The sequence below is a fragment of the Tenrec ecaudatus genome, chromosome 11, assembly GCF_050624435.1.
Source record: "Tenrec ecaudatus isolate mTenEca1 chromosome 11, mTenEca1.hap1, whole genome shotgun sequence".
Classification (NCBI taxonomy): domain Eukaryota; kingdom Metazoa; phylum Chordata; class Mammalia; order Afrosoricida; family Tenrecidae; genus Tenrec; species Tenrec ecaudatus.
The window spans coordinates 150927484-151071662 of NC_134540.1; the positions used below are offsets into that span (position 1 = coordinate 150927484).

The 144179-nt window shown below is 41.3% G+C and overlaps 2 protein-coding genes and 1 pseudogene across 3 annotated transcripts; 1 reads left to right on the top strand and 2 right to left on the bottom strand.

Moving 5' to 3' along the window:
- Window positions 1-34342: 34342 nt before the first annotated feature.
- TGDS (TDP-glucose 4,6-dehydratase) lies at window positions 34343-53326 on the bottom strand. Its single transcript, XM_075563533.1, has 12 exons — window positions 53181-53326; window positions 50693-50759; window positions 49783-49851; window positions 48360-48450; window positions 44622-44764; window positions 42217-42315; window positions 41167-41226; window positions 39987-40030; window positions 39238-39403; window positions 38687-38745; window positions 38108-38205; window positions 34343-37059 (listed from the first exon to the last, which is right to left on the bottom strand). The coding sequence occupies exons 1-12, from the start codon at window positions 53282-53284 to the stop codon at window positions 36974-36976; spliced, it is 1086 nt and encodes a 361-aa protein (XP_075419648.1). The 5' UTR covers window positions 53285-53326; the 3' UTR covers window positions 34343-36973.
- A 5741-nt stretch (window positions 53327-59067) lies between these two features.
- On the top strand, window positions 59068-98943 carry GPR180 (G protein-coupled receptor 180). 2 transcript variants are annotated; one of them, XM_075563534.1, is made up of 9 exons: window positions 59068-59279; window positions 64115-64273; window positions 71916-72116; window positions 86491-86671; window positions 86808-86857; window positions 92827-92984; window positions 96004-96195; window positions 97457-97534; window positions 98605-98943. In XM_075563534.1, the coding sequence occupies exons 1-9, from the start codon at window positions 59135-59137 to the stop codon at window positions 98761-98763; spliced, it is 1323 nt and encodes a 440-aa protein (XP_075419649.1). In that variant the 5' UTR covers window positions 59068-59134; the 3' UTR covers window positions 98764-98943. The 2 variants fall into 2 exon arrangements, with proteins under 2 accessions (XP_075419649.1, XP_075419650.1); XM_075563535.1 differs by lacking the exon at window positions 71916-72116.
- A 17724-nt stretch (window positions 98944-116667) lies between these two features.
- LOC142461111 (small ribosomal subunit protein uS2 pseudogene) lies at window positions 116668-117397 on the bottom strand (annotated as a pseudogene).
- Between the last annotated feature and the right edge of the window lie 26782 nt (window positions 117398-144179).

Here is a 144179-nt window from a genome sequence, read left to right on the forward strand (position 1 = left end):
TATGCCTGAGTTCATTGTTGTCACTACTGAGTTGATCCTTCACGTTGAGGGCCTTCCTCTTGTTCCCCCGTGCTCCACTTTACAGAAACTGGCCTCTCCTGACAGCATGTCCGAAGTGTGGAAGACGAAGTCTTGCCATCCTTGCCTCGAAGGAGCGCAGAATGATTGGTCCTTCTAGCTGGAGAACAATGAAAGCACAGGTTAGAGATAAGGCCTGATTATTCACCCAATGAAATAAGCTAAAACAAGCTTAATATGAAAACGCCCTGAATCCCTTAATATTTTTCCTTAAAAAAAAGAAATCAGTATGCTCCTCCGCCCCAGGGAAGGTAGCCGAGAAGTTATTTGAAATGACCAGATGTTCAGGAGAGTTTGTAGAACACAGAGCTGCCCAGGAGCTCTGCCTCACAGGCTCTGCCCTGCTTCCCAGGCCAACCATCCTGCTTATTCCCCACGGGGTTCATCCACTTTCCAGTCCCACTTACCCTGTTTCCCCAAAAATAAGACGGTGTCTTATATTAATTTTTGCTCCCAAAGATGCTCTAGGTCTTATTTTCAGGGGATATCTTATTTTTCCGTGAAGAAAAATACAGTACACATTTATTGTTTATTGCTTTATTAAAAGAGACCTTGCACTTCCTGTCTGCTCAGGTGCGCTGCAGCCAACAGTGAGCTGCATGGCAGTGCCCACCGCTACGGTCCAGAGTCCAGAGTTACCGTAGGTTCGGGGGGGCTTATTTTCAGGGAGGTCTTATTTTCGGGGGAATGCCTTATATTTCAGCGAGAGGCAAAACTGTAAGTAGGGGGGGTGTCTTACTTTTGGGGAAACTGGGTATTTACTGGAGGAGCCCGGAAACCACCAGACAGCTGCTTCAAGGGGGAAACATGAGGCTTGCTACTCCTCTAAGGTGCTACAGTCCTTGTGTCGGCCTCAACCTGATGTCCAGTGAGTCTGAGGGTTTTTAAAATTTGATTTAACCACTTATTTGTTTACCCAACACCCCCATCTCTGTCTCTGAACATGGACTAAGTCCTAACCCAGCTCACATTTTTACTCAAGAATGTACCAGCTGGACATGTTATCAGGAGGGACTGGTCCCTCCAAAAGACATGATGCTTGGTAATAAACCTTACCCCCTGCCACTCATAGTAATCTGAGTCAGAATCGACTTCAGGCAGTAGGACAGGAACATTTGTTTAACTGGCTAGTTAATCTGTTTGTTTGGGGCATCTGGGGGCACAGTGGTTAAGACTGGCAGTTTGGACCACCCAGCTGCCCTGCAGGACTGTGTCAATTACAGCTTTGGAAATCATACGCAGTAAGAATTGATCTGATAGCAATGAGATTATTTAAGAGCAAAATGTCTCAAATATGTGTTCAAATGTCTGCCACTAACTATCAAATATCACACCCACACTTTGGACAAAACAAGACAGCAAGATGTTAACCATCATTTTATCCAGGGAGGAAAATTGCAGGGGAATGACAGATTATTATTCATTTTATTTTGCATATTTTTTAAGTGTCTGGATTTAAATTCTGACTTTCAATTAAATATTGAACCACTTTGTTCAAGTTAGTGGAATTTTAGGCATTAGAAGGTGGCTAGGGATTTTGAGAGAGGAAGGAAGTTTCTCGAAATCCACGCGTCTAATTAGCCTCTCCCTCCATCTTTGCATAAGACTACCCTTTTACCAGGGCCATACTTCCGTGACCTCGGAAAGAAGTATGTTCTTACTTTTGCTTTTATTCATCTGGAAGCCACACAAAAATCAGAACAGGCAGCTTTGCTTTGGGGGGAGAAGGGGACCATATAACCAGTCACCGTTAAGGGCCGGCCCTAAGAGGATGAAATGAAACTTCGCTATTTCAAGAAGAGTTGAGATCATTTCCACACCTGAACAGTCAACCACAATTTGACACGCATCAACATAGTTCTTTAACTTTACAAGGTCAATGTAATAATAACATCATGACACGTGTTGAAGATGAAAAATATATTCCACGTCTTCTATTCCTAACTTTTAATTTACTTTTTGAATTATCCTTTTCATTTTGACCTTCACAATTTCTAAGGAAAATCAGATTGCACTTATCAGAATATTGCAGTAACATCATTTAAAACTATGGTTTGATTAGCCAATTAACCTAAGCAAACCATAATTTCAACTCCTGAGAATGTGAAACTGATTTAATTTTAGCAATGTGATGTGCTATACTTTGCTTATGATAGCTGAATGTTTACACTCAAAATCAGTATATTTACGTAAAATGTTAACAGAACAAAAAGAAAAACATACAGAAGCAGCAGGTTAATTTAACAGGAATATATACATATGAAAGCAACACTTAGCATTTTTATTGGACATATACCATCCAAACAACTAAAATAAATGTTTTACTTGAGGCTTTTTTTCTTGCAAAGAAAAATTGCTTTATATTTTCAATATGGATGTGTAAGGTCTCTCTCTCTGGGACTAGATTTTAGCCTCGATCCTTGGCTCCGCGCGAGAAAGATTTCACGCTGAAGCCAGGCTCGTGATCCAAGTGAATTTAATGAAAGTTCAAAGAAGCATCAGGTTTTACGCGGCACCCATAGGATTCCTTTGACCATGCGGCCTGGCAGAGACTTCCCCAGGTCATGCAAGGATCTCTCTCCTCCCACGAAGACGACCAGACCGCCCAAACAAGCCAAGACCCCTCTCCCTTCCGGTCCCTGACTTTTCAAGGGTTCCGGGGGAAGCGTGGTGAACAACCCTAGGTCGATCCCATTGGCTGGATTGCAATCACCTGGCCCAGGTGGGCTGCTCCAGGTGTAACGCCCATCTGGGCCCACGGGCGGCGGGAAAATCCAGCTTTTGTCCTTTGCTGGCTCTCCTGGGCATGCGTAAATGGACTTCCCAATTCCCTAGGCTAAGCTACCTAACAGATGTATTGAATATATAAATATATGTAATTATGTGTTTCTCATTAAAATACATAGACTTTAGAATTCCAAAGGCACTAATTAACTACTTACATTTCTTTTTAAAGAGAAAGGGTGCTTCCCAAGGCTTCTTTTACTGAACGTGTCACATCTCTACAATTTCTACTCAGCATTTTAACCTGAAAACGGGCGTCCGCTGTCCGTCTACCTCCATGGTTCATTCTCACAACTACCTCTTCTAAGGAAGCAATGTTTTAACTCCAAGCCAATCAGCTTGATGGCAGGGAGTTAGACGCTTCATGGGAGGCTTTGCCAGCAGTCTGCAGCCAAGCAAGAGAGATCATGAATCAGAATGGCTTCCTTTCTTCCTTCAATTTGACCTCGTTAAGTTAGAATGATGAAAGAAAGGCTACCCACTTTCTGAATTGAGGCAAGAGCGATTACACATGCTCTCATTCCTAGTGCCAAAGGTTCAATTCAGTGTATATTAACTGAACACACTCATCCATTTGTGCTCTCTTTTTTTTAATGGTGCTTAAAGTAAAAGAGCCTATCCTTTGCAAGTCATCTATGTTGTTCCTTAGGCATTTTATTATCCTTGCTCAGATTGTTGAAGAATGGTGGCTTGTTTCATGGTTTTTGTATTTGTGTCTTATGCACGTTTTAACATGATAGACGCAATGCATTGTGTAGCTACAGTTTCTGGACAAGTCAATCTTTTAGGAATTGTTTTTCAGATCTTCAATAAATTTTTTTCTTTAAATTTCAAAAAAAAAAAAGTGAATCTTTTCCATCTTTACGTTAAAAGTTGGTCCTTGAACAGTGTGGCGATTAGAATGTGGTGAGGTTAGCTAGTACCCAACAGAATTAGAAATGCTTGGAAATAATCAAGGAGCAATTCTTCACAGATAAGAGTTTTCTACACAGAAGCACAGAAAGGAGATCAGTCTTCAATAACAACACATCTTAGTAACATCAGAGTCAGCCCAGACTTTTTTCTTTTTAACTTTTTATTGTGATTAGGTGAAAGTTTATAAAGCAGGTCCCCATTCTTATCTTCAACAATGCAGGAGACCTCTCAAAGGAGCAAGCCACGAGCTCTTTCTTTAAGAATGAGGTTCCAGAAGGAACCTTTGGGGGTGGGGGGTGGGGCAAAGAGTGGTTTGTGTGTGAATCAGTGAAAGTTCTGCCTCAGGTGGAAGGAAGCGCCAACAAACGTTGAAACAGACCCTTTGCTGTTGTGCTTTTATATTAGGTGCACTGGAGTTGGTTTGCCTCATAGCAACCCCATTTGACAGTAGAACGCACCCCACAGGCTTCCTGACCTGTGACCGTTACAGGAACAGACTACCAGGTGTTAAAGACTAAATTATGCCCCCCAAAAATGTTGTTGGGGGGAAGATGAGGCTTTCTACTCCAGTAGTGATGTACAGGCTCAGAAACCCAGTGGAGCAATTCTACTCAGTCCTATAGGGCTGCTATGGCGGCGAATCTGGTTCATGGTTTTGTTTTGTTTGTCAAGTATCTCTTCTAGGTCCTAGGAGCTCAGGCACTTTGAGATGGCATCGATTCAATGGCAGTGAGTTGGGTTCTTGTGGTTTGATTAGCGCTCCTAACTTCCATGCATGCAGGCACAAGCCCAAATCTGACCCAGGGGTCTTTGTCATGTTAGGCTTGGTGAACAGTTTGTCTGGAGCCAGTCTCTTTCGAACTGTAACAGAGATTAAGAAGGAAATGAGAGAGCAGAGATGAGGTAAGAGCAGTAAGGTTCAATGTAGGGCTGCACACCGAATGGTCTGCAGCTTGAAAACTCTGTTACAGCCTGAGACAGAGACGGGGCGTCACTCTAAGTCAGCATTGACTCTGTGGGGGGTGCGTGAGAAGGAACTGAAGAGATAGGGACCGTCCTCCACCACTGAGAGAAAGTCTTCCACTAGAAGCCCCATCCTTCTAGCATTCCTAAACTGTAAGAAAATTGATTTGCCTATCAAACCCACGCATTGACGATAATTCTATTATAACAGCACGAGATAACAAAGACGCCAACTCTGTCTCCTACAGAGAAGCTGGGTGCATTTGAACCACTAGAAAACGTTTGAATAAAGAATTGTGGTCATCTAGAGGGAAGAAGCTAGACAGCCACATAAGAAGTCAACTCTGGGGAGTCAGGAAGGCACCCTCTATACTGCATTTTGAAGGGAGATTGGCAGTTTTTCAAAGAAGAGGGGCATGCCTAGCCAGAAGGGCAGCTATGCAGAAGGATGGAACTCTTAAAGGGTCTGGTATGACTTGGGCCCTGAGGCGGTTGTTGTGGCTGTGTGTGAGGGCAACAGTGCATGAAGATGGAGGGACTGAGGAGCCTGGTGGTTTCCCACCTTTTGGAATTTGACTGAAACATTCAGCAACAGGGAATCGAAATATGTATTTTGTAAGCCAGGGAGTGGTTTAATTTGTAAGAAGAAATATTCTGAGAAGAGAGGGCCCGGAGGCAGGGAAGCCAGGTGGGAGGATGGTACAATAAGTATTAAGTAAGTGGCAGTGAGTAAGGGTTGAAGAAGAATGGCCCGGCTTCTGAAATTGGAGAGGTAGATCTGTAGGATTAGTGACTAGACCAGTCCACCGAGTGAAAGAAGAATCAAGAATGACGCCAAGGCTGTTGACTTTGGAATGACTGAACAAAGGCAGCATTTACCAACACGGGGAGTGTAGGAGGCAGAACAATATGAAGCCTGAGGAGTAGATAATGTATTCGGTTATGTATTTGGAAAGTTGAGGTTTCTCTTAGAATCCAGATGGATCAATCAGATAAATAGGTGTTCTGAGCGTGGAATCCAGAGGTGTGTGTGGGGTGGGGGAGGGGGGGAGGAAAACGGAGTTTGGGGATATGAAATGTAGATCTTTTAGCATGAGGATGGGAGTGTGGAGGCAGGAATGGGTGAGACCACCCACAATGAGCACTTGGGTAAGAAGACCAAGGATAGAATGGTGGGAGTGATTATGGGGTTAGCCAGCCCCCCACAACTAATCATAGGTTCGATAGGCGCAATTATACAGTTAAGATATATAAAGACTATAGTAAAGTCATACAGAAATGAGAGAGAGAGAGAGAGTAAAATAAAGAAGTCAGACACATTTCATAGTAGCATGCTCACCTCAGCTCCTCTTGGTGGAGGTGGGAGACAAGAGGGCAGGAGAGCTCTGGTCAAGTTTTATTTCTAACCAAAGCTTATATATCTTTGGGAGCATATAAGCCCTCTGATTAAAGAAAACAATGTACGTCCTGAGCAGGGGTTGTAACAAAGGCAATACAAGCAATAGTTGGGGGGTGACCGCTCCTAGTGTACACGCAATAGTAAAGGGATGGAATAGGGGTACATTTGTGGCAAGATGAGTGGACCCTAGACTCAATATAGTGGCCTAAACTTAGTCATTCTTGAGTGGTCCTGGACTTGCGTTTGGGAGTTCCTTCAAGGGAACAATATCAGAAGGGAGTGGGCCCCAGGGTGAATCAGGTGATACAGTCTGGTTGCTCTAGATACCCTTAAGGAGAATAACCTCTGACCTACTTTCAATGACCTCCTAGTGTACAGTCATGTTCCGTGTGTAGCAAGCAGCCTCTTGGGTTTGGCATATATCTGGTCGAGACAACTTGGGAGAAATCTTTCTGTTTCCCATAAGTGATCATCAGTTAAGACAGTGGTTCGAACCAGTGGCAATTTTTCCCCTGGGGGCTAGTTGGCAAGGTCTGAAGACACTTTGGGTTGTCCCAACTTACCGGCAAGAGGAGGGTAAACTGTCACAGTGCCTTCTGCAAAGAAGCATTATTCTGCCTAAAATGTCAAGCATGTCTAGTTGAGAAACCGTAGTGTGGGAATGAGCAGAGGAAGGGGGTAGCGGATGGTAAGAAAGATGAGAGGGTGCAGAGTGGCATGAACACAAAGAAGAGAGTGTTTTTTAATAATTTATGTATGAGCAGGGCCAAATGACTCTTGCAAAGAAGCAAAAAATTGGCTTTTGGCTTTGGCATTCAGCAGGGAACAATTAACTATGGTGAAAACACAGTTTTTAACCTGACTACGTAGAAGTCAGATTATAAAGAGATGTCAAGAGATTGGGAGTCTGAGATATGCAGATGATACAAACTTACTTGCTGAACGTGAGAAGGACTTGAAGCACCTGCTGATGAAGATGCAGGACTGCAGCCTTCAGTGTGGATCACAGCTCAGTGTAAAGAAGGCCAAAATCCTCACCACTGGTAACATCACGATAAATGGAGTTGTCGAAGATTTTGTCTTGTTTGGATCTATAATCAACGTTGATGGAAGCAGCAGTCAAGAGATCAAGGGATGTGTTGCACTGGGTAAATCTGCTACGCCGCAGGACCTCTTTAGAGCATTACTCTGAGGACTAAGGTGCACCTGACCCAAGAGGAGCCATGGTACTCTCCATTGCATCATGTGCATGTGAAAGTTGAACATTGAATAAGGAAGGTCCAAGAAGAACTGATACATTTGAATTGTCAAGCTGAAAATAATACGGAAAGTACCATGGACTGCTAAAGCGACAAACAAATCTGTCTTGGAAGAAGTACAGCCGGAGTGCTCCTTAGAGGCAAGGATGGTGAGACTTCATCTCATGTACTTGGGACATGTTGTCCGGAGAGACCAGTTCCTGGAGAAGGACAATATGCTTGGGGAAGTAGAGGGTGACAGAGAGGAAGAGCTTCAAGGAGATGGATCAACTCAGTGGTGGCAACCAAGGGCACAGGGACAATTTTGAAGATGATGCAGGACCAGACATTGTTTCATTTTGTTGTACATACAATCACTATGAGTTGGAACCGACTTCACCTAACAACAACAATAATGATTTATTATCTTAGCATCTATTTTCCAATGAACTATTCCTTATCAATCTTATACAATGACTGAGAAAACTGAAACAGCCAATTGGACTTCATGTAGGGTTGAAAGAGTAATTAGCTTTCAAATTCTTGTTTGAACCTTGAAGAGTAGTCAGAACGAGCAGTGATTGAAATAGAACTGATATTCTTCTACTTAAACATGCCTCATTAGAATCAAAATGGCTGCAGCCTTGCTCACAAGTCTTTCTCACAATTTACAGAATGAGAATTCAAGAACACTCCATTGTGTTCCTGAGGAACCTGTACATGTACACCAAGAAGCAGTCATTTGTCAGGGAAGCCAGCCCCTAACACATCATTACGGGTTTGGTAGGCGCAATTGTACAGCAATAATAAGTAAACACCATAGTAAAGTTATAGAGAGCATGAGAGATAGAAGAGAAATATTGAAATAAATGGAGTCAGGACATGTACATCCTGAGCCCCGCTCGGTGGTCCACGTGGAGGGAGAGAGAGAGAGCTATTTAATGCTAGCCCAGGCTTTTTATATTCTCAGGGGACATGTAAGCCCTCTAATTACAGGTGAGGACATGCGTCACAGGAAGGGGCTGTGCTATAGGTAATACAGTAATGAGAGGGGTGATCTAGGGACATACACGCAATAGGAAGAGGAGGGATTGGGGGTATACATGTAACAAGATGGGTGGATCCTAGGTACAGGATGGCAGCCTAACCTTGGATGTCACAGAGCTGGTTTGGCCTGTTCCCTGGCTCAACTGATAGAGACCATTAATCCATTGTCCCCAGCAGCAGGGAGCAGGCCCACCCCTGTGGTGTGGGGAGACACCAGTCTGGCAGGGACTGCCTTCAGGGAAGATGCCTGTGAGCATCTGACCTCCGCCCACAGTCATTCAAGCACAATAAGAAGAGTACTTGTGGTTTAAAATCAGGGGAAGGTGTGTCAGTATTGTATCCTTTCATCATACTTTATTCAGTCTGTGTGCTGAGCGAATCTTCTGAGAAGCTGGACTGAATGAAGAACATGGCAACAGGATCAGAGGAAGAATTTTATCAGTCTATGATATGCAGATGACACACCTGCTATAAAGAAAACACAAAACCTCACAACTGGACTAATAGACAATATCATGTTAAGTGGAGAAAAGTTTGAAGCTGTCAAGGATTTCATATTACTTGAATTTGCAATCAATATCCATGAAAGCAACAGTACAAAAAAGCAAATGATGTATTGGGCAAATCTGCTATAAAGTACCTCTTTAAAATGCTACAACTGAGACTGATCTAATTGTGGTCCCAAGTGGAAATAGGATTGGTGAGACCCTGAAGCCCTTGTCAATAGAATGAGAAGAAATACCAACAGAAGAGATACCCTGATTAATATATAATCATGCCATCAAAAATATTTTGCTAATAGAGAGAGAGAGAGAGAGGTCTGAAACCTGGCCCACCAAACCTCAAGGACGACACTCCTGCTCTGGGCAGCCAGTGCACAGCGAGGATGGGGGTCTGGCCCAGCATGAGACATGATGCCCCCTCACTGACCGAAGGGACAGGGGACAGGACTTGAGACACAGTGGGAATTGTTCCCTGTTTGAGCCCCCCACACCGGACCAAAACATGAAGGGAGTGCAGCCCAACAACCAGGGAAGCAAAACAATGAAGCACCCAAGGAATTCCCAAAATAGACCTCAGAATTGGTGGGCAGGGCCTGGAACTTCACCGGACCCGACTGGAAAACAGTCAGAAGGGTCAGCTGACAGACCTGGAACTATTTATAGGGTTTTTTTGGTGTGGTGGTGGTGGTGGTGGTGGCGCGCACGCGCGTGCGTGTGTGTGTGTGTGTGTGTATGTGTTTTCCTCTTTTTTTCTCATATCTATCCACATGGGAAAGGCAGGACAACCAATCCCCAGGAGAAAACAACGGGGCTGACGACTCTGGGGGGACATGGGAGAGGAGGAGGTGGGAGAGAGGGTCGGGAGGAACCAACAAGCCCAGGGACAAGAGAACAATAAGAAATCTAAAATCAATGGCAGGGAGGACATAGATGCCTGATGGGGTTTGATCAAGTGCAATGTAGCCGGGAGAAAGTACTGAAAGTGAGAATCGAATGAACGTCAAACATGATAGTGTGAGAGGAGGAAAGTAAAAAGAAATAGAGGAAAGAATGAGGAGGCAAAAGAGATTTATAGAGGCATAAATTTAGGGATGCATATATGTAAATACATTAATACATAACAATAGGGATATAGGTCTATATACATATATTTAAATGTTAACCATTGAGGAAGCAGAGGGCACTGGGTCTCTACCCAAGTACTCCCTCAATGCAAGAACACTTTGTTCTAATAACCTGGCATTCTGTGATGCTCACCTTCCCAACACGATCCCTGAAATAAAAATGGATGCATAAGCAAATATGGTGAACTAAGCTGATGGTGTCGGGCTATTAAAAGATATAGTATCTAGCGTCGTAAAGGCTTGAAGGTAAACAACAGGCCATCTAGCAGGGAAGCAACAAAGCTCACATTGGAGAAGCATACCAGCCAGTGTGATCACGAGGTGTTGACAGTATCATGTATCAAGAATCAGAAGACCCAGAACAATCATATGGATGCAAACAAGTGGGGTCAGAGTGGAGACCCAAAATCCATCTGTAGACAAGTGGACATTCCCTAACAGAAAAACCACAAGGAAAGAATGAGACAGCCACCAATGGAACATGCAACATTCCTCTAGGGTTTTTGTTTTTTTTAATCATTTTATTGGGGGCTCATCCAACTCATCACAATCCATCCATACATCAATTATATAAAGCACATTTGTACATTCGCTATGCTCATCATTCTCAAAACATTAGCTTTCCAAGTAAGCCCCTGACATCAGCTCCTCATTTTCCCCTCCCCGCTCCCCCCTCCATCATGAAGCCTTGATCATTTATAAATTATTATTTTGTCATATCTTATACTGTCTGAAGTCTCCTTTCACCCACTTTTCTCTTGTCCATCCCCCAGGGAGGAGATTATATGTAGATCCCTATAATTGGTTCCCCCTTTCTACAACACCTTCCCTCCACCCTCCTGGTATGGCCACTCTCAGCATGGTCCTGAATGGATCATCTGTCCTGGATTCCCTGTGTTTTCAGTTCCTATGTGTACCAGTGTACATCTTCTGGTCTAGCCAGATTTGTAAGGTAGAAAGGTGTCATGATAGTGGGGGGAAAGGGGAAGCATTTAGGAACTAGAGGAAACTTGTATGTTTCATTATTGCTACACTGCACCCATGTTCTCTAGTTCCTTAGTGCTTCCTCCTCCTCACTGTCATGACTCCAGATCTACCTTACAAACCCATCTAACCTGGAGCACGTACACTGGTACAGATAAGGACTCTTGACACATGGAACTCAGGACAGATAAAGCCCTCAGGAAGAGTAATGGGAGTAGTGATACCATGAGGGTAGGGCAAAGGTAGGGGCAGAAGGGGGAGAAACAGGGAACTGACTACAATGATGCACAATTCCCCACCCCTCCCCAGGAGGATAAAGCAACTATCTATAACATGGAAGAAGAGAGACTGTGGGTGTTGTAAGATATGGAAATAACAATAATTTATAATGTATTAGGGGTCCATAAGGGTTGGGAGGGGAAAGGAGGGAGAAAGGAGGAGCTGATACCAAGGGCTCAAACAGAAAGAAAATATTTTTAAATGATGAAGGCAGCATATATATAAATGTGCTTGATAAAAATGATGTATGGATTGTCATAAGAGATGTAAGAGCCCCCAATAAAATAATTTATTTATCAAAATATAAAAAGTTTTACTTCAAATACCCTTTTATGGATTGAATTGTATCCTCCCAAAATAGGTGTTTGAATCCTATGAATGTAAAGCTGTCTGGAAATATGGTTTTATCTATTATATTAAAGAGACCCTATCAGTGTAAGGTGTGTTCTAAATAAAATTGTTGCTAAGTTACAATAACCAGAATAGACACAGCGGCAATGGAGTACAAGAGGGGAAAGGTAGATGCACACCTCATGAAGATACCCAAGGAACGGAGAATGCTCTAAGAAGCCAAGACCTTGCTTCAGAGTCAACAGAGGTGGAGAGCCTTCCCCTACAATTAATGCCTTGAATTTAGACATCTGGCCTCTTAAATAAATTTATGCTCTCTACGACCACCCACTTGTGGAGTTTCTGTATTAGGAAATTAAGACACATCCCATCTAGAACACAGAAGACGCTTACAATAGGCAGTTGACAGGAATAAAATGCACCAGTTATTAATAAAGATACAGTGTGTCAAGCTAACTAAGAATTATAAAAGTGCACTAAAAAAAATAAAATCTTAGCATCTAAGATTAAAGGATCTATTCATACCTAGAGCAGGGGTGGGTAATTTCATTCATACCTTTTAAAAGTTAAGTGCATGTGACTTCAGACTCAGAAATACCACATTAGCCATCTACCCACAAAACCAGATCCATTATTGTGGGATCTACGTGAACTCAGAGCAATTTTTTCCCCCTCTTAAATTTTGAGGGATTTTTTTGCTGACATTTTATGTATTTTCTTTTTCTTTAAATAATTTCACTAGGGGCTCATACAACTCTTTTCTCAGTCCATCCATCCATCCATTGTATCAAGCACATTTGTACATTTGCAGCCATCATCATTTTCAAAACATTTGCTTTCTGCTTGAGCCCTTAGTATAAGCTCCTCATTTCCCCTTCCTCCCCTCTCCCCCCACCCACGAACCCTTGATCATTTATAAAGTATTATTATTTTTTTCATATCTTACACTGTACAATGTCTACCTCTACCCACTTTTCTCTTGTCCATCCCCCAGGGAGGAGGTTATATGTAATCAGATTACCCTTTCCACCCCACCTTCCCTCTCCCCTCCCAGTATCGCCACTCTCATCACTTGTCCTGAAGGGATCATCTTTCCTGGATTCCCTGAGTTTCCAGTTCCTATCTGTACCAGTGTACATCCTCTGGTCTAGCCAGATTTGTAAGGTAAAATTGGGAACATGATAGTTGAGTGGGGCGGGGGGGGAGCTTTTAAGAACTAGAAGAAAGTTGTGTGTTTCATCGTTGCTACACTGCACCCTGACTGGCTCATCTCCTCCCGAGACCCTTCTGTAAAGGGGTGTCCTGTTGCCTACAGATGGGTCTTGGGTCCCTAATCTGCACTTCCCCTCATTCACAATGATTTGATTTTTTTGTTCTTTGATGCCTGATACCTGATCCCTTTGACTCATCGTGATCACACAGGCTGGTGTGCTTCTTCCATGTGGGTTTTGTTGCTTCAGAACTAGATAGCCGCTTGTTTACCTTCAAGCCTTTAAGACCCTAGTTGCTATATTTTTTGTTAGCCGGGCACCATTAACTTTCTTCACCACATTTGCTTATGCACCCATTTGTCTTCAGTGATAATATTGGAAAGATGAGCACACAATGATATGATATTTTGTTCTTTGATGCCTGATATCTGATCCCTTCAGCACCTCATGATCACACAGACTGGTGTGTGTGTTCCATGTGTGCTTGTTGCTTCTGAGCTACATGGCTGCTTGTTTACCTTTTAAGCCTTTAAGACCCCAGGCACTATATCTTTTCATAGCCGGGTACCATCAGCTTTCTTCACCACATTTGCTTATGTACCCATTTGTCTTCAGCAAATGTGTCGAGAAGGTGAGCATCATGTGAATGCCAGTCTAATAAAACAAAGAATTCTTGGATTGAGCGAGTACTTGAGTGGATGCCCAATGTCCGTCTGCTGCCTTAATGCTAAACCTATACATATATCCACATAGATCTATTTTCCCATCCTTATATATAAATATATTTACACATATGCCTTTATTTAGACCTCTATAAATGTCCTTTGCCTCCTAGTTCTTTCCTCTATTTCCTTTTATTTTCCTCAGCCTTCATTTGGGTTTGAGTAATTACTCTTAGTTACATTACCCTTGTTCATGCCCTACCAGGCATCCTACACTCTCCTCACCACCGATTTGGATCACTCGTTGTTCCTTAGTCCCTGGGTTTGTTAACACCACTTCCTTTCCCCCCACCTCCCCCTCTCCCATGTCCCCCCGGAAAGATCAGTCCCGTTGTTTTCTCCTCCAGATTGTTCATCCAGACTAGTCTATTTAGACAGACCTACAGAGATAATAACATGCACAAACAAGACAGACCAACACCAAGCAGCAAAAGAAAACAAAACAACAACAAAAAGCCAATGACAAAACAAAACAAAAAACAACACAACGACAAAAAAGAAAAGTTTGTAGTTAGTTCAAAGACTGTTGGTCTGAGTCTGATGGTGTGCCAATCCCTGGCTCCAAAGTCTATTTTTGGTATTCGCTGGGGACTTTGTTGTAGTTATAGTTCAAAGACTGTTTGTTGGCCTTTAGGAGTGTTTTCCAGTTGAGTCTGATGGGACACCAAAGTCTATTTCTGGTATTCCCTGGGGACTGCGTTGCTCTGTTCCCATTGCTGTTCTGTTGCACGCCCTTAGTGTTTTGACTTGGTGTGGTGGGATCAGATCAGGCGCAATTCCCAGTATGTCTCCAGGGTTGTCCCCTGTAGGGCTATGGGTCAGTGAGGGATGTCGTGTCTCACAGTGGGGCTGGCCATATGATCTTCTCTGTGGATTGGCTGCTCTGAGTGGGAATATCGTCCTCATGTTTTGGTGGGCCAAGATGTGCTCCACTCTCTCTTCCTACCCCTTCTTTTTCTCCCATGTGCTCTGATCAAACATGTCATTCTCTGTCAGCTGCAGCTTCAGTGCTGTCCTCTGAAATAAATTCTTCTGTGGGTAGGGGAAACTGTCCACATAGTTGGGATTGGGGCTGGCCCACGAGACCGCTCCACTGGTTCCCTACTCCACACCAGTATGTTGCATTCACATCTTGGAGGACCGGGTTGAAGTCTGGGCCCTCTTTCCCTGTGGAGATATAAAAAATTTCCTCCCCTTGGGTGAGTTAGTGCCCTGCTCCTCCGCTATCCATTTCTTCTTCTTTTTTTTCTACCTTCCTTCCCCCCCTCCCCCCCCATTTTAGTTGGCTACCATATGTATCGCTGTATTTGTTCTGGCCCCTGCCATACTACAGGGTACTCACCCCAGGAATGCTTGTATACAGTAGCTTTTTCCCTATACCCATTTTGCATTTTTTTTTCAAGCTTACCTCAGTGGACTCATGTTGTACTTGTCCTTTTGTGCTTGGCTTATTTTGCTTAGCATGATGTCCTCCAGTTCTTCCCATGAAGGCATTGTGCATCACATTCATCACTGCTTTTTAGTGATCATAGTATTCCATTGTGTGTATGTACCACACTTTTTTAATCCATTCATCAGTTGATGGAAAATTAGAGTTGTTTCCAACTCGTTGCAATTCTGAACTGTGCCGCACTGAACATTGGAGCACAGATGTCTGGTCGTGGTTTGTTTCTTGCCTCTTCTGGGTATGTGCCTACTAGGGGAATTGCTGGGTTGTATGGTAGCTCAATTTCCACCTGTTTTAGATATAACTAGACCGATGTCCATAGTGGCTGTATATACCTGCAGGTCCACCAGCAGTGGAGAAGAGTTCCTGTCTCACCACAGTTCCTCCACCACTTCTTACTTTCTGATATTTTGAATTGGGTTATCTTTGAGGGTGTTAAGTGTTATGTCCTTGTTATTTTAATTTGCATTTCTCTTATGGCTAAAGATCAGTAACATATGTTTATAGGCCATTCGGATGTCTGCCCTTGTGAAACTTCTGTTCAGGTTTTTGCCCTCCTCCTCAGTGTCCTTTTTTTCCTTTTTGGAAGCTAGCAGAGTATTGTAGATTTTAGTAATAAGGCCTTTGTCTGATATGTCATAGATAAAGATGTTTTCCCAGTCGCGGGTTCTCTTATTACTCTTGGTGACTTCCGACATACACAGGTGTTTTATCTTCAGTAGATCCCACTTGTCAATTTGTGCCTCCTCCATGTTGGTGTCCTTCCTGATTTCCGATAGCCTATGTAATCCCTGTGCCAAGGTTCTCAGGTTTGTCCCAATTCCCTCAATGATGGCCTTAATAGTTTGGTGTTTTACCTCGAAGTCTGTGATCCACCTTGAGTTTATTCTTGTGCATGGAGTGAGATAAGGGTCTTGCTTATTTTTCTGCAGGTATATATCCACTTTTCCCAGCACCACTTGTTGAAGAGGGCATCTGCTTCCCGTTGGATATTTTTGGATCCCTTAACAAAGATCAATAGTCTGTATGCTGATTTTATTTCTGGGTTTTCAGTTATTTTCCATTGGTCTGAGTATCTGTCATTATTCCAATACCATGTGGTTTTGACTACTGTGGCTGTATAATATGTGCTACTGTCAGGTAAAGCAAGCCCTCCCACTCTGTCTTTCTTGAGGAGTTCTCTGATAATTCTGGGCTTTTTCCCTCTCCACCTAAATTTGGTAATCAATCTTACCATTTCTTTGAAGAAAGATGAGGTTAATTGTATCGGGATTGCATTAAACTTATATAGTGTCTTGGACAGAACTGACATCTTCACTATATTGAGTCTTCCAATCTATGAGCATGGAATATTCTTCCATTTGTTGGGGTCACTCTTGTTTTCTTGTAATAGTGTTCTGTAGGTTCCTCATATAGATCTTTTGTTCTTTTAGTCAGGTATGTCCCTAGATATTTCTGTTTGTGTTTGGCTATTGTGAAGAATACCACCTTTTTGATCTTCTCTTCTGTGGTCTTATCCGATGTGTATAGCAAGCAGTCCAATGGACTTCTGCTTGTTGATCTTCTATCCTTCCACCCTGCCAAACTCCTCTATTGCTTCCAGTACACTCCTTCTGGAGCTTTTGGAATTTTCCATATATAAAATCATATCATCTGCAAATAAAGAGAGTTTCACCCCTTCCTTCCCCAGGTGAATACCATTGATGTCTGTTCTTTGCCGTATGCTGTTAGTTAAAACCTCCGGTATGATGTTAAATAAGAGTGGGGACAAGAGGCATCCTTGTCTGGTTCCCTTTTACAGTAGGATTGTGTTAGTCTTTTCTCCATTGACTACCACGTTGGCGGTTGGTTTTTCATATGTAGCTTATATTGTCTTGAGGAATTTTCCTTCCATTCCTATCTTCTCAAGTGTCTTAAACAGGAATTGGTGTTGGATACTGTTGAATGCTTTTTCTGCATCTATTGATAATATCATGTGATTCTTATGGTTTTTCATGTCAATGTGGCAAATGATACTAATGGTCTTTCATATGTTGAACCATCCTTGCATCCCCGGTATGAATCTCACTTGGTCATGGTGAATTACTTCTTTTATATATTTTTGTATTCTATTGGCCAGAGTTTTTTTTTTTAGGGATTTTGCACCGATGTTCATTAGGGATATCGGTCTATAGTTCTCGATTCTTGTGGGATCTTTCACAGTTTGGGTATCAGAGTTATATTAGCTCCAATAAGGAATTTGGAAGTTTTTCATCATTTTCTATGTTCTGGAAGAGTTTGTGTTAGGATAGGTGTCAGTTCTTCCCTGAATGCTTGGAGGAATTCTCCCTGTGAAGCCATCTGGTCCAGGGGATATTTTTTTGTTGATAATCCCTTGATAACCTTGTCTATTTCTTTTATTGATTTGGGTCTATTGAGATTCTTGATGTCCATTGGGGATAGTCTAGGAAAGAATTGTTTTTCCATGAATTTATCCATGTCTTCCAAGTTGTCTCTCCATTGGGGAATATATGTTTAAAATGCTTAGTGGTTCTTTGTCTACTCCCTTGAGCATTACATAGTGTCCCTCCTTATCTCTTTTTATGGTTTTTACCTTGAGGTCAATTTTATCCGAGATTAGGATTGCAACCCTTGCCCTTTATGAATTGTTGTTTGCTTGGTATACCTTTCTCCAGCCTTTGATTCTCAGCCTATTTTGTCTATAAACTTGAGACATGTCTTCTGTAGGCAGCAGATTGATGAATTGTGTTTTCTAAACCAGTCTGCTAGCCTCAGTCTTTCAATGCTTGAGTTCAGTCCATTGATATTCAGTCCATTGATATTCAGGGTTATAATCTCCATCTGTGGAATCTGTGATGTCATTTTTTTACCTTTTGTGTTGCTGTTTTCCTACTTTCCTTTCTTATTAGTGTGTTGTGCGCGTGCGCGCGCACGTGTGTGTGTGTGTGTGTGTGTATCTTTCTTGACGTCTTTCTACCCTTAATCCAATGCTATCTTTCAGTCTGTTTTCTCTTTGTTGCCCTCTGGGTGTGATTGCTCTATGTGGCAGTCTCTTATTTATGCTTGGTGAGTATTGTTCTTCTGCCCATACTGGATTGACAAGGATTTTTTGTAGGGCTGGGTTTCTTTTAATATATTCTTTGAGTGTTCCCTTGTCTCAGAAGATGCTTACATTTCCATCTATCTTGATCAATAATTTGGCTTGGTAGAGTATTCTTGGGTTTGTGTTATTTTCCTTCAATATTTGGTATATGTTACTCCACTCTCTTCTTCTTCATAGTTTTCATTGATAGGTCTGAGCATATTCTTATTTGGGAACCTTTATATGTGATTGCTTGCTTTTCCCTAGCTGCTATCATGATTTTCTCCTTTTCCTCAAAGTTGGATAGTTTAACTATTATGTGCCTTGGTGAGTTCTTGGGATTCAGTCTAGCTGGTATTCTTTCAGCCTCCTGAATGCCTGGTTTTCATTCATTAAGCTGGGGAAGTTTTCCTCCAAGAATTCTCTCGCTATTGTTGCAGATTTCTTTGTTGTGTCTTCTCCCAGTAATCCAATTATTCTGATGCTGTTCATCTTCATAGCATCAGACATAGTTCTTAAATTTTCTTCAGCTGCTCTGATGATCTTATTAGATTTTTGTTCGCGTTTGTTAAAGTCTGCTTGATTGTGCTCCAAGTCACTGGTGTGGTTCCCTGCTTCCTCCAGTAAATTCTCGAGGTCTATGAGTCTGATACTGGTCTTTATCTCTTCCTTAAGCTCTTGTATTGCCCTTTGGTGTATGGGCTTTATCTCCCCTATAATTTCATCCTTTTTCTTTATTGTTTCCCTCATATCCTGTATGACTCCTAGCAGCATTCTGAAAATTTCTTTCTGTGGCAGATCAATGTCTGCTTCTTCTATGCATATCATTAGGTTCAGGACATCTTCTTCCATTGCCTTTTGTTTCTCCCATTTTTTCGTTAAGGTTATTGGGACTGATTGCTGTTTGTTTTGCATTATTTTAGAGGATCCAGGTGCCATTTTCCAGGGAGTCGAAGAGCACTGGATTTCTCTGAAAGACTTTAGGAATGCTTCTTTGAACTGCCTGCAGCTAATTTCACTATGGAATTAGCCTACTACTTTATCCACCTGTGCCATCACTCTCAAGGGGGCGGGGAAGGCTGGGGAGTTTCCTGCTTTGGTGTTGAGCCCTGCGAATGGTGGGTGGAATTGCTCTGGTCAGGTAGATTACTGTGGAGGTTGACAGAAGTTCCTGAAGCTGCGTGGAATGTTGCCGAATGTTGGCCAAGCTGCCTTATTCCATTTGACACATTACTGTAGGCGGTAGGAAGTTACCTCAGTCATGTGGACCCACAGAGGACAAATAAGAGCTCCCCAAGCCACACAGGCAGGAATTCCCCAGGAAGAATTTGGGCTGAATATCCCCTGGTGGAGGGTGGGCAGACTTTCTCCAGCCTTGGGCTACGCTGAACAGGGTGGAGCTCACCTAAGTGGGTGGAGGGCAGGCATAAATACCCTAGGGTAGGGGGAGTGGTCTGGAGGTCAGCAGTGATGTGTCAGAGAACAGTAAGAGACATAGAGGGAAACAAAATAAAACTAGCCCTGCTGAGACTGTAGGGAATAGAGAGAAGAGGGAAACAAAAATAACAATATGGCTGAGCCTCGATCCCTGCCCGTGGGCCTGCAAGGGTTTAATCCCTGCCCCAAGGAGGCGGCAAGCTGTGACTGTGCTGAGATAAAGCCCCTGCGCTGGCACCAGTGGTCCTGGAACTGGCCAAGACAGTGGCGGGTCTAAGGTCAAACCCTAGCTGGCCCGCACTGTGGTAAGCCAAAAGCCCCAGCCCCTCAAAACCTTGTGGATCTGTGCCTACTCATCTTTATGATGCTCCTCCTGTGATCCAGCAGTGTTGAATTTCCCTTTTTGTAGCTCTCCTGGGCTGATTTCTGCAGAGTCCCTCTGGTATGTGCTACTCAGTCACCATCTTTCCGGAAGTTTGCAATGATGTCATTTTTATGTTAAAGAAAGGTAACTATTTTTCAAATGGGTAAAAGTTGGACTAACCAGTTCCATGTAATGCAAGTGATGCCTTCTCTCTCAGTAAGACCAAATAGAAGTGCCTTACAGGGTTTCTAAGAGTATAGTCTTGACAAATGCAGACAGCCACGCCTTTCTCCTATGGAGCAGAGTAGCTAGTGGTTTGGAATTGCTAACCTTCCAATTAGCATTTGAGTGTTTAACTGCTGTGCCACCAAGGTTCAAATTATTTAGGCATCTATTTTTTAGGAATATGGTCACCCGCGAACAGATACATATATTTAAAATTGTTCAATGCAACATTTAAAATACCATATTTGTAGCAGGTACCACTATAATATCACGGTTTGGACACGTGGCTCCCCCTTCATCCTGCCAGGGGTATAGCTTGTGCTTTCATTTTCCCATGATGATTCAGAACTTCAGGAACCCTGGTGACATAGTGGTGATGCAATGAATTGCTACCTGCAAGGCCAATGGTTTGAACACCTCCAGAGGAGGCTTTCTGCTCCCATAACTGATGCAATGGTTTATCAGGGATGGGGGGAGGGCAGTCAGGAGAGGAGGGGATTTGAGGCGCAAACAATGAATGCGGGAGAGGGGAAGAAGCACTAGAACTGATTATGATGATGTATATACAACTTTTTAAAATCAATTTAACCATGGAAGTGTATATGTGAATACTAGATCAGGAAACTACTGGGGGGAAAAAACCAATTTGACTAATGGTTACCATGCGTGAAGGAGGAAGAGTTTTTGCTTAGGGCGCATTGAGCTTATGTTAATGATGGTGAAACAATTTGGAAAAGGATATCAATAATGGTTGTATAACATGAAGAGTATGACTAATGGCATTGAATTATACATATAGAAGTTGTTGAAAACCTACGGGGCAGTTCTACCCTGTCCTATAGTCACTATGAGTTAGAATGGAATCAATGGCAGGGAGTGATATTCAAACCTTTACTTTCTTCTTAATTGCCACCACCATCACTCTATGGAAAAATTTCATTACACCCCTCCCCAAAGTCTCTGTTTTAAAGTCACCTTCCTAGTCCCAAGGAGAAACCATCCCTTTCCACACTCAACAAGCCAGTCCTGCCCCGGAGGGCTCATCTCCTCAGACACTGAACCCTCTTCCCATCAATCAACCTTTCCTTTCCTCCTGCTCATTCCTCCAGGTGATAATGGTACTGAAGTCTCTCCGTGCTACATAAAACAGCTTCTCTAAGTCCGTCCTTAGCCCTACGTTCTCCTTAGAGCCAGTATAAATTCTATTCCTTTCAATTCCTTCAGACATTGGTTTAAATCCCATTTCTCTGTGCCTTACTTCTCAACTGTTATTCGATCATTATTAGTCAGATACTTTTTCGGCTTACCCCCCACCCTCATACTCCACTAAGTCAACCCTAGAAAGTTTAGCTGTATACTGCCCAAAGCAGTGAGTACTGTTTAGTTCTTGTCTTACTAAATTTAAGCTGGTCCTCTGAATATCTACTTTATTGGCTTCTGTGGCATCACTTTCTTCTGTTCTCTTTCACGGGTTGACTATTCTTTCTAAGCCATTTAGTAGGTTTCTAAGCCTGCTCCTTAGGCGTCCATTGTTCCCATGTTTGTTGTTACCTGCTAGCCAGTCAGCTCCAACCCCTCGCAACCCTATGCATAACAGAAGGAAGCCCTGCCTGGCCCAGCCGTGCTTGGACAAGTACATTTAGTGGCACTGCTCACATGGACTTGTGCAGCCATTCTCCCTTCTTTTCTGAGAGTTCCTCCCTATTCACAGCAGCTAACTCCCTCCAAAGGGTTCCTTTCTAATCTTTCCAGCTACTGTGGTCAATTTGATCCGTATACATATGAAGTGTTTAAAAAAGCATAATCCTCAAGGCAGACATTGTTCACCAGGTACCTAAACTGCTATTGAGTTTTAAGAAGAGTACAAGGATGATTTTCCCCAAAACCTCTTTAGTGGGAACTAATACAGATATGATATTGTTTCATAGTTCAATCACATCAAGCACTATTGTATACGTGCTACCACAATCCGTTTCAAAACATTTGTTTCCTTCTTGAATTCCTTGATATCACCGCTCTTTTACAGCCCTCCCCCCCCCCACTGTACCCCCAAGAAACCCTTAATTCTACTTGTTGTCCCTAGAGGTTCGTTAATCTTGGGTTTCATATACTGAAAAACAAAAATATATATAACAAAAATTCAAGAAGGGCACTCGCAATAGCTAAATATATCTGAGATAAACTCCAATATGAATAAACAAACAAAATACAGAAAATATTGAAAACCAGAGCAGGCTCAAAGTGCATTAGAGGGGGGTCAACTGACAAGGTTTTAACTGTTGTAGTCAGCTGATCATTTTGATTTTCTATAGTCATCTCTCCAATACGCTCTGTTTAATAAACTTTTCTCTCATCCCTAGCAACTGCTCATGCCCAAGCAACTACTCTATTATGGAGAAGGGAAATCACTGGAAGCCTATTACCTCTGTAGATCTCACAAATGTATCTTGGGCTCCCACTGTCGTCCACAGCCTTCTGCAAACCAGAATCCCACAGTTTAGGCTCTGATACTATTCCTTCCTTTGGCTTCAGATGATAGGATTGACAATCCTTTGGTCGCTAACGTAGGTGTGCTTCTACTATGTGGGCTTAGTTGACATCTCACTTAGATGGCTGTTTGTTACAAGGATGTTTTTGTTTTAAGTTTCAAAGACTATCTGAGGAAAACAGTTTCAGTGATTCATCCACCTCGTTGCTTTAGAAAATTTGGAGTCAGTGGAATCTTAAATACTGTTTGGCATTTCCCCACTTTTGACCAGCATTCTTTGATCAAAATGCTCAATGACAAAGTAGGGGGCTACTCAGTCTTCTGGTCTCATGGCAAAGGGGGTTCATGAAGGCAATTAGCCCTACATTTCTAGTTTTCATTCTCCTTCGTCTGTGGCACCAAACAGAGATTAATAACTTTGCCTTAAATGGCCACTTGCAAGCATCTAACAACCCAAATATCACACAAGGAATGAGCAGGGAGATAGAACAGAAGCACTAAACACATTATTAGGCAATTAACTGGGAATGGCTCATGAACTTTGGCCTTAAACTTTCAAAACAAGGAATCAAATCCCATGAGTCCAAGCAAGTACTCTTTTTGGAAACATATCTATCACGCAACTTTTGCAAATACGTCTTTTTATAGGTATAAAACTTACTGTCATCAGTGACAATAATCAACTACGCAGCCCTACCCTTCCATTACCCTTACTTAACCCCTTCCCAAACAACCTCCTGACCCCCTCAACCAGTAATAAACTTCAGTCTCTGTGCAGTTTCTTTTTCTTGACTTTTTATAAAAGTAAAACCAAATATTTGTCATTTTATGACGGGCTAATTTCACTCAGCATAGTTTCTTCAAATTCTGTCTATGCTGCAGCGTGCATCATTTCTCCTGCCAGCTGAGTAGTATTCCATTGTATGTAATACCACATTTTGTCGATCCATTCCTTGATTGGCATTTTGGTTGTTTCCACCTTTTGGCTATTCTAAACAGTGTTGTTAATGGGCATGGGTATGCAAGTTTCTTTTTGAGTCTGCTTTCAAGTCTGTTAGTGTATTCCTAGGGGTAGAATAGCTGAGTCATATAGCAGTTTTCAGGAGAAAGATGAACATTTCCATTGCCTTAAACAGTCTCAGGAACCCTCAGTGGTAGTTCTACCCCGTCCTGTGGGTTACTATGCAACAGAATCAACTCGGTGACAGTGAGTTTGGTGCTTTTATTTTGTTTATACAGTAGTTCTATTTTCAGTGTTCTGAGGCACAGCCATATTGTTTTCCACAATGGCTAGACCATTTTGTATTCATATCAGCATCTGGATAAAAGTTTTAATTTGCCCACAACCATAAATATATGCACATATATAAAAATTATTATATATGTATATATTACATATATAATTTTTGCTCACTTTACTGTGAATGAAATGGCATCCTATTATGTGTTTGATTTCTATCTCGAATGACATTGAGATTCTTTTCATGTTCCTTGTGGTTATTTGAATGTCTTCTTTGGTGAAATGTCTATTCAAGTGCTTTGTCCATTTTAAAATTGAGTTATTTCCCTTTTTCTTGTTAAGTTGCTGAGGTTTAATATATATATATTGGTTATTGGATTCTTATTACATATATGTATTGGATAGTCTCTCAATCGTTAACTTTTCTTTTTTTTGAAAAACAATTTATTAGGGGCTCATACAGCTCTTATCACTGTCCATACATGTACATACATCAATTGTATAAAGCACATCTGTACATTCTTTGCCCTAATCATTTTCTTTTTTTCTCTCCTCTTTTCTTTTTTTACATTTTATTAGGGACTCATACAACTCTTATCACAGTCCATACATATACATACATCAATTGTATAAAGCACATCCATACATTCCCTGCCCCAATCATTCTCAAGGCATTTGCTCTCCACTTAAGCCCTTTGCATCAGGTCCTCTTTTTTTTTTTTTCCCTCCCTCCTAACTTTTCTTTTTTGTAAGCCCTTTTGATGAACAAAATTTAAAATTTTTATGAGTTCCCATTTATTTAGCCTTTTAAAATTTTTGTAAGTTTTATTAGCATATAATTTACATGTAATACAATGCAATAGTTTAAAGACATTAAAAGAAGCTGTACAATCATCACCAGAATCATTTTTGGAGCATTTCTTTCTTTTTTGTACTAATTGTTATTAGCCCTCATTTCCTTCCAATTTCCCCTGCCATATCTCCAAAAACTATAAATCCAGCTACAGTCTCTACAGATTTACCTATCATGAAGCATGCACACACACACATACACACACAAAAACTCAGCAACATTCGCAAAATAAAACATTGGAAAACCTTAGTTGAAAAGATAACAAAAAATTTAAAAATTTAAAATTGATTCAAAGGGAGAAAAATGATAAGTTGTTCAGTGTTAACCTAACTACGTTTATACTCGTCCCCTTTCCAGTGCACTCTATCTGAAAGAAAAGCAGTTCACATCCTTGGTCTATGGTTTGAAGGTTATTTCAAGTGGAGATCCTGCCCCCACCGTCATCCATAGATATCTACAAACTGAATACTCAGAATGTATACGTTAATACTGTTCCCTCCTCCAGTCTTGGATTTTATTATTTACAATTCTTGGATCACACAGGCTGGTATGCTTCTTCCACGTGGACTTAGCTGTCACCTTATTTAGAAGGCTGCTTGTTTTAAGACAAGCCACCATCTGATTTCTTCAAAATACTTTGTTATAGCATGCATGTGATAGGTAGGTTTCTTGTGCCAACATGGCCAGTGAACACATGTGAGATTAGTTGAAGGGCAGAGAGATAAATGGCTCAGCAAACCTCATCTCTCTCTCTCTCTCTCTTTCTCTCGCTGCTCTTTGATCATAGGACCAGCGTGCAGCTACCTTGCTTGTTCTGTGCCTCCATTTGCAAGCTACACTACCTGTGGGACACCTAACCTGTGGACTGTGTAGCTGTAACTTCAAGGTTCCTTCAAGACCTGCTTCGCCACATCATTGGAATGTACATCTCTTGAGCTAGGGACTGTCGGAGCCTGTCATCTGGCTGACTGTTGGTGACCTGCCTTGCTGTTTGCTGCCTGTGCCCGGATAGCCTGAATTGCTCTACAGAGAACTACCTGGCGGCCCTCAAGACTCGAAGGACTGCCAGTATATTAGCTGTCTCACGGAAGTGAGTTGCACTGAGCCATTTGTACTGCTTTATAGATTAACTGTTTATTTCTTATGTTATCGATCTATCTATATAAATATGTATAAAATCATTAGTGTTCTGGTTTTGTTTCTCTAGAGAACCCTAACACAATGTGTATCTTTTTTTAAAAAAATGTTTTTATTGGCATATGTGTTAGGCTGGTTGGCTAAAGAAACAAATCCAGATACACTCATATATGTGTAGGAGAGAACTTTATATCAAGTGGTAACTATATATCAAGCAAACATCCCAGATTCATCTAGAACAAGCCTATAAGTCCTATACTAGTCCATAAATCCCTCTTCAGACTCACGCAGCCACACTTGATGATGCAGAATGCAGGGAGATCACAGGCCTGTGGGTAGAGTCTTGTGGATTCAATGGAGGTGGAAGCATCTCAGGCCTTATGCAGGTCTCAGTGTGGCTGGCCAGCAGAAAGGTGAAGGGGTGAGGGTGGAGAGGATCCTAGAACCTCACACCCACAAGGAGGCATCATCCTACTGTGACCTGATTGACAGGCTAAATTCCACCCCTACACTTGAGGTTGACACGAAATTATGTAACTACCACAGATTTAATTTACATATTATAAAATCCAATAGCTCAACTATATTTAGAAGAGTTGCACAATCACCACCACAATCAATTTTAGAACATGTCCTTCTTTCTTATACTCATTTTTATTGGCTCTCCATTTCCCCCCAACCTCCCCTGCCACCCCCAAGAAACCATGAATCCAGTTACGTTCTCTATAGATTTCATATATGGATTTCATATACAGAAAAACATACACCCCCAAACAACAACAAACCTAGCTAAGAAAAAGCAATATAAAATAAACAGAGAAATACCTCAATCCAAACTAAAGCAGAAAAAAATAAAGCAGAATATGTTAAAAATCAGAATAAAGTAATGGGCCAAAGGGAGATTAAATGCTAAGGTGCTAAATTTTAACCTAACTGCATCTGCAATACACTTCCCTATAAACTCTGCATAACAGCAGGCTATTCACATCCCTGGTCTACGGTCAGAGGGAATTCATCAGAGGCTTAATCCACATGTATTTGTCCTTTACTTTTTAAACTGAAACTATTTTAAAATGGGTCAAAGGGAGCTAAAGTGATGTTATTACACTTAGCCTATCTGCCATAATTGAGTTTCCAATGTTCTCCAGTAACAAGGCTATTCCCATCTCTTGACTATAGTCACAGGGGAGTCACCTGAGGCTAAATCTATGTGTGGACACTGCCTGCAAGGGGATTTTAGGCTTCCACTGTCATCCTTCAGCAAACCAGGTGTTCACAATTTAAGCTATGATACCATTCCTTCCTTCAAATTTGGATTTTATTATTTATAGTCCTTGGATCACACTGGTGTAGCACCTGTATCTTCAGTGATCTCTTCATGAGGGCAAGTATCAAGTAGGGCTATGTTACAAGAACTAATTATTTAGTTTAAGGCTATGGTTAAGTGCAAGTTCAACATCACAATGAATCAGTGGTTTGTGTTTTGTTTTATATTAAATAATCCATTTGATTTATAGATGGTACATTTAGACCCCTAATCCATTTTTTAGTGTGTGTGGTGTGAGGTATAGATTCTGTTATATAAATATATATATATATATATATATATATATATCCAATTTTCCAAAGTCCATTTATTGAAGAATGTGTTCCTTCCCTCACTGATTGACCTAGCATCCTTATAAAAAATAATTGGCCATAGATGTGTATGTTTATTTCTGAACTTTCAATTATATTGGTCTATGTGTTTATTGTCATACTAGTACTGGGCTGTTTGGATTACTATAACAGAATAGTATGTTTTCAAATTGAAAAATGTGAGTCCTATTTTGTTTTCTTTCAACATCGCTTTAGTTGTTCAGAGTCTCTTGCCTTTTCATATAAAGTTGAGGATTTGCTGTCTATAAAGAAAACAATTTGCATTTCTATGGAATTTTGATTGAGATTGCATTGAAAGTAATAGATTTGAGTAGTAAGTAGTATTGACATCTTAACAATATTAAGTCTTCCGATCTATGAATGTGGAACAGCTTCTAATTATTTAAGTACTCTTTAATTACCCTCAGCTGTGTTTTATAATTGTCATTGTATAAGTCCATCATGTCTATGGTTAGATTTCTTCCTAGCTATTTTATTCCATTATATTCCACTATAAAGTGAATTGTTTCCCTAATTTCCCTTTCAGATTTCTCAATGCTGGCATATAGAAACCCAGATGATTTTTGTTTGTTGATCTTGTACCCTGCAACTTTGCTAAATTCCTCTATTAGCTCTAGAAGTCTTCATGTGAATTATTTGGGATTTTCTATATATGGGATCATATCATCCATGAATAAAGAGCATTTTAGTTCTTTTTTTTTTTTCACTCTAGATGCCTTTTATTTCTTTTTCTGGTGTTACTGGCTAGACCACTCTCAGGGTTATAATAGCCATTTAATTCCTAAGTATGTACCTTTAGATTTTGACCTCTGCTGACCAATTTAAACTTCAGGTTTATATTTTTCCCTGTTAGTCATATATCTCTACTTAGATCCACAGATGCCTAAAGCTCAACATCTTTCCAACATAATTTATCAGTCTCCCCTCTTTCCAATTCTGCATTCCAAATCTTAAAATATCATCTAACAAAAAAACAGTCCCTCCCACATATAATCAATCAATAAGTTTCTTGGTGTATAAAATTCTCCCATCTGTTCCCATCTCTATCCCTGCTTCCAAAGCTGTGCTTTAGGCCTTATCTTCACCAGCCTGATTTACTGCAGCAGTTTCATAACATGGATCCCTGCAGGAGCTCAATCTTGTCTCCCTTAAATTCATACTCCAAGCTGTTGCCAGAATAAGCCATCGAAAACATAATTATGCAGTCAATAAAAATGGCAAAAGATCACATAACATGTAAAAAATTTCTTGATATATCGTGAAGTGAAAAAGAGCAGACTACAGAACAATATATCCACTATGATCCAATTTTTGCTTTAGTAGATTATGAATAATTTTCACTTTCGATTATCTAGTTTTTGATGTTTTCTTTAATAAGCAAACAATATTTTTGAAATTAGGGAAAATATCATTTAAGATGATAAGAGATCTCACTAAATTGACCAAGTCAACTTCTTTCTTAAAATCTTAACATTGCTCCTTGAAGGTAGAGTAGTACTGGTCAATGGGACTGTTCTGCAGGCTCTTTGGATAATTTAAACTCTCAGATAATTTAATCTCCTTATTGTGACAGAGAAGAAAATGAGCTAATGGCTCTGAGCCAAAACTAACTACAACTACAACTGGTTTATCTTTTTGTTTAGTTAGACAAGAACACATCCACCAAGTTGATGGCTGCATACTATGTTCCAGAGGCCTTACAATCTGCTTTATCAAAACAGAGAGAGCACAATGGCGCAGCAATTTCAATTTATGTCACTACTTAGTTGAGTAATATGAAGTCAATCTCTATCCAATTTCAGCAGGAGCTAGCCTGGTGAATTAAATGCACACTACCCCTGCATTGTAAGATCCTTAAGGATGACATTCAACATCACCATGTCCTCTGAGGTTTTTTCCTGGCCGACAAGTCCATGACCTGACCAGCACATTCTTCTTTAGCTGCCTCTTTCCATTTCACAGGACAGAGAAGTTGTCCTCAAACCTTAATGTTCTTGGGTCACCTTGCCCCTTCTGTCCGTTGAATTCAAGTCTAGAGTGGGGCCCCAAATTGTGCATTTATTATGAATTCCCCAGTAAGGCTGATGCTATTGGCCAGGGCACATATTTGGAGAACTATGAGATAGTCATGCACATAGCCTGGCGCTCTTTGCACACAGTATCATTTACAATGTGGTGCTTCCACCCTACCCATTCCTCTGCTTGGAGTCTTCCTCCATCTCCTTTACAAACTCCTGTTCATCTTCAAGACACAGACCCAAATGTCTCTCCGGAAAGTTTCCTTCTAGAAACCTTCAGATTGGGCTAGTTCTTCTCACACAACTCCCAAGAGACTCAGGACCTGGTAGCATCAGGTGGGAAAGAGTTTCAGTACCAACTCCTACCCGTGTACCACTGCGGCCAACAGTGTGTGTGGGGAGGGAGAGGTTAAGTGGAATACCTACACATAACCATGTGAAGGGGACGGAAACATCTTGGGCTTGGTTTATGGGTTTATGCATGCGCTGGTTTGCTTTGTAGGTGCAAACCAAAAATGACTACAATGAAACTACTCAGGCGCAGTCTTTTAAAAGGTGGAAAGGGCCAAAGAATCAAAACTAAAAACAAATGCTTTCCTGCAAAGTCCCTGAAAATACCCTTTGGTCATTTGCAGGTCCTAGAATACACAAGTGAGACTAGCATTCTTGCAGTTCTAGTAGCCAGCCCCACATTGCTTTGTTGGCCATGGGGTCAAAACTAACATGGTAACAAAGAGCAGGTTGTAGCCTCTGAAACATCCCTACTCAGCAGAAATAATAAACATTACATCTTACAGGAGATGGTGATGCTGAGTGTCAACCTTGTGGATCTCAAAGATACAGGGTTCATGGTCGACATCATGTCTTCTTTGGTAATCCACATGCACCTCTGAGGGTAGGAGATAAATCTCCTGAAGACTTGAGGACTTGCCATTTTAGTCTAAGGAGTCCACGGTGTGAGGTACGCTAAGACATTCTTTCAGAGTGAAAGTCAACTGGTTGGCCTTTGCATTCCCACCCATAAAGAAAAGTGCTGCATCTGATAGGCCCTTTCGGGTTTTGAAGGCAACACAGTGGACACCGTAAGCGATACCACTCCATCCAATATACTGAGTGATGTAAAAGCTTGCCTACATTGGGTGAGTCTGGAGCAGGAAAAAGCTCTCCCGTAGATCCAGCTCTGATGCAAGCATCCCGGTCAGCTGGGTCGTATAACCTGATGGTCCCCATGGTGTTGAAGGTGTCAATAGTGAGAAATGGTTCTTATGATAAACCCCAATGTGACAATTACAATGCCGGCCCCAAGTTCTGGATAAAGACCATTTCATTTGCAATGGAAAATAAATATGTCTTTGGGAGACCCGGTGCTATGGTGATTACATGTTAGGCTGCTAACAGCAGGGTCAGCAGTTTGAAACCACTAGCAGCGCCTCAGGAGAAAGATGGGGCTTTCTATTCTCATCAACAATTAGTCTCAGAAACTCACTGGGTCAGTTCTCCCCAGTCATATAGGAGCACTATAGGCATCAACTTGAGTTATTTTCTTTTGGGGGGCTGGGTGGGGTTGGGGGAGTAAATAGCTCTTGGTATGCTACTGGGTCCTGGAAGGGACAGAATGCATGCAGAGTAAACATGCATCTAGAGCTGCAACCCATGTGCCCAGTTCTTTGGGCCAATCTATTTAACAAGTCAGATGGGTCCACTGTAAGATGAAAAGGACCCACAAGGGATTGAGCTTGAACACTACCCTAGGACACAAGAAAGCTGCAGACGCAGACAGGTCACACCCCTACATCATCGCCTCATGAAACTCGCACCTTCCCTGCCTGCCAATCTAACCTCACCCCAGTTTACAACTGTGACCAACGGTGTGGGGGGTGGGAAAGGGGAAGTGGAGTCCCCATATATAACCAAATGAAGAAGAGGGAAAAATCTTGAGCTTAGCTTCATGGTCTATGCCTGAGTTGTTTGTTTTGTGGGTGCAAGCTGAAAATGATGGTGGCTGCACATGAAAGCACTCAGGTTTGAAGATAAACAGGAGGCCATCTAGCTGAGAAACAACAAAGCCCACATGGAAGAAGCACACTAGCCTATCCTGACACAATTGCTGGGGGAAAAAAGCAGGTGTAAAAGCAAATGTGGTGAAGAAAGCTGATGGTGCCCAGCGATCATAGCATCTTAGGTCTTAAAGACTTGAAGATAAACAAGCGGCCACCAAACTGAGAAACAACAAAGCTCACATGGAAGAAGCACACCAGCCAGTGAGAGCACGAGGTTTGGAAGGGATCAGGTATCAAAGATTAAAATAAAACAAACCTCATAGCATTGTGAATGAGGGGGAGTGCGGAGTGGGGACCCAGAGCCCATCTGTGGGAAATTGAACATCCCCTAGCAGAAGGGCTGCAAGCCGCGGGGAGGAGACAAGCCAGTCAGGGTGCAGTGTAGCAATGATGAAATATACAATTTTCCTCTACTTCTTGAATGCTTCCTCCTCCTCCCCTCCCCCCCCCACTATCATGATCCCAATTCTACCCTACAAATCCAGCTGGACCAGAGGATGTATACTGGTACAGATGGAAACAAAGGGAATCCAGGACAGATGATCCCTTCAGCACCAGTGGTGAGAGTGGCGATACCGGGTGGAGGGACGGTGAGGGAGATGGGGGCGGGGGGGGGGGAGAGAAAACAGATTACAAGGATCTACATATACCCTCTTCCCTGGGGGATGGACAGGGGAGAAGTGGGTGAAGGGCGATGTCGATGGTACAAGATATGACAAAATAATAATAATTTTTAAATTATCAAGGGTTCATGGGGGTGGGTAGAGGGGGGAGGGAGGGAAAAAATGAGGAGCTGATACCAAGGGCTCAAGTAGAAAGCAAATGTTTTGAGAATGATGAGGGAAACAAATGTACAAAAGTGCTCGCCACAATGGATGTATGTATGGATTGCGATAAGAGTTGTACAAGCCCCCAATAAAGTAATTAAAAAACAAACAAACAAGTACTCAGGAGCAGTCTTTTAAAATGGGGAGAGGGTACATCTTTCAATAGATAAAGGAAGCAATGAACCTGGGCATTGACTGTGCAGGAACTGACCTGAGGTGAAGATATGTATCAACTCATGGACAGTGGCAGACCATTTGCTTCTCAGAGCCTTGGGAGAAAAAAGCTTTCAAAGGGGAGACAAGGAAGTCAGAATGGGAGCCCTGTGTCTGGACATATTGGAGTCAGCCTGGGGCATGAAGATCTCAGTCACAGGTTAAGACCTAACAGAATGCAATCTCTGTAAGAGAGACATGGAACCACCATTAGACACAATTGCTTGGTCAATTAGTCTTAGGTGGCCTTCACGATCAGCCCCTCCAGGTCTGAGATAAAGGAGTAGGCTAGGTTGTAGAGATAAAACCTACTCTTGGGCCCTACAGCATGTAGTCTTTGTCAAGCCATTTGAACTATTTCAATGTCTAATCTGCTAGGTAAATTAATCGATGCTAAGCCTCTAAAATGACAATGTTGAGAAAACTCACCAGTTACTTGATGCAAGTTAGCTCCACTGTGTGGTCCCAAGAGGTGGCAGCCCCCCACCACTAAGCACGGGTTCGATAGGCACAACTGTACAGTTGAGATAAAGAAATGTTATATTAAAGTCATCGAGAGCATGAGAGATTGCAATAATGGGGTCAGACACATTTCATGGCAGCATGGTCACCTCAGCCCCGCTTGGTGGTCCACATGGAGGGAGGACAAGAGGAAAGGCAACAGGGGAAGAGAGGGAGCTGAGAGGTCCAGAGAGGAGGGGGGGGGAGAGAGAGTGCGCTTTATTGCTAACCCAGGCCTATATATATTTGGGGGCAGTGCAAGCCCACTAATTACAGGTGAAGACATACATCACAGGAAGGGGTTGCACTATAGGTACTACAGCAATGAGAGGGGGACAATCTAGGGAGATACACACAATAGGAAGAGGAGGGATTGGGGGTATACATGTGACAAGATGGGCGGATCCTAGACAGAGGATGGCAGCCTAACTTTGGATGTAATTGACCCAGTTTGATCAATTCTCTGGATCTCCATAGAAACCATTATCAGTGGGGTGTGAACCCCGCCTACAGGAATCAAGCTGAAGGTCACAAGCCTTTAGGGGGCAACCCATTGTCCATAAAAGCACAGGGAGCAAGACCTACCATAGTCTGGTGACTGATTGCCTTCAGGGAGGATGTCTTTAAGTATCTGACCTCCCCCCATATGCTAGCAAAAAGCTCCTAATGTTTAGCATGTCTTTGGGGAAGACAAAGCTGGGGAAAACCCTCTTTATAATCCCCCATCATTGCATCTTTTTTTACCCTGAAAGAGCAAGCAGCTTAATTTCACAGACTTTTCCATGTAAATTTGCCTTTTTCTGTACAGAGACTGTGCGTACCACTACCCTATTCTGTTTCCTCCTTGTCTGGATTAACCATTACTTTGTCTCAGCAACTGCTTCTTGCAGGACCCAACTGACACACCCTCCCCCTCTTCTGCTCCAGGCAGCAGGGTTACTGACTTAAGAAATTGAAGAGATATGCACTTGGGGGCTCTACGCACAGTGAGAAGTCGGTACTGTTGATAAATGGCATTCAGTTCCAACTCATAGGACCCGAGGCCCAACTGAATGGAATGATGCTGCTCAGTCCTGAGCAACCCTCACAAGTGTTGGGCTCATTGTTGTAGCTGTGATCTCAATCCATCTCATGGACAGCATTCCTCTTTTTCACTAAATTTATCATGCATGATGAGAGATTGGTATTAAGTATTTTTAAAAATCATTTTATTGGGGGCTCGTACAATTCTTATCACAATCCATACATACATCCACCGTGTCAAGCACATTTGGACATTTGTTGTCATCATCATTCTGGTATTAAGTATTTTTTAAAGTTTTTAAAAATCATTTTATTGGGGGCTCGTACTCTTGTAACAATCCATACATCCTTCCATTGTGTCAAGCACTTTTGTACATTTGTTTCCTTCATCATTCTCAAAACATTTATTTCAACTCTGGCCCTTGGTATCAGCTCCCACTGGTCCTGAAGGGCTCATCTGTCCCAGATTCCCTGTTTCCAGTTCCTATCTATACCAGTGTACATTATCTGATCTAGCTGGATTTGTAAGGTAGAATTGGGATCATGATAGCAGGGGGGGGGGAAGGAAGCATTTAGGAACTAGAGGTAAGTTGTATGTTTCATCGTTGCTACACTGCACCCTGACTGGCTCATCTCCTCCCCGCAACCCTTCTAAGAGGTGATGTCCAGTTGCCTACAGATGGGCTTTGGGTCCCCAATCTGCAAGACCTATATTAGTTGAAAAGTCTCTATACTAAGTCCTGTTTTCTAAATATCTTCCTCCCTATTTCCAGAGGCAAAAATGAGCCATTTCACTGTAAGCAGAAGAGAAATGGCTCTAAAGAAAAGACTCCTGGCTAGTAGGACCCATCCCCACAACTGGCCCACCTTCTAATCCTTCTACAAGGAAACATTCTCTATGTACTCACAAAGAGTTTCTAAAAACTTCCTAGAGTCACGCCTTGAACAGTCACTCAGTTAACGAGATCATTGTAAAGCTTTAAACACGATGTAAAATACCCAAAGTAGCGTATAAGCCAACCATCAAATGTAAAAGGAATAAATTGAACAGATATGATGCAGGGAATCAGGAGGGGGAAAAAACCCCGTAATCCTCAGATAAAATATAAGAACCATCAAAGAAGAATAAAGTACGGATTGTTAAGGGGCATGGATGGGAACCAAAAGCAGACAAAAGTGTTCTTGGAAATTAAAATCAATAGACTATTGAGTTTTTACTAGAAAACTAAAAATAAAAAAACATGATTACTAACTCAAGAAAAAAAAGTACAAGATATAAATTACAAATCTTGCCTCTATCCTGAAAAAAGTAATTTTAATAATTTAAGTATGCAAATGTAAAGTTTGCGATCTTGCTGTTTTGGGAAGATTGGGAGGAACTGTTGAGGATATAGAAGAAAGCTAAGTTCTCATCTCACTAGAGGAAACCGGCAACTAATTAGGAGCAGTGTGGGTATCTCATAGAACGCATTCTTTAAACATGTAACAAGTGGTACCAGAATGCAGCGGGGATACTGTAGTAGGAATAGAGAGAGAAATGAAAAAGAAGAAGGTATCAAGAATGATTCTCAAGTTCCATTTACTGAGCTAAAGATAATTGGAAGTTCAATGCAATATTGAAGACTTATGGAACATCAGTTGAATCCTTTTCTTCCTCTCAACCCTTTAGCTTTCTATCTTGCCTTACTTATACAATGCCCAATTTTGGCTCAGTCTAGCTGCTATTTTCTTTATTCACATTTAAAGTTATTGGACACCCAAATGTGTTTAGCACATGGATGGATGGATGGATCGTGATGAGAGTTGTATGAGCTCCCAATAAAATGATTTAAAAATAAAGAAAATATAGTTATTGAACAGTGTTAGAGAAAAGCTACACATTTCAAAATTCTTATTCTACTCAAACCTCTCAGTTACTGCAGAGAAAACAAGTCATCATCATCCATGCACTAAAGCCAGAAAGCCGGGCACAATCCTTCACTTTGCCTCCATTACTCAACTCTCAATCAATTGTATTTTCAAGTTGGAGTCTTTAAGGCAAGGATTAAAAACATATGGAATCAAGTATTTTATTTTCAGCAGCATGATAAGCAGAATACATTACTAAAAAAAGTCACACTATATATTAAATACATTAAAATAGAGGCAATTATATAAATAAAATTTTGAACAGTAAGTACATGATGAAATTTCAATACAAGGTCATTTATATATATTTCAACAATGATTATGAAAATACAAAAACTTGACATTCACTTAAAAAAGTTCACTTAATTTTACAAAAATATCAAACATTAAAAAGTGCTAGTCTTGTTACCATTTTATTCCATTTTGAAAACAATTGTAGCACAACATAACTTTAAAAAAAGGTAATTGGGCTTAAAGCTCATCCTCTATTGCTTAAAAATGGGAACTCCGTAGGCGGTGGGAAAGGCTTGGAAGCATCTTGATCTCAACAGGAGAAAATGCTGTGTCCTTCCCAGAGTCCGGATCTCTGTTCTCAGAACCAAGCACGTCACACCCAAGCCAGGTGTAAGGAGTTGCCTTTCTACTTCTACTGGTTCCTAATTTTCAGCAGAAAAGGTTCCTGAAAGGACTTTCATATTTAAATCCTGTACTGGTACAGGAAATTTCCAATACTAAAACTTCCAAACACTGAAGGAGTTTGTGTCTGAATGTTATACAGTACGTCAGGAATCTAATTCCAAATGAGAAGCGGAGATTTCCTTTGGTCACTTGATTTCTTATTACCTGTCGAGGTAGGGCAATTTTCTTCTTTCTCCTCCCCAAATCTCTCCAGATTACAGAATAGCTGATTGTACTGGGAAGGGTTCTAGTGCCTTTTCTGCATTCTTCCAATTGTGAAAATTCTCTCGGTACCACTCAACTGACACGACAAAAAAACACAAAGAAAACATGAGAACTAAATACAGTCGGTGAACATTCAGGAGCTCCTGTCACAGAACAAGGCCACCTTGTGCTGCACTGACGCACGCTCATCAGCAGACCAGAGTTGCCTAAGGACAAGGGCAATTGGATTTGGCCTAAATGGTGATGCTTATGAGAAAAAATTTTTATCACCTGAAAGGAGGAAGAATTTGCATTACAGCATTAGCACTGTTTTAAAGTTTTTATAGCACCTCCTTTATGGCGTTTTGCACATGTAAATATGGCGACACTGTATCAGAGGCACAGTGAGATGATGACCACTTCCTTTTATTAACATGTCAGCTCAATATTTTAGGTTGCTAAGCTACCAGTAAAGTTCTTAGCTAAAAATTGACAGTTTAAAGTTATCTTTGAATTGTAGTTTTAAACTGTACAAATGTTTTAATGTATGAATCAAAACTTGTTTTTCACATTTGTTAGAAAATTTTCTCATGCGTACATTTATAACTAAAGTGTTCATGTAAAACACACACATAAAATGCAACCCACACACATAATTTGAATCGTTTATTTCCTGCAAATAACCAATGCTTCTTTTTAACACTAAAAATCTCAAGACATTTAATGACTATAATTATCCAAGTCCTAAAAACAATCGAAGTTGCTTCTGGTATACTTCTGCCACCAACGAGGAAAGAAAAGCGGCCAATGATTTTAAGACACCAGTGACTGTAAAGCAGGTACCTTTCAGGGATGTGAAACTGTGGAGTGGGGGTGGGGGAGAAGCGCACCTCAGAATCCATGAAACAGGAACTCGGTATATGCTAATAACACAGGGAGCGTGATCAAAAACTAGCCTTTGAAATTCCGGATGCTTAGGTAACACGATTAAGAAGGAAAAGTACACTGCATGTGACCACTGGAAAAGGGAAAATGATTCAAGAAGGTCTGTGGTATTTACGCAGTATTCTAAAAATAAGTTACAGTTCATTTCAATGTTTCTCAAAACACCCCCCTCCAAAAGAGCTAATCAATCCATAACATACTTGTTTTCTTTATGCCATCTTCCCAAGGCACTTTCGGTCTCCATCCTAAGTCATGTATTTTTTCTGACTTCATTGGATACCTCATGTCATTTGTAGGTCTTCAAAAATAGAACAGAGTTTAAGTGGCATTGTGAAAACATACTTACAAATGTAAATAGTAACATAATGTGCCTTTGCATCTCTGCCATATCTCAAATATTTTTCTTACAAAAAGTGGGGGGGGGGGCTAATGACATACTCATTGTAGAAAATAGAACCATATATATGAAAAAACCATCCCAATTTCAGAAGTCGAATCCCTTCTGTGGTCTACACTTGTTGATTTCAGTTACCCTCTAGGTAGGCACTGGGGTCTGGCACAGAGACACTCACTAAATGTTTGGCAAATGAATGGACACACATACCTAAATAGACTAGGCACTGTATCGAGCATTTTCCCCATGTTATAATGAAGCCTTCAAAAACTTTTGGAAGGAACATATTATCATTCCTATTTTAAAACCAGAGGAAACATCAGACTTGGGAAAAGTTCCTGAGATTTCACAATCTTCCCTGGAAGTGGTAAAACAGGTTACTCACCTATCATTAACGTAATCTACCCAGTTTTCCATTTCAGACTCTGAACTGGTGTCTTTGATCTGTCAAAATAAAGACGACTTTAGAGTCAAACGATAAAATGAGACTAGAGAGCAGTAATAACATTTATTTGGTGATTAAGAAGAAAACAGCCTCCTTAAGGGTGGAGGAAAGGCTATAAGGAATAACGCCTTAATAAAACTCTCTATATTTTATTACTTAAATGCCACCTGAAGTTCTAATAGCATGCACATTTTATAAACTGTGTGAGACACGAAATTTTCTGGCTTTTGATTATTATTCAGCCAGTCTTTCTATTAAATTTTGAGATCTTTAACTGATGCCCAAGTAATCCATATCTACACTTGCTACTATAATTATTTTATATCATGTTTCTTAATATATGTTCCTTGATTCTAGGACATTACCGTTTTCTACATGAGGTCAATGATGAATTTCATTTATTCCCCGCTTCTGGGTGGTTATAAACTGCTTATTTTGACTCAATTAATAACATTTTGAAAACACTGCACCCTCTCAAAATATCTACATACCAGTTGTATTAGTTCTTTGGCAAGCTGCACAACTGACATTTCAAAGTTGGTTCCAATGTTATAAATTTCACCCGGTTTCCCCTTTTTGAGGACAGTGAGAAATGCCTCTACTACGTCAGTAGCATAGAGGAAGTTCCTTGTTTGGAGTCCTGATCCATGAATGCAGCTACAAAGAGGAAATGGAATGGAATCAAACCCAGGGGGAGCAAAAAATGGGGCGCAACTCTAGAGATGGCAATTATCACGGGTATCCTCAAAAGCTTTTATTGAAAACACAATTACCATGAACTTGTCTCAATGTTACTCATAGTTCTTGAATGTAGTCCAAGCCTCTTGAGGCTATTTAGGAAAAACCATCAAATACTGAAGTGATCTCTGAGAAACAGCTATTCCTAATTGTATCCCAGAAATTCATTTGAAGAAATATTTATAGATCTATGAATTAAATAAATTCTCCAAGAAAGTAAAATTCTAAGAAAAAAAAAAGAAAGTAAAATTCTATATAAAACAGATCAGTCTATAGTAGAGGATGTAGGAATAAAATCATCCAAGTAAGTAAATTAGAAAGATAAGTTATGCAATTACATACATTATTTTAAAAGCTAGTACAGAGAATGTAGAAGGAATTTTTATATTTGGTGGCACATCCAACGTCTGGTCTCTAACTATAAGACTTAATAATTTTCAAGAAAGTCACCAAACACTATCAACATATTAGAAAATACATAGGACGGAGGTAAATAACATACCATTTCCTGTTGTGTTGTAGTAAAGATATAAATTTTGGAATAACCTAAAAAGATATTTAAATATCATTTCAGATTTTGGAAAGTCATACAATAATATGAATCTGAACTCATCATAAAGTTATTATAATTACTAATCCACATATGGATAAATTCTAAGTCTTTTCATTAGAAGTACAAGAAAACAAATTCTATTTTATTTGGTAAGTGAAAGAACAGTAAGATACCATTCTATTTCACCAAACCAGTCTTCGGTTAGATAAATATGCAGGTAAAATGATAAAAGTAGTGTAAAATAATCTTGGGAAAATGTTCATGAACAGTTTGCTCTCATCAGAAAGCTCAATTACTGCTTTCAAAAAGGCAGGGTCCATGACTTACTTACAGTTTTATATCTAGCACCTGCTCAGAAAGTGCTTGTGGAATTAATGACAAGTGAATTTCAGTACCCTTCGAATCAGATGAAAATTATGCTAATCAGGGCATGATAAATCACTAAATTGATAACAAACCCTTGTAAAGAGAATCCCAAACCTATGCCCAGAAGTTGTTAACACAGCAGGGCATCCCAGGGTCTTCCTTTGGCTGTGAGAGCAAGGCAACCAGCTGGAAAGTGAAACATCCACTCTGCAAATTTAGGCAGCGCAAATGATGTCCAGCTAACATTAGGCTTGATAATACAGAACTAACTAGACCAGCATTTTCAGGCTTTTAACTTCATTATTCTTTCTCATTCTTAGTACTTTCTGGAAGACACTCAGGCCTACAACAATAAAATGAGTTGGACACAGTCGGCTTTTAAACTTCTGTACACCGGAGCTATGGGTCAGATGGCAAATGGGGAGTCTGGTTGTTTTGTGGTGGCATTCTCCTGCATTTCGAAGGTGTACAAGGCATTTCACATACTTCATCTCAGTGGGTCCTCACAATGCCTTTCTAAGTACTATCAATACTCTCGATTTGAAGACAAGGCCATAGACTGATGGCCACACCAGTTAGTGAGTTGTCAAGGTGAGACTTAAGCTTAAGTCTTCAAATTCTAAATGTTACAACATTTTCACATAGCCTATTTAGCACATATAAATTCAACAAAAATTATTTTGAACAAAAAACAATAATGGTTTTCGATAATGGAAAGTCATAATCATTAAGAAAGAACTAGGAGTAAAGAAATAAAATGTACCTTTTCTGGATATTGATGTGGCCCATAAACATTACTGCTTCTGGTGATGACAACTGGAAACTTAAAGGGAGGTCAATGGTAAGGTCATACAAAGGTGCAATAAAAGTGCTTATTTTAAAGAGCAAGAGAATTTAAAATGACCGGCGATTTTGCCTAAATAATTCCATGCCTTAAGGAAGGACAGAAGTAAGGGTACATTTTCTAATGAAAGACCACGCAGGATTCTGATAAAAGCCGAGGTTCCTAAAACCCTAAGGAGAATATTCTTCCTACTGGGCCCGGAGGATGCTGAGTTTGGGAGCAGACAATGTAGGATGCTTTCACTTGGTTATTTCAAAGACCACCTCTGGGGTTAGCCGGTTGGTTAGATGCAAGCTTCAAGGTGACTTGTTCAGGGATCAACCCTTAGGAACAAAAAGTGCTGCTACGAGAGGAAGGGCCAGTCACGAGAACCAAACGGGCAGGAGAACATCACTTCATTCCTTGGCTTGTGGCACTGACCCAGCCCCGAGTAACTCCCAAAGAAGACCCGAGGAAAGACAGTCAGGGGACACAAGGCTGATGAATTATGACTCGTGGACGCGGCCACCCCAGGAAAGCCTACCTCCTGTTTATAAGGAACCACGGAGACTGCATTGTGCAGCAAGTGAACCTCCTCCTCCTGCCTGCCACCACTCACAGACTTCCAGGGAACCAGGAAGTTCCAAGTCAGTTTTCCCTGTCTTGTAGCTTTAACACTCGATGGATTACAGAAGTGGGAGAAATGTATATACTAGTAGTTCCCTTAAATGCTGGTCCGAATGAGAAGACGAAGGCCCTGTTTTGTGAAATCAGTTGTGTAAATTCCTGAACACCTAACTGTTCACAACATCCGGGGGCGCTTCACAAAGTTAGTGGGAAAATCCCATCATCTTTTAAATCCATTGTTCCAAGAACTTTGTGATGCCCTCTCATGTCTCTTAAGCTAAAAATGAACAACTGCTAATGCTGGTTTGGAGTTTTAACACCTAATTTAAAAAGCAATCCCAAGTTTCTTGCTTCCCCTCTTACCTTATATCGTTCCCAGTAAGACTGCACAAAGCATTCAGCAGCTGCTTTAGATGATGCGTAAGGATTTGTAGGTTGTTTGGGTGAAGATTCATCGAATACCTAATTTTAAAACGGTATATTTTATAAATACGAGTTATGTAAAATAACTAGAAAAATCAGAAAACACATAACATGTTGAAATGTTAATCACTACATTTTAAAAAACCATGCATTGAAGCTCAATTCTGTGCCTCACATGTCCGTTTACACCGTACATGGAGGAAGGGAGCTCCTGCATCCTCACAACAACCTGCCCGGACAAGCAGACAGAACAGGCCCTGAGGAGAAGGATGGCTCAAGAAAGCAGCAAAGGAGAAATGAGAGAGAAGGCCAGAGGGAGGCAGAACAAGCCAAACTTCAAGACTCTGACAAGTTCTGAGCACAGCATTGCCCCATCTTACTTTATCTTCTACTCACTGAAAAAGAAGGAAGAAGTTTATCTGATAAGAATTGCAAAGAGACCGGAACACAGGTCAGGCTTTAAGGCCAGCACTTCAAATAGAAATGCCTTTGTCTTTTAAAAAGAGGGCTGGGGAGCATGCTCTTCATTAACCCCACGAAATGTACTGAGCTCAGTCAGCCCAAAGAATGGAGGAGCTACCTTTCACCTGCCCCGCCCCCACAGCACTCCAGCCAGGCGGCCCACATCCCTGGCCTGACACAGATCCTTCCAGCCACTTGGGCCCTTGGACCATGGTAACCAGAAGCAGCCCCCGACTCAAAGCCAGAAGCGGACTCACTGCTGTCGACTCTATACGGCCTCAGAGTGACCCCATAGGACACAGCAGGACTGTCCTTTGAGGTTCACGCTACGTTTACATGTTTAGAGGAGCCAAGCCTCCACTTCCCAGTTCAGAGCACGTCACTCCACTCCCAGCACCCTGGAGGACCTAGGAGAACTGCCCCTGTGGCTTGCCCAGGGCTGCAACTCTCTGGAAATAAAGCCTCGTCTTTCTCTCCCTCCAAAAAAAAAAAAGAATTGCAAAGAATGTACAGATGTGCTTTATACAATTGATGTATGTATATGTATGGATTGTGATAAGAGTTGTATAAGCCCCTAATAAAATGTTTTAAAACAAAATTATTAAACTAAAAAAAAAAAAAGCAAAGGTTCTCAACCTTCTTAATGCCGCGACCCTTTAATACAGTTCCTCATGTTGTCATGACCCCAAACTGCAGAAATACTTTCATTGCTACTTCACAACTGCAATTTTGGTACTGTTATGAATCATAATGTAAATATCTGATATGCAGGATGTATTTGCATTGTTATAAACTGAACATAATTAAACTATCGTGATCACTCACAAAAACAATACGTCATTATATATGGCAAAATATTTATTTCTAATTACAAATAAATGAATTTTTGTCTTAAAAAAAGAACTGCAAAGATTTGAAAATGGTTGCTTCTTTCAGAAGCAGAGAGAAGTGATTAGGCTTTGTCAATTCATTAAAAGCCTTTTTTAAAAATTAATTATTTTATTGAGGGGCTCTTACAAATCTTGTAACATCCATCATTCAATAGTATGAAGCACATTTGTAAATATGTTGCCACCAACATTTCCAAAACAAGTTCTTTCTGCTTGAGCCCTTGTATCAGCTCTTTTTCCCCTCCCTCCCAGGCCCTTCTACCCTTGTGAATCCTTGATCAATGATATATTCTGATTGTTATTTTGTATCTTACACTATCCGCTGTCTCCCTTGACCCACCTTGCTGTTATTCATCCCCCTGGTGGGGGTCACTATATATGCAACCTTGTGATTGGGTCTCCTTTGCTCCCCCCACCCCGATGAAAATCTTATGATTTTCATTTATTTTGTCAAACTATGCACATGTATTTGGTAAAAAAAAAATAGAGCAAAACAATACACACCGAGGCAACTACAGACATGAACTCTAAAAAATGTACCCTGCAGAAGGGAGCCATTTTTTGAGACTGTGGGACATGAAAACACAGTATTTAAAAATGATTTTTTTAAAAGTAACTTCAGGCTTATTCAACATCCCAAAACACATTCCCAGTGGAAGATAAAAATAAGCAGATGCAGCTAACACAATGGACAGTACACCACAGTCTGACAAACGTATGCTTTAGTCCATGGAAATGATGTTGTTCATCAAGTATGTTAGACTTAACATGCAAAAACATTGTCAGTCACTACACCGGTACCAAAATGAGGCTGCTATCCCCCATTTAAAGAGACAATTATATTTCCACAGAAGAAACAATGGAATTAATACTTGTGAGATTTCATACATGTATGTATTATTAGAGGATGAAAAAAAACACCCAGATTAGGTTTTATTAAAACAGATTTCATCATGGTAAATGAGTGAAACATACATTTTCTAATATGCTTACCTCATCAAGACTGCCTCCGTACACTTCATCAGTACTGACATAAATGAATTTCTCCACTCTGGCTTCATAAGCAGCACTCAGCAAAACGTGCGTGCCATAAACATTAACATATGTAAATTCAATGGCACGGACAAATGACAGATCTAAATAAAAAGATAAAAGAGCTAAAATCCATCCATCCAGGGGACAAAACAAGTACACTGTGTAACCAAGTTTAAGAATAGCCCTATTCTATTACCCTCAGTCATCACAACTGAAACATTTTCAAAATCAAATACAATGCATTGAGTTTATTATTTCTCTCATCTTAAAGGTCGCCAAGGATGCAAATCTTTACAGAACAAGAATGTCCCATCTTTCTCTTTTGGAGGTACTGGGGGGTTCAAACCACCAACCTTGCAGTGAGCAACCTAGTGCTTCGCCACTGTGCCACCAGGGCTCTTTCAGGGGCTAGGAAGCCAACAGGCCTAATTTTCAAGAAACACATTCATTCGAGAAAGAACAAAGAAATGCTAGGTCAAAATATAAAATGTTCTGAAATTTTACAAAACTATGAAACTTTGGGTTTTTTTTTTTAAACAAAGGGCTACTCATGCTGGAGAAACTGCACTAAATATCAAAGACATTCCAACCGCATTAGCCAAATGGAAATGCAAAACAATAATTCAATCCTTCTAGACTACAGTCAGATTGGCAAAACGGTCAAAGTCTGACAATACCCTGGGGCTTTGGTGAAATCTGGAGCCTGAGGATATCTCACACATTTTTCCCACAGGGGGGGAAACTGGTACAACTGCTGTGGAAAGCAGCTTAGCCAAACCAGCATGTCTCAGTAAGCCATCTAGGTCTACTTATATATATCTGAAAAAAAAGTCGGCTCATGTGTACCAAAATATGTACAGCATACTTATGTATCTTGATAGTATATATGTACAAAATTGCTCCCAAGTTCAAACAACCTAAAAGGACACTGACAGTAAGACGTTCTTTAAATGGCACTGAAACAAACACTCAATATAGATATGCCACCATCTGGATGAGTCTACAGAGATGTTCAGATAAGAATTCCTAATACGCACATGAGGGAGGAGGGAGCGGGGAGGGAGGGGAATAAAAAGAGGACCTGATGAAAAGGGCTTAAGTGGAGAGCACATGCTTTGAGAATGATTGGGGCAGGGACTGTGCGGATGTGTTTTATACAATTGATGTATGTGTATGTATGGATTGTGATAAGAGTTGTATGAGCCCCTAATAAAATGTAAAAAATGAAAAGGGGAAAAAAAAGAAAATGATGAGGGAAAAGAATGTACAGATGTACTTTTTACAACTGATGTATGTATATGTATGGATTGTGATAAGAGTTGTATGAGCCCCTAATAAAATGTTAAAAAAAAAAAAAGGACAAATTCTGAAAAAAAAAAAAAAAGAATTCCTAAGACACATATTTCTATAAAGTTTAAACCGTCAAAGCCAACATTTTCTGTTTAGGAATACGTAGAAGTAAAACTACGATGGAGAAAAGCAAAGGAGCTTATTTAAAATCAGTCGATAGCAAAAACAAACAAACAAAAAACAGGCGATAGTAAAATACTACTTTAGAGGATTCTTCAGTTTGAATCAGTGTTTCCCAAAGTGGGCAATACTGGTCCCTGGGGGTTTTGAAAGGATTGTGGGGGTACAAAAGCAGACACCTATACTTAATCCTGGATTATGAGCTAAAATATAAAAGATTTTAATTGGGAATAGGGGGCACTGAGTAATTCTTTTCTGAAAAGGGGGTGTGAGATACTTAGTTCATTGTGCCAGCCTGGCCGATAAACACATGTGGGATTAATGAAAGGACAGAGAGATAAATGGCTTGGGGAGTCTCGCCTTTCTTGTCTTGCTCTTTGATCATGGAACCAGTGTGCAGCTGCCTTGCTTGTTCTGTGTCTCAATTTGCAAGCTACACTAACTGTGGAACACCTAACCTATGGACTTTGTCACTGTAATTTGAGGCCCCTTTACGACCTGCCTCACCAGATAATTGGAATGTACATCTCTTGAGCTGGGGACTGACTGTCGGTGACCTGGCTGAGGGTTGGTACCCTGCCTTGCTGTTTGCTGCCTGTGTTGAGATAGCCTAGCTCTCTCTCTCTCTACAGATGACTACCTGGTGGCCCTCAAGACTTGAAGGACTGCTAGTGTTTCACAACACTCTCACAGGAGTGAGATGCACTGAGCCATTTGTACTGCTTTATAATTTAACAGTTCATTTCTTGTGTTATATAGCTATATTTATAAATATATATGTCAAATTATTAGCAATCTGGGTTTGTCTCTCTAGAGAACACTGTCTAACACAGGGTGGCAGGTCAAATTAAGTTGAGAACCTATGGTTTAAATGATGTGTTTATGGGTATTCACATTATCATTATTTGTCTGCACTTCTAAACTCTTCTGAATATACAAGGGGCTTCAAGAAGTTAGTGAAAAAATGAAATTAAAAGGTAATGGAATTTTCCCACAAACTTTTTGAAGCAGTCTTGGATATTTCATAATATAAACATTAGAAAAATAAATCAAAATATCCTAGATTCACAAAATTGTAGAAATAATATAATATTCACCTGTATACCCACCACCCAGCTTAAAACACACACACACGCACACACACGTACATACACATACATACATACATATATACATGTGGCAAAGTTATACGCCTCTTCTTCAGAAATAACCACTATCCTAGGGACAAAGTTATGAAAACTTCTTTGATATAACTAAATACCCTGAAGCAATGAGTTGCTGGGAAAGGGGGCCCAGGACTCCAGTCTTGGGGAAGACCAAGGTCAGCTGGTATAATATTTCAGAGAGACAATATTCTACTCGGTCCTACTAGATTGAGTAGCAAGTAGAGTCTTAAAACAACATAAAACGTTCTTCTAGAGGAAGAATGATCAAAATGGAAAGACACGTGGAAACAATTACTCGAACGGACCAACGGGCTCTGCAAACATCAGTTTTCACCACACGGAGACAAGAAGAACTAGGGGTACCCAGTAACTACCACCAACTGCTCTGAAGAGGTTCACATTAGAAGAATCCGAATAGAGTAGGAGGAAAATGTCTAACAGAACTCAAAATCACAAAAGAGATCACACTTACTGGTCGAAGAGACAGACTCTGGTGCACCCTTTGACTGTGGCCCTTAGTTACTTACCCTGCAGGTCTGGAACTGAGTTCCCCCCCCCCCCCATGTTAGAATAAGGAGCCAGTTCCTATCAAAATGTGGCATTGATCCACGGACAGAGAGATCGATAAGTAAGAGGAATGGAAAGACAAGAAACACTTTGAGGGAGTGAAATAAGTGATAATACATTGAGGAGATTGAAATGGATGAATTGAAACAAAATACATATACATTGCTGAATGTAAAGCTTCTGTTTGGTTCTATAAACCTAAGTCACAATAAAAAATTAAAAAATAAAAAGAATCATTATCCTGAATTTGGTTAACCTCAAAGTTTCAAGCTGGCATTTGAGGCTACAGCTCAGCCTTCCTTAGTACAAGTAAACTAAAGGGCATCACGTTTCTTGAGATTACAATGAGCACAGGTTTATTTTCCTGGTAGAGCACAGTTTGCCTTTCTTCCAAGATGCACATCGAGCTACTTAGTCAAAGCTGTCTGGGGTTGACTTCAAGTTAACTAGAACAAAAATCGGTAGTCATTAAGTACCAAAAATCAATGCTTACCTACATGGGTTTGTGCAGCAAAATGCAGTACTATATCTATTTTCTGTGTTTCAAAAAGCAGCTTCACAAAGTGAGAATCACAAATGTCACCCTATATAAAGATGCAAACATGAAAAACCAAGTTTTGTTTAGGACTCCATTCATTAAGACTCTTTTTAAATATATATTTTTAAATAAATCTTTTTATTGGGGCTCATACAACTCTTATCACAATCCATACATATATCAATTGAGCAAAGCACCCTTATACATTCACTGCACTCGTCATTCTCAAAATTCGCTTTCCACTTGGGTTCCTGCAATCAGCTCGGTTTCCTTTTTTTCCCCTCCCCCTCTCCCCCTGCTCCCTTAATAGTTTATAAATAATTATTTTAACTTATCTTACACTGCCCGGCGGCATCTCCCCTCACCCACCTTCCCATGAACAAAAACAAACAAACAAAAAAATTCCTACTAACATTCCCTACAATCTCTCCCGTGGACCTATCACATCTTAAAAACTCAACCCAGAAGTCAGGTATAACAGCAACTTATTTCTCCAGCACGTTATGATACAGTCAGTTAAAAAAAAATAAGCTGAAGGTAAAGTTAAGACAATACTTTAATGAAGTCCAACTGCAATTATGTACTATGCTAGTTTTTAATAATTGCTGACAACTTAGGCCTCTATTCTAATAAAGACCATTTATTAACACTCATAAAAACTTGGACATGACCTCACTGAAACATATTTAATGTGTAACAAGTAGAATAGCACTTGGAAAAACTAAGGAATACTGTGGGTACTTTTGATGTGCATTAATTCATTTAAAATACAAATTTTCACCAACTTTATTGAGTGAAATCAACTTTCTTAAGGAACATAATTATCAAACGGTTGCTTAGCATATTCTTTAAGCTTTGTGGTCAGAAAGAAGGTTAATCAGATCACTTTAAATCATAAGTAATTTCTTTGGACAATAACAACTGCCTTTAGAAGTGAAAATATTGACAATCTGCTACACACCTTGGATTCTTCTAACAGTGTTTAGTTTGGATTAGCCTTCCAGAGCAATCAACTTTCATGGTAAAAGTCTAAGCTATGAATTACATGGTAGGCTTCTGGTTGGCCTTTCCCAGCCATCTCTTCAATCTCAGAGAGATCTTAGGAAAGAGGCCAATGATATAATGAAATTTATAAGTTCATTCAGCTCTCTATCTAGACTGAGACCAAAAATCACATGTCGTTTTTCATCTGTGTCGATCTAAAAGGACTACTTTCTATAGCCCAGGGTCCTTCAAGAAGCAAATCACTTGCTTTCATAAAGTCTATAAGAAATGTCCTTTTCAATCCCATCTTGCACAAGCTTGTTAGGAAGAAAGCTGGTACAAACGCTCTATGATTAAAGAGGTACAGACAATGATTATTAGAAAACTTTCTTACCTGTATAAATTTATAGTTTTGTTTGGCAGAAATGGTTTCAAGATTCTTCAAACTTGCACAGTAGTCCAGCTAAAAATGGGGAAAACACAAAAAGTGATAGGTGTGAGTTTTTCTTATAAAATGCCATTTACAGACAATAGGTATTCTGATTACATTATAAGTACACGTCCTCTTAAAGTCTGTTTGCTTTGTGTTTTGTAAGTTTCTAATATCTTATAAAAGACAACACCAATCATTTTGTTATTCTTCTGTTATTCTTCAAATAAAAAAAATAATTATAAATCACCATTTTATAAAATGTTTCTGCTTAGAGATGCCTTCAACCACTAGTGGCTAAAGAAGTTTCTCATTCTTTAATAAAGCGGGACTAGTGAATTTTAGCAATCACACCTGTGTTAGGTAGAACCCACCCCATCATACCTGATCCTGAGTTAGCTATTGGTCAGTCAGTGTCCCTGACAGGAGAAGGAAAACAATCCTGCTCATAATCGTAAGCCAGGCACAAATGCAGAAGTTGAAAGGTTATTCTTCAGTTGTAATTTTTTTACCGTTACATTTTATGAAATTAAGGTAATTATTTGCTTCTTCTGTTGAAACTCAAAAATCACTTCAATGATTACCAATCATGGCTTTCATACTCTCCAGGGAGACTCAATTAAACCACCAAAGTCTCAAAACTAAATTGATTGCACTTTAATTTTTGCAAACATTACAGAAACTTCAGTGAATGCTCTACGACAGGTGTGGTGATGGTTGTACAATTCTCCTTGATATTGAACAACTGAACAATTAAATTGCATGATATGCAAATTATGTCTATTAAAAAAATTAAACATTTCTTTAAACCCAAAAATGAAGATCCCAGTGATAGGCATCTAGTACTTTTTATTTTATTTTTAAGAAAACTTACCTTGTCAAGATTTATGATCATATAGTTTGGATAATCTTCTACTAAAGAAACAATCACATGTGATGCACTATAAGGAAGAGAAAGTTATTGTTGATAGAAAAGTTCACCCTTCTCCCTACATTTTTTGTGTTTCTGTTAGCAAATAGTAGAAAGTTATTTAAAAATATTTAAATTTCTCCAAGATAGCTGGAGCAATATAGTCAGTGTAAGTACATAATAACACATAAAACCTTATACTACATTTAGATTATAGAGCAAAGGTAACTTATGAGTCCTCCAAAAAACCCCAAACCCTCACTGCCACTATACCACCAGTACTGGTCTAGGTACAAGAAAAATATGAGTTTGACCAGAAGATGTTACCCATGCCCACTTTGGGGGGAGGGGTGACCTGGTGCTGTAGGGTTACATGTTGGACTGCTCATGGTGGGGGGGGGGTGGGGGCCGACCTGGTGTTATAGGGTTACATGTTGGACTGCTCACTGCATGGTCAGCAATTCGAAACGACCAGCAGTTCCTAGGGATAACGACAGGGCTTTCTACTCCTGTCAGGAGTTAGTGTCAGAGACCCAGAGGCAGTTCAACCCTGTCCTATGGGGTCACTGTGAATCAGGGTTGACTTGATAGCTGTGATGCTTGCTTTGCATGTGGGAGTATGGCAGGATAATAAATGCACGTGCCTTTCTGGAGGCAGAAGGTATAAATCAGTATGAACGTCACTAATTCTTACTGCAATTGCTCTCCTGGTATGAGAATTTCAACGTGTCAACCAGAATCTTCGGGGAGTGGAGGTAAAGGGTGATGGTGGTGGGTCTAGACTGAATTCTGGATTCCCCAGCTGATTGCTGCTGAAAGCATCTTGAGTTGCACAGCCCGTAGTGGTGCATAGGCTGCGGTGGACCCAGAGGCATCTCTCTCTGACACAATCCACCAAATTTTATAACATGTACCTAAAACATTAGGCTCCCAGGAACAAGGGACCAAATCATGAACTCAAAGAGTTGGTACTCAGCAGGACTGGGTAGAACAGGCTCTCTGAGTTTCTGAGGCTGTAGACCTTTATGGATTTTTATAAACTTACAAAAGGTCATCATTCTCACACAGAGCAGTAAGTGGATTTGAACTGCTGACCTTTTTTTAGTAGCAGCACATGCAATCCACCAAGCCACCAGGGCTTGACTCAATGGCAGGGCTTTGTTTTTGTAATAGGTATTATAACAGAATCCTCTGGGTCCCTCTGCTTCCTCTAAATAGAGGTCTTTGAAGGTAGGAGAGCTTTCCAATAGTTAACTCATGTGTTAACCCATTCAACAATTTTGGAAGACCCTTATAAAAGGGGCTGGGCATAGTTAGGAACCCAGGGAACAAACAAGACAACAAATAACAGTAACATTTCAGATCATGGTCTGTGTTACAAAACAGTAAAATGGATTAGTAGGGAGGATGGGTACTTTGGCTGGGATGGCCAGGTAAAGCCTATCTGAAATGAGTTATGGGCACTCTAAGCAAATAAGTAAGCAAGGCATCAATGCAGAAAGAACAAAACGACAGTGTTTCAGGATGGCCAGAGGGTACTTGTGGCAGGTACAGGAAAGCAGGAGGCAACTGGTTTAACAGAATGTTGGCAACGTGGTGCAGGCACCAGGACACGGTCTTCTAGGTGAGGTAAGGTTTGAAATCTTACAAGGATCATCAGAGTCACACCTGACACAGGTTCTTCTGGGTAAAAAGACTTTACTCTAGGCAAGGGATGGGCAAATTGGAGGGAAGTGGTTGTCTTAAAGTTGCAATTGGATAGCATGTAAAATAAGGGTGGGGGGAAGGGGGCCGTGTAAAAGGGAGAGATGTCAAGGAGTCCAGAAAAAAAACCACAACTGAACACTAATTGTAGTAGCCCTTGTACAATACTGCCTGACGTGATTGAACTATGGAACAATACTATCCTAATTTCCAATTAATAATAAATCGGGGAGGGGTGTGCAATTGGAGAATTAAAGAACACATGCTGATGGAATGTGGGTGTAAGAAAAGGCATCAAGTTACAGTTTTAGGCACCAGAAGTTTTTTTTTTTGTTTTCACTGCTGAAAAAAATAAATGCCCATAATCCGAAAATCGTTGGGGAGGAGACACCTCGTTATGCACAAAGGGCTTGTTATTGAGTCTGAGTGGCTGTAGGTGGGACGCTTGAAGTGTAATGTGTGCGCATTTAGACAAGTGACAAGCTGGGGAATTCCCGGGACCGAGGAGGACGGATAGAACCACAATCTTTGGGAGAGAGGAGTTCTAAGCAAGGCGCAGTAGCAAAGGAGCCACGTACTACAGGCTAGCGGCGGGGAGAGCAGGAAAAGGATTCTGGCCGTAGCTTAGGTGTCTCCCCAAATCAGCCTCCCAGCGCTACTCCCAAAGCTTGCCACGGGCAAACAGCACGGCAGGTAAAAGCTGGAGGCTCCTGGGAAGCACTGCTCGGCCTGTGGCGCCGTTACCTACATGAAACCCGCACCCCCGGTGACCAGGAGCCGCTTCGCAAAGTTGCCGGGAGGGTCGGGAGGGTCGGGAGGCGCGGGCGACTCGGCCAGGTCCGCCGCCGACATCGCCCAGCTCGGAAGTGACTAGCACCGTAAAACGCCGCGTCTCAAGACCGTAAGGAAGTTCCACCGCGCGACCTTTTGCGACACTCCCCCAGTAACGTTAACAGGCGTCCGCCACGACTTCCTTCGTTGGCAGGCTGGGCGGGGCCCGCGGCATCCGCGCACGCGCAGCTCCTTCCGGACGGTGCCAGGCTGGCGCCGAGAGAAGGCGGATTCGTTCTAACAGTACAGCCATCGCCAGAGATCAGGCACCCACTGAGAGTTCTCAGTTTTCTTGGGAAATGTGGAGACGGATTTGCAAGATGACCTTTACTATTCCTGCCGTCAATGCCGTTATTATTACAAAAAAACGCATGCTGCTTGCTATCATGGTAAAGGCATTCCCTAGTTCCTGCCTTTAGGCATTAATTGTTACCGTTTTGCTCACTGCCTCAGCCACCCTCTCCTAGTTCTTGACCTGAAATCTCCGGGCCGTCAGCCACGTCCTGGCCCGTCCTAGGGCCCGAGTGCCGCCCCCCCCCTCCGCGCCCCAAATGACTGCCGTTTCATTCCTGTCGAGTTCTTAGCTGGAATGCCCCTATAAGATTCCACCTTGGTCACCACAGTTAACTCAACTCCTGAGCCGCCGACCATTGTTCATTTTCCCTTGAAGTATTCACTATTTGCTTGGGTTATTTGTGATCTTTGAGGACAAGAAGTCTCTTTGCTTTACTTATTGTTAGTGGGGCCTTGGTGGTGTAGTGGTCGTGTGTTGGGTTGAGGTCCTCATGGTCAGCAGTTTAAAACCACCAGCACCTCTGTGGAGAGAAAACTGGCAGTAGACTGTGAGTGCATTTTTGTATTATTAAAATACACACACCCTTTCCCACAAAATTTATTGGTAAAACTTTAAGAAGAATGGTCATACCCAGTATATGTGGAAATGTAATTTTTTTAGTGGGGATGGGGACTGGCTCTGTGGTGGTATAAAGGCAGCAGTTTGAACTCACCAGCCTCTCCAGGAGACAGATAAGACTTTAGATTCCAGTAAAGATTGACAGTCTCGGAAACCCACAGGGCAGTTCTACTCTATCCTATAAGTTTGTGATGCTGTGGAATCAACTTGACTACAGTAAGGATTTTTTTCCATGTGGTAATGTAAGAATGGTCTTTAGATACAGTTCCTGGAAAAATTCCATTATCTTGTAATTCCATTTTTTCCACAAACTGTGAAGCTCCTCATATGTGAACTATTCAACAAATCCCAAGTTCCATGATGTATATTATTAAGTAGTTGCAGAGAAACACAGTATTCATTCCAGCATTGTTTATAACAATGAAAAACTGGATACAATCTAAATGACTCAAAAATGTGCTTATTAATGTGCTTATTATTAAGGCCTGTTCTATAGCCTTTGAAAGGATCAAGCCAACCTACAATGAGGATCAAGATACAATGGATTTAAATTATTTTTTTTGTGACCAAATTTCCCTATCTTTTAGGATCTCCAAAAGTTGAAACCCCCACCCCAACTTTACATACCTACTTACTAGCCTCACAAACACAGTGATAAGCTTAAGACACACCTCCATGGCCAGCTGAAGCCTCTTCCTGGGATTTGGGAGCGAACTCAAGTTCTCTGGCACAGTCTTGTTGTTCGTGAACTATGAGGCCTTTCAAATATGGAACTTTTTCATGGCCAACTTCTGTCTCTTCAGTGAGAGAAAAATAAAGTTGATCATAAAGAGAAGAAAGACAAGCAATAGGGAGAGGTTTCACCCAGTATTCAGGTTCAAGTTGTAGCTTTCTGCTAAGCCAATTGTATTACTCTTCTCCTTGGCTTACAAACACCACATAGATTTGTAAACACACGATTGACAAGGGTTATCTCTGTGTTTGGAGCCCTGGTGGCATGGTGGATTACATATTGAGTACTAGCAACAGGGTCAGCAGTTCAAATCCATAGCTACTCTGTAGGAGAAAGACCCTTTTACTCCTGGAAACCCATTCTACTCTGTCTTTTCCGGTGACCATGAGTCAGAATTGACTTGATGGCAGTGAGATTTTTGAATCACTTCTGTATTAGTATGAACAGGAAAAGGAGAAAAATGAAGCCTTTCATTTTTACTTTATACACTTTTTACTGAATTCTCCCTGTAGCATGTCTGAATTTTGTGATTTAAAAAGAACCAGTGCTATTTTTCAAAATTGTAAACTATTAGCACTTCATGTTTCTTCCTGGTCAACCAGAAATAGTGAAAATGCTTGGGTAGATGGTAAGATGTCTTTCCCCAAGATTTTTTTCCCCAAACTGGTGAGATATACCTATTGTGAAAACCATATGTAATAAAATATAATTGAATAAAATAAGCTATATACATCATTTATAAAATAATTTTGAGCTATCATAACAGCCGTTTCTGATTAATTGGAGCGAAAATGGGATATTCAGCTAAATACACACTTGCAAAGGATGTGCTAAGTGCTCTCTGTTAAGGGAGTAAGGGATATTGGTCTGGGTCAGGGTACACAGATTTGTGATTTAAGTTTGGGTCTTTAAAATACTTGAAGAAATAGGAGAATGTAGTGTTAACAAACCCAGGGACAAAGGACACCAATAAGTGATCCAAATCGGGGGTGAGGTGGGTGTAGGAGGTCTTGTAGGGCATGATCAAGGGTAATGTAACCTAGAGGAATTACTGAAACCCAAATGAAGGCTTAACATGATAGTGATACAAGAGGAAAGTAAAAGGAAATATAGGAAAGAGCTAGGAGGCAAAGGGTATTTATAGAGGTCTAAATAAAGGCATATACATAGGTAAATGCATTTACATATGAGGATGTGGAAATAGATCTATGTGCATATATGTATAGGTTTAGTATTAAGGTAGCAGATGGACATTCAAGTACTCCCTCAATGCAAGAATACTATGTTCTAGTAAACTACCATTCCACGATGCTCACCTTCCCAACACAATCACGGAAGACTAAGTGGGTGCATAAGCAGATGTGGTGAAGAAAGCTGATGGTGCCGGCTATCAAAAGATATAGCATCTGAGGTCTTAAAGACTTGCAGATAAATATTCGGCCATCTAGCTCAGAAGCAACAAAACCCACATGGAAGAAGCACACCAGCCTGCGTGATCACAAGGTGCCGAAGGGATCAGTTATCAGGTATCAAAGAACAAAAAACCATATCATTGTGTGCTCACCTCCCAGATATAATCACTGAAGACAAATGGGTGCACAAGCAGATGTGGTGAAGAAAGCTGATTGTGTCCGGCTATCAAAAGTTATAGCATCTGGGGTCCTAAAGGCTTGAAGGTAAACAAGCGGCTATCTAGCTCAGAAGCAACAAAGCCCACATGGAAGAAGCACCAGGCATCATCAGAACAAAAAATCATATCATTGTGAATGAGGGGAAATGCAGAGTGGGACCCAAGACACATCTGTAGGCAACTGGACATCCCCTTACAGAAGGGTGGTGGGAAGAGAGGAACCAGTCAGGGTGTAGTGTAGCAACAATGAAACATACAAATTTCCTCTAGTTCTTAAATGCTTCCCCTCCCCCCACTATCATGATCCCAATTCTACCTTACAAATCTGGCTAGACCAGAGGATATACACTGTTAGATAGGAACTGGAAACAGGGAATCCAGGGTGGATGATCCCTTCAGGACCAGTGGTGAGAGTGACGATACCAGGAGGGTGGAGGGAGGGTGGGTGGAAAGTGGGAACCGATTACAAGGATCTACATATAACCTCTTCCCTAGGGGATGGACAACAGAAAAGTGGGTGAAGGAAGATGTCGGACAGTGGAAGATATGACAAAATAATTTATAAATTATCAAGGGTTCATGAGGAAGGTGGGGAAATGAGGAGCTGATGCTAGGGGCTTAAGAGGAGAGCAAATGTTTTGAGAATGATGAGGGTAACGAACGTACAAATGTGCTTTACACAATTGATGTATGTATGGATTGTGATAAGAGTTGTATGAACCCTAATAAAATGATTTCAAACAAAGGAGAAAGAAAATACTAAGGAATGTGACTGGTAGAACACGTGAAGTATTCCTGTCAGGAGGAACTTCTAGTGCTTAGAGCCAGATTGAGGGCTTTGAATGTGCAGCTAACTGCAAGTGGTTGGATGAGGGTGGTACTTATAAGTTAAGAGGTAGACATTTGGAAAGGTAGAGACTTCCCCAGCCAAGTCTCAGTTCTGTCATAAAGACAATGCTATGCTTTGAGAGAGTTGTCAGCTACCATTGAGTTGGCAGCTCATGGCAACTCTATGCATAACAGAGTTAAATGCTTCCTGGCCCTGTACTATCTTCACAATCAGGTGCAAATGGGTCTATTATTCTTCACAGTATTTTTCAGTGACCAGTTTCCTTAAATTGATCAGAGTTTTCTTTCTAGTCTGTCTCATGGCAACCTAGGAGAGGAAATGCAGTTAAAGTGAATTCCCCCAAAATTTCCGCCTCTCAAAGTAACTCTGGTGGCACTGCCAGCCACAAGGTTTTCGGTTCAAACCCACCAGCAGCTCTGAGGGAGAAAGGTGAGGTTGTTTGTTCCTGTAAAGATTTACAAAGCCTGGGAATCTCTATATAAGGTTGCTATGAGTCAGAATAATCGATTCAATTACAAAGAGGCCCTGTTGGCATGATCTGGAAAGTTTGGGCTTGTTCCAGCATGGCCGGAAGTTCAAGTGCACCAGCTGTGCTGCTGGAGAAATATGAGGCTATCCACTCAAGTAAAGATTTACAGCCTCAGAAACCCTATATGGAAGTCATAGCAACCCCACGTGGTGTCTATGTAGGAATGGCAGTAAGTTACTCTAGAAACAAGAACCCTGGTGGTACTGTCAACAACAATTTCCAGCCTTAGAAACCCTAATGAGTTGTGTAGAGTCTACTGGATGGCAGTGGAAAGATAGACAATGGGTCATAGACAAATAGAACTAGTTGAGACTGGAGGAAGTTCTGCTGCCATCGGGACCCAGTGAGCAATGAGAAGCAGCTGCTGCCACAATGGCCAGAAGTGCAGATGGACGTTTAATTGAATTGATTGGATCTGGAGATGTGAAGGGGAGGAGACGCTATAATGATCCGTAAGACGGCAGGGACCTAGGAGAGGAAAATTGGTTGGCATGCCAAGAGAAGGCACGCTTTCAAGTTTGTCCAGATATAATTAACTCTCTATGAGAAGTAAACACAGAAGTGCAGGGTAGGCTATATAGTACCAGAGATAGGAAAGAAAGATAAGTGGAGATAGGGAAAGCGGGTAGCAAGTGAGAAGAATGGTGTTATATTAAGGGGATTACAACTAAAGTCACAAAACAAAAAACGTATATAAATCATTGAATGTGAAACTAGTTTGTTCTGCCCAAACTACAATAAACTGCTTTCTTAAAGATAAAAGAATACATTTCATGCTCTCGGAGGGCATGTCTTTCCTCCACTAAAATCGGTTCCAGACATGTTTGTTTCTTAATTCTTCCGGGAATTCCACACGCAAAGTACCACCCAAGAAGACAGCGCCTCCGCGCATGCGTAAGGGCACGCCAGACCAGAACGCAGCGGACTACAGATTTTTCCCGAAGCAGCTGCATCCTCATTCTCCATTCAAAAAAGGCGGGAACTAGCAGAAAAACCGGGGAATGATGGGACGCGCGGATCTGCACGTCCCGCCCCCACCAGCTTCTGGTTGGTCAGTATATTTGGCACGTGGAGCGATGGCTAATTTCATTGGCTGTCAATCTCTCCGTGACCGGGCCCCGCCCCTGAACCAGGCTCCGCCCCCTCCGCTGCCGACGTGGGGCCGGCGGCCCGAGGCGGTTGGGCCCGGGGTGTGGGTGCCGGGTGGAAGCCGGCCATGGGGGGGCTGCAGCTGCTGGCAGTGGCCCTTACGTGCTGCTGGTGGCCCCCGGGCGGCCAGGCGAAGACCGTGCGGGGCCATTTCAGCACAGCTGCGGCCCGAGACACTCGCGGGCAGAGCTTCGGTCACTTCGAGTTCCACGGTAGGTCTGCGGGCGGGGAGAGCGGGGGCGGCTCGTGGGCCTGTCCCAGATGCCGGCCGGGCCCCACCTCTCCGCCTCAGGTGGGACGACCGGACCCCGCGCCGCGACCTGCCCCGCCTCCCCGGCAGTCAGTCCTGCGGCCGCGGCCGGCGGAATCGCGGGACGCCAGTCTTGCCCGCCCGGGCGTTGCTGCTTCCCGCCCTGGACCTGCAGCGTGTCGGATGAGCGACGGTGTTGTTCTCTGACGGACGTTTTGCCCTCCGCCCTTCCCCACACACGCGCGTGCAAGAATGACTGCTCAGGACCCTTTTCGAGAGTCTTCTCCCAGTGACGTTTGCACAGCCCACGCCCAGACGGCCGGATATTACACGGTGACAGCTGCGTTACCTGTGAATTTAAGCCAAGGAATTTCGATTTCGTGTGTGTGTGTGTGTGTGTGTGTGTGTTTGTTTTACGAAACCAATTTCATAGAGACATAATAGAACATCTCATGATCTAGTTAGTATTGCTTTAGCAGTTGGTTACTAGCGGAGTTTATTTACTATGGTTCTTGGGGTCTAGAGTTAAGCTGACACAATGACAGTAATTCGTGTTCTTGTGTCACCCCCAGCCCTATTGAAATCCGAGTGACATTTGACTTTACCTTCTAGTCTTTCCCCAAGACCAGTCATGACTGCTTCAGTGAGTGAACTTGCCATTCATTCTAGTTGTGCTTCTTATTTTAGCATCCTCAAATTTTAAGTGGTTCTCTTGGTATGTCTTCCTGCCACTTTTTAGAAATACTGGGTTTCTAGTAATTTTTGCCTGTTGACATTAAGATCCTTGACTCATTTCATACAGTGTTTAGAATAAAAATAAGTAGCTGTGAAGCTCATAATAGAGAGAATTTTTAAGAGGAAGTGATAAAAACTTGAAGTCAATTAGGTTTGAAAAGGAATTTAAAGTATGGGGAGAGATTTTAGACTTGGTGCCTGATTCTGAAATTTCAGGCATTGAATTGATACCTGATTCGGAAAAAGCAGGGATTATTTAACTTTAACAATTTGAACTTTTAAAAATAAAAGATAACCCAGTTTTCATACTTCAGTAAGAAATACATCTTGGGAAGTGAAGAGGATACCATCCGCAATGAGGGTTTTATTTATTTTTCTGATCACTTTGCACATTCCTTACTTTCTGAACTGGCAGTGACTAGTGAGTATTGACTGCAACAGTAATGCCACTTGACTAGAGGGCATCATGAGGCAGTGCTGGGAAATCTGGTGCATGAGAGCTATGATAGTAATCACTCAAGACCAGCAGAGAAACTTATGACAACTTCAATATTTTTTTATGATAACCTAATAAACGTAGAGAAGACGCACATGTACTCAATCTAGACTTCTCCAGAATCATTGGGAGGCATGCATTCTGAGTGTGCATTAGTTAGGAGCTATATTCAGTGAATCCAGGTTCAGAAGATAACACCCCTGAAGGCAGAGATGCTTCCACTCTCTTACCCTCTCCGGAGCAATTCTGTATCATGCTAGAATAGCTGTTAGGACAGTCTTGGGCTCCTTTAGGAACTCAATGTGTTCCTTTGAAGTCTTTGAGTTTGGGGACCACAGAGAAGTGTAAAGGGACAAAATGAGGCTTAGAAGTAAGGGTAAGCTTATCCAACAAAATCCTTAGGTGACAGCCTTGCTACTTTCAAAGGCTGAGCGGTTACAGTGTTGTGAGGGAACTTCCTTCCCCCAACTTTGGCTGTTTTTTCACTCCTTGGAGATCTCAAAAGCAGACACCATAACCTTCTGTGGTGACCTCTCCCCTTAAATGTAACTGGCCCAGCAGATCCTCATGGAAACCACTCTTTAGATTGAACCTTTGGTGCAACTGTTGAGTAAGCATTGGACTGCTTACCAAGGACTTCAGATTGAAACCCACCAACCACTCCCTGGGTAAAGGGTGATAGCTTCATGGAGACTCAGAACAGCTCTACCCTGCCCCATAGGACCTCTGAGTCAGCATTGACTTGATGGCAGTAGAGGTGATGCCCTAGGGAGGTGATTGATAATGTTCTCTAAAATAAAATGACACTGAGAGCTCTAAGGTGGACTAGAGACATATAAGCCATGGATGTATAAATGGGTTTGGGGCTTACACAATTCCAGCCCCAATCAAAGAACAATTAGTTCTTATGACATGGCCCTGCTTGGTGCTCGACCTCATGAAGAGACACTGAGGATATGGGTACTGTAGCAAAGTGTGATGATGAAACTAGATGGTGCCTGGCTCTCAAAAAGAATAGAGTCTAGACAGCGGTTCTCAGCCTTCCTAATGCTGTGACCCTTTAACACAGTTCCTCATGTTGTGGTGACCCCCAAACATAAAATTATTTTCGTTGCCACTTCATAACTGTAATTTTGCTACTGTTATGAATCAGGTGACCCCTGTAAAAGGGTCATTTGACACCACCCCCCAAAGGGGTCGCAACCCACAGGTTGAGAACTGCTGGTCTAGGATCTTAACGACTTATTTTCAGACAAGCAGCCATCTAAGTGAGTTGTTAACTAGTTCCACATCGAAGAAGCACACCAGCCTCCAGATCTACAGGAAGGGATGGTATCGGAGCTTCAATTGTGAACACTTAGTTTGCAGAAGGTTATGGATGACAGTGCAAGCCGAAAATCCATTTGCAGGGCCCACACATGGATTAAGCCTCTAGCGCCATGGTTCTCAGCCTGTGGGTTGCGACCCCTTTGGGGGGGTCCAATGACCCTTTCAAAGGGGTCGCCTGATTTGTAACTGTAGCAAAATTACACTTATGATGTAGCAACAAAAATAATTCTATGGTTGGGGTCACCACAGCACGAGGAACTGTATTGAAGGGTCATGGCATTCCATTTGGAAGGTTGAGAACCACTGCTGTAGTGAGTACCCTCCCGTCTTAGTTGAGGGAGGTGGCTAGCCCTATTGTAGACAGCATTGGAAAGTCCATTATGGTAAGCATCGTTGGTCAAAATGTGCTATCTTGTCATTTGATCTCCCTTTTGACTCATTTTAAAGCTATTTAAAAAAAAAAAGTGAAGGGGAAGTCCACCTAGATCAAGCTCCCGGTGAATCCTCTCTGACCATGACCAGGGACGTGAATAGCCTTACTGTCTTGCAAATCAATTGGATAGTAGATTGTTGTAGTTGCAGGTAGGTTAAAATGTAGCACCCTATCGGTTGATCTCCCTTTTGACCCATTTACATTTGTTCTAGTTTTTAATATTTTCTGCTTTCTTTTCAATTGAGGTTTTTATTTTGCTATTCTTGTTTTTCTTTTCTTCATTTTTTGGTATGTTTTCCCATATATGAAATCCAGAATAGGTAAATCTATAGAAAGAATAAGTTGATCCATGATTTCTTGGGGGCACAGCAGGGGAGGTGGGGAGAAATGGGAAGCTAATAACAATGAGTATAAGAATGAAGGAAATAATCTAAAATTGCTGTGGTGATGATAGTGCCACTCTTCTTGATGTGATTGAACTATTGATTTGTGTGTTATATTTGAATTATATTCCAGTAAAACTATTGGGGGGGGGGATTAATAGCATCAGAAAACCTATGTAAAGGAATCGACTCAATGGTGGGAGGCTCATTTGGTTTTGGGAGGAGAGGAAGACAAACATATTACTGAGTGACCTTGTTTGTAGTATCCACTTGTTACAGAGAGATGTTTAAATGCGTTTTCTTTGGAATAAATAAAAGATGTACAAGCGGTCTTCAAAAAATTCATGGAAAAATCACATTATCACTCATTCCATTTTTTCGTGAACTTTTTGAAACCTCATGGAGAATCGAGAACCCTAGTAGCAATGTTTTCTGATTTACTCTTGTGTATTGTTCTGGTAATATTAAATTTAGTAGTATTAAATTTAGTAGTAGGTATACATGTTTACCCCTGAGCTCACCTATTTAGACTTGTTTTTGAAGCTGTCTACTCCTGTAAAGAGTAGAAACCTTGGAACCCCATGGGGCCAGGCGCGCCTTTTCTTATAGTGTCGCTGTGAATCAGAGCCAACTTAATTGCCCTGAGGCATTTTGTTTGTTTATGCTTATTTATAAATATTAGAAATATAATTGAATATGAGTAGCTATGTTGAATTAAAAAACAATACACGGAGGTAGGAAATTTCTATAGATCATGAACAAATGTTAGTGACATGCAAAGTAGTTGTAAAATGAGCCAAAAGTTGTGAAATGAGACAAGTTATTTTACAGTGTCTGTCCAGATATCATAGGTGCTGTTTAGTCAGTGCAATGTTACCAATTATCAACTGAGTTGCAAGGAAAAAACCACCTATTCATTTTGATGACTCGTTTGAGTAATCTTGCATATGAATGTGACTTTCATTCTGATGTGATTTCTCTATTTAAGTGAGCTTTAAGAAAAATTGTGCTTTTTAGACTCCCACTCTGATAAATATTGTTGTTAGGGACCATGTTTCATCGTGGTGCCATGCACAACTGAATGGAGCACTTCACAGTCCTGTGGCATGCTCACAATCATTGCTCTGTTGGAGCTTTGTAGTGCAGCCATTGTGTCAATCTATCAGTCTTCCTCATTGTCCGTCACCCTGTACATTACCAAGCACGTCTTCGTGATAGCAGGTATAGGGTACATGTTGTTGATAAATACCAAAACCACAGAACCCACTGCCAATGAGTTGGATACGACTTACAGCGAGCCTATGAGGCAGTCTGCCCCACACTTAACCCAGTGTGCTACTACAGATGCTGTAGAAATGTCTGCTATCCCAGTTCCGTCGGATACCAAGCTCATCTGTGTAATTTTTTGTTTTAATGTCAAGGTGACCATGCTCTTGTGTGTGTCAGAATCAGCAACATAGCTGCAGCTATTGGAAAAGACGCTAAACTCTACCTGTTTCCAGCCCAGGAATGGCTAAAGCTGCAGGAGAGGGGTCACGCGTATAGCTGTAGCGAAACGCTATCTAAAGCTCAATTGACAAGTGAGTATGCCCTTTTTCCTGGTATCATTAGACATGTTGTCTTTCTCCTGAATATTGAAATATAGTATTTACAAACAAGGATGTGATGGCACATAACATATACGCTTGATTTTTAAGGCCTAAAAGATAGAATCCTTTTTTTCTCCTGTATCATTCAATGTCCTTGGGGAAAATACTCAGATACTTTATAAAGGGATACTTTTCTTTATTCAGACTCTTGATGAGACACGTGATTTGTGTCAGCATGGCAGGTATGTTTTGATCCAGTGGCTATTGTGCTTGGGTGCCAACCTATAGCAACCTCACACCACGGAATACAACTGCACAGCCTTGTGCCATTCTCACAGATCTTCCTGTGCCTGAGCCCGTTAGTGCAGCCACTGGGTCTCGTTGAGGTCCTACCTCTTTTTCACCGCCCTTCCACGTTATAAAACAATGTCCTTCCCGAGGCACTGGTCTTCCCTGACAATAGCATGTCCAAAGTCTGTAAGATGAAGTCTTGCCTTCCTTGCCTCTAAGGAACACTGGCCGTATTACTTCCAATACAGATTGGTTTGCCCTTTTCGCAGTCCATGGTACATTCAGTATTCTTTTCCAGCACCACCATTCAGCTGTACCACTTTTCTTTCAGTTGGTTGTACTGGGGTGGCTTGCGTGTTGCTGTGATGCTGGAAGCTATGTCACTGCTGTTTCAAAGGCCAGCAGGGTCGCCCAAAGTGGACAGGTTGCAGCAGAGCTGCCAGACTAAGAACAGCCAATGAAGAAGGACTCTGCTCCCCAGTTCCGAGGAAGTAGCCGCTGAAAACCTTACGCGTAGCTTCAAAGCCTTGTCAAATACTGAAAGATCTGGGGGCAACTGTGCTAGTTACATAATCTGGTGTCAGTTTGAGAGGATTACGAGTGAAGGGGTGGAGTCTGGCTAATCAATCAAAATATAACCAATGAGGCCTCAGTGGGCATGGCCTTCTCCTGAGAATTCTGAGAACTCTTGTGTTTTCCTCCTTGGAGGTGGGAGACATTCTTCTCTCTGTGCGCTCACTCCCTTGGAGACTCTTTCTGCTCACTCCCTGCGAGACATGCCTGAGGAGAAGCCACATGGACCTACCCTGATGCAACCAGAACCCTGGACCTGGAGAAGCCACATAGAGACCCCAGCCAGCACTGAGATGCTTACAGCACCGCTGGATCCACAGGACTTCCAACCCACTGGCCTGTGATCCTTCTGCATTTGGATCATTGCATGTATTTTGTGAGTCTGAAGAGGACTTTATAGATTGGTATCAGACATATGGGCTAATATTGGACCTATGGATTTGGTCTGGACTGGACTGGGATGTTTTCTCAGTTTTCAACTGTTCTTGTATATAAAGCTCTTTCTTAAACACATATGAGTGTATCTATGAATTTGTTTCTGTAAGTCCACCCAGACTAACAGAGCAACATAGAGTAAATCCTAACATTTGTGGATTTCTTATTATCTTCTAGGTACTGAGCTTAGCACTAAACATTTATCATCTCAGCTAATTGAATAAATTAGCCTAAGTGACACTGGAGTGCAACATGTTATTAGAACATAAAACCTAGGGACTTGGTTAAATAACGTCATTTTGAAATGTACTACATTTATAAACAAACTCTGGGCTGGCCTTTAGAGAAGCTCTGCTCTTCTTATCCTTCCTTATCTAGTTGCTGAATCTTGAGCAAAGGTGTTTTCATTAACACTATCCAGGATGCTTTTTTTGTTTAAATACAGAAATGAAGAATATGTACAATTATACCCTTATTACGTGTTGGAAGTTATTTGATTGTGAAAGAGTTAGAAATTTGAGGCACTTCTGAGACAATAGTAGGTGTTATCTCTCTCGTCCACTTTCTCTATCTCATACCATGTACTATCTATGGATGGGTCTCGGATCTTGTGGTCTAGTCAAGTAAAGTACTCTCATTTATAAACATCCGGTTTGGATGTTAGCAGCCGTGTGGTCCCCTTGTTAGGCAGCTGGCCAGAATGGGTATAATAGAGGGCCTTACTACCATGGCGTGTCTGTTCAGATCAGCGATAACAGTGATGCTGCAGAGGTCTGAATCATTAAGCTCAGTTCTCCAAGAGACTCTCTCCCCAGCCTCAGCACTGAACTTAAAAACAGTGCAAACGCTTATTACTGGCTTTTCCTTTTGCCACCAGTTTCTTCATCTCGTCTTCCATGTATGTGTAGAATGTTTTTGACATTCCAAGTTCTTGTATTGCCCCACACTGAACTCACCATCTTCCCCATCCAAACCCGATCTTCCTTGTTTGAGGAACAAGCCCCAAACGACCGAGTCACTAGCTCTTCTTTCTGGACATTTCTGCTTCTCTTCCAGCCCCACACTAGTCCAATGCACCATAATCTGAGAGTCTCCTATCTGGTGATTTCCATTGCCACACTAGTTCCCCTCTGTAGCCAGAGTGGGCTTTCTGACCATCAGGCTTGACGCTTCCTTCACACTCTAAAGTACTTTTGTCAACTCCTGTTGCTCTTCAGACCAAGACTGGCCTCCATGACCTGATCAGCAACCAGCCTAGTGTGGTCCGTGTCTGCTCATCAAGCTTTATCTCATAGTGTCAGCTCCCCCCACGTCGTTTTATTGGAGTGCTCGTTTTATTTCAGGGGTACATTGGGTCTTTCCTCAGGCCTCTGTCAGGGCAGCCCGATGGCGGACTGCTTACGCATTGGGCTGCACGCCATGGTAGTTGCATGATCTGTGAGAATAAGGTGAACAGTTCTAAACCATCAGCCGCTCCTCTGGAGAAAGGACTTTCTACTCTCCTTAGCAGTTATGGTCCCAGATACTCGCTGGGGCAATTCTGCCCTGTCCTATGGGGTGGCTGTGAGTCAGCATCTGGATGCTGGGTGACAGTGAGTTCCGTTTTTGGTTTGGCTCTTTCTGCTGCTTCTCTTCCTCCCTGGCCTTTCTAAGTTAACACCTGAGTTTTGAGATTTTTAAGATCATTTTATTGGAGGCTACTGCAACTCTTATCACAATCTATCCATCCATCCATTGGGTCACGTGCATTTGTTGCCATCATTTTCAAAACATTTTCTTCCCACCTGAGCGCTTAGTATCAGCTTCTTGTTTTCCCCCCTCCCTCCTCCGCCTTCCCTCCCTCATGAACCCTTAATAATTGATAAATTATTATTTTTTCATGTCTTACACTGACTGATGTCTCCCTTCACCCACTTTTCTGTTGTCCAGCCCCCCCGGGAGGGGGTTATATGTAGATCATTGTATTTGGTTCCCCTTTTCACCCCCCACCTTCCCCTTACTCTCCTGCTATGGCTCCTCTCAATATTGGTCCTGAGGGCTTTATCTGTCCTGGATTCCCTGTGTTTCCAGCTCTTGTCTGTACCCTTGTACATGCTCTCGTCTAGCCGGAATTGCAAGGTAGAATTGGGTTCATAATAGTTGGGGAGGGAAGCATTAAAGAACTAAAGGAAAATTGTATGTTTCATCCGTGCTATACCGCACCCTGACTGACTCATCTCCTCGCGACCCTTCTGTAAGGGAATGCCCAATTGTCTCCAGCTGGGCTTTGGGGCTCCACTGTGCACTCCCCCCTATTCACAATGATCCCCCTCATTCACAATGATAGGATTTTTTGTTCTGGGTCTTTGATACCTGATCCTATCAATACCTCTTGATCACATAGGCTGAACACCTGAGTTTTATAGCCTGTTATTCACCTACATAGCACTGATAATAATTGTTGCTACTTTACATTTTATGGACGTGTTTCAAAGTCGGTCAGTGAGTACAGAAGCTCTCCTGTGGTGTTCATTCATTCATTCACAGCAAGGATCCATTCGGCAAGTTAAATGTTGTATCATGACACTGGTTCCAGTCCTACAGTATATGTCTGCCTTCCTCACTTCCACCATAGGTTTCCATGAACTCTGCACTTAAGTGGTTTCTCTTCTGTGCTAGGTACTGGTAATGTACCAGGGACCAAAGTACTTGGCACTCTCTCAGTCCTTAGGAACTTACAGACTATTAGAATGACAGGAATGAGTTGGACCAATATGAATAAATGTGAAATTGTTATTGTTTCATATACTGTGACTAGTAGTTACATGGATCTTTGAGAACAAGGACTTCCCTGGGGGATTCCCTAATGCTGGTTTTAAAAATTCACTAAGTTTCCATAGAATGATTTGACATAGAGCTTATTGTTTGGGGTAGGTACGTTGCTGTTTTTGTACTTTACATCCCAAAGTCCTCTTCTTTCTCCAGTAAAAACTTATCAGGGAGTTTAAAACTTTGAACTATAGGAACTGATTTTTTTTTCTTATATGGTCAACATAGATCGTATACTTGCAAGAACACAATTTTTAAAATCTGTCTTCCCCTTTCATTCATGGAACTTATGTCTGTAGGGAGACAGTGTGGATCCCCGCTTCCAACTGGACAGCAAAGAAGCTGGTCTTGTAAAGTCCTGTGGTTTTAATAATAGCTCTAGGGCGTCTTACCCACGAGACTAACGTAATCACCCCTGTTGCTGTTGTTTCTGTTTATATTTTCCTGTCTCTGTAGAGCGCCCAGGTGTTCTTTGAATGATGCCGTGGAAGATCAGGAGGTAGGAATTTTAGGACACGCGGTTGGGGAGCCTGAAACAAGTGAATACTCGTGATGCTCCATCACAGTCTTCCTTCAGGCCGTCTTCTTTTCAGAGCTTCCGTGTGTGAGCTGTCCTGTGCGTAGTATATTACTGTGGAGGAGTTGAGCTGTGCTCAATCAAAAAGCATATCCTTGCATTCACTACAGTCTAACAGTACTGTGTACTGTAAGCTAATACTTGGGAGAAAGTGCCTGTCCTGGACATTAACGAGAGTTCTCAGAATTAAAAGCCTCTCACCTACTTGGTATTGAGCTCATTGACTGTATCTGCCTTCAGTGTAAACCATGTGTGCCTCCATGAAAGGTAAAAGGACTAGTGGAATTGAAAATCCTGCGGTGTCGAACGTTGCTTGGTTTGGTCCTTCAGCTAATGTTTGAGAAGCTGTTTTCCACTTTTCTTTTGTTTCATTTCAATGATACTCTAGGTTTCTAAAAATTAAGCAAACAGCACATTTCAAAGTACTGAAAATGATGACTTTTTAAGTTTCTCAGTTCAGAGTAATTTGTCTTCACATTTCAAGAGCTAAATATAGTTGTGTATGTACAACATTTTCCATGCTGTTTGTTTTTTCCCCCGGCCCCCTCACCGCTCATGCTGTTTTTCTTACACTCAGGCATATGTTTTATTTTGAATGATTGTTTATGTAATAAATCACTTAAAGGTGTTAATATTTTATTTGTGTGTTTGGTTGATAATATTCATTACGATGTGATTGAGCAATTAGCCATTCAGCACCATTCTCCTTGAGTTTGCTTAATGTCTGAGGTGCTGATTACTCCCCACATAGACTGTGCCTGCTGTGTTGTGGTCTTTTGTTTCAAGAATAGTGAACACATGGTTTCCTCAAGAGGCTTGTTCCCCAAGCTTGCTGAAAAGGCAGTGAGACAAAAAGCAAAGGCCAGCATACTGTTAGGCAGCACACTTTGCTTTGGGTTTGATGCAAAGCCACATAATTTAAAATGAAACATCAAAAGCGTGTTGGTAGAAATAGATTAGTTCTTTTCTTTTCAATGGTTTTAGCTAAGGGAATAATTGCAAATGATAACAACAACCCAGTACAGCTTTTATATCATGAGGTTAAAATAATGTAATTGCAAGTCCACATTGTAAAAGCCTTATTTCTGAATCTTAAAAAAAAAAATACACTCATTTCATTTAAAAAGTCCTCAGACATTGAACAGAAACTAGCATCTTTGCTACATTTTTAGTAACAGACAGTAGACAAAAAGCAAAAGCAGACCCAGTACAAATGTCAGCGAATGTAAGCTATCCCAAAAAGGCAGTGCTGTGGTATTGTTACTAAACCTGTGTTGTCTACTGTGAGAATAAGTGATATTCCCATTTGGGAAGTTTCAGTCTTCAACTTTGGATCCTGACCAGAGAAATCTGTATGTTGACATAAACATGACCTTTCTCACATTATATTATGAACATTTCAAACATGCATAACAGCTGAAAGTATAGTGCAACTAACCTCTATTTCCTCTGCTGCTTAGATTTAGTCATTGTTAATATTTGATTACATTTGTTGATGTGTGTGTGTGTTCTTTATACTTGTAACTGGTTCCCATGAACACTGCACTCCTGTGGACCTTAGCACTCGTGTCTTAATAAGGACACTGTTCTGCATAGTCCTAGTAACATTACCACTAAGAAAATGAGCAGGAGGTTGCTGAGGAATGCAGATGCCTGAAGGTGACTGCCAGCTGAAAGACGGACAGTTCCACTCTGCTCAAAGGCTTGTCAGAGACCGTCTAGGGGCCTGAATCTGAAAGGTCAGAGCTTTAAGAAGACTGCGGATCACTTCATCTCCACTGCACATGGGGTCATTCTGAGTTGGAATCAACTGGATGGTGACTAACAGTAGACTGCACATAGTGTTTGGGGTGCTGCTTTCCTCCAACTTTATTAACAGTGCATGTGTCTTAGGTGAGACTCTTACTTTGAAATCTGGGAGGTATGTGAACCCTTACTCAATGTTCCTCAAAGGCAAGGATCTTGGTCTTTTGAATAGAACAATTCTTGGTTAGCTGAGACTTTTAACTTGCATCGCATGAAGTTTACCATAGTTTTATTACAGCCCCTCTCAAAGCATTTCCTGCTATTGTGACAGGATAACCATCTCCACATATTGCTATTTCCCCCAGAGAAAACAGAATTAACCTGGATTGAAAACAACGTATTGCATCATATATATATATATTTTTGAGGGTTAAAAAGAGATCTTTTTCTTTGGTTCCCAAGGACCAGTCCAGGGGCACTCACTCCAAGGTCAAGCATAATTTTATCTTAAAAGGAGAATTAAGATGTACTTAGCAGCTATGCTTTAATAGGTGTACTGTGGGGTGTAGGGATTAGCTCTTTCCTGTAGGTATAATCTTCATTTTACAGAGGGGAAACTGAGTGCCAATGTTCATGTTTCCTGCCCACGGGCATATAGTAGGTAACTGTTGGTGCCAGAATTCAAGCACAGATCTGTTTGATGCCAACTTCCATGAGATGTTTGTTTCATTACATTGTACCACCTTGTTTGGATCTGACACAATATAATCTTTCTTCTCTTTCTGTACTTTCTAAAGTTGTTCTACTTTTGGTGCCTTTTAAAGACTACCAACTTAACAGATTTTAAAAGATCTGCTGAAAGTATTTTTCAACTACAGCCATTGGATATATTGTTATGATTTTCTAATGATCCTTTACATTTTCAACTCAAATAGCTATGTTCCAAGATTATTCTAAACCTTGGAAACTTTGAAGTTATTTGAAATTTAAATTAGAATTTTAATGCTACGCTTTTAGTGATACTTTAGTTAAAGGCCCCACTCTCACTGGCGGCGTGATGCAGACCTTATCACGGGACTGTACTGGAAAGCCTAAGGCATTGAGAACGAAATGAAAGGATCTAGCTCCTGTAGTTCATGCGGCCGAGACAAGGAACACACTGGGAGACTTGCTTTGAAAGTGCTGTCTTCTTTTCCTTTAAAGTGAATCTGAATCAGACTGAGTATAATTTGACAGTGGCCCAGACTCCGTATCCGCAAGCCTGGCATGTGTTTTATGCAGACAAGTACACATGCAAAGACGACGCTGAGACTTCACAGGTGGAAGATATCCAATTTGAAATGATGCTACTCAATCCAGATGCCGAAGGGAATCCACTTGATCACTTCAGTGCTGGAGAATCTGGTAAGAAGAAATAGAGGTTTGTCAACATATGTTCTAAATACAGAAAATTACTATCAAACAGATTCTTTCATGTGTAAATGAATCTTCTAACATTTTAATAGCTATAATCTTTTATAGATAGCAATTGAATAGCTATATTATTAAAAAAACAGAACAAGAAATTTATACTGAATGAACTCAGTGGTATTAAAAAGAACCAAAAAGAAAACAGGACAATATACAAAAAAATCGTAACAGGTTGTTTCTTTATTCTAGGTGATAGAATCTTGGGTAATTTGTAATTTCTTGTACACCTTATAAATCTGTTAATTGTGTTTATGTTAACTACTTAGCATTTATTTTCAAAAAGAATAAAAATTGTGTTGAGCGATCAGAATTGGTAATTGAATAACCAAGTGAGATTACAAATTCAACTACCCTTTCCCTAGACTGTTTCCATCATTTGAGTTTACAGCCATTTTAGGAAGAATTAAAGTCCATCACGCTTTTACAAGTCAAATGTATACCCATAAAATAGTTCATCAAGATTGAAAGTGGACTTTGCATGCCCTAGTGAGTGAGTTTCCTTGTCCAAACAGTAATGAAGCACTTCTTTCTTATGATTGTGAGAAATATGCTATAATGTATCATAGCAGATCCATAAAGTAAAATATCAGAAGGGGAACTGAGATCTGTAGGCCATCCGTCAAAGAGAAGAGTTAGGACTGATCTCTTCATGAATTCATTACCCACTTGAAGAAACAATCTGTTTAGAGAAATTATCAATTCCATTGTATCTCATTGTCCATAAAGAAAGGTGGGTGCCAGTGAAGTGGGAGTGCGGCTCAATAGACTCGTGATTAGTTCGTCCAGTGTGTGGATTACCACAGCTGGAAAAGAGGCACAGAATGTGTGGTTTGGACAGAGGTCACACCTAATATATGAAGAATTAATTTGGGGGGATAGCCTCTTGTCTGAAAAAAATATATACAGAGTGATAGAGTAGGGGCTCAGCATTTTACCAATTCATTTAGCAAATTATTTAAAGAAAATGACCCATAGGTTACCTTCTGATATTTGTTTCTGAATACACATGAACTAAAAATCTCAATTGTGCATAATCATACTTTGGATCTCTGTAAAACATTCATTTATCTATGTAAAAGATGTTGACATACATTTTTTATATTATCAAAAGGCATCAGTGAAATCTAGGCTTATATTGTGGGATGAATGGTTGAACTAAATTGTGTAAGAGATCCCTTTTGACTATAAGATTTCATTATTTTATATAAGGTTTAATTTGAGAAGTGGTAAGGACTTAGTCATGCTGGGCTGCCGCCAGTGCCACCTGCTGTAACGCTTGTGCAGACTTTCCAAAGTGGGCAGTACCTTCCCCTGGGGAGCGCTGGGATGCTGGGGAGAGGGGAACTGCTAGAACTGATGCCTATGCTTAATCCTGGGTTGTGGGCTTTCATACAAAAGTTTGTGATTGCCAGGAGACTATATATATGTATATATATTCCTGAAAAGGCCAAATAAGTTTGGTGGAACCTAATCTAAATAGCCTTTTCCCCTTCTCCCTTCTAGACAGTAGACCTTTGGCTCAAGAGGGCATTTTATTGTGTGGATCCATGTGACTTTTCTAGAGTCTGAAAATATTCTTTCTTCCTTCCTAATCCAGACACCTGCCTCTTTATTTACACCTGTTTTGGTATTTGAGTCGTTATTTTTGTGTTTTGTGGTATCTTTGGGTGAATACCAGGCATACTCACACCCTTTCTCATCATGAACCTTGCTCAGTCAGACCTTAGATTTTTCCCTCCAGACCTTCAATCCTGGCCTGCTATTTCTATAAACATCTCACTAACCATCCTGATCCAACTCTTAGTTCTTTGACCTACTTTTTTCTGTGCCTGGTACATATCTTGCGTGCTAAAATGAACTTTCCTGTACTAACTGAATGATGTTCCAATGGCTAGACCACCCAAAAGATTTAAAAGAAAGGCTCAAAGTGCACTATAATGTTTTTTACATTAAATGTGAACATTTCTATTTAAGAGCAGTGCAGGGATCGATGAAATAAAAATGCCAAAGGTATCCAACCTTGTGATAGGTCATACTTACATCTAAATATACTATTTTTTGATTGATAAAAATTCCTGAAACTTTTTTTTATTAGTTCTTCATTAAAACCTAAGTTGGTGGTTCTAAGCCCCTCACTGCATCTGGAGAACTTATTTCTCTTCCTTTTTAAAACAATTTTATTGGCGCTTGATCCACATATCACATAATTTAATAGTTCAATTATATCAAGAGTTGTACAGTCATTAGCACAATCAATTTTAGACCTTTTTCTTCTCCTGCCTTCTCCCACGGCTAAATCACTTTTAAAGTGAATTGTGTAATCACCATCAGTCCTAGTGCTCCTTTCCCCCTTCCGCATACATGGTTTGCTGCCCCGCCCCTTGCTCTCCCTGTCTCCCACTCGCTACCCGGACCTCCCCTATAAACCCTTGCATCCGCGCTCTTATCTCTATGCATCTACTCCTCTGTGCCTCACAAACTGGAAAACCCAATATAAAGAATAAAAAAACGATCCAAATGAAGTGGTAAGGATAACATAATAATACGAGGTTTAAAATTTCAAGTCATAATAAAGAAAAGACCACCTTGAATATTTAAAAGGCCAGGGAAGAAAGTTTTTTTCATGAAACTAGCAAGATATATACTTGTACCTAGAAGAACTTCAGATTGGGGGAAGAGGGAGGTCAACAATTTACCAAGTATCAAGTTTGATTCAGTAAAATGATTACACTGTTCCCTCTCTGATAGTGAAGCTGTTCGTGACCCTTGCCTGTGGCTAGAGGGGATCTGCCAGTGGCTTAATCTGCCTAGATTCTCTACAGATCAGTTTGGGGCCTCCATTGCCCTCCACAGCGTTCTACAAATTGGGTGTTTGTGATTTAAACTCTGATATATTTCCCTTGATCATATTTGGATTTTGTAATTACATCTTTGGATCGTACAAGTTGATGTATTTATTCTGTGTGGACTTAGTTGACTCCTTGCTTAGATGGTTGCTTGTTTGAATACAAGCCTTTAAGACCTGACACTATTCTGGTTCATAGCCAGGCATCATCTGCTTTCTTCACCACGCTTGCTGTAGCACCCTTATCTTGAGTGATCATTTTGTCAAGTTGAATATCAGAACTAACTGTTCTTGGATTTGGGACTAGGGTTCAGTGGAGGCCCAGAATCCATCAGCTTGTCCCTGGAACGTGCATGACTCAGGTTTACTTTGGCAGTTGTATTATGACAAATTCAAAACCCCATAAGACCTACTACCCCAACAACAGAACAAACAAACTAGCAGACAACACAACAGACAAAAAGAAGCAAACTAGAGGCAGGAAAACAAAGCACCATAGAGGCAGAAAACTAAAACATCGTCAATCATCCCCCTGGAGTATAAGGCGATTGCACTTGTAACGTTATCAGTTTTTCCAGTGACACATCGCTGTGGGCACTGTCATCATATGAGGAGTCTATGCAAATCCAGTTCCACCATGAGCTGTACACACCGTGAGTTGTTCTACTCCAGTCAGTTTCCCATTCAGTTGAGCGCTGTTTATCTTAAGGATGGGGATCAGTGCCTGGAGGGAACTTCCCACATCACTTCTACCAAGTTCAAATCTCCACCCAACAGATCAAACTTGTCATGCTGCTTGGAGGGGGCATCAAGGTACTAAATAGATGTTGATTCTGGGTCCCTTTCCATTGGACACCCACCAAACCAGAGGTTCCCCACAAGGTCCAATGACTGCCACTTTCACAAGTCTGGTGGGGCAGCTGCGCTCTGCTTCCTCTCCCATGTGAGTACCCCAGTCCTCACTCCGAGGGTGCAGGTACCTTCAAGGAAGGGCTCAGTTCATTCGGCCAGGCAGTCCCAAAAGGTCAAGGAGATTTGGTTTGGACTGGAAACCAGTCATGCTAGTTAGATTCGGCTTTGAAGTTGATTCTAATGTTTTAAACCACTTTAAACTGGTTTTAAAATATTTTAAGAGGAATTATGTAGCTTCAGCTATGAAATTTAATTCCAAGGGATAATCCCCAACTAGTTCAATGTAGAAGCGTTTGGCCACTAATTCTTTACTCTGAATTCCCCAAAAAATGGACACCCTTCCAATGAGTTGATTCCCATTACTATAGATCTGACTCTCTAGGTTTCCAAGACATTACTTACTTACTTACTTACGGGAGTAAAAGGCCTCATCTTTCTCTCATGAAGCAGCTAGTGGTTTCAAACTGCTAATGTTGCAGTTAGCAGCCCAATGCACAAGCCACTATGCCATCAGGGCTCCATTATTCTGAATAGAGGAAATCAGATTGTTATCACAGTGACTGAAGGAAACACTGCCCCTAGCGTTGCTAGGTTTGAGTCCATTGTTGCAGCCATTGTGTCAATCCATCTGCCTGAGGCTCTCCCTCCAGGGATTTGTACCTCCGAATCACGTCCGAAGTACACGAGACAGAGTCTCACTGTTCTAAGTTGTAAGGCACATCTGACTGTGCTTCTTCAAGACCGTTTTGTTCATTCTCCTGGCAGTCCATGGTACTTTCCAGGGCTTTTGGCCAGCACCGTAATTCAAATGCATCAGTTCTTTAGTCTACCATTTGTTCTTGGTTCGGCCTTCACCTGCATGAGGCAATTGAGAATATCCTGGCTTTATAAGGCTCATGTACACCTGAGTTCTCGAAGTCCCTCTTTAACTCTTTATTTATTTGTTGTGAGGAAAAAACAAAATTTTATTTGGCATACGCATTGCAGAGAAAAGAAAGAGGGGAAATGGACTGATACAGTACCAAGGCCATGTCTGACCAAATCCTGTTCGTCAACACTTTAGAGATCTTATGCAGATTTTCCCAAAGCAGATTTGATCCCTTGACTGCTGCTCCCCTGGACGTTGATGGCAGCTCCAAGTAGAGTGACGTCATGGACGTGCATTATCTTCTGTATGGTGGTGTTTGCGGTCCAGTGGTGAGGCTACTTGCTTTCTTAAAGTGGAAGTAGACTGCATATGGAAGGCTTTGCTCTTTGATCTTCATCATAGAAATTGAATTGCTATGCTTTTTAGGAAGAGTTCTATTTATCTGAGAGATGTAAGTGGCAATAACCAAGTATACACATAGCTGCAATTGATGTTGCATGTTATTCTCAGTTAGTTTTTATAACATTTTTTCAAACTAATTATATGTTGTATGTCTTATCAGACATGACAGACAATTAATCCCCTGTTTGTTTGTATTTTTGGCTTCAAATACAAATTAAAAGGAAGACCAATTTGGTGTAACCTGACAAAGTATTTATAGGCGTTTAATGCTCAAAGTAGGATAAAATAAAACTTGCTTACAAAATTACCATCCTCATTAGCTGTATTTGTGTTCTTGTTAAAGACCAGAATATTCAGATGACTCCTAAGAGCAAAAGCATTGTATCTAAAGACACCTGGACTCATTTTCATTGGACTTTCATAGATTCTGCCACATCTGCCTTCCCACTGTTCTTTAAGATTCTAGTGTGTTCATTCTTCTCTAACACATTTCTCTTATCCACCTCCCCAAAAGTGTTATGTTAAATCTTCCATTTAGCTCTGCTACAATGTTGCCTTACCTGTTAGGATCCCTTTAAAGGAGCAGAAGCCCAACACCAATAGTAAAATCAATCAGGCGCTACATGACAAGAACCCCGAATCAACTTCAGGACGGTGTATTCAGTAGTTCTCCTCCATGCTATCATCTGACTGTTAGCTTTGCACCAGGCGAGCTTCCTTCATGCTCAAAAGTTCCCTGTTGTAATTTGGGCCATTACATTTAATCTTAACAGCCAAGAGAAGAAGAGAGAGAGTTTACTCCATGTTTCTCTTGTTAAGAACAAGGACCACTCGCTGTTCCCTTGTCCCTGTGTTGGGCGACACCTCCTCCCTTCCCCTACCTCCCACGCTCTCATGTCCCTCCAGGACCATTGGTCCTGTTGTTTTCTTCTCTCATTATTTGTCCAGCCTATCTTGTCTAGGTGGACCTGCTGACATAGTAATATGTGCATACAAATGAATATGACTTTGACTGCGCCCAAGTGGCCCATAAGAACATGGCTTTGACAGAAGCAACATCGACACGCTGATAAACAGAAAAGCCACTAACATACAAAATTTACAAGGTAAAAAACAAAACAAGTTAAAAAAAAGACTAAACAAAAAGATAGCAAATATTAAAAGAAAAATTGCTAGTAGTTCAAGGTCCTTTCGTTGGCCTTTAGGAGTGTTTTCTAGGTGTAGCTTGTAAGGCGCCATGTCCTGGCCCGGAAGACCATCCTTTATACTCCCTCGGGCTCCCTTTGCTCTGCTTCCTCCGCTGCTCCATTGCACGCCCCAGTGTTTGCCTCATTGTGGCGGGGTCAGCTCAGTCGCCCATCCCCCATTGTGTCTCAGGTGCTGTCCCGTGTAGGGCCATGTGTTGGTGCAGGATGTTGTATCTCGTAGTGTGGTCAGCTGAATGGTCCTCTCTGTATGATGGGCCCTTCTAGCTGGTCTATCGACTTTGGGCTTGGTGGACCCAGGTGTACTCCACTACGTCCTTTCTCTTTCTTTTGTTTCAGCTTCCTTCTGGATGTGGTGTGGTGGGTCAGTTCCTTTCCCACTCCAGACGATCTATTTTTGTTTTCTGTGGTATTCCTTTCGAGTGTGGGGGTCGGCCTAATTCTGGTTTGGGCCGGCTTGTCATCCAGCCTCTTTGTGTAGACCTCTGTACTTTGCGTTGCCCTCCTTGTTTGGTGTGTCGTGTTGGGGTCCGTATGCATGTTCCAGATCTGTGGGGACACAACCGATACTCTCCCCCAGGTGGGTTAGTACCCTGCCCCCCCCATACCATCCATTCGGATTCTCCCCCTTCCGGTTCTCCCTTTCCCTACCCCACTACTCCTTCTTTATGCTGGGCTCTCATGTACCTCCCTAGGTGTGGCCTGTCCTCCCTCCAACTATCTATGCTTCCTCCCATTTATTGTAGGATGGATGTTTATTCTTCTATTTCTGTCATGCTGATTGTACTTACCTCAGGGGACTCATGTTGTACCTGTCCCTTTGGGTCTGAGAGGAACTACTGAATCCAGAATGAAGGCTAAACATGGTAATGGATCGGGAGGAAAGCGAAAGGAAATAGAGGAAAGGAGTAGGAGGCAAAGCGCATACAGAGAAGCCTAAATACAGACATGTACATATGTAAATATATTTATGATTATGGGGGCAATAGATTTATATGCATATATTTATAGGTTCAGTAGTAGGGTAGCAGATGGACATTGGGCCTCCTCATGCATAATCCCCCAATACAATAGCACCTCGCCCTGCTAAGCAACCATTGCAGGATACCCATCTTCCCGACATGATCACTGAAGACAGCCGTGTGTGTAAGCAAATGTGGTGAAGAAAGCTGATGGTGCCCGGCTATCAAAAAAAGATATAGCGTCTGGGGTCTTAAAGGCTTGAAGGCAAATAAGCGGCCATCTAGCTCAGAAGCAACAAAGCCCACAGAGAAGAAGCACACAGCCTAAGCGAATACAAGGTGTTGAATGGACCATGTAGCAGATACAAAGGAACAAAAACAATCATTGTGTGATCACCTTCCTCACATAATTGCTGAAGACGAAAGTGTGCATAAGCAAGTGTGGTGAAGAAGGCTGATGGTGCCCGGCTACTGAGAGATATAGCGTCTGGGGACTTAAAGACTTGAAAGCAAACAAGCGGCCATCTAGCCCAGAAGCAACCGAGCCCACATGGAAGCAGCACACCAACATAGGTGACCATGAAGGACAGAGGAGACCAGGTCTCCAACATCAAAGGTGGGGTGGCGGCGAGAATCACATCACCGTGAAAGAGGGGGAGTGCATGATGGGGACCCAATGCCTACCTGTAGACAGCTGCACACCCCTTCCAGAGGGGTAGTGAGGAGGAGATGGGCCACTCAGGGTTCAGTGTAGCAACAATGAAACTCAAAACCTTCCTCTAGTTCCTGAACGCTTCCTCCCCTCCCAGTCATCATGACCCCAATTCTACCTTGCCTTGCGGACCTGGTTGTACCAGAGGATGTACAGCGGTGCAGTGGGGATCTGGAGGCACAGGGAATCTAGGAGAGACGAACCCCTCAACACCAGTGGTGGGAGTGGCAACACCAGGAGGGAAGGGCATGTAGAAAGGGAGAACCGACCTCGGAGATCTATGTGTAACCTCCTCTCTGGGAGATTGGCAAGGGGGAGGCGGGTGAGGGGAGACGCCGGGGAGTGTAAGATAAGATATAATAATTATTTAGAAACTATCAAGGGACCAGGGGTGGGATCGGGGAGGGAGGGGGATGGGGGGAAAAAAAGGGAAACCGAGCTGATTCCAGGAACCCAAGTGGAAGGTGAATTATGAGAGTGACGAGTGCAATGAATGTATAAGGGTGCTTTGCTCAATTGATGTATGTACAGATTGTGATAAGAGCTTTATGAGCCCCAATAAAAAGATTTAAAAAAAAAAAAGAAAGAAAAAGAAAAAAGAAAATAAGAAAAAAAGAACAAGGAAACCTTTCCCAGAAGCTCTCCCATCACATTCCATTGCTGGGAGCTGGGTCACTGTGCTGTAAGAACTCTTAAGACTACTATCAATTACGGTGTCAGCAGGAAGACAAAGACCTTTTATCTACCAGCCATTCTGCTAAAGTGAAGAGTTAGGTTTACCTCTTACTGGCAGTAGTATTGGAATTCCTCTGATTTGTTTAGACCAAACAGGATTGAGTTTGAGACCTTTGGGGGTAGGGCAGACACTGGGGCCCTAAGAGGACAAGGGTAGTGGGTAGGTAAGATACCAAGAGTGTCACCTGAAGGTGCTGTCTTGTGACCCAAGAGCTTCCTTTCATCTTATTATTGTGGCCCATCATTGAGATGGGCCCAGATTTATGGGTCAGTCAATTTGATGACACTGTTTTGTTGTGTTTGTTTTTTTAAGTTTGAAGACTCTGTTTTCCTTAAGCTTGCCATATAATTTACACATTTCATTGTAACAATGTTTATACCACTTGTTAGATATGATCACTTAAGATAAAGTATATGTAAGATTGGACACTTCATACCATCTGTTATGGAGTCCCTAGGTGGGGCAATTGATTAAGTACTGCCCTACTAACTGAAAGGTTGGATGTTCTAAATCATGTACAGCCTAGCAGCCTGCTTCTGCAAGGTCAGTAGCCCTGAACACCCTGGAGCAGTCCTCCTCTGAAACACACAGGGTTCCACAAATTGGAAGTGACTTTTGATATCATCTCCTTTTTTTAAGTCATCTATTTTACAGTTAGATTTTAATCGCAAAGTAAACACAGATTGCTTTTTTCTTGTAAAAGATGGTGTCAGGACAAAAATTAAATTGATAGCTGAGAAGGAAAAGCAAGGACCCTTTTTCTTGGAGATGATGTACTGAAAAGAGTACAAACCCAGCAAAGTTCCAGCTAGATGACGCCCAGGTAAGCAGCTCACATTGGGAGCTCCATGGTGATCAGTTAACCTGGTGTCCAGGAGTGCGAGTGTTGGGGGGGGGGGGGTGGTGGGGGATTTGGGTAAGTGAAAAGACTCCCACAACAACCAGGAGTACATTCACAGTATGGGAGGCATCCTTCCCCCTATCTAACTTCGCTCCAGAGCCCCCGGATCTGCAACCTGGTCCCCAGATTCTAACACTGGCCAGTTAGCCCCTCTCAGCCTGATTGCCATGTCCAGAGCTAGCCAGCTGCCCTATTGAGTTCCCCACCCAGCGACTGTCCACTCTGGCATTCTTCACCGTGAACTGCTCCCTACTCCTGAGGATCCCTTCTCCCCACATAGCAGTGGATCACCGCTAGCTTGGCTCCCTCCCATCACCCACCCAAAGCCCAGCAGCCTTGACTACACCCATCTGCCACCTGCCTGCAATAAGTTTAGTCACATGTGGCAGCAGTGGCCTTGTCTTCTCGCCGCTGCCGAGTGCCCCACCTGTGGCAATGGTGGCTCCTCTTTTGCATTTGCCCTCTTATTGCAAGGCGCTCTTGACCATACCTGTGGCATCTCCCCCTTTCATTGCCTGCTACCCCACCCCGTGGCAGTGGGGATTTCCCTGTTGTCACCCAGCACCCCGTCCTGTGGCAACAGGACCCTCCCAGCCCTGGTCCAGTACCTCCACCCTCAGCAGTGGGGCTTTCCCCACCTTCTCCTGGAACCCTTTCCTGTTGCAGCAGGACTTTTCCCATGGTTGACTGCCACCCCCACACACAGAACTACACTGCCTGCAACCACCTGACCCATGTATCCTGAGAAGGCCACCAGAACTGCCTTCCAAATAGGGAATCCCAGCTGTCTAAGGAGAATAAAACCTTAGTGGGATAAAGGTAGCCTGAATCCCTAGTGCAGTTGGCTATAGGCAGTCCACAGAAGTATTTTTACCAGCCTCACAAAGAGCTAAGGGGCCTTTGACTCCCTGGAAAATGGCACCAAACTCCTCCAAATCGACACACAATCTGTCTCAACAACCACAATGAAAAATCAGGAGAAATGAAATGCCTTGTCAGAGGAAGTCCTGCATCTAGTGACATGCATAGAACAAGAATAAGTCAAGCTACCATAGAAAGAAATCTTCAGAATGTTGCTTGGAGCAACATACAGGATATGGGGAATGCATTACAGAGAAAGGATGAAATGATGGAGATAAAGACCATGAACCAAAGGGAAATACAAGAGTTAAAGGGCAAGGTTAAAAAAAGCAAATAACTAACAGTTTCTTCCAACAGACTAGAAGAAGCTGAGAATCATACCAGTGACCTTGAGGATTACCAGGCAGACTTCAACAAGTGGAAAAGACAGTCAAAGAAGAGAACTGGAGAACAATGTTGGATGCAATGAAGAGGAACAGCATCAGAATAATTGGACTACCAGAACAAGACACAACAAAGAAGTCAACAGCAAAAATAGTGAGGGAATTCCTAGAGGAAACAATCCCAAACTTAATGAATGAGAATTAAGTGGCCATCCAGAAAGCAGAGAGGACACTAGCTAGACTGAATCCAAGGTAGCATTTTCCAAGGCATATAATAAACTATCCAACTTTGAGGAAAAGGAGAAATCACGAGAGCAGCAAGGGAAAAATGACAGTCGCCTATAAAGGTAACCCAACTAAGAATATGCTCATACTTATCAGCAGGCACCATGAAGAAGAGAAGAGAATGGAGTAACATCTGAAAAATGGAAGAAAACCACGCAGACCCAAGAATCCTCTACCCAGCCAAATTATCAAGATAGATGGTGAGGAAAGTCTTCCCAGAAAAAGGAAAAACTCAATAGAATATGTTAGAAGAAACCCCACTTTACAAAAATTCCTTGCCAACCTAGTGTGGTCAGAAGAACAAAACTCACCGAGCTCAAGTAGGAGACCACCACATGGAGAAACTCCACCCAGAGGTCAACACATTGAAAACAGCCCCCAAGATAACATTGGTTCGATCCACTGTAAGAAGGGAGGTAGGAAAACACCCAACAGAAAAGGTACCATATGACATCTCAGGATATGGCTACTATAAGTCATCAATGGACTGAACTCACCTGCTAACGACAGGGACTAGTGGACTGGCTTAGAAGAGTACAAAACCAGCATTTCATCTTGAGGACAGGGACAAGTAAGAACACCTCATATAATTTATTGAACAAAGGATAGTGCATAGGTCCTAGTTCAACTCATTTTACATATTGATATCAGAAAAATTATTGGTTGCACACTAACTTTTTCTGAAAGTTACATTTAATCTTGTATAACTCTAAAGTTTTTATTCCTCCCACCCCCAATCCTCTGCTAATAGGCCTTACTTTATAAGTCTCCTCCACATTTATTTTACTGGTTCCCAGTAAACCCTGTCTGAGGATTTTCTTTTTGTGGTGGATTTATTGTCTATTTGGGCCAGAAACTTTATCCTATAATGCATAGCCTCTGGATTATGAATAAATAAAACCTTTAATAGAAGTCTATGTTTAATTGGTGAATACTGAGAAGTAAAGGTATAAATAAACTCAGATTCAAAACAGGATAGCGTAAAGAAGTCTCCTGACTTACAGTTGTTATAGTGTGTTTAATATTTCTAATTCCTGTCATGTTCCACCATGGGAATCTTGGGCTTCTGGTCCCATTATTACAACTGGAATGCTTTTTGTCTTAGGAGGTTAGAAAGAAAACATGCCCCTTAAATTATTTGATCTTCCTTTTCTAAAGTCTGCCCATGCTTTTTAATCTAGATTAGAGAAGTCGGCCATCAATCCTTGTATACATAGAGCAGGAGAGACACCCAGTGGCTGAAATACTTCTTGACTCTTTTTTTCTTTTTAAGCCATACATATTTTCTTTGAAGACATTGCAGTTCAACTATTGACTATTTTTCCTACTATTCATTTATGTCTTGAGGATTACTTCCCCAAAGTATTCTCCATATAGTAGAAATATTCCCTTCTCTTATTGATTTCCTCACTGGAAAACGGGCATGTTCAGTGTTCATTACTGGAATGAAAAGGATTGCAGTTTACACTGTTAATGTGCAAGTTCATTAGAGATAGTGCTGTTCAAAATCATTTTCACCAGAATATATTGTTCTTTAGGTAAAATATTTGCCCATTGCCGAGCCTGTTTCTGTCGAGTTGATTCTGACTCAGAGCAACCCTGAAAGACAGGGTAGAACTGTGGGATTAGAGGTTACTGCTAATAAGGTGGTCAACTGGAGCCTACCAGTTGTTCCAGAGGAGAACGATGTGGCAGTCTGCTTCCATGAAGAATTAGAGTTTGGGCCCCTCTCTGGGGCTACTCCATTCTGTCCTATAGGCCTGCTGTGAGTCAGAATTGGGTTTGCTTTGGGATTTTTCTCTCCTGGAGTGACTGGTAGCTTCACACTACCACCTTTTTGGTTTATAGTTAAGTGCTTAACTGCTGGGCTACCAGGCCTTCAGCATAATATTGGGAAATTAAAATAGATGTAAGATATTAACTTCAAAACTTGTATTCTGGCTTATTTCTGAGATTTCTGAAAATTGGAGACTCAGTCAAACTGTCTTAGAGAAAGGGACATTTATCATGAGAGTACTTGGAGACTGTACCCAAGTGTCCTAATGGGAACTAGAGGCGATGGTAATGGTTGGCATCCACGCCTTTCCTCGTGGCATTTTAAATTTAAAGTTCTACATACTTACTTTGTTTTTCTGTTATCATCCAACTCCCTTGACATTCATAGTTTTTGTTCTTTCAACATGTTGTCTTCATGACTTTGTGTGATTGCTCTGCTCTGTCTCAACCTTTTGGCTTCAGTGCTTTTTCTGTGCTTAAAATGGTCGGAGGGTGAGGTCCAGCCAGAAGTGCATTGGGAGGAAATGACGGCGGATAAGAAGAGATACTATGCTTGATCTCAGCCAAAAGATACAGAAGTGACGGGCATGACTGTTGTTTACAAATCACCCACAGGAACCCCATAGTGCGCATTTCTACTCTCATTCTCTCAGTGGGATCCCCTTGAGAGCAATGGGTAACTGTTGTCTGAGACACGGCAATATTATTGGCTAGTAGTCAGTCTCTGAATTGGCTGTTTTGTTTTTTCATGATCTACTTTCAATTGTGGAGTAAAAGCATGTGGTCTTTGTAGGATTTCCTGCAGTTTACCTCTGAACATGACGATAGTACCTTGAACCTTGGATCAAATGGGACGTTATCAGACATTCAGAGCGGTGTTTTTGCACATTTCACAATTACCTGAAGGGCATAGAAAACCAAACTGACTTACCAAGCCCTGCTCTTAGAAATTTTGATTTATTGGGGATGGGATGGGGAGGAGCAACAAGTTGCCTTTCTAATCAGTTCCCTGATGATACTGCTGGCCCACGGACCACACTTTTAGAGCCATTGCCCAGGGATAATAATCTGTTGTTAACTGACTGCATCTGTTTTTAAATTATTACAAAAGAAGTCTACTTTGAGGGTAAAATGTATATCTAACGGAATGCGAATCCTTGTTTATGAACAACAATGATATGTGTGGTGAGTTTTGGACTTGTTTCCTGACGTCTTCACAGATGAAGTTTAACTCATATGGTTTAGTTTACTTATGGCTACAATTTTGTCCTAAAGTAGAAAATTTTTGTTTAGTAATCCATTCTCCCTGCTTTTGTTTCTCTTTTTGGTTAGGAAAGTGAATAGTATGAGTTATTACGAAACCATTTTAAAAACTGTATTGGCAGGAGGATTTTAAAGCAACCCCCTTGTGATACCTGGCTTTGTTTTACTGAAGCAAACTCCCTTTCTTCTCTTTACAGGGTTACATGAGTTCTTTTTCCTCCTCGTCCTAGTGTACTTTGTAATTGCTTGCATTTATGCTCAGTCCCTGTGGCAGGCTATTAAGAAAGGAGGACCCATGCACATGATTTTGAAAGTTCTGACAACGGCATTGCTGTTACAAGCTGGTTCAGCTTTAGCTAATTACATTCACTTCTCCAGGTAACACAAAACCACCAAAATCGTGTTAATCTTTACTTATAATCCTAATTGGTCCACCAAAAGGATTCTTGCTTTGATTATGGACAAATTTCCACCATTGTAATTGACACTGACACTCTTCTCTTCAATTCCTCAGGTACGCCAAAGATGGAATAGGGGTACCCTTCATGGGAAGCTTGGCAGAATGTAAGTAGCTTTCTGAACATTTGTTTTTTAAGATAAAATCTTTCACCTTGTAAAAATTACATGTTGTTGTTGTAATATAGTTATCTCCCCCAGACTGTCATTGATTAGAATCCACGCTTACTGAAAATAGTTCTAAATTCTCCTATGTTCTCTTTCGTTTGTTAATAACAGCACAGTCTCTCAGTGTTTTTAGAGCATAATTACTCCCTCGGTTTCCCCCCAGTAAAAACTCCATGAAATAGGCTTGCTTACCTCTATTTTGCAGATAAAAACACTGCTTCACAACGTGTCGGGGAACTGGTGACTGGCAGACCCAGTGTGCACTCTTGGGCTAGCTGCAAAGCCAGACTCAAGGCCACACTTTGACCCCAAGATTGAAACTCCCCTCTCACATGCCACTCCCATTTCTGTTTTCCTGAAGTTTTTCTTCTGAGTCTACCTACAGCTGAGCTGACCTCACAGCTTTGTTCCTAATAAGAAGATAGCGTCGAAGTGCCTAGAATCATGGCTTATAAGAGCACTTTGGAAGCACATCAGGTCATAGGGCATTTCTAATCCTGGAATTCTGTTTAAGACTTGCCCTTCCAAAAGCAAGACTTGACCTCCTGTACAGCCACGGTCATCCTAGAAGCTTGGCATTGGGATGACGACAAGTAGAACTAAATTGCGAGCCCATTCACCTATGGAACAAAAGACGGAGATCCTTTAAACAGGGAATAAAAGGTCTCTAGCAAGTGCTGCTGCCCAAACCAGACATCCATGTAAAGAAAATTAAACAGAATCCATACCTCATACCGTATACAAAACCTTATTCAAGATGGAGCGAATAACTAAACAAAACTATAAAGATCATCAATGAACACATAAAGGCAAACGTGTGGTATTAAATTATGGCTTAAGTTGACTGTCAAACCTTACTGAAAATGTACACACAGTAGAAGATAAATTAGATGACTAAGACATCCTAAAATGGAAATACTTGCATGCGTGAGAAAACCTTCCCAAACAGTAAAAAGAGAACCTGGATGTCAGCAAAAAACCTGACAACAAAGTATCTTTGACAAGAGACTCATTCCTCAAATGATTAGAGAACTTCAAAACCTCCACCACCAAAAGACAAACAACCCAATTAAAAAATGGGCAGAGAGCATGAATAGACACTTCACCAAAGAAGATATCAAGGCAGCCAACATTTTTATTCTGAAGAAAAATATCATGATCATTAGCTACTAGAGAGATGTAAATCAAAACAAGGTGATACCATTGTATCCCAGCACTGACAAAATTTAGAAAACAAGGATGTGGCAAGGATGTGGAGAGATTGGAATTCTTTCACCCTGCTGATGTGACTGAAAAATGGTGTGTCTACTATGGAAAAAATGGGAGTGGGGGCACTTCTTATGGAAGTTGGAAATAGAGATATCATATGATCTGAGAAGCCCACTGTTAAGTATCTATCCTAGTGATAAGTGAGCTTGGTAAGAATAGTATGTGCACATCCATTTTCACAAGAGCAAAGAGTTGGAAATAGCTTAAGTGCATTGAACATGCAATGGAATACTGTTGTTGTTGCTGCTGCTGTTTATCACTGAATTGATTCTGACGCATAGAAACCTTATGTACAACAGCTTGAAACACTGCCTGGTCGTGTGCCGTTTTCACAATATTTCCCTTGCCTTGAGCCCATTGGTGCAGCCACCGTGTCAATCCATCTCCTTGAGGGCCTTTCTCTTTTTCACTGCCTGTCGTCACTTACTAAGCATGATGTCCCTCTCCAGGGACTGATCTCTCCTGAAAACATGTCCGAAGCATGTAAGACCAAGTCTCACCACCCTTGCTTCTAAGGAGCACTCTGGCCATACGTCTTTCAGGACAGATCAGTTTATCCTTTTTTACTGTCCGTGGTACTTTCAATATTTGTCTCCAGCAATGGAATACTACCTGATGTTAAAGAATAATGTAGAATCCATGAAACACTTCATAAGATGGATAAACCTGGAGGACATTGGCTAAATTGAGACCAATATTATAGCAAGTCAAGAAAAGGTTTATAGGCAGAAAGAAGCATTTTTTTTGGATGGTTAAAAAGAGATGCAAGAGGGAGGAAGGGAAAACCTCTAGCTAGAGACTGGACACAAACTGACTTTGGTGAAGGGAAAGGCAGTAGACACTAAGGGGAAGGTCACCTCAGCCTGGCCCATGAGTGGCAAAGGAAACCACTTGGAAGTGCCCAAGAAAAGTACCAAAATAAATACTTTTACCTGCGCAGCCCTACAATGGTAGGAATAACAGACAGTAGCTCTAAGTAGTTCCATAGGTAGACACGTAAGCTGGGCAGATGTGGGAAGGCAAAGGGGAGTACACTTACAAATATGTATATAGGTTTGGCAGAAGATAAAGATGTATTTGTGTGTGCTGCAAATATACTCAAGGATATTGTTGAGCAGATGGAGGGCAGAGTTCTGAAAACACCCACACCATAACCAGATAATTTGAGAGGGTGAGTCATTGGGTTTTAGGCTCTTAAGACCATAGACTCAGGAGACCTCTTGTTCGTTTAGCATAACATGACTCACAAAGACAATGTTCTATAGCCCACTTTGGTAAGTAGCAACTGGGCTCTTAAACGTTTGTGAGCATCCATCTAAGATTCACCTAATGGCCTCTCCTCATCTGGAGTAAAGAGAAGAAAACCAAGGACTCAAGGAAATAGCTGATCTAAAGGGTAAATGCTGCTGGTCTCACTACCCTGAGACCAGCAGAACTAGATGGTACCCAGCAACAGTTTCCAGCTACAATGACTAGGATCACAGCAGTATGTCCTGGACATAGAGGAAAGGAAAAAAAAAATAGACCCAAATTCAAAATCATAAAGACAAGACTTCCTTAGCTGTTACAGACTTGCAACACCCAACTATATCTCTTATATACCCTTCAAACCTGGGACTGAGCAGGGGCAGGGGTGCAGAGAATTTCAGTCAATATTCAGGCCTATAAAGTGAACAGAAAGACTAGGAAGGCATGAACTCCTTCAAACTGTCAGCCAGGGATAATGCCCAGAAGAAGGACCTGGGCGGAAGTGGAAGAAGTGGCAGTTTGTTGCAATGTTAGGAAACAAAAATATGTATAAATTGCTGAATGGAAAACTAATTTGCTTGGTAACCACAAACCTGAAGTTCAAGTAAAAGTTCTCACAACAAAAACCCCGAAAACCAAAAAACAGCTTTTTGAATATAAACTCTTCCTGGGGTTTACTTCTCATGGTCCCATAGTTCTCCTCAGGCCTCCCCACTCGTTAATAGTGAACGTCCTACAGCACTCTCTGCTAACCACCTCAGGACTCATTCAGCTGTTCTTTTGGCTTACGGTGATGGTAAAACTTCAAGAAACTTTCATTTTCTATATGAAGAGGGCATGGACTTTTAGGCACGAACAGGAGAAGCTTATTCTTTTTGAGTAAGCTTAACAAAGGTAAGCTTAAAGAATCCATAGCCAGTGACCCAATTCTGGCCCATAGTGACCCAATCGAGTAGGATAAAGCTGTCCCTTTGCATTTGTGAATCTGCCAGTGTTCATGTCAACAGGAAACCTAATCTTTCTCCCGTGACTTTAAACCACTGTTGACGTTGTGGTTAACAGCCCAGCTCATGACCCACCATGTCACCAGGCCTCAGCACTATCAGTATCTAGAGCCTTCATTTCATCTTCTCTTTTCTTCTAAATAAGGAGCTCTGGTGGCAGAGTGTGCTATACATTGAGCTGCTAATCACAGGTTAGCAGTTCAAATCCACTAACAACTCTGCGAAAGAAAGGTGAGACTATCTACTCCTGTAAAGACATTTTTGAAAGTCTTGGGAATCCATACGGCTGGTTCTAATCCACCCTGTAGGGTCCCCGTGAGTTGGCATTACATCAATGGCAGTGAGTTTGGATTTTAGGTTTTTCTCTTGGATGACTTTTGGAGGTTTAATAGAATCATAAACCTTTAGAGCTGGAGAGAACCTTAGAAATCATGTAGTTCATTCATTTTGGATGATGGGGAAATTTTGGTCCAACAAGGAAAAGCATTAAAGCCCACTCATGGCATAACTGATGTGACAAGCCAGGGATGTGTTGAATTTTGCCGAGAGGCGGTTTGAAGCTATTTGCGTATAATGAAGGAGCCTTGGGGGTATACTGGTTACACATGGGGCTGCTCACTGCAAGTTCAGCAGTTTGAAACCACCAACTGCTCCTCAGGAGAAAAATTAGGCTTTCTACTTCTGTGGAGCTACAGTCTCAGAAGCCCACAAGGGCATTTCTGTCCTCTCCTACAGGGTCACCATGAGTCAGAATAGGCTGGACGGTCGTGGGTTGGGGAAAAGATTGTCGGCAGTGCACACACAACAGACAGTGAAAACTCTGAAGCACAATTCTTCTCTGATCCTCGACAACCAACTACAGAGCATCTTCAGTAAAGGCTGACAAGCAAATATTCTTATTTAACAAAAACAAAACAGCAATAAGTTGATATTGCTCATTTCCAGTAGCTCTGACAAAAGGTTTGATTTGTTAGAGATTAAAATTTAGCCAAAATGTGTGTATTGATAATTTTTTCAATAACAGGTAAGCAATTGCAGAATTATGTTCATATATTTACTTAATACATAAAGAAAAAACGTTTCTTCTTAACTATCTGAGAAATGTTTATTAAAATTAATTGGCTTCACAATTATTGCAAAGCTGTATTGAGAAGAGTGTGCTTGATACGGAATTCCTTGAGCCATTTTCCTAGTAACATTACGTAAACATGACTGTAAAGTATCCAGTCCCAGTCATACGGTACAGCAAGGAAACCAAACCATAAAACCAGATTCACAGCTATTAAGTGGATTCTGACTTGTAGTGACCCTACTCTATGGGTTTCCAAGACTGAGTCTTTATGGGAGTAGCAAGCCCATCTTTCTCCCACACAGAAAGGAAAAGTGTACTATAAAACACCTGCAGAAAGTTAGCATTAGTAGACATTTGGCTTGTAACTTTGATGTATAGATATTATACTATAGCCAGTTTTACTTGTTTCTCTAAGAATATCCTCATAAAAGAAGTTAAGTTCTCAACATTTAAGTTATGGAGAGGCATTTGAAAGAAAATTTTATTTTGTTAAATTATGGCCACAAATGTAAAGCCTAAATTGGAATTAACTATGAGGAGGAAGATATAACCGTGTTTTGGATAATAGCATGTAAAACAAATATGGATGTACTTGAAGTAGTTAGAGAATTTATTGTTTTCTTACAGTACCGAAGGAGCCCGGGTAATATGTTGGGCTTCTAACTGCAAGCTCAGCCATTCCACACCTTGGGAGAATTACAGGGCTTCTTACTCCAGTAAAGAGTTTCAGTCTCGGAAACTCACGGGCCCAGTTCTGCCCTGCCCTATAGGCAATGAGTTTCGTTTTTTTTTTTTTAATAGTCCTTAAGCGGATCCAGGTGACTGGTGCATCTTTTGTATGCTAGCAGGCTTCCCCTGCAGTGTAAGTGATGGCCACCTGGTGGCACATCGTACTCGTGCACAGAGCATTTTATTTGTCTTCCACACTCTGCCACTAAAGCTCGCGTATGTAATTAGATGTTGTATGGCTCTGCTATGTGTTTTCATGTTATTTCTAGTTTATAGTTTATAAAATATTTGCTCTTTCTATTTTAACTCAGCAATTAGAAAATTAATAATGCTAGAAATGAAGATACTAGTGTTCACATTGCAAAATGGGATTTTTTTTCAAAAATAATATTTAAAATGCCTTTCTCTTACAAGGAGTGAATTGTAGAGAACAGGAGTACATAAATATGAGTTCCTCTTGTTGAATTTCCTCAGCTTCTCTTTGAGCATGCCTAATTTTTAAAAGATGTTAAAAGATGATAATGTTCTAAATGCAAGAAGACCCACAGGCTTTGTTATCACAATGTTTGGTTTTTATTTCTCATTAGTTTTTGACATCGCTTCCCAAATTCAAATGTTGTATCTTCTTCTGAGCCTGTGCATGGGCTGGACAATTGTCCGAATGAAGAAGTCACAGAGCAGACCTCTCCAATGGGATTCCACTCCTATGTCCACAGGCATTGCTGTGGCCACAGTCATAACTCAGGTGAGTCCCAATGCACAGTGTTTCTGCTGTGGACTGTCCAAAAAGGCAGATGTGAATGTATCTCATTCCAAAATTTAAACATGTGACGTGAGGAATTTGTGTCATTTTGAAGTATGAATTTAAAAAGTAGTCATTTCCAATGTGTTATTCTGTTGGGTGCTATTATATATGGAGTGTAATTGACCTGAATCTGAGCCCTGGTGGAACAGTAATTAAAACATTCAGCTGCTAATTGAAAGCTCACTAGCCACTCCCCAGGAGAAAAATGTGGCAGCCTGCTTCCATAAAGACTTACAACTTTGGAAACCCCCTTAGAATAGTTCTTTTCTCTCCTATAAAATTGCTATGAGTCAGAATTGACTTGATGGCCATAGGTTTTGGTCTCAGTTTTTCGAGGACAGTGAGTTCATATTTAGGTTAGATTCTTATCTCCTTTCTCACATACTTCTTTATTTTATGGCTTTCCTTCCTACTTTGTAACACATAGCAAATACTCAATATTGGGTAAGCGAATCAATGAATTTGAGGATCATCCATTTATAGGATTCTTTTGTTGTACTTGTTACAATAAACTTAAGAATTCCAGTGCATATCTGATTTAAAAGGAAAATGTAGAATTTTAAAATAGTGAGAACTTGTTTCTTGGAACATCTGAATTTTTCAAAACTTTCTTTGTACATTTTATTTCTTTTTCCTTAGAGAAACAGGTTTTATTTTATTCTAGGAACACCATATGCCTAAGGAACATTTGTGGTTCAGTGGGTTAATCTTTGAGCTGTTAAGCAGAAGGTCAGCAGTTCGAACTCACCAGCTGCTACATGGAAGAATGATGAGGCTCTCTGCTTCCATAAATCTTTGTAGCCTACTGTGTCCTATAGGGTTGCAATGAGTGTGAATCAGCTTAGCAGCAATGGGTTTATATGCCTATGTGAAATTGATTTGTAAAAATTGAGAAGGTACACTCATTGCCATCAAGTCCCTTCCAACTCATAACAACCATATGGGACATGATAGAACTGTCCCGGTTAGTTTCTAAGACAATAACTCTTTATGGAAGTAGAAAGCCTTTCTACTTGTCTTTCTTCCACAGAGTCGCTGGTGGTTTCAAACTGCTGACCTTGCGGGTAGCAGCCCAACAACGACACCACCAGGGTTCAAGTTTGTGATGAGCCTTAGCTAGTAGATGGAAATGAGAAATTAAATTGTGTAAATGCATTATAATCTAAATTTTGAATTCATTAAATAAATTTAAAAACTCATTAAGAAGGCCTTATGCTTTATTCACCTTTGTATTTATTTAGTGTAATGGATGCTGAGTAAAGTTTGTTTATTGGATTTGCATGATTTATCTGCGAAGGAAATCAATCATAGGTGGTGATATTTATAAAGACAATAAAGTTAGGAAAAGAAGGCTCACAAGAAAGAACTGACTAATTAGAAGTGATTCAAATGAATAATTAGAAGTGATTTAAATAAGGGCCAAATTCTACCAACTTAATGTTTTTGATATGGGAAGACACAAGAAACTTGCAAAGCAGTAATATTACCATCAAGTTAGATTATTAACAGCTTTTTAAAATGGAATCTTCATCTCATTATAATTTCAATTTCTTATTATAAATAGATACTTATTGTAAGTTCATCTGGTGACGTGACACTAGACAGCACAGGACTTCAGCAACAGCCTGGAGAAAGCAGACAAGATAGGCAACCAAAGACAGGGAGACCTGTATATAACCAGTTAGAAATGTGCATTAAAATATGGGAGTTAGGTATATAAAATTGAGAATCATGGGAAATGACAGTTTTATAATAGCATTTTGTTGTTATTTTATATAAAGTTACATTTAGAAATGTAGGCTAAGGAATTTGATGGTTATAATTTGGTAAGTTCGACAAATCATATTTTCAGTGTTAGAGAACAAATATTGAGCCCAGGAAAGGCATTTTGTTTTTGCAGAATGACAAAGGGCTTCCCCTATCAAGAATGATGGTATCTTGGTAACAGGAGTAAAATTAGCGTACACATTTTGGGACTGGGGAATGTGAGTTTCCAGATAAACTCCATAAAGTTGACTAATAGGATGCATGACTGGGTTTTTATCTAAATTCTGTAGAAGCTACTGAAGCCTCAATTATGAGGGCCGATTTGACAAAGGATGTATAGTGGTCAAAATTTTACACCTGCCTCTCTCTTACTGCCTTGTTCAATATTTTGCATTGACAACAGTAGACAAAAGCTCACTATTGTGAGCATTAATGATGCATGTCTTGCAGTAAGGCATACCGAGGAGCTAATAGTCAAAGAGTAATGCTACCTGTGTTTCTTGAGGTTCTGTGAGATAGGTCATTTTTGGCAGTTACTAGTGATGCAATTTGGTAGTTAAACAATGACTTAGTCACCCACCATTTTGTGCTTTAATGTGGTTATCCTATTTTCTCATGGTGCCCATTTTCCTATGAGCATCCACTCCAGTGACTTCATCCTTGGAATCTTCAGTCTCTCAATAAGTAAGGAGTAGGTGTATAGCAATTTGGATGATTCTTTTTAGAGGTTTAGGAGAAATTGATCACTGATTTCTACTATGTAAGTGGAATTGCTTAGTGAAGAAGTTGCTGAGTTTACTACCGGATTAACAATATGAGAGAAAAAACTCAATAATCAATTAAGCCCTGGGAACTTAATAGTCAGTGTTAAAATTATGCTATCCTTTTCCCAGGGATCTTACCACGAACGAAGTTAAATCATGTAGGCAATAACGTTTTTTATCCTTTCTGTATGTATGTGGTCTCATCGGATGAAAATCTTTTTCCTGTAGTTTTAGAATTATCAGTGAGGAAAAGGCTGTGCCTGAACTTTACGAATTGGCAACTTTTATAGTCTGACAAGTCTTACAGTGTTTTCAGAAATGCTTGTACCATGTTTAAGGGATTTTTTTTTTTTCAAAAAGAGTTGGAAAAGTCCATCTTAGGAAGTTACGATCTCCTCTAACTGTGATTTTGTTTCTTTGTTTCATAGAGCGTCTTGCTACTTTGGGAGCAGTTGGAAGACACCGGTCAGCACAGCTACCATTCACAGCACAGCTTAGCAGGGATCCTCCTCATCCTTCTACGAGTTTGCCTCGCATTGTCTTTAGGCTGTGGACTCCACCAGATCATCGCCGTGGAAAGGAGGACACTCAAACGGGAGTTCTACATCACATTCGCCAAAGTACGAGTTCTGGGTAGAAAGTGGCTTCTTCTCGGTCTCTCGTTCATTCTCATTTGGGGGCGGGGGGGGGGGGAGTTAATAAAGAGCCATGTGCTCACTAACATCTAGTGTTAAACTTTCATTTGTGCCAGGCCCTCATATGCTATATGCTTCATCTCATTTAATCTTCACAATCTGTGAGATGAAGGTATTGCTATGCTTATTTTACAGACCCTGTGCAACACTGTTTTCCATCTTAATAAAATCATTATGTGAATTCTACCTAAATTACATTTTTTTAATTAGTAGGGAGTTCACATTGTTTTCTGTAGTATCAGAACTAAAAAATAAATAAGTCACGAAGGTTATTTACAGTTTTTACCATGCATGGGAATGGCATCTTTTGAATGTTTGACAGGGACAATGGAACTCTATTACTTTCCATATGTGAAATATCTAGACTCAAACTTTTTAAACAGGGGGCCAGTTCACTGTCCCTCAGACCCGTTGGAGGGCCGGACTATAGTTGTTTTTTTTTTAACTAGGAACAAATTCCTATGCACACTGCACATATCTTATTTTGACGTTAAAAAACCAAAACAGGGCAAAAACACCTGGCAGGCCGGATAAATGTCCTCGGCGGGCCACATGTAGCCCATGGGCCATAGTTGGAGGGCACCTGATCTAGACATTGGGTTTCTCCAACTCCCCCCTTTTTTTTTCATGTTTCAAATCATGTCAAACTTTTCATTTTAACCTAAATTTTAATGTGTTTATTTCTGGATATATTCCAACATACAGAATTATCCAAAATGTAACAAAAAAGTGTTTTTTATCTCACTCCCATTACCCCTTTATAGAATTGATATTAGTTCCTAATTTTTCCTTCCAAATAATTTTACATATAGATGCCTAGGTAGTTTTCCATCTATTTTTTTTTTTACAAATAGCAGCATACTAAACACATTTTTCCTGCATCTTGTTTTTTGGTTGTTGTTTCCCATGTGTTTACCAGACATTTCAAAAACTACTACCTATTAATTTATCATTTTATTTCAGATTTGATTTTGGAAGAAAGAAAAATGCCCTGGTTCGTAGGGTCTCTTCCTGTTAATCAGCTCAGTTCCACCCTCCTCCTACTACCCCTCAAATGGGTACCATTTTTTAGTTTTCCAGTCCATCAGCCCCTCTGAAATGTGCTAGTAATGTTCTTAATCTGATAAATCATGAAAATAACATCTGTCTACATCTGACTTAATGCCTTCTCATTCATTTGTTTCAGGGTTGCGTCTTGTGGTTTTTATGTCATCCCGGACTTGCTTGCATTTCTCTTCTTTTTAGTGACTACCAAAGAGATAAGGCAAGTGACATACATGATCAAAGGAGGTTTTTTTAATTAGGATACTATCATTGGCGGGAATTATTAAAGTATGAGGGACCTATTTATCTATTCAGTGGTTTCTTGGGTGCTTGAAAATAAAACTTTGAAACAAAACATTGACTCCACCGAGTACATACGTTTGAGGTTTAAAATATAAAGTTGAAAATTGTAATCTACAAGGGGGCCTCCAAAGGTTCATGTAATCAAAATGTAACGGACTTTTCCCCCAAATGGTTTGAAGCCCCTTTTGAAAGCAGCGTGGTAGAAAATAGCTTTTGTTATTTTTATAACAAATCCTATTCCAGAATTTAGGTTTTAAATTAGAGAACCCATAACATATCGTTGTTAAGAAAATAATTCAGGTTTGGGTGGGTTTTTTTTTTGGCTAAATAGTGGTAAAAATTTAGATATCTGAAAGCCATCGTAGTTGGTTTTAACAAAAGTGCCCTGTCCACGTGAGCCCTATTTTGAGTGTGCTGGAACCTCCCAGGAGTGGGGACCTTCCCTTCTCTCAGAGCGGAGTTCTGTCCCTGGCCCTTTACAAGCCAAGTAGGGAGACTTGAAAGCACACCTGGCTTTTGAGCGTGAGGTATTCCCTAAAGGTAACTAGGTCAGAGGAGAGTCTGTAAAATAAAGAAGCGACTTGGGAATTTTTGAAAGGATGTTTAGAGTCGTCTTCAATGTTCTGCTGTGGCATGCTTTATTCCTATTCCTAAAATTATCTAGGAAGCTGACTTTTCTTACTCCTCTTTTCTGTAAATCATCACCCGTAAAGAGTGGTTTAGTAAATTACTCTTTTGTGTCTTACTTTGCCATGTATACACCAACTGTCAAAGAAATTTTATCCTTGAACAATTAGTCCTGTTTTCTGGACATTAGGAATGTTTTCCTTTAAAAAATATTTTTCTCTTTAAAAAATGGTAGCCGTGGTATAAAGATGAAATGTCAAGCCATGTGTTTATGTAGCAAGTGTCGCTATCCGTCATCACTCACGTGTCGTCTCTCCGTTTGTGTAAGCAATAGCACCGTTTCCTCTCTTGTCTTTTCAGGTCATCACGATAGGTGCCATCCTTGGCCAGGCTGTTTCCATGGTAATTCTGTACAGACTCTTTCTCTCCCACAGTCTATACTGGGAAGTTTCTTCACTGTCCTCAGTAACACTACCACTAACCATATCCTCGGGACACAAAAGTCGGCCTCATTTCTGATACCTGATTTTGTTCCAAGGAAACGTGGATTGGTTCGACCAAGTGCAATACAGGTCCAAATACAATGACTTTTTGTTGTTGCTTTTTCATACATTGGTATGGAAACTGAAAGAGAAAGCAGAGCATGTGGTTTCTGTGACTGCATTTAAGCACTACCCAAAATAAAGGTAATAAATGAAATGTTTTGAAATATACTTGAACAATAAACTTACAAGAAAGTATTGTTGTAAGGTGACTTAAAGCAGTTTCCCTATGGAAAGGAAAAGAAAAGGGTAAAGGAGATTATCTGCTATTTTAGTAAAATAGTCTCCACTTGTAATGCCTCATCTTGTATCCATCACAATGTAGCTAACTCAGGTTTGGTAGTTTTATTGAAAAGTAATCAGTTGAATGATTGCTTATATATATATATATATATATATATCAGAACTGTCCAGTTATGAAATCAGTGTACTATACTGATTAAAAACTGTTTTTTTTTTGTTTTTATGTTTAATGGGAATATATTTTATGTTGGAGTTTTAAAAGAAATTGAAAATGAAGTAAGTTCAGCAAATGAACATAAAATGTTCACAGCTAATGAACAAACAAACCTTTCGTTTATTTGTGGGAAGGGTTATTTTCTAATTTTAAAATCATTTTTTGTTTTAATTGAAGTTTTTAGCTTGATTAACTAAAGGTTTATGTAATTTGTACATTACCTTACTTGAGAGGTAAGAATGAACGATTTAAAAATGTGAACTCCTAGGTGAAGGGACGAGCTGGTTTGTATGTTAAAAACAAGGAGAAAGTGCTAGGTGGTGTGGTACTAAAATCTTAATCCTGATATAATTCATTTCTCTAACATTGAATCCCTAATCATAATGAAGCTGTATACACAGATTAAATTAACAGAAGCATTTCACATAAACATTGGTTTCAGTCATCAACTAGCCATGAATTCCTGCCCAAGGATACTTAATCAGGATTAAATTTCCTATGAATAATTGAAAAACAAAATACTCACTGGATTTGTTATAATCTGTGTTGGCACTGGAGGAGTCTACAAGTAGTTGCCATCTTGAATCCCTTGTAATAGAGCCATATTTCGTGGGTGAGTGTGGGTGTGTTGCCCTGAATTGAATGTGCTAGCTAAAGAACACGTGATCGCATGTCTGTTTGAAGAATACTAAGTGCTGTCACAACCTGCTGTATCCAACAGGTATTCCTTCCCATTAGTCGTCACTGATTGGAATGTAGTCAATTTTTGTTTGCCAAATTTGTTCAGGCTCTTTCATGTTTACCTCTGGTTTACTATTTTTTCTAAAATGCTCTCACGTCCAAAAGTATTGCATTTTGAAGCAAGGATTGGGACACTGGCCAGGTAAACTTTTTCATTAAATATTTAAACAAGTGTAGCACAGCTTAAAAACTATTTATGGCTTGGCTTTATGTCTTTTTCTTGTGCCTAGTCTCATTTCAGTGAATATGATTCTGTTTCATTTTGCAGGCAAATATACGAGGCGTTTCAAAAGGTTCATGGAACAATTCTATTATCTGAGAATTCCGTTTCTCCACAAACTTTTTGAAGCCCCTTTGTGTGCATTCGTGTTTAGCAACACAGCAGGGACAGAGTGCAGCCCGCTCATTCAGTCACCTCTTTAACAGTTCTTTGTACGTCATTTAATAAGTGAGAGCTACAGGTTGAGATTAGAACGTCAAAGGTATATTTGGGGTTACCATAAGCTCTAAGTGGTCCTAGAAGCTTTTTCTTTTACCACATCTCACTAATAATCTCAGTTATTATCTCTTGTATTCAGCTGCGGTGCACTTAATTGGGCTAAGAAAAAGAGGAAGAGATTTTCATATATTTTGTAAATTTGAAACAATGGGAGGAGAATAATCTTTTTGTTCATCCACAGAGCGCATAGTAACTCTGTATTCTATGTATCGAAAGTTTATTGCCATGAAGATTTTAAGAGATTTTTCTTAACCTTAATTTTAAATTTATGGCGGGTTTGCTGAAAATTAATTTTGTTATTCTTGAGCCCTTGTTAAATGAAGGAAAAATAATTGTAAATAAATGTGTAAGCATCAAAAGTTGGAATTTATAAGTTTGACACAATTCACTCTGAATGTTTATATGAAGATTTTTACCCCCAGGTTAAAGAAAGATATATGTGTACTACAAACTCTAAATTAAAGATCGAGCATATTTCTACTTTTCTTTATCAGATAATGATTTTTTTCCTAAATACTCTGATGGCTTTTGCCTGTGCTTCTCATAAAGAACATGTATGTCGTAAAGAACTTAAGTGGTCTGCCCGGAGTCCCGTCCCACCCCCTTTTTTCTGAGCACTTCTTTACTCACCTGAAGTGGAAAGATGCTCATTTTTATTGACATATAGAATGCTATTAACGTCTACTTGCGTACCCACCATGCACGGGGCACTAATTTAGCTCATTCTCACAAAAATTGACTGCAAGCTCCCAATGTTGAGTGTGAGCGAATCCAGGAGGCCTGTACAGTTCTCTTTTTCTGCTTACCCTCATGATTTAATGAGCACTTGGCTATGTGTATGTTGTTAGCAGGAATGAATGGCTATCCAAAGCGAATTTTATCTGTCAACTTAAACGTTAGACATGGACTGTGCTGGAATCAGGAATGAGCTTCGATGTGTGAGAACCCCAGCACAGCTCACCATTTGAACCTTGGCGTTTAGCCAGCACTACTGCTAGCAGAGAGAGAGAATCCAGGCAGAGGATCTTGCTTTAGGGAAATTTTTCATGATCTCAAAGAAAGAAAGGCAAGGCTGATGAAAATAGAAGATAGACAAGTCAAGGGTCGATTGTAAAGTAATGGGACTAGAACCTTACATCAGCATGGATTTCGGCCTCTTCAATGTTTATCCCTGGATGCTCTACACAGTTTTCATGCTGAATGAAAAAAGCCTTTTTTTGGAAATGGGGAATTATTTATGAAGTATCCTTGCATTCTCTTAAGTTGTTTCAGTGATAGAAAAAAATTTTTTAACCAAGTTCTTTTTTGAAATCATTTTATTGGTGGCTCATACAGTTCTTATCACAATCCATACATCCATCTATTGTGTCAAGCACATTTGTGCATTTGTTGCCATCATCATTTTCAAAACATTTTCTTTCTATTTGAGCTCCTCATTTTGCCCCTTCCCCCCACCTTCATCCCTCAGGAACCCTTGATAATTTATAAATTTTTCTTATTTTTTCATGTCTTACACTGACCAATGTCTCCTTTCACCCATTTTTCTGTTGTCCGTCCCCCTGGGAGGGGGGTTATATGTAGATCATTGTGATTGGTTCCTCCTTTCTCCCCCACTCCTCGTATTGCTAGCTGGAAACACAGAGAATCCAGGACAGATAAACCCGTCAGGATCAATAATGAGAGTATTGTTTGTTTGTTTTTAAGTTGGACAATTTTTTAAAATAGCAAATTAATTGGAAGCCAAATCTGAGATACACCTTAATGCTATTCGTTGTTCCAATGTGAATTTTTAATTCAGATGAGCATAATGGTAACTGGTATTCCTGCAAGATTTGAAGACTGGTGTGGAAGCACTTTTGACAGGAGCTCTGAGTAATCTTACAACCTGCATGCTTACAGAGTCTACTACACAGCTCCAGGGGCTTCATGCACATTGCACTAGAGGAGTGTCGTTGACATGACGTACCATTCTGCTCCGAAGTTTTGGAAAGAAGCAGCCCTGCCCACTCTCTACCAGGCAGCCCAAAGTCGTTCTAAAAGGTGAACCATCTGTATAATATGTCACCAGGTGTGCTTTGTCTTATTCGTGAAGCTTTTCTCTGATGTTCAAATTATTTCAAACAGAAAAGTGTTTTTCTTTGGGGCCAGGACGTGGCACCACACAAGTTTCATCTGGAAAACACTCCTAAAGGCCAACAAACTGACCTTGAACTACTAGCAATTTTTCTTTTAATGTTTGCTATCTTTTTGTTTTGTCTTTTTTTTTTTACCTTGTAAATTTTGTATGTTAGTGGCTTTTCTGATTATCAGCGTGTCGGTGTTGCTGCTGTCGAAGCCATGTTCATATGTGCCACTTAGGCACTGTGAAAGTCATCTGCATTTGTATGCACATATTACTATATCAGCAGGTCCACTTAGATAAGATAGGCTGGACAAATAATGAGAGAAGAAAATAATGGGACCAATGGTCCTGGAGGGACATGAGAGTGTGGGAGGTAGGGGAAGGGAGGAGGTGTCGCCCAACACAGGGACAAGGGAACAGCGAGTCATTCAAATCCAGAGGAGGGAGGGGAGCGGAGGACTGGTACGGAGTGCCAAGGGTAAGGTAACTGAGAGGAATTACTGAAACCAGAATGAAGGCTGAACATGGTAGTGGGACGGGAGCAAAGCAAAAGGAAATAGAGGAAAGGAGTAGGAGGCAAAGTGCATACAGAGAAGCCTAAATACAGACATGTACATATGTAATTATATTTATGATTATGGGGGCAATAGACCTATGTGCATATATTTATAGGTTCAGTAGTAGGGTAGCAGATGGACATTGGGCCTCCTCATGCATACTCGCCCAATACAATAGCACCTCGCCCTGCCAAACAGTCATTGCATGATACCCACCTTCCCAACATGATCACTGAAGACAGACGTGTGTGTAAGCAAACGTGGTGAAGAAAGCTGATGGTGCCCGGCTATCAAAAAGATATAGCATCTGGGGTCTTAAAGGCTTGAAGGCAAACAAACGGCCATCTAGCTTGGAAGCAACAAAGCCCACAAAGAAACACACGGCCTAAGCGAATAAAAGGTGTTGAATGGACCATGTAGCAGACACCAAGGAACAAAAACAATCATCGTGTGATCACCTTCCTCACATAATCGCTGAAGACGAAAGTGTGCATAAGAAAGTGTGGTGAAGAAGGCTGATGGTGCCCGGCTACTGAGAGATATAGCGTCTGGGGACTTAAAGGCTTGAAAGCAAACAAGCGGCCATCTAGCCCAGAAGCAACAAAGCCCACACGGAAGCAGCACACCAACATAGGTGATCGTGAAGGCAGAGACCAGGTCTCAAACAACAAAGGCTGGGTGGTGGTGAGAATCACATCACCGTGAATGAGGGAGAGTGCGTGATGGGGACCCAATGCCCATCTGTAGACAGCTGGACATCCCTTCCAGAGGGGTAGTGGGGAGGAGATGAATCACTCAGGGTTCACTATAGCAACAATGAAACTCAAAACCTTCCTCTAGTTCCTGAACGACTCCTCCCTCCCTATTATCATGACCCCAATTCTACCTTGTGGACCTGGTTATACCAGAGGATGTACTGCGGTGCAGTAGGGATCTAGAAATAGGGAATCTAAGATGGACAAACCCCTCAACACCCGCAATAGGAGTGGTGACACCAGGAGGGAAGGGGGTGTAGAAAGGGAGTACTGATCTTTGAGATCTATGTGTAACCTCCTCTCTGGGAGATGGGCAATGGGGAGGTGGGTGAGGGGAAATGCCGTGGAGTGTAAGATAAGACATAATAATTATTTATAAACTATTAAGGGACCAGGGGGAAGGGGGGAGCGGGGAGGGAGGGAGAGGGGGAAAAAAAGGGAAACCGAGCTGATTCCAGGAACCCAAGTGGAAGGTGAATTTTGAGAATGACGAGTGCAACAAATGTATAAGGGTGCTTTGCTCAATTGATGTATGTATGGATTGTGATAAGAGTTGTATGAGCCCCAATAAAAAGATTTATTAATATAAAAAATAAGAATAGTGAAAGGGAAAAAAAATCACATGAAACTACCATACCCTGGTTAAAAATCCTCCAGTAGCTTCCCATTGCATTTAGATAAAAAGAACTGAAGCTCCTTTGAATGGGTTACAGGACCCACTATGATTAGATCCCTGCTTCTGTCTCTGATCCCAGTTTGTTATCTCTCCCTCTCCCACAACCCCGCCTCAATGTCTTTTGTTTGTCCAAAGATACCAAGCTTAAATTACTTTCTCAGGGCCATTGAATTCGCTACTCCTTCTGCCTGGAACATTCACTTGTAAATCTTGACAGGGCTGCATGGCTGAATCCATCTAACTCCTTGATCTCTCAGCTCAAAAGTCTTTCAGCTGTGGTGGATTGGTATTGTGCCAGTTGAACCAAGGTAGAGCTGTGGTCCCCGGAACACTCTGCCCTGCATCGTTTCTGAATTTTGTGGGCCGCAGAAAGGATGCTAGATTTCGAAAGCAGAAGCAGAGTAGCAGCCAGACTCTGATGGGAAGGTTCATGCAGGGCGCAAGATGCTGTTGGAGCTCACCCATGTTGTTTATCTCCTGGCTCAGCCGAGTGTGGGGCACCCAGCTTCTACTGGACCGCCTCTTTCAGTTCTGACTAATTGGTCAGTTGTATGTCTTACTCTGTAGCAGGTGATGCCAGCTTCTGCAGGACAGCCCCACTGGCAAAGTTGGAGATGTGTAAGCATGGAAGACTGATGAGGGTTCCACTGTGCATCCTGACAGGTTCTAGTCTACCTGTTTCACCTCCATTTTCTGTACTCAACTGCCAGACACAAAAGAAACAGCCTCTTATAATTTCTATAATAAACTCCTTATTTCACATATGAAATGTATATACATTTTAAAATATACCTATTTCATACATATAAGTATTAGAAGCCCTAATGATACACAGCTGCTAATGGAAAGCGCAGCAGTTAGAACCAACAGACTACTCCATGGGTGAAAGACGTAGTAGATCTGCTTCTATAAAGATTCCCACCCTCCCCCAAACAAAAAACATTCCTACCCCCAGCCTTCACGTGTCAATTCAGGCTCATCAGGACCCTGTAGGGTGGAGGAGGCATCCTCAGCTTATCTCTCACAGAGTGACTAGTGGATTAGAAGCTGGCCTTGTGGTTAGCAGCTCAATGCTAACTCACTGTGCCACTAGTGTTCCTTTTGTAAAAATGTACATCCTTGGAAACCCAGTGGGGCAGATCCTTAAGGGTCACTGATGGGATTTGGTTTGGGTGCATGTAAGCGCACCCTAGTTCCTTTCTGATCCAACCTTGACTGAATCCCCACCCTAATTGTTTTCACTTTAGTCTTGGTTATTTATAGTGCTTATTGCTTTATCTTCTGTATCAGCTTGTTTATTGTTTCCCCATTTACAATGAGATTCAGAGAGGTAAAGGCCAGTGGCTATTTGAGACTACCGCCTAGAGTATGTCTGGGTGCCTATGCTCAGAAATAGTTTGGAAGAGTGGAGAGGAATACTGAACAGGAGTTTCGAACACGGACCTCGTGGGTGGTTGTTAGGTGCTGTCAAGTAGATTTGACGCAGAGCACCCCATGTGACAGTAGAACTGGAGCAGTTCCACAGTTCTTTGTCCCAGCGAACCTCAGTGCGGGGCACTGGACTCTCTTAGCAAGGTATCAGTCCTGAGAGAACCTCCTGCAGAATTGTCAGTGACCTCTCAACTGTTCGTTATTCGATAATATGGCACTATGAAAGCATATAAAAGTAGTCAAACAGTTGTGAAGTGTAATTCCTTTAAACATTATAAAGTGATTCTTCGAGTGAACAGAGGCTGTCCCCCACTTTTTCAAAAAGTACTATAATAGGTCCATGTATGTGGTTTCTTAGATCCTTACAGCTAATGCCCCCAAACCAAACCTCTTGCCATCAAGTAGCTTCTGACTCATCGCGACCCCCTGTAGAGTTTCTGAGGTTGTAAGTCTTTACCAAGCACGTAGATTCAACTTCCTCCTGAGAGTTTTAGCCCAGCAGCAAACCCACGCCTCCTTACCACCATGAAAAGCACTAATTTGATAGCCCAGTCTGAGTTAGCTAGAAGTGAGAAAGGTTAGTATTCAGGAGCATCTGGAAGAAAATAGAAAAATAAAAAATGACATGCCTAACAATAATCTGTCACGATCAAATTGACTCCAAGTCACGGTAATCTTGTGTGTGTCAGTAGAACTGTCTGTGTACCATGTATAAGTGCACATTCAACAATCAGAAGGTTCAAACAAATCTAAAAAAATAACATTCCATTTCCTTTCCCTGGATCTAATTCCTGTTGTCTGTTTCTTTATCTTTCCAGAGATGGTATCATGCCTACATGTAAACAAATACACACAAGTCTGCATACACAGCCACTCTATTAAACCAATCTTACCAGACGATTCTGGTGACCATTCACTTCTGTATTCCTGTCTCCTTTCTTTTGTTGCCATTGTGTCACCTCTGGCTTATGGTGATCCGTGTGTAACAGAATGAAGCATTGCCAAGCCCTGCACCACCTCCCTATCTTCTTCACCATGGTCTGTTCAAGTCTGTTGTTGCAGCTACTTTGGAATTTGAATACCTACCAACCCAGGGACTCCTCTTCAGGATCCCATGGGACAGCACTCTGTTGCGGCTCCATCTGTTTGCACTGGCTAGTTTTCTAGAAGTGTTCCCCGTCTTCCAAGTGTGCCTTAGCTTTGAAACTGTGAAACCTGTTCCTATGGGTGACCTGACTGGTGCTTGAAATGCAAGCAGCAGAAACTCCAAGCTACACTCCTTGCCATCGCGTCGTCTGACTCAGTGACCCTCTAGAGACTCTGTGGCAATAGAAAGCATCTTCTTCCTCCCATGGAGCGGCTGGTGAGTTCAAACTCTTGCCCTTGTGATTAGCAGCCCACAATGTAACCACCATGTTAGAACTACTAAAAAATACCATCAAGTTAATTTTGACTCATGTGCACAGAGTAGAACTGTAGTAAGTGCCCCTGGTGAACTTGAACCTCTAACCTTTTCATTAGCATGTTATGTGCTCCACCTAAGGAGTCCATCCACTGCCAAAACCCTTACGTCACTGGACTTTTTCCCCTAGTTTGCTGTATCTGAACGTTGTTGGTTTCTGGGATTTTCTTGTTTGATTCAGAACTTAAATTTAATGTTTTATGTAATATTAGATGTCAATCTGATAAGGGAAAAATTATTTTTGCATTTTTAGAGTTATGTTTATAAAAGCCAGCTTTCCTGTTCTGTAATTTGCCCATATCTTTTTCTGACCACTTTTCTTTTGGATCAGTTGTCTTTAGTAACTGATTTGTTGGAATTCTTTATTTTAAAAAAAAAGATTGTTTATGAGTTTAAAATGGATTTTCTAATTCATTTTTTGGATGAATAGTATTCTTTTTTTTTTTTTTGAAGTTTACTTGGAAACTTTGAAAGTGGGCTTTGAGAGTAACATATGCATTTGTTAGCTCCTGGAGCACTAACTAAAAAAGTGTTTAAGCAAGCATCTCCAAAATCAATGGAATGGTAAGAATTATTCAGATACCCTAGAAGAAGAGGGAGAAGGAAAACAAATGAGTGACATACGGAAAAAACAGGAAACAAGACAATGGTAGACTGAACGTTTCATTACATTAAATGTGATTTTTTTTTACATTTTATTAGGGGCTCATACAACTCTTATCACAATCCATACATATACATACATCAATTGTTTAAAGCACATCCGTACATTCTTTGCCCTAATCATTCTCAAAGCATTTGCTCTACACTTAAGCCCTTTGCATCAGGTCCTCATTTTTTTTCCCTCCCTCCCCACTCCCCCCTCCCCCACGATCCATTGATTATATATATTTATAGATTTTTATTTTGTCATATCTTGCCTCATTCGGAGTCTCCCTTCCCCCCCTTCTCTGCCGTCCATCTCCCAGGGAGGAGGTCACATGTGGATCCTTGTAATCAGTTACCCACTCACCCTCCACTCTCCCAACACCGCCCCTCACACCCCTGGTCCTGAAGGTATCATCCACCCTAGATTCCCTGTGCCTCCAGCTCCCATATGCACCAGTGTACAACCTCTGCCCTATCCAGTCCTGCAAGGTAGAATTCGGATCATGGTAGTTGAGGGGGAGGAAGCATCCAGGATCTGGGGGAAAGCTGTGTTCTTCATCAGTATTACATCGCACCCTGACTGACCCATCTCCTCTCCTAAACCCCTCTATGAGGGGATCTCCAGTGGCCGACAAATAAGCCTTGAGTCTCCACTCTGCACTTCCCTCCTCATTCACTATGGCATATATATATATATATATATATATATATATATACATATATATACATACACACACATGTATACACATATTCTTTTTTTTTTTTTGCATGATGCCTTATACCTGGTTCCTTTGGCACCTCGTGATCGCACAGGCTGGTGTGCTTTTTCCATGTGGGCTTTATTGCTTCTGAGCTAGATGGCTGCTTGTTCACCTTCAAGCCTTTAAGACCCCAGACACTATCTCATTCAATAGCCAGGCACCATCAGCTTTCTTCGCCATATTTGCTTATGCACCCGTTTGTCTTCGGCGATCAAATGTGAATGTTTTAAACACGTAATTTAAAAGGCAGAGATTGTTTAGAAAGGATATTTTTAAGTGATTGATTGTAAACTACAATAAATTCACTTCAAGTATATTGATATTTGTTAACAGTGATGGGACATGATGTAAACAAGAGTCAAACACCAGACTAGCTATGTTAATACCAAAGTACATCTCAGAGCAAAGAGAATTATTACCAGAATATAAAAGGAAAGTACATCATAATAAGGTCAGTTCCCCAAGAGACATAATCTTAAATGTGTACACATCAAACAGCAATTTCAAAATACATGAAGCAAAATTGGTAGAAATGGAAGAAATGCACAAATAGATCCATAGCTACAGGTAGAGATGTCAAGGTGGAAATCACATTTAGAAAACTGAGGAAGAGTTTACTCTACTTACAAAGTTGTTGGATGCTAGCTGAGACTCCTGGGTCAGAGAGAAGATTTTATAAGGAGCACAACAAACATGATGAGCATCTTGCTGGCTTATATTGGTTATACATGGCCCTCAAGCCTGTGAGGGCAATGCAGATGGGTCTAGATGGATGTTACACATGCAGTAGATTCTTGGCAGACCTAGCGAACACTGAATTATCCCTTTTAGAACTGACCCTTTAGGGGAAGGCATTACTTGACCCCACACAGTGCACACAACCCAGAGAAATGGTGCAGATGAAGATTATTTGGAACTTTGCACTCTTGGCATATCTGGCCCAAATATGCAGGGACATAGAGGGTTTCTGGTGAATTTTCTTTCCCAGCACTACATTCTACTAAAACTCAACATGAAATAAATCTCCAACTCTATAACTTAAACTGGGTCCATGTTTAAAATTCTGGGAAAGCTTCAGGCCCAGATGGTTTCATGGGTAAATGTAAACGTCAGTGGGGGAAAAAAATCTAAAACGTGTATACATTTTCTCCTTGAAAGTAGAAGAGGAAATGGGTGGGGAGTACAAAGATAAGGGGAAGGAAATGACACTTTAAAAAATGATGTAACAATTCACATGCCAAGTAAATGAGTCTTTTGGACATACGAGATAAAATCTTTGTACAACGTTAGGTAAATGCACCAAACATGATTCACACATACAAAAATTGATAAATTTTACTTTCATCAAAATTTACAATATTTGTAAAGGACATTGTTGGTGGGAGTGTAAAAATTGTCCAGGCACTCTGGAAAAGTTTTGTGGTTTATTTTTTAACCGTTATATTGGCACTTCATCCACATATCATACCACTCAGTAGCTCAATCATAAAGAAGAGTTGTACAATCGGTACCACAGTCAATTTTAGAACATTTTCTTCTTCCTCATACTTGCTAGTGTAATCATTTTTGTTTTGTGGAAAAAACAACCAAAAATTCTTGAATTCAACAACTTCTTTGTATAATCCAGTGTCATTGATTATACTCTTTATTCCACTACCATTAACCTAACTTCAATGCCCCCTAAGCAAAAACTCTTCCTACTTCATCCATGGTAACCATTGATCAACTTTGGGGTTTTGTTTTTAGTAGTTTTCTTGATATAATATTCACATACCATACTCTTCCATAGTTAAATTGGAAGAATTGTATATACATCATCACTATCAGTTCTATTGTGCCCCTGCCTTGTAGTTTTTAAAGTTAAATTGCTATATGACCTAACAATTCTATTCCTAGGTTTTCATGTTAGAGATATGAACACTTAAACTCATGTGTTAGTTTGGGTACTTTAGAGAAACAAATCCACAAAAACTTTTATTTATAAGAGAGAGTTTTACATAAAGACTAAGTGCACATCAAGAAAACATTCCAACCAAGTGCTGCCCAAGCCCACAAGTGCAACATTAGCCCATATGTCCTACCCAGTCCAGAAAGTCCTACCCAGTCTTACAAAACACACAAAATGATGCCAATTGCAGGAGGAAAGCTGAATCAGTGAGCATGTAAACATTTCAGCGCTGGCAGGGGTCTCCACACGGCTGCTCCAGCACCCAAGGCTGCATCGAGGGTAGGTCCATGTGGCTTCTTCTCAGGGATGTCTTGCAGGAAGTGAGCCTTGCCAGCTGAAGCAGGGTCTCGGCTAAGGCAGCTACACCCTGGTCTGAACATCACAAAGCAAGAGACCCGAGAACTCGAAAGATGAGGCACACTGAAACATTTATCCCTCCGCCCTTCAATTGCTCCCACATGTGTTTATCAGCCAGGTTGGCACAATAAACTAACAACCTCATCTCATAACTGTTCACATATTTACAACAGCTATATTCATGGCTGCCAAAATCTGGAACAATCAGAAGCCTTAATAAAGTATAATTGATCTGTGCATTGGAATACTAACAATAATAGAACAAACAATATACTCAACAGTTTGAATGAATCTTTAGGAATTATACTGAATGAAAGAAGACAGTCTTACAGTTTGCATACAATATAATTCTACTTACATGGTATTCTCTAGCAGGCAAAAGTAATGGAGGAAAAAGGATAAATAGTTGCTAGGAGTTTCAGGTAGAGGAAGGGTATAATTACAAAGAGGTAGTACCACTAAGATTTTCAGAGGTGATAGAACTAATTTCTATGTCTATGAATATAAACCTCTGTTAAGGAAGTATACAACAACAAAAATGTCAATTCGATCATTTTTAAGAAGTTAAATGATTTTAAATGCATGTTGTACCCATGAAAATAACAATGACTTTTTTGTTATACTCTATTAACATGGTAATTAGTATTGATCTATTTCCTGATGCTGAACCATCGTCATTCAATAAAATCTTGAGAGTGTTGCCACCCCAAACTGATGACATTAAAAAGAAGTATGAAGTACTTTATAGGGATAAATTATTAGCAGTTTAGAAAATGAGAATATTTTGATTCACTCATTCCTTTAACATGTCTTTAAAAAAAACATTCATTCTGCAAAAGATTTTTTTAAATCAGTTTTATTCATGGATTTTTGCTTCATTATGTTTCATGATTTTGCTTCACTGTATCTTGCGTTTAAGTGTTTTACCCCATTGAGTCCCTATTCTGAGGCTGCAACTGTTACAAAAAACAGGAGTAGAAAGCACAGTCTTTCTCTTGGAGCTGCTGGTGGTTTCAAACTGCCAATCATACAGATCACAGCCCCCAACGAAACGACTACCCCACCAGAGCCCACGTGCTTTAGGGCATGGTCCATCAGGTGTTACAGCTGCGGAACTTTTTCAGAAAGTATACCGAAAAGAGCAGGGACTTTGTGACAAGACAGAAGTGATTTCAAATCCTGGCTCTTGCCTTTCTCGGCGATTTCCTTTTTGTAATGTGGGCCTAACTCACGGATTGAGGAGATTATGTATGTACTGTATTTATTCAAGATTATTACTTAGAAATCTGAAACTTCTGTGTCCAACATTTGGTGAGCCCGAGGTTCTTAATGTCTTCATTCATGGAGATAATATTTAAATGTCCATAAGATGAAAATGTGTGTTTAAAATTGTACATCTGTGGTTAGAACAGAAAGTAGGCATAATTGGAATATGTTCAAGAGTCTAACTAATTCACACACAAATACTGCCCAACTTACTCCCACACAAAATAAATTAAAATCTTTTGCCTGGCTTGTGAGCCTGATAGATCTTGCAGAGGGTTGGTTTAATTATTGATGTATCTTTCAGATTAAGCTAGAAGTGAGTGTTCTGTAAAAGCTCTTTGGTGGTAGTTGTGGCTTTTTCCGTAATTGGAAAACAGTGTCCTCTAAGATTCCTGTAATTTAAGCCCCCCATCAAATTAGTAAACTGTATAGTCTTTATTTTTTGTAAAGAACAGGTCCTGTAGAAATAAATTGTATCCAATAGTTGTTAAAGTGTAATATTATTAAATATTATCGCCAAAGTTTAACCAGATGATTCTATTGTTCCTCAAGATGGTTTTGTAAAGTTAACCTGAGAATTCAAGATGGACACATGCCTGACTCAGTAGGATCAGGATTAAAACATCATTACAGGGATCTACATATAACCTCCTCCCTGGAGAACGGACAACAGAAAAGTGGGTGAAGGGAGATGTCGGACAGTGTAAGATATGAGAAAATAATAATTTATAAATTATCAAAGGTTCGTGAGGGAGCGGGGAGGGAGGGGGAAAATGAGGAGCTAATGCCCGGGGCTTAAGTAGAGAGCAAATGTTTTGAGAATAATGAGGGCAATGAATGTACAAATGTGCTTTACACAATCGATGTACGTATGGATTGTAGTAAGAGATGTATGAGCCCCCAATAAAATGTTTTTAAAAAAACCATAATTACAGAAATCACAAGCACAAGGTTCCCCTCCCTGGATTTCCAGATCACAGACTCTCGAGTTTGTTGAATATGAAGTCCTTCACATCAGTGTCCCAGGAGCAGCCGCTTAGATCAGGCCCCTTCTTACTGCCCAGTCAGACTTCCCCTTTGAGCGACCACAATCACTGTTGACTCTGAGCCAGAGGTTCACCCCAGGCCTCTGATTTAAGTGGGTAAGGCAGTATTTCCTGCCTTTTGTCTTCTTATTTTTAATACCTCTCTCTACCATACTGCGGTTTTGATGTTCCTTGTTCTGGATGATAGGCCACTGCTAGCTCAAGCTATTGTTATGAACTTCAACCACTGCGACATGTCTAAACTACTTTATCTTGAAGTGTTGACACTAGTGGAAACGATAGAGGTTCCAAATGAATAAAACAACCTTTCAAAGGGTTCCTATGACTACCTCTCCAAACCCAGAAGTACACACCCGGTTGAGTTGTCTCGCTCAACCTGTGATCTCCTCCCCGGGATGCTGCAACCCTTGTGTACACCTAGCATAATGAGTGCTTGAGGCCGTCTGGAGGAGGAGGATTGCAATCGCCTGCCTGAAGGTGTGCCACCGGGCCTATAAAATCCATCCTTAAGTGCATGATTGTGTTTGAAGTGATTCGTTGCAATCTGTGCAGATAAAAGATGACGAAAGGGGTGTTGTATGTAGAGGAGTAATCAGAAAATAACGAGTGTGCATTCTAATAAGGGTAAAGGGACTGCGGCAGATGAAAACAACTCCCGAGCCCGTGCGGAGCAGGACACAGCGGTCATAAAGTGGAGCTGCGTACCTTTGCATCTCATTGATGAGCGCTTTCTGTGCCGGGTGTGACTGCTCTTTATATATTCATGATTTTCTTTTAATATGTTTTCTTTGAGGGTTTTTTTTTTAATGAGCTAAAGCTTCAGGGCATAAACGTAAACACCGCTGGATAGCCTGAGTTATGAGTGGCAGGGAGAAGGCGGGACAGAGTCAGGAGAGAGGGATGTAGTTGAAGACCCGCCCCTTAGTCGTTTACCTCCCTTCACTGGTGGTATTTTTCTCTCCACTTGGTGTTTTGCCTGTAGCTGATGTTTTCTTTTTCAAAACCCTTCATCTTTTCCTTCTTTGCTTCCTAAGAGCTTTACCTAGAATACATACTGGAGATATTTTCCCCTGTTTTGTCATTTGCTTTTCAATTTTGTGATTTTCTTCTGTGACATTCAGAAATGTGGTGTTTTCATGTAGCAAAAGAAGTGATTTTTTTCCCCCCTTTGGGGATTCTTTACGGTGCTATAGGTGATATGCATATTTTAATTTTTATTCATTAATCTCATGGCTTTTTTAATGATCCAGTGTTTTTGGAGTCTATTAAGAATCTATTTTGGTCGGGGTGCAGGGAAGCAACAATGAAACATATAACTTACCTCTAGTTCTTAAATGTTTCCTCCCCCCCACTATCATGATCCCAATTCTACCTTACAAATCTGGCTAGAGCAGAGGATGTACACTGGTACAGATAGGAACTGGAAACACAGGGAATCCAGGATAGATGACTCCTTCAGGACAGTGGTGAGAGTTGCGATGCCTGGAGGGTGGAGAGAATGTGGGGTAGAAAGGGGGAACCAATTACAAGAATCTACACATAGCCTCCTCCATGGGGGATGGACAGCAGAGAAAGCGACAAGGGGAGACAGTGTAATATATGACAAAATAATAATTTGTGAATTATGAAGAGCTCATGACGTAGGGGACAGTGGGGAGGAAAGGGGACAATGAGCAGCAGATATTAAGGGCTCAAGTAGAAGGCAAACGTTTTGAGAATGATGATGGCAAATGTACATATGTTCTTGACACAATGGATGTATGTATGGATTGTGATTAGAATTGTATGCGCCCCCAATAAAATTATTAAATTTTTAAAAAGAGTGAAAAAAAACTACAAACTCAAAAAAAAAAAAAGAATTGATTTTGGTGTAAAATAATAGATCTCATCCCTGGTTCTAAATTAGAATCATGAAAGTATGGTAAATGTGTTCAATTCTATCCCAGAGTCTAACATTGGGGTCTGGATATCCTTTTTTTTTAGTTCCCTGCAAGCGATTTTTCCATGTACAGCCAGAGCCACCGTCAGCCAGCATCTACTAAATGGCAGGGAGTTCACGTATTTGGTTTGGGCAGAGTCAGGGATCATCGTGGAAGAGTCAGATGGGATCCAAAGTTTTCTTTTTACCAATAGTTAACAGTTGTTCCAGGTCACTCCCCCAAAAACATGCTTTTGGAGAGTACTTGCTGATGGGAAAATCATCATAAAATTAGCACCAAGTGGGGAGAAATCAGTATTTATGTGTATACCAATATATTCTGATTCTAATTTTGTAGCAATAGATAGTGCTCATAAGAGACAAAATATGCATCTAAATCTGAATGAGGATTATATCAGGGTGATGGGATTGAATCTTTCTTATTTATACTTTTCTGCATTTTCCAAATTCTTTATATAGGGCTTTTTAATTTTTGAACCGTAACTTTTGGTAGAAATAAACACACCAAGATACATCATTCACCAAATTTTACATGTATATTTTAATGACATTGATTGCAGATGTATTACTATAAGCAGAAAAAATTACGAGAACCTTAAGTTAATTTTAGTCATTTTTTTAAGTTCATAGATGAACACAGGAAATGTTTGAGTGGAAAATTCCATTAGATTAAATCAATAGCTTGCAAGGGTGCCTTACTATTAAGAGAGAAAGAAAAAATCATCCCAAACCAACCACTGCCATCAAATCAATTCAGACTCGTAGTGTCCCTATATAGGGTCTCTAAGATTGTGAATCTTTACAGAGTAGACAGACTCATCTTTCTCCCATCGAGTGGATGCTGAGTTTGAACCAATGACCTTGTAGTCAGCAACACAATGCCTAACTCACAGTGCCATGAGAGCTTAGTAGAATATGACAACACTTTGTTTGCACACATAAGTTTTAGTTTTAATTGCTGCTCTCTTCTTGAAGAGCCATATATTTATTTTATAGACCTATATTTTATTAGAATTCTAACTGATTTTAAGTATATTAAATTTGTCTTTTTAATGATAATTTTTCTATTAGAATAAAAAATAGTTTTTCAATGGTTGATAAAATAATCTGTGTACTTCAGCTCTTGGTTTCTTTTCTTTTTTGTTTACAAATTGGTCTTTATTTTCCATCAACCTTATTTCCGTTTTGTCGACGCCGGTGGAAGAACAGTTTAAGTCTAAGACCACGCAATGGCCTGAGCAGGGGTTGCTGCGGACCAGTCCTCAGTTGCGGGCTGAGCACTGTGGTCTTCAGGGGGGAACTGAAGCCTCCTGCCCCTGCCTCTTCCAACCATTCTGCATCCTCGGGCTGCGCCGGGGAGCAGTTCATTCACCCTGACACCCTTCCTTGGTCACAGCCTTGGCGGCAGCGGCCTGTTCTTCCTTTCTGATCTCCTCTGGGTCTCTGTAGAAGTTAAGGTCAGGCATGACCTCCCATGGGTTCCCTGGGGAGATGGTGCCCCGCAAGTGCAGAACTTCCCGGGCCAGCAGCCACCACATCGGGCACACCGAGTGAACTCCCTTGTTGGTCCATGGCATGGCAATGTCCACGTAGCGCAGAGGAGAGTCTGTGTGACACAGCAATGGTGGGCAAGGTAGCGTAAGGGGCTGGGGGGTCAGACCTGGGGTCAGTCACTACTAGGAGACGTGGCTCCCTGTATCTGGTTAGAGAAGGTTCCCGGAGGAGCTCCAGGGGCGGCAGCCCACTTCAGCAAAGCACGTTGGAGAATATAACACTGTGGCAGCAAGGTTTTCAATGGCAACCGTGGTGGGAGCTGCCAACGAAGCGTATCCCAGGTAGATCCTCTCCTGGTTTACGATGTAAACGCCATCACTCTTCCGTTTGTAGATGGACTATTCCATGTGGAGGTCAAGGTTGGCGCCACCTAAATGGACTCCTGCGGCAAGGAATTAGACATAGACCTCCTGCATCTGCAGGACTCAAGGGCTCCGGACATTGTGAACGTTTTCTCCCTTTTCATAATTTATCTTATTTTATTTTAATTTTTTTAAGTTTCCTCTTTAAGTTACGTTGGGGACCACAACAACACCCACGGACTCTTCTCTGGGTAGCACGGAAACACAGCTCTTGATTTCTTTAGCCAGTGAGGATATCATCGCAGTCAGTTTGGGTTTATATTAGCCGTGTTAGTGAATTTATTCATGTTGCATGGGGAAACCAATTTGATGATAGGATTTTGCACTCATTCAAGACTTCTAAAGATATATCACATGCCGTTGGGTCAATTCTGATTTCTGATCGGCCTCTAGAGCAGAGTCGAAGTGCTCCAAACGGTTTCTAAGGCTGGAAGCTTTATAGCTATAGACGACCACAGCTTTCTCCTGCAGAGCTGCTGATGCTTCGAAAATCTTGTGCTTAGCAGCCGAGCTGCTTAAATACTACACCACGAGGCCCCTTTCTATGACATAGAAACTAAGACTTTAGATATTTAATCCATTTTCCTCTATTCAATTGACATGATTTTTTTACTTTTCTGAGATTACCAACAACAAAAATTCCCTTGTGTTTAATTGAATCTAGGTTTACATTCTTTTTAGATTCACCATTATTTTCACTAAGCAGAAAATGAAGCTAATCAATGATAACACAGTAGTTTCTACATACATCCACTCTTATAGGCATCTGATTTAAGAGATGTTAAAATGGGGGTGGTGGTGGTGGTAAGCGTCATCATAGAGTCAGTGAAATACAGTAATATTTCTGGACCAAAAATACAGAAAATGAGACTTTGTTTTCCAATACATGTAACAAGAATCTTAATATCTATATTTCGACACTATATAGATAACTAAGTTGTAGAGAGACTCATGCCTAGTGTGTTAGTCTGGGTAGACTAGAGAAACAAATTCATGGACACATGTGTATAAGAAAGAGCTTTATATACAAGAGCAGTTGAATATTGAGAAACATCCCAACCTGGTCCAGTGTAAGCCCATAAATCTGGTATTAGCCCATATGTCTGATACCAAACTATAAAGTCCTCTTCTGACTCACGAAACGCATGCAATGATGCCAAATGCAGGACAATCAGAGGCCCGTGGTTAGAAAGTCTTTGGATCCAATGGCATTGTAAGCATCTCAGCACTGACAGGGGTCTCCATGCGGCTTCTCCAGTTCCAAGGCCTGCATCAGGGTAGGTCCATGTGGCTTCTCCTCAGGGATGTCTTGCAGGATGGGAGTTTTGTCAGTGGAGTCTCCAAGGGTCGAGAGAGTGTGTCTCCCACCTCCAAGGAGGAAATCCCAGAGTTCTTCCAGAATCCTCAGGTGAAGGCCATGCCTACACAGAAGCCTCATTGGCTATGATCCGATTGACAGAGACTAGACCCCACCCTTCACTCTTAATCCTCTCAAGTCCCAAATTGACACCAGATTATGTAACTGTCAAACCTAGTGAAGAAAGATATTTGTATGATAATTTGCTACCCGTATTGGTGTAGTGACAGATTTTATGGCTGGAGATCAAGCTGAAAAGTACCAGGTCTTCCTCCCTAGTTCAACTGCCTGTCATCTTGTTTGTTTATGCTATGTCAAGTGTAACTCCTTTTAGCTATGAAATGAAAAGAAAACAAACTCCCTGCCAACGAGTCAATGCATAGTGACCCTAAGGGACAGGGTAGAGCTGGCTCTGTAAGTTTCTAAGAGTGTCACTGTTTGGGGAGTAGGAAGTCTCATCTTTATTCTGTGGAGCAGATGATGGCTGCAAACTGCTGACCTCGTGGTTAGCAGCCCACTGTGTAACCACGACACCACCCTGGGATCTGCAAATGTTTCCTGATTGGTATGCCAGTAGGTAAGGTCCTTTAAGTGGGGCAAACAGTTTGTGCCTGACTACTAACCTAAAAATGGGAGGCAGGAACCCACCCGGCATCACCCAGAAGAAAAACTTGCACTTGGCTCTCCTTTTCACCTGCCTTCTAACCCATGGGTGCTCCGCCAGCTGGGATGGACTCAACAGCAATGGTTTTTGGTTGATGGTCCCTAGTTTTACCATAGCTTTAACTCCTTTCCTGAGTGTTAGTATGGAGTCGGGGGTGTACAACAGTGAGCTACTCGGACCTGATCAGGTAGCGGTATATTATTCATTGACAGCTTAACATTACAGATCTGAAAGGGAATCTTAAAAATTCTCTTAAAACAGTTTCCTTGTCTTGTTGATAAGAGACAAAACCTCATCTTATTGACAGAGGCAGAGCCAAGGCCCCCCGTAGGAGTCTCAGACTTTCCATTGTTTCATACTTCTGTCCGAGATATGAAGATCGTGATTAAGTTGCTTGGAGTGTATTGTATCTATTAAATATGTCCCTGGTGTGTGTGTATTAGAGAGCTTCAAAAAGTTGGTGCATATATCCCGCTATCTTTCAATTCCATTTTTCCAACAACATTCTGAAGCCACCGTTTATGTTGGTGTTTTCTTTATAAAGGCATACTTCACCAACTCTGAGAAAACCTGCAAAGAAAATATCAGTGATGACTTACTCATTTCACATCCTGCAAGGTATATAGACGATTAACTACAACAGCCTTGAAATGAGTTTGATTAAATTAAGCAATCTACCCCATGGCACAGTTAGATGACTAAATTGGGAGTGTATAAGCCACTAAAGTTTATTAGCTGTTACCCTTTGCTTCCTTCCTTTGATTAAAAGAAACTTAAAATGATGTATTTTATACTATACAGTAGATGGATACCATCTAGATGAGCAGTTACAAAGCCCACATGGAAGAAGCACACCAGCCTGTGTGATCATGAAGTGCCGATGGGATCAGGTATCAGACATCAAAGAGCCAGAACAAAAAAAAGATCATCTCAATGTGAATGGGGGGGGGGGGGTACAGAGTGGAGACCCAAAGCCCACCTGTAAACAATTGGGCATCCCCTTACGGAAGGGTCACAAGGAAGAGACGAGCCAGAGTGTAATGTAGCATGGATGACACACAACTTTCCTCTAGTTCTTTAAGCACTGTCATGACCCCAATTCTACCTTACAAACCCGGCTAGGCCAGAGCAAGTACTCTGGTACAGATAAGAGCTCGAAACACGGGGATCCAGGACAGATAAAACCTTCAGGAGCATTAGTGAAAGTAACGACACCAGGAGGGTAAGGGAAAGGTAGCAGGTGAATGGGGGAACCGATCACAATGATTGACATAAAACCTCTTCCCATAGAACAGAAAAGTGGGTGAAGGGAGATAGTGGTTGATGTAAGACATGAAAAAATTTTTATAAGTTATCTGGGGATCATGAGGGAAGGAGAGTGGGGGAAGGGTGGAAATGAAAAGCCGATTCCAAGAGCTCAAGTAGAAAATATTTTGAAAATGCTGATGGCAACATATGTACAAATGTGCTTGATACAATGTGTGTATGTATAGATTGAGATAAGCTGGAAGACCCCCCGAATTAAATGATTCAAATAAAAAGGATAGATTACATGGGTCTCTTTTTTACAAAATATACTTTACCCTCAGCTCACAGAAAGTACCAGCTTGCTACACATTTACCACCCCTTGTAATCCCATAGGATGGGGTAGAACTGCCCCTGTGGGTTTCTGAGACTTTTCCATGGAGCAGCTGGTGGTTTCGAACTGCTGACTTTGAGGCTGGGTAGCAGCTTAATTCATAGCCACTATGCCACCGGGGCCGTCTGGAAGGACTAAGCTCTGGAACTTCATTGGAGGGATCTTTCACCGATGCTGTGGGAGCTGTACTTGATGACTTCAAGCATAAGAATAGTTGTGAGGTTGGCACAAGGCTGAGCAGGGTTTCGTTCTGTTGTACATAGGAACACCGAGTCGAAGACAATGTTGTAGTTAAAGTCTAGGAGGCTAGAAATCCAGAGTCAAGATACTGTGTCTCTTTTCAGCTTTGTCCCATGCTTCTTCATGATCATCCTTTGACATGACATCTCTCTTTTCCCACAATGAATCTCACTAGGGGGTATCCACAAAACAACAGAATTTTCTTCAAAGCCACATATTTCATTTTTTTTATGAAACAATGTTATCACTTTCAAAGTATTCTCCACTACACTTGATACATTTGTCAAATCTATGATTCCATTCTTGGAAACATTTTCAAACTCAAATGTTTGGATGGCTGGCAGAACCTTTCTTCCCCCCACCCCTCTTCTACTTGTCAAATTGCTGTCCTTTCCTGCCCCTCTTCATATGAGGAAACAAAAAAAGTTGCACAAAACAAGGGCAGGTGAGTAAGGTGCATGGGACAAAAGAGGCATGCTGGGTTTTTTTGCCCAAAACTGGCACACTGAGATGGCTTCATGAGCCAGGTGCATTTTCGTGGTGGCAAAACCAGTCCCCTGGCTGCCACAAATCAGGACTTTTTTGGCCCACACTGTTACACAGTCTTTTCAGAACCTCTAAATAGAAAGCTGGATTAGTGGTCATACCTGGGGAACAAACTCCAAATGCACTATGCTCCTCACATCAAAAAAACAAATGAGCATTACCTTGATCTTGGTCTTCACTTGACGAGATTTTTTGGGGTGAGTTGACAATGGTGTCTTCCACTGGCTTGATTGATGTTTGTTTTCGAGGTCGTAAGAATAGCACCATGTCTCATCACCAGTAATGACCTTGGGGGAAAAAGTTTGGGTCGCTTCAGAACTCTTCTTTCCAAGCACAGCATGTTTCCCCTCAATGCTTTTTTCCTTTTTCAGTCAGAACACAAGCACAAATTTCTCAGCGACCCTTCTCATCATTCCCTAATCTTCCATTAAAATTTGCTGAATCGAATTGAGCTCCAAGATAGTCCAGATAACTTTCCCATCTCTTAAATGGTCCATCGTTGGTCTTCGAGCACAAGTAAACGATTTTTGTCAACATTTTCATCCGTTTGGGAAGTGGACAGATATCCAGAATGACTTTTTTTTTTTTTTTTTTACAAACCCTTGTGTTGAGGGCTGACTTTCAATAGATCGCAGCGAGGGAGCTGCTCTGCTACGTACGAAACCCCGACCCAGAAGCAGGTCGTCTACGAATGGTTTAGCACCAGGCTCCCCACGAACGTGCGGTGCGTGACGGGCGAGGGGGCGGCCGCCTTTCCGACAGCGCCCCAGTCACCAGAAAGACTTTTGTCATCAATTGACATCTCACCGTTTTTGAAATGAGAAAACCACCCATACTCTTGAGTTTTTCCCAGAAAGCTGTGTCCCACATCACAACAATCTCTGCATTCTTTTTCTGGAGTAGAACACAAAATTTCACAGCTGCACACTGTTCTTTTAAATTCACCATCACAAAAAAATGAGGTTTGAGCAAAACTGCTTTTACGAAAAGAAAAAAAAATCACTGTAACCAGAGAGAACCTTCCCAGGTGACACCACTGGGTGCACTCCCTCGGAGGGAGTTGCTAGATGTTCGCTTAGTAGGAAAAATTCATATGACTACTACAAAAGCTCTGTTCTGCAGAGCTTACTTTCATTTTGGGGGGGGGGTACTCCCTGGTATATCTGCCTGATCACCTGTCTTCTGCCTCAGCCTTCAGACACACTTTTCACAGATATGACCTCATTAACATAATGAAATCCTAGGACCAAGTGGGATTCGATTCACAGATGTAAGACAAAAACCCACAGCCAAGAGTGGATCTGACTCTCAGGGACCCTATAGGACACAGTGGATCTGCCCTGTGGGTTTTGTACCTTGTAGATCTTTATGGGAGCAGGAAGCCTCATCAAAACACTGAACTTTCCATTAGCAACCCAATTCAGAACCTATTATGCCAGCAAGACCTCCTTTTCAAAGCCACAGGGGTTAACATTTACAAAACATTTGGGGGACACAATTCAATTCTTAGAAGGGAGGTTCTTAGCAATAGCAATGTTAATAAAAGGTTGACTGTGGGGGTGAAAAGAGCTCTTATGTTTCACAGGTGACAGGGATTCAAAACTGCAAGAGCAGCAATTTAGATTAGATATTCAAGAAGAACCCAGTGACTGAGCTCTGCTATCATCTGCCAAGGTCAATCATGGAAATTGTAAAAGCTTAAAAGATTGGTTCTGTTACCTGGCAGCGCAGAGGAGACTAATGGTCTCTTTAGAGCTTTCTGGACTGGTGAACTCAGAACATCTTGGTTAACTGGAACAATTATTGCATGGAGGGCCCTACTCAAAATACATCTTATTCACATTGGATCTCAGAAGGTACAGAAGAAAGGAAGATGTTAATTTTTTATTAATAAAATGTCCCTGACTTCTGATCTTCAGGATTTAACATAAATGTTACTTTCTCTGGGAAGCTTCTCTGACTCACCCTTCTCAAGGCTGAGTTAAATGCTTTCCATTATGCTCCTGCTTATAGGCCTGTGGTAGTTAAATAATTGTTTGTCAATTTGAGGATTACGAGTGAAGGGGTGGAGTTTATTGTGTCCATCAGGATATGGCCAATGAGGCCTCTGTGTGGGCATGGCCTTCCCCTGAGGATTCTGGGAACTCCTGAATTTCCTCCTTGGAAACTCTCTACTGACAAGGCTGACTCCCTGCGAGACTTCCCTGAGGAGAAACCACATGGGCCTACTCTGATGCAGCTCTGGGTGCTGGAGCAGCCACGTGGAGACCCCTGCCAGCGCTGAGATGCTTACACTGCCACTGCATCCATAAGACTTCCCATCAACTGGCCTGTAGTCCTCCTGCATTCAGCATCATTGAATGTGTTTCGTGAGTCAGAAGAAGACTTTATAGATTGGTATCGGACATATGGACCAATATCATACTTATGGACTTGATCTGGACTGGGCTGAGATGTTTTCTCAATATTAATTGCTCGTGTATATAAACCTCTTTCTTATACACATATGAGTGTCTATGAATTTGTTTCTCTAGTCTACGTGGACTAACACAAGGCCCTTGCATTTCTCATACACCGTTGTAAATTTTCAAATGTCTGCTTCTTCACACTGTGAGCTCCTTGAAGCAGAAGCAAACTTAGCACTAGTCATAACATCAAGTTGATTCAGACTCAGCAACTATATCTAAATAATTTTGTCTATGGGAACCTTTTAATGCCTAGAGTGCCACTATAGAGAAAAGAATTTTAATATTAAAATTAGTTTTAAAATACTCTATTGAAAAATCAATTGCATTATTGATGATGAAAAATTAGAAGGAAACATTATGAAAAGGATATTTAAAAGCAACACCAAAAATTTTGTCTATCAGGCAAACACTACTGTTGATTAATTTTTGTATATTCTTTCAGATTATTTTCCTAGAGTTCTAAATTTAATGGAAATATATATGACTGGTACAGGGATAACATGCTTTATCATTGTCTTAGGTGTCTAGTGCTGTCATGACAATTAGCACAAATGGATAGCTTTAACAAACAAATTCATTTTCTCAGTTGAGGAGACTAAAAGTCTGAATTTAAAGTTCTAGGGAAAGGTCTGAGTTGACTGTGGTAGAAAGCCTTTATCATTTTAGTTTCTGCTCCTGGATCCTTGGAGATTTCCATATGGCTTGGCTGTGGTGACGAAGTGGGTACATGTTGGGCTGTTAACTACAAAGTCAGCAGTTCAAAACCACTAGTCACTCCAATGGAGAAAGTGAGGCTTTCTATTCCTGTAAAGAGTTACAATCTCAGAGCCCCACAGGGACAGTTCTGTCCTATCCTACAGAGTTGTTATGAGTCAATATGGACTCCATGGCAGTGTGTTTGGTTTGGTTATTCCCTCCACCCCTTTCTATTCTCTCTCTGCCTGCTTTTCTATGTCTATTTTTCTCTTTTTATATCTCAAAAGTGACTGACTTAAAACTTATCCTACACAGACATGGGCTCCTAACAAAGAAAACCCATTCCCAAATGGGATCATAAACGCAGGTTCATATTCACAACTCATGTTTGGGGGGACACAATTAAGTATGTAACAATGATGTTCAGCATATATAAGCGCATCAGTTAAAATATATGAATGCTGTTCCACTGTGTGAGCATACCACACTGCACTTAATCAATTCTTAAGACACTTGGGCTCAGTACAAAGTTTTATGGGAATACCATAGGAGAAAGGAAGCCCAGGTATGGAGATGGTGGTCAGAGAGTGCTTCATTGAGGAGCTGAAAGGTGGTGAAAAGGTATTAGAATCTCAAAAAATTAGACTGTTTCCAGGTGGACCGTGGAGGGCAGCACATCCCAAGAAGAGTGGCTCGGCAGTGTGCAAAGCACAGAGGTCTGGATGAACATAGACTCCAGTGGACGTACTCTCACAAGGAGTTTGACAGGGCCGTGCCACGCAACTTCCTGGCTATCACACTAACTCAGGAGTGTGCATTTTCTCTTGAGTGTCTCTTGACTACTTTTGTGATGCACGAGAGCTGTCCTCAGCTTCAAATGTTGTTGTTTGTTGAGGTTTACATCTACAGTCAGAGAACCTACTCTCGTAATCCAAATGACAAGTAACACAGCCTTGACAGCAACGAATGGGAAGAGATATCAAACTAATTCTGGAAGGCATGTTGAATGCAAAGTTGTGATCAAAGAATAGAAATCTCAAGATTTTGAACTAGTCTTGGGTAGCTCAACAAGTGATGCCTTAGTCTTCCATTGCTAAATTACCACAACCTAAGTGCCCTAAAACAACAGACATCTATTATCTGCCTTTCTGTAGACTGAGAGTCTAGTCATGACTTGGCTGAGCCCTCTGCTTAAGGTCTCAGAAGGCTGCAACGTGTTGGTTGAGCTCTATTCATTCCCGGAGGTTGAAGCCCTGATCCAAGCTCATGGAGTTGAGGGCAGAAGTCAGCTCCCTGTGGCTGTAGACTGAGGTTCCCGTTCTGCTAGCTCTCAGCCAGAAGTCACTCTCAGCTACTTAGCATTTCTTTCTAGGGGACTCATTCACAGACCCTCTCACAACATAACAATATAAAATTTTGGATTTCAATTTTAGTTGCAAAATCCTCTCACCTTTATCATAAATGTAGTATAGTCAGAGGTGTGACATCTCATCACATCTACAAGACCTGCCCACACTGAGGAGATTACCAAAGGGTGTGGCTCATAGGGGGTGGGGGAGAGACACATCTTAGAATTGGACAGGCTACAGATATTGTGTCATGAATTCAGACAAAAAATATTGAGATTTGTGTTTGATATTTTGAACTTGGAAGGTCGCTTAAGGTCACCAGGAGTTTACAATGGGTTTTTGTGGGATTGGATTTTTTATTGGGAGAAGGGGCATGCTGCTATTTGGAGAATATATATATATATATATATTTCATTCTTTATTTAATTATTTTATTGGGGGCTTATGTAACTTTTATCACAATCCATACATCCATCCATTGTGTAGAGCACTTTTGTACATTTGTTGCCCTTATCATTCTCAAAATATTTGCTCTCCACTTAAGTCCCCGGCATCAGCTCCTCATTTTCCCCCTCCCTCCCCATTCCCTCTTCCCTCATGAACCCTTGATAATTTATAAATTCTTTTGTCATGTCTTACACTGTCTGACGTCTCCCTTCACCCACTTTTTTGTTGTCCACCCACCAGGGAGGAGGTTATATGCAGATCCCTGTAATTGGTTCCCCCCTTTCACCCCACCCTCCTCTACCCTTCCGGTATTGCCACTCTCACCACTGGTCCTGAAGGAATCATCCACCCTGGATTCCCTGTGTTTCCAGTTCCTATCTGTACCAGTGTACATACATCCTCTGGTCTAGCCAGATTTGTGAGGTAAAATTGGGATCATGATAGTGGGGGGCGGGGCGGAAGCATTTAGGAACTAGAGGAAAGTTGTATATTTCATGGTTGCTACACTGTTCCCTGACTGGCTCAGCTCTTCCCAGCGACCCTTCTGTAAGGGCATGTCCAGTTGCCTACAGATGGGCTTTGGGTCCCCATCCGCACTCCCCCTTATTCATAATGATATGATTTTTTTTGTTCTTTGATGCCTGATAACTGATTCCTTAGACACCTCATGAACACACAGGTTGGTGTGCTTCTTCCATGTGTGCTTTGTTCTTTCTGAGCTAGATGGCCACTTGTTTACCTTCAAGTCTTTAAGACCCTAGGTGCTATATCTTTTGATAGCCAGGCAACATAAGCTTTCTTCACCACATTTGCTTATGCACTCATTAGCCTTTAGCAATTGTGTCCGAAAGGTGAGCATCATGGAATGCTAGTTTAATAAAACAAAGTATTCTTTGATTGAGGGAGTACTTGAGTGGAGTCCCAATGTCCATCTACTACCTTAATACTAAACCTATAAATATATGCACAAAGATCTATTTACCCATCCTCATATATAAATACATTTAGATATGTGCATGCCTTTATTTAGACCTCTATCAATGCCGCCTAACTCTTTCCTCTATTTCCTTTTACTTTCCTCTTGTCCCACTATCATGCTCAGTCTTTATGTGGGTTTCAGTAATTCCTCAGAGTTACATTACCCTTGCTCATGCCCTACGAGGCCTCCTACACCCGCCTCACCACCGATTTGGATCCCTTGTTGTTACCTTGTCCCTGGGTTTGTTAACACCACTTCCTTTCCCCCCACCTCCCTCTTTCCCATGTCCCCCTGGAACTGCCAGTCCTGTTGTTTTCTACTCAGGATTTTCATCCAGCATATCTTATTTATACAAACCTGTGGAGATAATAACATGCACAAAACCAAGACAGAGCAAAACCAAGCACCAAAGAGCCAATGACAAAATAAAAATTTAAAAACACCCAACACAACAAAGAAAAAGGAAAGCTTGTAGTTATTTCAAGGACTGTTTGTTGGCGTTTAGAAGTGCTTTCCAGTTGAGTCTGATGGGGTACCAAGCCCTGGCCCCAAAGTCTATTTTTGGTATTCCCTGGGGACTTTGTTGCTCTGTTCCCTTGCTGTTCTGTTGCACACCCTTAGTGTTTTGCCTCAGTGTGGTGGGATCAGATCGGGAGGAATTCCCACACTGTGTCTCCAGTGTTGTCCCCTGTAGGACTATGGATCAGTGATGTGTGTCGCATCTCATAATTGGCTGCTCTGAGTGGGAATATCATCCTCAAGGCTTTTTGGACCAGGATGTGCTCCACTCTCTCTTCTTCCCCTTCATTTGCTCCCATTTGTTCTGATCAGACATGTCCCTCTCCCTCAGTTGCAGGTTCAGTGCTGTCCTCTGAAATACATTCTTCTGTGGGTGGGGGGGGGGGGACGGGGCAGGAAGGGGTTCACATAGTTAGGATTGGGGCCGGTCCCTCAGACTTCTCTACTAGTTTCCTGCTCCATGCCAGCATATTGCATTCGCATCTTGGAGCACGGGGTTGAAGTTTGTTCCCTCTCTTTCTGTGGAGATATAAACAATAACCTCCCCTTGGGTGGGTTAGTGCCCTGTTCCCCTGCTACCCATTTCCTTTCCCCCTCCCTCTTTTGTTGTTGGCTACCATATGTATCCCTAGATTTGGCCTGGCCCCTGCCATACTACCTGGACCTCACCCCAGGAATGTTTGTAAACAGTAGCTTTTTCCTTAAGTCCCTTTTGAATTTTTTTTTTTTTTAGCTTACCTCAGCGGACTCATGTTGTACTTGTCCTTTTGTGCTTGGCTTACTTCACTTAGCATGATTTCCTCCAGTTCTTCCCATGTGGTGATGTGCTTCGTACGTTCATCACTGCTTTTTTAGCGAAGCGTAGTACTCCTTTGTATGTATATACCACAGTTTTTTAATCTACTCGTCAGTTGATGGAAATCTGGATTGTTTCCAACTCCTTGCAATTGTGAACTGTGCCTTAATGAACATTGGAGCACAGATGTCTGGCCGTGGTTTGTTTCTTGCCTCTTCTGGGTATATGTCCAGTAAGGGGATTGCTGGGTCATATGGTAACTCAATTTCCATCTGTTTCAGATATCGCCAGAATGATTTCCATAGTAGCTGTACATACTTACAGGTCCACCAGCAGTGGATGAGAGTTCCTGTCTCCCCACAGCCCCTCCAACACTTGTTGCTTTCTGATTTTTTGAATTGGGCTACCTTTGAGGGTGTCAGGTGGTACCTCATTGTTGTTTTAATTTGCATTTGTCTTATAGCTAAAGATGGGCAACATTTTTTCATATGTTTATTGACCATTTGGATTTCTGACCCTGTGAAATTTCTGTTCAGGTCCTCTGCCAACCTCCTCAGTGGGCAATTAGTTTTTTTCTTTTTGGAAGCTAGCAGAGTATTGTAGAGTTTAGTAATAAGGCCTTTAGCTGATGTATTATTGCTAAAGATGTTTTCCCAGTCTGTGGACTCTCTTATTACTCTCTTGGTGAATTCTATCGATGTACACAGGTGTTTTATCTTCAGTGTATCCCACTTGCCAATTGTGCCTGCTCTATGTTTGTGTCCTTCTGTATTTCTGATAGCCTATCTATTTCCTGTGCCAAAGTTCTCAAGTTGGTCCCAATTCCCTTATTGATGGCCCTAATAGTTTGGGAGAATACTAAGTTTTAGTAGCACTTCATCCACATGTCATACAATTCAATAATTCAATCATATCTAGTAGAGTTGATATTCTATTTGATTCTAGAACATTTTCTTTTTCATTGTACTCATTGTTATTCATGTAAATTTTTTTCTAATTCTTGCAAAAATATGTATTTACTGACTTTTCTATACTGCATCTTAAGGCTCGGGTGGATATTCCATTTCAGCACAAATACTACAAAAATATTTCCTTAACTGAATTGATCCAATTGAACAAAAAGCATAAATGATATAAGTACCTTAAATTTTCTATGACCTCATCATTACAACCTTAATTTAAATATCAGTTTTTTTTTTAATTTTAACAATTTATTGGGGTAAATATCAGTTTTAAACCCTTTAATCAACTTTTAATTGTGTGTATGTCTGGAAATATTAGAAAAGTCTTGCTCAGGATGCATTCCCCTAAGAAAGATACATGCATAAACTCCTTTGTGTGCTATTTCTCCAACAGTCTACATTTATTTCCCATCCGATTCTGGGTGCCCTGGCTTCAGGACAGAAAGTTAAATGCATTCTTCCTATGCTGTGAATTCTAGGGGAAGCATCCTCATAATGATATATTTACTAAATACATCATATGATTGCATGTGGTAAAATGTGGTTGATGTGCTTCCCCCTACCATACAGTTGATGTCCATGAATAGTGTTGTGTTTTTTTATATTTACAGTGTAAGTGTGTGGCTTAGGGTTTCATAGGAAGAGTCGGTGTTACAGCTGAACAATTGCCCCCAAAAGGTTAAATCAGTTGGCAACTGAGAACAGGCCCTTCCCAAAGCCTTTCAGAAGACTCGTTAACTACAAGAAACACATCAAACAAGATGGTGGATGACTTCATTAGCAGCCTGTTTGAATAGCATTTTCTCGCTTTGAGATAAAAATGTTCTGAAGAGTTTGTTTAGGTCTACTAATGAATATTTCATCCCAGATGGAGACAGCACACAGGGAATGCTGTGCAAACAAACCCTTCAATGAACTCACCCACCTTTTGTGTTCAAGTGGTGTGTGTGCCTGGCGGTTGTGAGATGGGGGGGGGGGGAGGAGAGTGCTGCGCGTTTAATAGCACCGACTCTATTCAAGCATGGTTTGTTGTTGCTGTTTTGGTTTTTTGTTGTTGTTGTTGTTGTTTGTTTTGGCCAGGTTAAACAACTTCACCTACATTTTTGCTCTAAGTGTTTAGAACATGTATGCAAAATTAAATTGGATCAGTTATTTAGTAAACAACTAGTTTCAGAATATAACATACCCCCCCAGAGATTATTATGAGGCTGAAAGTTTACATGGAATCTAGAATTAAAAGGTTTACAAATACGTATGTTTTACTGTGTTGTATGATCATTTTAATTTACGAGTTAAAAAAAAACTTTGAAGTATATCAGCCCTTACATGTTCACACGATCTGGCGGGTCGGGTCCTTCATTTGCATTTTTGTATTTTCTTTAGCTCAAAATAGATTTGATTGAAAAAGCAAATTTGGCACAAGATTAATCCATAATAGGATTTTATTGCTTCTCTTTTTAAGGACAATAAACAATGTTATGCTTTGAGGTGTGATTAGCACACAGACACAGCAGCTACCTTTTAGTCAGGTCTCATTTCATTTTATTTTGTGTTCACTCACTGGATTCCACATTTGTGGAGCAGTGTGTTAAAGTAAAAGGTTTGATTCACTGTCTTGAATTTACTAATAAATAGAAAATTTAATAGCATTTATTTTCCTTTTGATAGAGTGCGACAAATGAGCCCTCATAGTTACTAGGTGTGCGGTCTAATTTATCACAAACACTGATTAGGGTTGCCTAGAATGGCATTCAGTAGATATTAGAATTGTAAAAAAATCAAAGTTGCAGTTCAAATGCTAAAAGTAACTTGCACCACTGGGCCTGAACAATTTACATGACCAGGGCCAAGTTTTGCTAAGGCTATATAAGGAAAGATTTTGGAAGTTACTACCCTTCCTGTAGCAAGTACTTCATTTGGAATATTGTTCTTGTCCTTACTGTGTTAGTCTGGGTACTTTAGAGAAACAAATCCACAGAAACTCATGTATAAGAGAGAGTTTTATATAAAGGTTAAGTTCACATCAAGAAAACATCCCAATCCAGAGCTGCCCAAGCTCACAAGTCCAACATTAACCCATATGTCCAACACCAATCCACAAAGTCCTCCTCCATCTCACAAAACACACAATGATGTCAAATGCAGGAGGAAAGCCGAGAACAGTGAGTGGCAGAAGATAGAGTTGCTATGTGTATCAAATGTGCTTGCTGAACAATGAGATAATATTGTGTAGAATAAACTCGGGTGCTTCAGTCCATCAGACTGCTGCCCTCCCAATACTTTCTGTCTCTCTTTTTTCCCTTAATCCTCACTCCCCCTTTCAGGACTGTTCGACTCGTCGGCTGGCTCTGACAGTCCAACAACAATCCACAAAGTCCTCCTCCATCTCACAAAACAGATGCAATGATGCCGACTGCATGAGGAAAGCCAAGTCAGTGAATGTGTAAGCATCTCAGCGCTGGCAGGGGTCTCCACACGGCTGCTCCAGCATCCAGGGCTGCATTGGGGTAGGTCCACGTGGCTTCTTCTCGGGGATGTCCTGAAGGATGTGAGCCTTGCCAGCTGAAGCAGGGAACTGGCTAAGGCAGCTGCACCCTGGTCCGACTATCAGAATGCAAGAGACCTGAGAACTAGAAAGGCGAGGCTCACTGAGCCATTTATCCCTCTGCCCTTCAATTAACCCCATATGTGTTTATCGGCCAGGTTGGCACAATAAACTAACTACCTCGCTTACATTCTATCTCGGTGAGAAGAGCTGAGAGCAGATTCGCTGTTGACTTAGGTTCCCACAACTGGGTTCTTTCATTTTAACCTTTTGGTTAAAAAAATGTTCACTTAGTTTGTCATAATATTATAATCTCAGTGGAATGTTTCTTGAATTAAACTAGGTTCAGGACTAGAATGGCAACTTGGGCCTTGGAGTTATGCTCTAAATTAGGAGTAACCTTCAAGGGCATCTTATTAAAGCACCTACAGAACTCATTCAGAACCTGAAGAAGCATGGCAGCACTGTACGTGACAATACAGAAGAACCTGCGATCCTGGAGCCTATGTGGGGCAGAAATCTGTCAGCAAAGGAAAGCTCAAACATTCTCCCCTAAAAGGAGTGACAAAAAAGTGCTAAGACTGCACCCTGTCAGAGGCAGAAAACTTGTGAGATCTAGAAAAACAAGGCAGGCCTCTTGTTGAGTTCCAGCTCTCACAAATTGTCACTGTGGTTAGTTATGCACATTTCTAACTCCCTAAAATTCATTCTTAATCTGATATCTATGTCTATGTGTATAATAATGTCTATATGTATATACACACAGATGTGTATATAATTATGTGCATATACACATTATATGTGTGTATGTATATGTGTATATGCATATACATGTATTTATGTACATGTATATATATGTAGTTAATTGTGCCAACCTGGCCAATAAACACATGTGGAGTTAATTGAAGGGCGGAGGGATAAATGGCTCGGTGAGCATCACCTTTCTAGTTTTCGGGTCTCTTGCTTTGTGATGGTCGCAGCAGGATGCAGCTGCCTTAGCAGTTCTTGCTTCAGCTTGCAAGACTGACTCCCTACAAGACATCCCCAAGAAGAAGCCACATGGACCTACCCCAATGCAGCCCTGGGTGCTGGAGCAGCCATGTGGAGACCAGACCCCGGCCAGCGCTGAGATGCTTACACATTCACTGACTCGGCTTTCCTCCTGCAGTCGGCATCATTGCATCCGTTTTGTGAGAAGGAGGAGGACTTTGTGGATTGGTGTTGGACATATGGGTTAATGGGTTAATGTTGGACTTGTGGGCTTGGGCAGCACTGGGTTGGGATGTTTGGGTTTGTTTGGGGTTTTTTTTGATGAGCACTTAACCTTTATATAAAACTATCTCTTATACATGAATTTCGATGGATTTGTTTATCTAAAGTACCCAGACTAATGCAATATGTATATATAGGCTGCCATGCACATGGTTGGCAGATTGCAACCACCAGCAGCTCCATGGGAGAAAGATGGTCTTTCTATTCCTGTAAGCAGCTAAGTGCCTCGGAAACCCACAGAGGCAGTTCTACCTTGTTCTATAGGGTTTCTGAGTGGACGTGGAGTGGTTTTCTACTTTGCCAAGCATATGATGTCCTTTTCCAGAGACTGCTCATGTGCAAAGCATATGAGACAAAGTCTCGCTTCTAAGGGACTCCCCAACTGTATTCCTTCCAAGACAGATTTGTTTGTTCTTCTGGCAGTCTGTAGTATTTTCAGTATTGTTTGCCCACCAACACCATAATTCGCATAATACAAATGTGTCCGTTTTTCTCTGGTCTTCCTCATCCATTGCTCAGTTTTCACATGCATCTGAAGTGATTAAAAACACCATGGATTGGGTCAGGCACACCTTAGTCCTCACGGTCATCTGGGCTTTTTAACACTTAAATAGATTTTGTGCAGCACACTAGTCCCGTGGAAAACCATTGTTTGATTATTTTGACTGCTGCTTCTATGAGCATGGATTGTGGATACTACTAAACTACAATCCTGCAAAGAACAAAATCATTTGCATCTTCAGTCTTTCCTCCATTTGTCATGAGCTTACTTATTGGTCCAATTGTGATGATTTTTGCTTTCTTAACATTGGGTTGTCATCCGTAATGAGGGCTGTGGTTTTTTATATTCCTCAACAAATACTCGAAGTCCTCTTTACGTTCAGTAAGCAAGGTTATCTCATGTGCATATCACAGGCTGTTACTAAAATAAGCCTTCCTTCAATCCTGCGCTGCGTTCTTTCTGATATCGTCTAGTTGCTCAGATTATTTGCTTGGCAAACAGATCAAAAATATATTACCTTAATATACAACTTTCCTGATTTTAAACTGTGCAGTGTTCCTGTGGTCTCTTCATGGGACTGCCTCTTGCTTTATATCCACATTCCTCAAGAGCACAAGGAAGTGTACTGGAATGTCCATCCTTGGCAATGTTATCCAGAGTTTATTAAGAGGCACAGTTGCGTAGTCGATGCAACACAAGGAAGCGTGTTTCTGTGATCCTCTGGTTTCAGCTAAGATTCATCTGACATCAGAAATGGGATCCCTGGTTTCATGTCTCTTCTGAATCCAGTTTGAATTTCGGGAAGCTTTCTGTGGATGTACTGCTGTCGCTCTTCCTGGAAGATGACCCTTTTTGTTCTCTGTTGGGCCACCTTTCTTTGGAATGGGCACACATATGGCCCTCCTCCACTTGGTTGGCCAGGTAGCTGTCAGCTTCCAGTTCTTCATCAGCATGCTGACACATTTCCGTTGGTGTCCCACCAGTTCCTGGAGCTGGGTTTTTGGCTGATGGCTTTAATGCAGCTTGGACTTTGTCCTTCGGTTCTCTTTTGATGGTTGCTTCCTGCAGCATTCAATATTTTGCCCAGAGGATCCTTTGGTGTTTCACCTGAAGGCTTGACTTTTTCCTTCCATTTTTCCAGCTGGAACATGTTCATCCTGTTTGGATTTCTGACTCCAGGTCTTTGCATATGTCATAAGGATACTTTGTCTTCTTGAGCTGCCCTTGGAAAATGTCCGTTCAGCTCTTTCAGTTCACCATTTCTTTGGATCATTGCTATTCTTTCATAATTGGCATAACTTTGGACAAGTTATTTGAGTTGTTTTTAAGAAAACCCATTAAAGCAAGATCCTGTGGAAGGTGGAATCCTGTCAGAGAAGGAAAAGTCAGATCGTTGCCACTAACCGGGGCAATGGAGAAGTGGCTCCACGACTGAGCACGGAGGCCCAGAAAACCAGGTCTTACCATCAGGTCCCAGCCGGCACAGCTTTCTCTGTTTCTTTTCTGTAGGGGAGAAAGCCAGTTTGGAGAGGCATTCTCCAAGTGTTTAATCCCTACCTGGGAATTTACTCCTAATTCCCGGCGAACCTCCATCAAGGAAGGGTTGGTAAAATCTCCACGTTACCTATAAATCACTGGAAGATTGGGCCCTTCTTCTCATACGATGATGGTGTTGTGAACCATCACCGGGTTCTCTCCCCAAATGCTCCATCATCAAGACTAGATATTCATGGCTTCGATTACGGAGCTCATGTGTTACAAAGGCAACACAGATGCAGTGTATGAACAGAGCTCTTATATGAAGACTTAATTCCATTATCCCAAAGTTAAAAGCTATGTTTTGGGGACTTCAAACCCCCACCTAGAATATATTAACATAACATCACAAAAACATAATGAGGAGAGAAGCTACAGATTCTAATCTATCATATCTTGAACCAGTTAGATATATAATAATACAGTTTAAATTTTACAATTAGTGGAACAGAGATATACAAATTGTGTTTTTAAGATGATTTCCTTTGGGTGAGCTTAATTTGACCTGAAGAGTTGAAATTGTCAATTCCACTGATCACTTAATAGTGGTTGTTCTTTAGGCTACTAACCCCGAGGTCAGAGAAAAAGGACTTTTAGCACAAAGAATTGAATGGACGCAGTGACTACAGCAATGGTCTCAGACACAACAATTGTGAAGATGACACAGGACTGAGCATCTGTGAGTTCTGCTGTGAGTTGGACCTGACTTGACGACCCCTCATGACGGCTACAAAGCTTTGTATAAATGCTATACTGGATGCAATTTATCTTTTTCAGACATTTTAAAAAATAAGCCATTTTATTGGGGGCTCTTACAACTCTTCTAGCAGTCCATACATCAATGCCATCAAACACATTTGTACATGGGTTGCCATCATCATTGTCAAAACATTGTTTTCCTGCTTGAACCCTTGGTATTAGCTCTTTTTTCCCCTCCCTCCCCCACTCTCCCACCCTTATGGACCCCTGATAATTATAAATTATTATTATTTTCATACCTTACACCATCCACTGTCTCCCTTCACCCATGTTTCTGTTGTTCGTTCCCCCCACCGGAGATGGGGTCGGTTATATGTCGATCATTATAGTCGGTTTCCCATTTCTCTCCCCTTCCCCCCCCCCCCACCTTCCTCCTATCCTAGGGTATTGCTACTCTCATTATTGATCCTGGGATTATTGGGGAAGGAAGAACTAGGAATGTTGTGTGTGGTCGATGCTACGCTGCACTCTGGCTGGCTTGTTCCTTTCTTGTGGCCCTTCTGTGAGGGGATGTCCAATTAATTGTCTACAGATGGGCTTTGGGTCTCCTCTCCAACCCCCATCATTTGCCTCAATATGTTTGTTTGTTTGTGGTCTTCTGGTGTCTGATACCTGATCCGTTGATACTTCCGTCATGTTCTTCAGATGCCCCTGGTGAATCCCTTCAGACATGGAACAGGGATGTGAATAACTGATGACGTGCAGAATGCATGGGAAATGGATTGTTGCAGATGCCGTTAGGTTAAAATTTAACACCCTATCATTTGATCTTCCTTATGATCCATTTGAATTTGCTCTGATATTTTGCTTTCAATTTTTTAAATAGTGCTTTCAATATTTTCTGCTTTCTTTTCTAATGAGGTTTTTATCTATTTTACTTTGTTATTCTTGTTAGTTTTTATTTGTTTGTTTGTTTGTTTTATGCTTCTCTGTGTATGAAACCCAGGATTGGTAAAAGAAACAGTAACTGGATTAATGGTTCCTTGAGGGTATGGCAATGGAGGTTGGAGGTAAGTGGGCATCTAATAATGAGGGGTACAAGAATGAAGAAAAATTTTTTAAATTAATTGTGATGATAGTACAATTCTTCTTGGTGTGATTGCACTATTAAATTGTATGATATGTGAACTATATGCCAATAAAGCTATTGGTGGGGGAGATGCATTCTCGTGTGTGGTGATAACGCCTTCATTTTTATGGCTATATTATGTTTTGTTGTGTGAATTTACCACAATTTATTTACCCCGAGCCCTACTAGTGGATTTTGGCCATTTTCGGTTTTCTGGGTACTCTGAACAATGTTGCTATGGGCCTTCTTGTGTGGCTTCTTGTGCACACATGGGAGCAGCTCTCTGGGATAAGCACCTAGCACTGAGACTGCTGGGTCACAAGCAGAACACAGGCTCAACTCTACATGATGATGCCCAGCTGTTTCCTCATGTGGGCCTACCAAATGATCCTCTCGCCTGCAGTTCATAGACTTCTGTTGCTCTGTAGTTCTCCTTTTTCTAGAAAAAGCTTTGGAGTAATCTGTGATGTCAAAGACGATTTATTTAGCTGTCTTTTGAATTTTGTTTTTAAGGATCTCTCCAGGATGGTCTCTTTGCTACGCCCCTCACATGTTGTGGCAACATGGCATTTGCATATCGCACCGTTATTCAGGTTTTCAGGGGCTCCTTCACAGCCCGATTAAAAACTAATTGGGGGCAAGGAAGTAGATATGGCGATCTCTCCATTCTCTTGTCAAAACAGCTCACTTTTACTTTATTGAGCCACTTCCTCCACTTTTTCCAGTGCCCCCCACCCCCCACAGCAGGGGAGCATATGGACCACACTTGGCCCATTCTTTAGTTGCAGATCAGGATGGACATGGGACTCAAATGATCTCTCAGTCAAATGTGACTCAAATGGTCTCAATGGGACTCAATTTGGCAAATTTGGATGGGATATATATGGGAAAGAAGTTTTCTTTTTATTTTTAACTCTGGGCCTTCTGAACTAGTACTACGTTTAGAGGTGCTGAAGATCATCTTGCTAATATTAAACTTGCCAGAGACTGAATCTAACACAAAAGAAAACAGAACCAAATAATGGAGAAGACTTAAGTCTCTGAATCTAGACATCCCTCTGGGATGTTTAGTCGCACAAGCCAACAAATAGGTTGCTCTCTACACCCACTTGTAAATATCCTGGTCACTTCAGACCTCCTCCGGTATCTTCACAATGAGTGAGGGGAATCAAGATCTACATCCATGGTCCAAGGTTGATCTCTGTGAGGTGCAGATCAGACGAATCTTCACTAATCTTTACTCTTGAACCTTTTGTACAGCCATCCCTCCCATTGCACTCCCACGTCTCTCAAAGGTTCTGTAAATAATTGCAATGGTCACAGAAGTGTACACCATACTCTCAGTTACAGGATTTATGAGGGAAGTAACAGGTTATTATTCAGGGTCACAAATGACTCCAGAAACATTTGTTCAATCAAGGCAGCTTCAATCTCAGCTGTGATCATAGGCAGGCCTTAGTGTTACAAAGGATGACAAAGCTCTATCTCTCTACTAGTAAAATCCCAGAGGCACCTCACGCTACCAGGGGAACTCAGCTGGAACATGCTCGGTGCTCTCACTCCATGGGTCAGCACACCGACTGCAGCTGTTTCTCACTGTGGGTTGGGAAGTCACTGCACTGTCTCGTGGTAGTCTCCCGCTGGTTCTGTGGCTGTCCCTCTGTCCTTGCTTCTTTCCATCTTGCTGTTACTCTGTCTCTTGGCTCTGGGAAGTTTTCAGCACAGAGATCCCAGGTCAGAAGGATGTGTTCTGCCTGGAGTCTTCTTGATGTTAGTGAGGTTCCCATCCCTCACTCCTGGAATGGTTCATTTTTAAGCCTATCAGGACAGCAAAACAGACCAATCCTCTCGTTAGAATGCTGTACATACATCTTATTTGCATGGACCCATCCCACAAGGATCCATATATCTAATTTGCCTTATTGGCAGGTTTTCTAATTTCTTTGGACCACAAACACCTTATTTGCATAGTGTCACTCAATTGTTTCTTGTGAGTCACAGACCAGGGCTAAAAGAACCACATAAAGTAATTCATTGTACTGCACTCTTCCAATTCTGACACATATCTGATGTATTCAAAAAGTACTTGTTAGTCACCTATGCTAGGTTTCAAGGTAGAAGAGTGAATATTTATTTTGAATTTTATATGAATTATCTTGGCCCTGGGAAATTATCATTTTAGCCACTAATGTAAATGTGTATATTATATACACAGTTGAATATGGATACAGTTCTCAAACATCCTCAGAAGCAATTATTTAAAGTGCTTGCTCAGTATATTAAAAATATTAAATCAACATTCTTACATTCCACACAATGTAGTGGGTGCTCTTATAGAATACCAAAAACAAGTAGTACTTGTTTTGCAGTAATGGATTATATTACCTCATGGAAAAGACAATGCAGTCACAAGAGGGGAAAATCCAAACATTCTGCACTCGGTTGGCGTCTCTAGAGAAGGGAAACCAGTGATGCTTGTATGTGTTGTCTATAGAAAGAGATTTATATCCTGAAATGGCTTACACATTTACTTGTAGAAATAAGTAAATCCAGCCATGTTTAAGCGAGGCTTCTCTTGACTCATGGAAGCTGATAAACAGGAGTCAAGATGATGGAGCCAAGGCAGCAGGGGACGCAGGCTGGTGGATGCAAAGCCCTGACGTTGGCTGAATGTATCCACCATTGGTAGTCAACTCACGATTCCTGGGATTGGCAAATAATACGACAGGAGTTCGTGGTACCAAACTCAAAATCCAGCTCTGACAGAAAGTGAAGGGCCAAAGATCATTTGACTCTGCTTAATCTCTCTCTCTCTCTCTTACACGATAAGGCATATTATACCAAGGAGGTGTCATCAGGCTGTATTCCAGTTGATAGGTTTAGGAACTCCACCCCTACCCTTACACAGGAGTGTCTAGTTGACATAAACGCTAGCTATCAAAAGCTCCTAAAACTAACAATATACACAGGGACAATATATAGTTCAGAGAGAGAGAGAGAGAAGAGCTATGTACACTTACCACTGCTCTGGACTAAATTGATTCCCATTTCTAGGTACTACAAGAAAGGGGACCATGCTAGCTGTTCAGTTCAGTCTGAAGAGTATACAATTTAGTGGCCCTTTTGAAGAAAATGAGGTTTTGAGTGCTGCAAACATTTAACACATTGGACGGCTAATCACACGGTTGCAGGTTCAAGTCCATATCAAATCCCAACCCAATTCCAAATGGTCTAGTTCTGACTAATAGAAACAGGGCATCGTATGTACTGTTTAGCAACCAAGTCTGCAGCACATCGGACTTTGAGTAGGAGATAAGCAGTAGCAATCATTAACCCCCAAGGATGAGAGCTGATCATGTCGAAGCAGCATGGTTGGCCACCATCTTTGAGCAAGGCACTGCTGCCTGTTCCTAGTTGGTCACACTCTGATGCACTGGAGATTTGGTTACTATGCAATAGGTAGGGTGTCCTTGTTTCTGTCTGCCCTGACCGAACAAGTTCCAACTGGTTTGAAGTCCTCATCCACACGGAGACACCTTGGAAGAAAGGCCTGGTGATCTACTTCTGAGCTGCCAGCTGAAAACCCTCCAGAGTTCCACTTTGACACACATGAGGTGACCAACATTTGGTGCTAACCCGACAGTTTTCTTTTTAGAAAGGAAATGCAAATTTAGGTATGAGGTCATGGAAATGGACCATGATGGCCCCTGAAACGGAAGCTCCATTAGCTTCCTGGTACATCTGCCTCAGCAGTGGAGATACGTTTGACAATCTAAGTTGTGGTTCAAGGAAGAGCAAGAAGCTTCAACTCCTTCTGGTGGGAGCTATAAAGAAGGGGAGGGGAGAGGGTGACCGTGGCACTCCCAACTGGCTTCTTGAGAAGGGCATTTGTTTTAGGGGACCTCCAAGCTCAGGAAATTAAGTCTGATGATAGTCCAGCTGGCAACTACAGCAGAAGAGTTGCACAGATAGGTTAGTATTTCTCAGTATTCAGTTTAAGGTGAATTGATAAGTAATTAAAAGGAGACACTGGAGTTCCCTGGCCTATTTTTAGCATGAGATTATTTCCAGGAGCAAGGTGGAGACAAAAGAAACTGAGGGGTGGCATCAAAGCCGTATCCAAGAGAGATTGATCTTTTCTTTTTTTCACGATGTAAGGTTCTTGTAGGTGAGAGCTTGGACTTCAAGGATTCTTTCGCCCTTCGTTTTTGGAAGTTCACATAGTCATGATCTAATACTGTTCTTCTCTCATATTCCCATAAATAAGAAGACTTGGTGCGCTCCTCGTCTGAACTATCCAGGAAGAACACTGTGGAGCCTCTTAGCTGATTCTTGGCAGCACTAAATTCCATTTTCTCCGTAGTTCAGAGAAAGAGTGGCTTCATTTCCAGTGTTGGACACGTGGCACTGGAAAGGAAGCAACCTTTATGGCCTCTTTGTCTCGATGTTCAAAGTATGAAGCATCTAGGTAGATTTTGCTCACTTCGAGTGTGCTTTGGGTGTTGATGTGGGCCCAGAAGGAAGCATGTGAGAATGTTAGGACTAGGGAGAGTGAGAAGGACAGACGGCAACCCTTGTTCTCCAAACACTGAAGGAAACCTAATTCTCACCCTTTCTGTTTACAGCAAGAGACCCTGGCTGGTGCAAACAACCAAGTGCTTGGCGACTACCAAAGTCTGGCAGCCCCAGTTCACCCTTGGGCACCCAGAAGAAAGGCCTGCCACTGAGAACTCTATGGAGCACAGTTCTCACCTGACACAAATGGGGTCGGTGAAGAAACAGATGTGGCTTATATTTGCGTGTCTATAGTAAAGTATGGTCAGGGATCTCTTCAGTAGTAATGTCTTAAATAAACATTAAAAACATAAGCAAAGGCATTTGACTGTGTTGATTGTAACTACGGATGGCATCGAGAAGAAATGGAATTTCAGAATATGTAATGTTACTCCTTTGGGACCTATACATGGATCAAGAGGCAATTGTGCGAACAGAATAAGGGAGCACTGTGCACTGTGTGACAGGGTTGTATCCTCTCACCATACATAGTCACTGTATGCTGGACAAATAATCAGAGAATTGGACTCTATGGAGAAAAACGGGACATTAGGATAGATGGAAGGCTTATTAACAACCTCCCATGTGCAGAGGACACAACCTTGCTGGCCAAAAACCAGGTGGGCTTGGAACACTTGCCGAGGAAGATGAAAGACTGCAGCCTTCAGTCTGGATTGCAGCTCAATGTAAAGAAAGCAGGAGTCATCACAACGGACCAACAGGTAGCGTGATGCTAAACAGAGAAAAACTTGGAGTTGTCAAGGATTTGATAGATTTGAATTATGGTGCTAATGAGGAATATTCCAAGTACCATGGACTGCCCAAAGAACCAACACATTTGTCTAGGACGAAGTCTAGGCAGAAAACTCTGTAGAAGAAAGAGTGACAAGATTTTGTCTCACGTGCTTTGGATATTTTCTCTCTCTGATAGTGACCAGTCCCTAGAAAATGACATCATTGGTGATAAAGTAGGGGGTGGGGGCAGCAAAAAAAAAAAAAAAGGAAAGGCCTTTGACCAGATGAATTGAGACAGTGGCTGCAAGAATGGGCTGATCCATAACAACAACTGTGAGGAGAGCACAGAATAAGACCGGGCTTCATTCTGTTGTACGTGGGGTTATGGCAGGGGGACTGGGGCATTATGTGGAGCTAATCACCATAAGTACAAGAGTGAAGGCAAGGTTCTCAAATTGGTGATGTAATGATTGCACAATTCTTTTAAATATACTTAAACCATTGAATTGCATGACATGAATTATACGTCCATCAAACTACTTAAACATAAAATAAATATTCAAAGTCAAATGAAACAAAACACTAAGCCTGTTGTTATGAAGTCAATTGTGATTATAACAATCCTAGAGGACAGAGTGGAATGACCCCCAATGGGCTTCTAATGATTTCTCATGGAAGCAGACCGAGCAGCTAATGGGTTCATACTGCTGACCTCTGGGTTAGCAGTCAGGTGCTTAATGGCTGTGCCAGCAAGACTCCTCAAAGAAGAAAGAACGATGTCTATGTGTGATAGACGCTGACTCATAGAGACTCTTCTAGGACAGAGCAGTGCTGTACCACTTGGTCTCCAAGTCTGAGATCCTGATAGAAGCAGACGGCCACGGCTTTCACCTGCAGGGCTGCAGCCATCCATAGTTTATGACTAGCAGCAACGCACTTGAACCACTGCACCACCAAGGTAAATGTTTGTGCGTGTTGAACATTTTTCAATGTAATTCTATTACTTTTGGATCAAATCTACCTGAAAGATTCCATCCACTTTTGATCAAGCTTACCTGAAAGAAAGACATGGAGTCTTTCTAGAATGTTCTCTTCTTCTCTTCAGAGACCAAAAAATCCAGCATCACCTGAAATATGGAAATGACGGTCTGCACCTCATGCCCAGTCTATTTGCCTG

What these genes read in the sequence shown, in the direction of transcription:
- TGDS (XM_075563533.1), bottom strand. Translation starts at nt 53,284, where the DNA reads ATGTCGGCGGCGGACCTGGCCGAGTCGCCCGCGCCTCCCGACCCTCCC. An exon ending in TGCTGCACAAACCCATGTAG is followed by an intron (nt 44,765 to 48,359) that starts GTAAGCATTGAT and finishes CTTTTTATTTAG; the next exon opens with ATCTGTCATTTGTCCGTGCC. An exon ending in ACGGAGGCAGTCTTGATGAG is followed by an intron (nt 42,316 to 44,621) that starts GTAAGCATATTA and finishes TTTTAAAATTAG; the next exon opens with GTATTCGATGAATCTTCACC.
- GPR180 (XM_075563534.1), top strand. Translation starts at nt 59,135, where the DNA reads ATGGGGGGGCTGCAGCTGCTGGCAGTGGCCCTTACGTGCTGCTGGTGG. An exon ending in CTTCAGTGCTGGAGAATCTG is followed by an intron (nt 72,117 to 86,490) that starts GTAAGAAGAAAT and finishes TTCTCTTTACAG; the next exon opens with GGTTACATGAGTTCTTTTTC. An exon ending in GTGACTACCAAAGAGATAAG is followed by an intron (nt 97,535 to 98,604) that starts GCAAGTGACATA and finishes TTGTCTTTTCAG; the next exon opens with GTCATCACGATAGGTGCCAT.